Source organism: Mercenaria mercenaria, chromosome 15 (genome assembly GCF_021730395.1).
Source record: "Mercenaria mercenaria strain notata chromosome 15, MADL_Memer_1, whole genome shotgun sequence".
NCBI classification, from domain to species: Eukaryota; Metazoa; Mollusca; class Bivalvia; order Venerida; family Veneridae; genus Mercenaria; species Mercenaria mercenaria.
In genome coordinates, this window is record NC_069375.1 from 59641312 (window position 1) to 59762149 (window position 120838).

Consider the following 120838-nt stretch of genomic DNA (forward strand, 5'->3'; position numbering starts at 1 on the left):
TTAAGTGTGACCGCTATTTGTTAATACGTTTGACCTATTAAAACACGAACATGAAATTAATGCATGAAATTAATGCATGTAGTCCGTTAGGAAACATGTGGGAGTGCAACTTAGTTAGAAAGAAGAACTCGATTGTAGGACAAAACTGTATTTTTCCGCGGCATCATCCATATTCTGTCATGACCCGCTTTTGTAGATGAACTTGGACGTGAATTCGCATGTCTAGGGTACCATGAAAGACAATTTGTGACTCTTTACCAGAAACAATTATATTTTTGTTTCGTCCGTCTGTGTAGGCGCCACAGAATCTTGCCAGTGCATCTTTTTTTCAACTCCAATGTCGAGCCAAATATCATCAGTTGCCGAGAATTAAGCATAGGGTTGCAAATTACGTCTAGGTCAGAGTAATCTTCTTAACACAGGAACATGTCAGGAATTACAGAGAATAACGGGTTGGTGCCTGTAAACAAGATTTAAACCACAAAATAGTGGGTGTGTTAGAGATCTTTCCCTGGTTGGACCCTGCTGTGTTCCTTTTCCATGTATGTTTGTTTTTGTTATTTCGTTCTTTCATGTCTATGATTAATCGTGCCAATATAACCATGTAGCAGGCTGTGTCTGCGACTGCATTGTTTTTTCTAATACTAATCTGACAATTGTTTCTGGAAAGAAAGGAACGCAAAGGTATTTTCTAATTGCTCCATATTAATTAGAAATAATATATTTTGTATGCCATTTATCAAAAATAGTTCTCATCTACCTGTATGTGTTGATTTTGCGGTAACTTCAGTAAATCACCTGTCTAGACACTGGGTTAAAACTGTATCTACCTCTTTATATTCACTTTTGGTCTTTAAAACTAGAAATATCATATAATATGGACGTGTATTGCAGACACTTAATAAAATGTACGCTTTGTAAATGATTTTCGTTAATTTTAAATAGTTTATTTGACTAAATTTATTTTCTGAATTCAAAGGCTAGAAAAACACAAGATGGAAAGCCACATTTCGGAAACGAAGCCTTCCAAAACGGCATCTCACAGCACGCAGACATGCAAATGACCTGCACAAAGAAACTCAAAGCAAACGCAATAGAACAACACAAAAAATTAAGAAACACAGTTGGGTACTGACTTAGAACCATCACTGGGGAGCTTAAACTGGTTTATTGTCCACCTAATCCCATTCTTACCCCACCATGTTCCAATGTCACCGGACAGTGTAAGTGAAAGTTATCCCCGTCAGGTGATTTCCCAATAAACGCTATGGCAACATTACGCAAGTTATGTAAAACATAAAACTGCTCTTGTTAATTATTTAAAAAGCAACCAAAAATGCATGAACTCAACCCCATTGCAGAAGACAGAGTAATAAAGGAAACAACATAAATGAACCGATGAAACAGACCAGACCAGAAGAGCTCAGAACTACCTATCATACACTCCTCTGCCTGTGTTCCGTCAGACTCAGTCAAAGAGAAAAGTGTTGCGCCCAATTGCCTAAAGGTTAAAAGTAAACAATCATGTAGTACGTCTCAAAATAGTTTGGTCATAACATCTCTAATAAAACGTTTAACTTAACGATACACAATTGGAAAATGTCCATGACCCAAAATTTTCTATCACTCAAAATCGTATGAAGTTTGCAAACAACATCCCCATTAAACGGTACTTGATATACATTCTCGCAGGCGTGTCTTTAAATTATTATTAAATTTTAAAATCAAACCTAAAATCATTATAGAAAACAATATATAATCAGCAAAGTATTTACGTTATTCATAATAAAAGTAGTCCTGCCGAAGAAAGTTATTTGTAATATATTGATTAAGTTCATTGAATTCCTCAACATCACTTAGTCTACACGCCCTGGAAAACCGAATTAACTGAGAAATATGTATCCCATATGATGTTGCTAGGGGTACATCCCATCTCGTTGACCTTGACCTTTTAGGTACTAGGCCCTTAAAACAAGACATATGTACCTTAACATCACCGATCCTAATATGAGGTTCCAAACTGACTCTACTACTATTCTTCTTGGCTCCATTATATGCTTCCAAAAGATCTTCTACGTTAAACAGATTTTATTAACAATCACATCAGCAGTTTTTTAGTGCAGTGTGGCAGCTGTAAATATTCTCCATGGAAATTTACAACACTAAAATTTTAATCATCCCTTCCCTCTTTAGATGTGATACATTTTGGTATGTGCGTATAATAGTGTCATAATTAGTAAGAAATGGATAAAAAAAATGAAGCAGTAGTATCCGCACTGTTAGTTTTAATTAACTGGAATCCCTCCAATTATGTAAAAAATTAAGAAAATCACAACTAGGGCATTTCAATGATTGATTTGATAAAAGTACGAACACAGTATTGTTAAATGTTACTCCTTTTAGCAATATAACGATATATTAGACAGACAGAAATAAACTTCATCATTAAGAAAGTAACATTTACTTCTCCGGGGATCTTTTGTTTATCTTTCTATCATTAATATAAAATCTTCAGGCTCCAGATGTTTCATGTTCTCTAATTGATTGATAAATTACACATATTTGCTATATCTTTTTTCATAATTCATGGAAGAAGAAGAAGAAATGAAATTTGAATATTTCTTTTTTGAAAACAAACGAGCGGCATCTAGTCTATTAATTTTCCATGCAGATAATTTTGCATCCTTATTTTAAGGTACAAGTCATCGAAATTCTCATAGAAACGACCGCTATGTGACCTCAAATCGAGGGAATAAAAGATAGCTTGTTTTGTCTGGGAGGGGTTCAGTTCTCTTATATCACTATTTAGAAAACCTTCAGTTGGGTGATGAAGAAATTTTATATGAAATCTAATAAATTTCTATAAATGCCTTATTTATTACTTTAAAAGCTCGTCACACCTGTCTAAGAAATATGTTGCAGTACCCTTAATATGATATTACTGAGATCACACAAGATTATGTTACTAGTTTAGTGCAATTTCTAGCTTGTCCACTTTTGTTTTGACACAAGTGTTCAAGATACGGGTAATATCCTTTACATGATACCCTATTTGTTACACGTATATCTTTCAACCAAGGGGTCAGGGTTTCGAATCCCGGTCAAGGCACTGATAATTTCTGAACCCCCAATTAACGAAGAGGACAGTTATGGTTCTCTCCAGAAAGACGTCTTTTCTTGTATTGGTGCTACACACCAGTCACGGTAAGGATTCAATAGCTCGATTTACGAAGCCCACTTTAAACATGACAATGTTTGGACTGAAAATATAACTTTTGTAAACTGTACAAAGCTATTTCAAGAAACCCGTTTTAACTAGTTTCAAACTTAAGACAAGTGCTAACATTAGGTGAAGTCTAATCATGACTTGGGTTTAAAACTTATTATTACGAACGCATTTATTCATGTGAGAGGTTGATATATCATACTAGTACTTGTACAAAATCGAGTGAAACGTGTATGTTTTTACTTTTTATAATGTACACCATCCTTAAAAAAGAATAACAACCTACACGCACACGTACATGAACCCGTACCAGTGTGACATTAGATATGAAGATTTTTGTTTGTTTCACATATTAGATTTCAAAAATATGTTCACTTGTGAAAACAATAATTAAAATTTCCACTCATACCTGTGCCACAAGTGAAAATATTAAATCTGGTGTTCTTTCGATATTTTGAACTTACTCTGAAGCAAACAATTGTTTCTTCTCTATATGGTCTGGAGTAAATAACCCTTAAGATGTTATTATAAAAACGCATCTTAATATGGCATTAAGTGAATACTGTACCAGATGTTTCTCCTTGAAAAAACAATGGAACACTATCAATTTATGAGAAAGAAAGTATTCCCATGAATCTATTTATTTTTTTTTGCAATGAAACAAACATAAGCATTTTGTGTAAAAAATGGTGCATGCAAGAGGATTTATTGCAATTAACGCAACAGCTAGACTGCAACATTACAGGTTAATTTTATACTTTTGTTTGCTATCATTTGGTTATTCCGTCAATTAGTTAACTGAAGTTTGAAATATTCGAAATGCCCAATTGACAAATTTTAATATGCAGGAAATATATGTAATTTTTACTGTTTGAAATTATTAGTACTTTGTTTACGCATAAGAACAGAAAGCCACATCTGTCACCGTCTTGTAATTAACATTTGGCAAAACATATTCTTAAACAAACTGGCAGATTTGTCGTATTAAAGATCGTTGAAACAACTGGCAACATCTTGCGCATACAAAGAGGATTATTGATACAAAAGATACATTTTGAATATTTATAGCTGACAAAATCATTCAATCGGACACATGATACAAAAATATCCCACGGCCACATTTAAAATTTGCACCAGAAAGTGAAGGCGTAAGTGTGTGTTAAACCTTAAATACAAAACACAGTTCACTGACATTAACATATTTCAATCATAAATAAAAATATCTCCACAAATATTAATATTCCTCTATTTCATTTAAAACTTAATGTAATTCTACATGTCAATATTATTTCTAAAACTTTACATATTTTCATTTTGGAATTTTACTTGACCATGGCATCAACATTGCGAGGTTTATTTAATATTGAACTGTTGCTCGGTGTTCATTGTTTGAAATCGGTCGAACAAGAAGTCAAACACACGGCCCTTTGTTTCAACTGTCTAATTATTCTTAGTGTAAGATGATCTTTGGAACATAGAATTAAATCAAATTGTAACTGTGTAACTTTGTTGGAAACAAGCTACTTTTAAGCATAAATATATGTGGCGTTCCACGTGTTTATTCCATAACGTAACAGTTAGTTAACCACTGATGTTCCTCAAAAGTTTGTTATCAGCTGCAACTTTCTGTCGTTAAGTTAGTAATTCTCATGTAAATGAACAAAATTACAATTTGTAACACAAGGCATCACAAATTTTTGACAGGAGCTCTGTAATAAATAGGGATTTCGGGTCATTACTTTTTGTATCAACTTTGCTTCGAGTACATGTAAACGTGTTTTGCTGTATTTTCTCAATGCAAATGATTTTCCTTAGATGGATGTGGCTTTCAATCACCGTGCATGCTCAGTTACAAATAATGTATTGGCACATTATAATTTATGAGCATGATAGGATCATTCTACCATGACGAGGCATGCAAAAGTGTAATAATGTAACGCAGAACAAATTTAAATTGGAATTTGTCTGGAAAGAACATGTGAAATTTCTTAAGAAATTAAAGTGAACAGTTGCCTGATATGAAAAGTTATATCGAAATATTACTTTTCTTTGGTAAATGCATTGCCTGCCGATGTGAACATGATCGATGCCTACCATTGATGTTATCTTTAATTGCAAATTGCATATTACCTATTTTACTATATTAGCCGCGCCATGAGAAAACCAACATAGTGGCATCCGCGCAGTCTGGCCAGGATCCATGTTGTTCGCTTTCAAAGCCTATTACAAAGAAACTGTTAGCGAACAGCATGGATCCTCACCAGACTGCGCGGTCACTATGTTGGTTTTCTCCTGGCTTGTCGCAAAGCCACTATGTTGGTTTCCTCATGGCTGGTCGCAAAGCCACTATGTTGGTTTTCTCATGGATGGTCGTAAAAGTTACTATGTTGGTTTTCTCATGGCGCGGTTTCGTAAGTGGTACATGAACGAATGGAATGCAGCAATGTTTACAACTTGTTTTACATGATTAGAAATAATTGTCTTTTACCACCCAATTATTACAAGCAGTCGTAATACAGCTTTGTAAAGTGTTACCATTATTGTAATGAATGGAACAAAGAGTGGGGGAGAGAAAACAAAATCTACTTTTTCGCATGTAGACATATAGTGAAAGTTTATGATCTTTTCTCAAAACAATTCACTAAAAATGTCTTCATTTAAAACAAAAACTTTATTACGACAATTGAAAATTAAAACAGCCACACTACGATATTGCTAACATAGGCTATCACGTTCTGGATGCGTAAAATTAATTAAGAATTAACTTACATGGTCTACAACATGTATTAAGGTAAAGTTCACAAACTGTCGCATACACACACGACTGATAAACCATTATAACAATAAAGGTCATATCGCATCTTTTTAAAAAAAATAATATGATTTTTTCTTTTTAAATCAGGGATTCCATTACATGCGTTAATATTGTATTTCATTGTAAAATGGCGAATGTTACTTGTTCTAAACATATAACAAAATCAGAAACAATCAGGCTTACAGTTCCCTATAAAAAAGAGTTACTCTAATATCTTTAGACACTTGAATACCTCATAAGAATACTATATTTCTTCTTTCACAAAGTTGAACATAATTTCAAGATTCATAATAAATGCTTCATCTGCTAGAAATGTATTTAGTTTGTATCTATGAAGCGTGTTGCACGTTAACACTTCACTGTCTGAAAACTAGGTGAAAAACGAAATAAAAACTCTCCTCCAATATAAGATGCATACGTCTGCCATTCTGGTAACCTTGTTGCGGTAAGAAACTAAACGATCGATCCGTCTCTGCAGAAGTACGTAAAAGCACAATAAAGTGCGCAATAGAATGCGCAGTAAAGAAACGTAATTAAATTTGCTATTTCTATCTACTTCATTTCTAATTCAATTATTTACTGAGCTTAAATCATAGAGATTTAATTAAAAGATGGCAATCTATTTGTAAGAAATATGTTATTTGTTTCTTTATTAAAAAGATTCCTCAATTGAAGAAATCTAAAGATATGTCTAGTTTTAGTATCATACGTACTACACACAAATACTTTTTTCGAGATCGTATTCTTGATAGATATTGGTTCAAAAATGCCAATGTTACATGATTGTGACAATATAAAATGTCATCTCTTAGTGCAAGTGGACGTACACCAGATTTTGGTATAATAATTACGAGCACATGCATCTTTTGTAACAAAGATGACAGTCAAAATACTTTCTATCTTAACATGTGCAAATGCTTATAAACGTGTATATTTTGACCGATTTTTTTTTCTTTTAACCGGAATTATACCACTGGTTCTAAACACTGAATAATTACATGTATCCATTGTCGTAAACACAAATATATATCACTTTTTCTAAACACCGAAATATATCCCTGCTAGTTTAAAAACAAGAAATACCCAATTTCTATTAATATTTTCTACCGTGATATGAAATGTCTTCTTGTTTGTTTAAGAAATGATTTTATCGAGATAGCGGCTGATCTATTTTTTGTCACAATGCTCTCGAAGATTCTAATTATAGTTTTTAGTGAAAGTGCTATTTCTACGAAATCTTATTTGACAGCATTAGTATGGATATTGTCGGACTTCAGATAACGTGTCTGAAAAATGTAATACACATTTTCCTGGAAAACAATATTACTAGATAAAGTATTTATTGTATTAAACACGCTATTGCAACTTTAGAATATACCTACAATTCGTTACATGTCACTCCTAAGGATATTATATTAATGGGACTGGTGTGTAAACATTTTGGAAAGGTCAATCCAATTATATGAAATGTCAAAGACCAAAGCATTTGATAACTAACTTAAATTTCATGTATGTTTTCGACCGATTACATTTAATAGCTTTAACCAATCTTCTTACCATACACCGAAATATAGGGGTTTACCTTACACTACTGGATGCACATGCCATTAAACGGGTCATGAAATTGGCCTTAATTTTTTCAAAGGTTTTTAACAGAGTTTTAACAGGTCACCATTAAAACTCACCCATTACTTCTCACTATTTAATGGTATTTTCATGCCATAGTTTTAATGCCATACATTAAAAATGACTTTGATGGCCATGAAAAGCTGCTTAAAATAAACCATTAAAATAAGTTAACAGGCTCCTTAGAACTCCATGAAAATTTTTAATTGGCATGAAATTAATGTGCCATTAAAAATTACCCCTTAATTGCCCATTGATTAGTAAGAACTAATGGGGCCATTATTTTTAATACTCTGTGAATGACCGTTAATTATTAAAAAATTGATTAATGGTCTCATTAAATATGTCAGATTCAATTTTAATGGGTTTATAATATTTTACTTGTAAATCAAACTAATGGCCATGAAAATTTGCCTTCAGAATTAGACATCTTAAAAGATAATCAACTTCATATTAATATTTGCCGTATTGATTTAAACTACGTATTATTACACAAGTAATAGTATCTATGCATATGTACTGTTTTGTAAAATGCTAGAAGAGTATTTGTTTCTTCTTTTTTCTCTTATCATTTTTGTTATGTAAACACATGTAACAGCCTCGTACAAGCATTTGTTATATTGTATCCTTATTCTGTCATATGTTCATATGAAATGAGCCCGCCCGCTTAGCTCAGTAGGTAGAGCGTTGGTCTACGGATCGCGGGGTCGTGAGTTCGATCCTCGGGCAGGGCGTATGTTCTCCGTGACTATTTGATAAACGACATTGTGTTTGAAATCATTAGTCCTCCACTTCTGATTCATGTGGGGAAGTTGGGAGTTACTTGCGGAGAACAGGTTGTACTGGTACAGAATCCAGGAACACTGGTTAGGTTAACTGCCCGCCGTTACATGACTGAAATACTGTTGAAAAACGGCGTTAAACCCAAAACAAACAAAAATCATATGAAATGAGAAAATAAATGGATATTGTATTGTATTGAGTTGTATTGAGAAGGGTTTACAGGTACCGGTTTAATGGATCAAGTGACGATGTGGGTAGTTTTAACTATTCAACATTATAATATTGACATTCTGACCAAGATTTTATTGGTACAGACATTAGGCATCAGGTGTATTAAAAAAGCAACCCTTGACGACAATGTCAGCGCACAATGGGCAATCACAATTTAGCTCTACTTCAGTATTTTGTGCTCACATGCATGTACTGTACAGCTAAGAGCAAATGTTTGAGGGATTTCATCACAAGTAGCTTCTTCCATCTTCAATTAAGCGTACCACACTCTTTGATTCATTGAAACAAAGAAGCGATTGATCTGCCCATGCCCCAAATGAATTTAAATCAGACTGTAAATCTTCACAATTATGTGTACTGTTCACTTCTCTATTGACCTTAGTTTCTACTCAAGAATTTGAAAATCTAAACTAGTCTGAACACATTTTATAATATAGATTCCTTACCCCACCCATTTTCTTATACAAATGCTGATTATTTGGACAAGAAAAACAAAGAACAGAAAAGGTGGCATGCATCAATACGTATTTACTCTTACCAAAATATTGTAGATTGATGTTATCAAATAAATTAATATGTTCTATCCGACTTTCATTGAAATAAATCCGATTTTTGTAGGAACACAATTTGCAAAACATTTGAAAAAGAAAATGGCGTAACTGCATCAAGGGAAAATAACTTCAATGCATCTAAATATAACATCATGATATATTTTAGACGATGTGTGCGTAGTATGTATTTATTGTGATTAAAGTCCATTTTAGAACAATATGAGACTGGAATTATAAGCATTCAATAGGAGAGCAAGCCAAAAACCAAAATGAAAATATATACGAATCACATTTTACAGAATTTAGGATTTAATGGGCATTACATTGCTGTTAAGGGCCATTAAATTTACTCTTAAATGAAATCGTACACAACCTGAACATTTAATGGGTATTAAATCAAATTTAAGGGCCATGAATAATCCTGTTTTTTCAAAGCCATTAACTATTTTAGCTACCAAACTAAATTTTTAATGGCATGATTCATGGTTAAAAATGGGTGTTTTAATGGTATTTTAACATGTAACCCATTAATTTGTGAAACCTGTTAAATAAAGTGATGCAAGAATTAATAGGGTTAATTAACGGTTTTTCCTATTTTAATGGATATTTTACAGGGTTTTAAACCATGTTTAATGGCATGTGCATCCAGTAGTGTTATAGCCAATTGCAATGAAACGCTTGAACCTAATTGCAGGTAAATTGAAAATAAATATTTTGTTTGCAATTCATACATAATAAAAAAGGCAGCCTATAAGAGTAGTATATGTCAACGAAAATGTATTTATTTCGTCTTTGCATAAAACGGGCAAAATCATCAAAAGCATTTACAAACAATAAAAAATGAACGATTTCCAGAGTTAATTGACAGCACTTGATGTCAGCAAAAAGAACATGATACATCTCGATCAACTGTTGATGGTAATCAATGCATTGCATTAAAACAAATTACAAGAAAAGCAGTAAGATCAAAGTTATACATCAAACGAACCATGTAAATACTTAATCAATCGTTCCATAAACATGTGTGTGCAAATGATTGATGGAAAATACAAGTTGCCCCGCTGGAAAATCAATCTATTATTTTCTTTATATATATACACACTTTCAGTAGTTCTAAGCAGGCGTATCAGACAAAATAATTATCCTTGAACGATTTCAGCAGTTTGTCCGATTTTTATAAAAAGCTATCAGGGGTGTACATTAGTTAACGCTTTCATATAATGAAGTATATTAATAGATATGTCCCTTTAAGGCAATCAAAATTCCGATATCTTATTCATGTTGATACCGCAAGGGAAATGAAAAAAAATTGTCTGATTATCTAGGATTTTGAACAATCCAAACATAGAAAGTTAAGGTATAAATGGACGATAACTAGACGAATTGCATAAGTCAGCTGCTCGACATAATGGTAATGCAAGCTTCAAGAAAAAAAATATCAGATCAAAAATCTAATTATTATGAAAGTTATATTAAGCATCCCAAATACTTTACACATTTCCAGTTATGGCCTTAAACATACAGAAGACCAAAAAGTACGTCATAATGCAAAGCCATTTTTTGTATTAGATGTTTTAAATAGAAAAGGCTTTCAGGTATCTCTAAATTATCGACCATAACGCTAACCTTACAAAATTAAAATAGTAAAAATAGATTATTATAACAAAACTTTATATACATGACAGAAAGTCTGAAAACATAGGATGCTTGACGTCTCCTATAAACAAAACATGTAGAAATAGACCATTTTAATAATGTACACAGTCTTACACGTTATGATAAAAGTGTCATAATCACATAAACATACATTTGTAGCATTATTTTCCGACAATGCCTGGACTTGTGACATCTTCTTGTAGCAGAAATCCGGAGAAAGTGCTATAATTAACACCAAATAGTGGTTTGTCTTCTTCAAAACTCCGAACACTGACGTCGTCTCCCTTATTTAGCTGCAGTACTATAGTCTGACTACTTGTAGCATGGCCGGCCTCACCACCAGTCAAATACATGATAGTGAGAGGCTGTCCGTTTTATATATTTGTGCATGGTAATTGACATGGTAGTGTGAGAACAATGTGGTAGAGAAGACATAGATACCAGGGACTGGAGCAATGAAGGAACCGGAAGTGTTGTTGTAAGCGTTGCCGATGTTTGTTACCACATTTTCAAAGGTGATTGGTTGATGGGCACCAAGCTTGGAAAGATGTTGCTTAAGTGCGGCAAAAAATGCAACCGGTGATTCATTTCTTGTACGACGTATCCTTTTGTTTTGATCTACGAATAAATAATGCACAAAAAAGAGTAAAAAGGATTGTATAATGACATTATACAGATGGAAATGTACTGTTTAATTATAAATTATTTAAATTAAATTTGTTATCGTAGCCATAAAAGTCTTTTATGTTGGTCAAATATGGCGAATATTCTACCACAAGAAACAGGCCTATTTTTAATCAAATATAACGAACTATTAACCTTGCGAAAATGTATGGTTTTCACAATTAAAATTTTGTCAAATAAGCCCGTTCGTCGCACTCCGATATAAGTTGCAAGTAAATAAAATTGGTGAAAATTTGTAATTACTGTGGAAAACAGAATGTCCAGATCAGCATGTTCATGTTTTGGCAAATTTTAATTTACACAAAGATATATTTAGCCAGCTGTTTGTATGAACTCAACTTGAAAGATTAAATGATTGTGATCGTAAATTCTGCATTGAAAATAAAATTTATGTTAAACCAAACATGGTTTCATTTGAATACAATATGTCAAAAAAATAGCAAATGTATTACCATCGCGATACTGTACATTTGGCGGCTTAACCTGTCCCTCAATGCCCATGGGAAATTGCCACTGTTTGTCCAATGACTGATTAAGCAAATCAGAACGTTCACTTGACAGTCTTCGCACAATCCTTTCTAGGGATGTGGTACGTCGCATTTGTATTAACAACTGGCGTCGTAAATTCTGTATCTCATTCAAATATGTCTTCGCACGAGCCTTCTCCCGAGCCTCGAGACGTTCCATACGAGCTAAAACATCATCGAGTTTCTTATTTGTTAAAAAATGTTCAAATGGCGTACCAACGTTTGGGTCAGACATAGTAGCACCCTCATTATCATATCTCGCTGGTTTTTCTGCAACAACATTCAAAGCAATAGTAACAACATGGAGTCCAAAGAATGACACAAATCTTTTTAAGACCATTATTTTGACATATAAACTTGCATTTATATATAGCAAATGCACAGCAATCCAAGTTAACACTGTTATACTCTTAAGAAAGATAAGGTGTTCTACTTATTCAAAAGTGAATCAGATCTGATAATGCAAACATACTTGTCTCGAAATTAAGGCATATACCCTTCTTTTTTTTCATTTATTTTTCGGTCTTTGTAGTATATGACATGATTATTTTGTTGCAGTGTGATGTGATATGATAGCGTCAAGCACAATAATCTTTTTACCTGCTGTAAGAAAAAGTCTGTCCTAAAGATAATTTAATAGCAACTTCATAAATACAATTCTGAAACGACCGGCTTGCTTTAATATAATTAAACAAACAAGGCTAGTTGTAAGACATTATTCTGCTGAAAAATCACTGTTTTTAGTTTAATTTTTAATAACTGGAATTAAAACTGATCGCTTTTCATTTTCAGACATAAATTTTCATACGTTTGCAGACACTTAAACCGCAAAAGTCATGCCGGTTTAACTTAACAATAAGAAAGTAAGATAAATCACTGGGATATTAGGACCATCACAGCAATCCCATTTCGAAAATAATAAATAAAAAAGGGGGGAAATCGCATCTATTTCTGAAATGACCTTTAATTACTCTTTATCTGATATAACAGAAAGAACAAACATGCCTACATGCACTGGTTGTTAAGGTAGCTAACTTCGAGTAGACTGCTTTTTGCCACTTTGGGCTTGAAAGTTTGAGGTGTATTGTTCATGCGTGTGAGGAAGTCATTCACTACAGTTAGCTTGCTAAAGGTCAGTGGATCTACCCTGATGTCCGCCCTTATCTAAAAATATAACTGTAGCGGCACCTGGGGTCTTCGGACACAATCAAAAGAGTGGCGGTCGCCATTTTACACAATATTTGTCTTTGTGACTTTAAACATAAACAAAAGTAAAGAGAAGAAGAAATAAACGAAGGATGGACAGTTTTTTCAGAGGACGAGATCCAAGCGCTCAGTGAAACATTTTATAATGACATAAAGATTGCATCAGCCTAAACACAATTATTATTGTTTACAGCTCCCTATGGTTTTTCCGTAACATCATCTAATCAATGATTGATTGCGCAAATCGTTATTTTTTTCGGACAGCTCTCACAAAGCAAATTGATTGTTTCACGTACCCTCTGTAAAGAAATATGACAGGATTTTATTGTGCATTTGCTGGTCGTTTCGTTGGCTTCGTCGCAGTGTCTGTACGTGTTTTGTTAGCTGGGATGATATGTGAAACGAATGAAAACAAAACAAAACTAGATACAAGACCTAACATCGGCACAAAAATATAACTTTTTGCGAAGTAGTGCGTTTTTGTGAGGTCCAGTAATCGATTTGCATAACCCTTGTCATTGTCTAAATAATTATATGAAATAAGGTTAAAACAAACGTCTGCACTTAATAGAAGAGAAATTGTCCGCAGAAATAAATCTTCTTTTCTATTTCATTGATTCGAATGAATATGCATTGCCACATACATGTATGTATAATTTCTTATCAGTCATATCATATTTAAAAATTTATTTTTCGAAAAATTTGTTGAAGATTTCAAAGAAGACTCAGTAGTTTAGCAACATATTTTTAAATATAACATCTTCAGAAAAGCTCCTTGTATCATACGTAACATTGAACGGAACTGTAGAACTGAGAAGTGAGACAGCTCAAAAAAAATATATCATGATTATAATTTGAAAATATAGCCCTGGCTTTTGTAAAGCTATATGTCCATGAAAGAAGAATTTCCCTAACCAAAACATTTCAAGTTTAACGTCTGAGGTACTAAAAACAGAACAATTTATCAGAAAGAGGAGAGCAGAACATCCCAAATAAAAGAACATTTTTTTCTCAATAATGCTATGAAAATAACACCATCATCTTCACCCATGCAGGATAAAAAAAAGGCACATGAACATATATGAAAATGTAGTTTTTTGAAATCTTATGCCTTGAAAAATATCAAGTAAAATATCTGTATAATATTAATATAATGTAATGTAATGTTTTCTCAAAAACGTAACTAGTTCTATTTAATCCAACACACTGCAATATTACACAATAGTTACTGGGATTAACGGAACAGTTTGCAATTTCAATAACTACATGTTACCTGATATAAGCTGCAAACAATTTTTTGCCGTCTTTTCAAAATTCAAGACATTAATTATAGAATCATTACATTTGAGTTCAGTGTATATAAAACGATTATTTCAACACAATTTTAATGTGATGCTACTCTGTTTATTTAGTGATTTAAAGTGCATGTTGCAGGCTACGACATGATTTATTTATTTATTGTTTGTACCACTGGAGGGTTAGTTACAATCAGATCGTACATTTGATGATTGTAAGGATGTTCGTTTACAGTATGCTAAGCATCCATTGCAAACAAAAACTTACTGTTCAATATTTTCTTTGCGTATTCAAGCAAAACGCTTAGTTTTCAAAATCTTCTTTAAACAAGTTATTTAACAACAGATATTTACATTTCGAATGAAAAGACTTTTCCAAAGAACTGAACTGGATTTCTCTAATATTATCTTTCAAGTCCAATAATTTTGATGTGTTCGCATTGTCCTATGTGTGAAATTACGTAAATGAAGCCGTTGTTTTATGACACTAAAGTCCATGTGATACTGTTCACCCATGCAACTTTACATTTCAAAGAGCATTGCAATGTGATGTATTTCAATTGTGTTTGTACTAAAAAGAAGGTTCAGGAAAGTCTCGTGAGTGGAAGGGCGTAAATTTGACTGAATAAAACTGATGAATGTTAGGTATCGCTGTTTTGGTATATGTGAAATGCTTCAGATCTCAGTTATCTGGAAATGCTCAAGCATTCTGCTTCTCTAACAAGACATACATAGGACTTTTGAGAGTGCTGTTTTGGGGCCGTTGCGATTTTTAGATTCCAGAATCTGTCCGTGCTTTGCTATTTAGCTCAAACGGCTTATAAGTATAAAAATTACAGTCAGATTGTACTTTCGATTGAATAAACCTGGTGATACTGATGACCAATATATCGTAAAGTCTCTTAATTAATTTTCAGTCTTCTGGGAAAGTCCAAGCATCATTTGTAATAAAAGAAATCTCAGTCATATTTACACCAAAACACGCCCCATTGACCCCTACTCCCCTTTCTAGAGAAGGTTGGCCATTTTTTTTGTGGTTGCGGTTCCTGGCCATTTCAGTAGTATAACCGGGAGGTCTGAGAGGGCTTTTTCTAAGCGTCACCTAGACAGAAAGGATCTGTGTCATAAAAATTGACAAAGAACATTTGTTTTAACATGCTCTATATAAGAAATGAATTTCGATTTTGAAGAGTAACTTTCCTAGCAGTTTCGGAGTTTACATCTCCAAATCTATTAGTGGTTGTTCATCTTGGACCATTTAACAAACAGTATGGGTCTCAAATTCAGCTCCATAAACGTCTTTTTGGCCTTTTTTACCTCATTGATAAGCAGAATGATTCTTTGTTGTTGCCATTTTAAAAATATTCTTATATAATTGCTTTTCAGGTCAGAGAACTTTTCCCGTACGACCAAGCTGTATGTCCCTGATGATCTGTTTCTAGTCTATTAATTTTGATGTATTTACATTACCGTATGCATAAAATTACGTATATGAAACGGTCGTTTCAGAACACTAAATGTAATGTAATAATGTTTACCAGTACAATATTATATTCCGTTTGAACGTACAAGTAACAAGCTTTTGTATGATATATCTAATTTGTGTAGCGTAAGTTAAATTGATTACAATCCCTCCTAGGAAATTGTTGTGAATTTGGACCATTTTATATCGGCTATACGGTAAAGTGTAACAGTGCTTGCCAGACTCGTACCACGTTTATAGTCTAAAAAATCTTATACGACCTTGTCATGTCATTGCCTTTCATAATAGCTTGTTTTGTAAAATAGTGCCTTTTTCAACATATACTTTAAAACTGCTAACCTCAACAAAATTCTTGATGCAAACAGTATTTTTAAATATTTTTACTTAGATCAACAGAAACCTGAAAATGTACGCACTTTACCAACTTGTCAATCAGTACACCCAGCTAAATGTTTGCATACAATTTATAAATAAGATTTTTTGTTCACATTCTTGTACAGGGTTACAATCGCTCTTAGATTTTATCTTAGAAATATTCTAACCTAAGCCAACTGGAATGTTTTATAAAACATAGAATTATCATTATCGTACTTTGTTAGCTGTAATCAATCCTCACTGGTACAAAGACAACATTCTTGCTGCAGTGGAATCTTTCAATTACTGGCGTGCTTCCATGTCTATGATTTATGTCATTGTGTGGCATGTTGTTAGCACTCCTGTGAGATTCGGTTTTATCTAGATGAGTTGCACTTGACTCGTTAACTGTCACTTAGAGACCAACGTTAAGTCCCAAGCTTTATTTATCATATTTAACTTTATCAATCCTATTTGGATGACTACGTTTGTATGCATATTATTCAAATATTCAGCTGCAACGGTGTATACAAGTGTTACTCTCAACATATCTATAACATATATAAGTGAAATCGTAATAATTTACTAAAGCATTTGTATTATATAGCATTTCCATGTTCTTTCTCTGTTGATAGATCCATTATTTATAATCAATTGATGAATTCAGTAGTTTATTGGAGTTTATGCATTTGTAAATCTAACTTCACTGTACTGACGTCACAATTATTACGTTATAGCGTCAAACGGCAAAGCGGCGCGTTGAAAAAGAGATCAACAAAAAACAGGCAAATATTTGACGGACGTGTTAGAATCAAAATAAAATATCTCATTTAGTGATTTGCTCTTGAATAAATCATTGTTTGTCGTTCAGATGCGTATTATTATATCACTCGGACTGCGCCCCCGTGATACAATTCTTCGCATCTGAATTCCAAACAATGATTTCATTCAACGACAAATCACTGGATGAGATATATTATTTCATAAACAAACCTCGTAGTCTGGCAAATGTAAAGTCTCAAAATTAAATACTGGACAACTGTTTGAAAACTAAATGTTATGTTTGATTAATAAATGTAATACCCATATTGGATGACTCGCAGGTCAATAATCAAAACTGTTTACGGGGAATTCAATTAATATTAAGTGTTTTATTACATGACAAAAGAACATAGGTTTCCCAGTTTCATTGTCAATTTTATGACCTATTAGCCCTGTAAACATGGGTTGAATATGGACTGATTATAAACCACAAACTATGGACAGACGATTTATATACTTTTGTTTTGGGTTTAACGCCGTTTTCCAATAGTAATTATGTCATGTAACGGTGGGCAGTTAACCTAACCAGTGTTCCTGGATTCTGTACCAGTACAAACCTGTTCTCCGCAAGTAACTGCCAACTTCCCCACATGAATTATCAGAGGTGGAGGACGAATGATTTCAGACACATTGTCTTTTATCAAATCGTCACGGAGAACATACGCCCCGCCCTGGGATCGAACTCGCGACCCCGTGATCCGTAGACCAACGCCTTCCCTACTGAGCTAAGCGGACGGGCTCGATTTATATACGGAATCGTGTAACAAAATGAATGATTGGATATATTATTAGTTTTAATGGATATTAGGTACTTGTGCATTTCCGTTGACACCAGGATGTTTTAGTGAAAGTAATGTTACGGGTTTTTCAATGTTCAATATGCACGCTAAGAAGAAAACCTAAGATATATAAGATATAATAAATAAATCTATGAACAATTAGCCGAAGACTCCGTTTGATTAAGTCTGTTCAAGAGAGAAGTTGAAAAATGTGCAACATCCCTTTCCCCGCCCCCTTTGCTTTGGGTTTAGTGGCACTCTGTTATAATTCATAGAACAATAAATGGATTCCATGAACACATAGATCTAAAAGTAATCACCACACTATGTTCGATATTAAAGATGTATGTGTAAAACGTCTGTGTATTTTATCCTTGTTGCTATTTCCTATAAGCTCTAATAAATATTTTTATATTGGTTGATCATCCCCAGCTTTTATTATATTTGACTGGCTTATCATAGTAGGTTGTTCCCCTTTAAAATTATCCGATAATCAATATTGGTTTGAAATTCCCTATTAGTATTACTTTGAGCAATAGATTATATAGGAAATTTATTTTTAACGATTAATTTCAAATATATCTTTTGGTTTGTGAATATTTTACCAGATATGACAATGAACTTCAATTTCTTCTCTTCAATTTAATGTGAAAATATTTATTCTAACTGATCATCTTCTTGCTTCCAATTTTGTTTTAAAAGTATCACCGTCGCTTACATTGAACATATAGTGCAAAACAGTAAACTTTTCAATTTCTTTTACTTTAGAGGCAAATAAATCATATTTTCCAAAGCATGACAATTTATTATCACATATGTAGGTATTCTTGACTTTATAAACACTACAATAATATAATTTTAAGTGTAATAGGGTAAAGGCTTCTTGCTTCCATTTTACTTCAAAATGTATCAAGAAATAAAAAAAAACTTGTAGATTTCTTAAAGTTCTGATGTAACTTAAACCTTGTTAATTTACGGAACTGCATTTAACAATAACTGACGTACGATTCAATATAGTCTTTTGAAATAATAACGTTCATAATTGTCTAATTAGTAAAAAAAAAAATGAAAAATTGAAAAGAACAGAATAGAACAGAGCTTTGATTTTTCACCAAACTGTTTATGAGAACAATACGAATCAACATAAATTACATAATTTCCGACTGAAAGCTAAATATCTTTGGAATATTGAAACATTCGACGACAGGAAAAAAATTACTTCAACGAATAATTTTCTAATGAAATAGTGTAATTTGCAAGTTAGGCGCTCATTGAACGCTGGTGAGAGGGGGGAGAGAATGTGTATATTTATTTAAACAAAAGACACAGCATGGTTTCCACGATGTGCAAAGAAAGGGTGAAATTAACAGACGCGCAATATCATGTTTATTTAGAAATGAAATCCAAGCTTGAAAAAAAAAATGGCACGCTTTCCATGAGTTTGCACGGTAGAATTATCTCTTTAGTACGACCTACATTTTTTGTCACGGTTTTGTTCGTGGAAAGCATGAAAAACAGCCACCTTTACAGCTAAAGACTTAGTTTACACGATAAATTTTATTTTATGATTGAATTGTATAGTATGTACAAACACATATCTGAATAGCATATTTGATTTATGTATAATCAAGTAACTTAGACACTATAAATAAGTAGACAGGATGAATCAGAGCTAATTGTTTAAAAAAATGAGTTAGAATCTCTATGATACACTTGCAGCAATGCTGATCAGAAAAAAAAATATCAGAAACTTTATTCATAATTCAATCGATTCTTTCTTTCTTTGATTTCTATTTCAAGACCAGTTAATAAAACATGTGTGTGCGTGTTTTAGTAACATGTATGTTTTCTTAAGTTTGTTAAATTGCTCGGGGTTTTCTTTGCCATTGCCTGTCAAATACAGTATTGCTTAGTTTATTACTTTATTTTATCATGTTTTAAAGAGTAAACTTCTAGGCATGAAAGTTAAACAAAAGTACCGTTATATGGACAAAAACAGTCAGTCAAAATGGGAATACATGTATCTTCACACAAGTTTCGTTTTTCTCGAGGAAAACTATTATGTATACATGTGTTTTTGGGAAAGCTCGCTTATGAAATAATTTTCGGATTTCAATGTTTGCCGGGATTCAAAGTTTCAAAAGAAAAGAAATTTATTTAAATGTTTTCATTTTCTGTTACATGACAACACGAATTTCGCAATATCATAAGCTAACATAATGATTTTTACAGAAATGTTTTATATCTTTACATGAATAATACTTCTATATGAATCTATAAAACAACATGATTTATATCAAAAACTGGCTACATGTTCTGTTGCTTTCTATGGAGCAACATGCGAGCTTAATTTCCGTGTATTACCTAAAGCAAAATATTAGATCAATGCAAAATCCATGACAAAGAATTATTGATTAGGTCACGAATGACACGACTTTAGCTAATGTAAGGGAGGCAATCCATTTGAAGGGAATTGCCTTAACACGGTCAATAATTAAGGGAGAGAATTCTTGCAAAATCTCGGTAAAAGCTGACCATGGCTGATGTTATATAGGTTTACACTGACAATGTCTAAGACACTGTCACCAGATAAGAAAGAAAATGCCTTCGTACGTGTTATACCCTACCCCTAGGTATTCTATAAGAACCATGGTCATGAACGAGAAAATATACTAACCCGTTTCAATCGCGTATTTCATACCTAAAACACGCAGTTCAGTAAATGTGTACTATTGATTTTAAACAAGCGATAATTTATCTTCCATCGGGCACCAGTCACATTGTCTCAATATTCCATATTGCAGAGATGCTCCATATATTTTATGCTTTTGTCAACGTTACAGAAAAAACTTCCGTGAACTCCCCTAATGAACATCCGGTCTAGAGGTCACGGCAGTGGGTACATGTTAAGCGAAATGTAAACAAACAAAAACCGAATGCAATATATTCACAGTTTTACGATGAGACTCGAAATGATGAATGAAATTCATCTTGTATATGATTTTGAATTTGAAATCATACATTGGTATACATCTATTCTGTTCATTTAATTCATTTTGCACATTTATGCTGCATATAAACATTATAGCGTACACGTGTAGTAAAATGACGACTGACATACATTTTCACATCACCCAATCAGAGTGTGTCTGTAATCTAGACCGGAACTTCACCAGGGAAGTTCAAGCAAGTTTTTTGTGTACCTTTGTAAAAACTGTAAACTACACGTTGTTTTTCTAAGATAAGAAGTATTAATAAAATGTGACCGGTACACAACGGAAGATAAATTACCGCTTGTTTAATATCAATAGTACACATTTACTGAACTGCGTGTTTTAGGTATGAAATACGCGATTGAAATGGGTTAGTATATTTTCCCGTTCACGACCATGGTTCTTATAGAATACTTAGGGGTAGGGCATAACACGTACGGAGGCATTTTCTTTCTGATCTGGTGCCAGTGGTCTAAGATGTCGTAACAAACAGGTACATTTAGTGGGTTCAGGTACGTTTCCTTCCCCATTCAGATATAGATTTATGTTTTAATATTTGGAATATTTTCATAACAGTAAATAGTAACATTTTTAAAGTGTTTCTACTTAAATGGAATTACATTTATTATTAGATACTTCAAAATATATTGGAAAACGGTGTAAAACTTTCTTATGTGCTTATAGATCTCCAATAACGCATTTAACTGAAGTGCTCTACAGATAACATTTAGCAGAATGTTTAGGCAAAGAATGATTTGAATGTATCAGTAAAGGTTTGAAGAAAAATCTTGCCACTAAACCATTATTACTTTTCAAGCTGTGATATAAATTATCTGTGTTAGATATCGTACATTTTGTATATTTTGTTCCCTTGTATTATTTTCTCCAAGTATAAAAATCTCTTGTAGTGGTCATTAAATCATATTATATTACGCTTTTCGCAGACTATAGAGTTGAATTTATACAACAATAATATAGTTCTATCACTACACTTCTAATTCATAAGTTACTGTCCCGCCACAACCCAATAAAACAATGCACAAATGATACTATTTGTCCCAACATATCGCCCCTGTAAATGAATGTACAAACAATTTTGCTCTGTCGCAACAAACTTAACTGTTACAGCCAAATGCAATAACAAATAATTTTAAAAAATATTCAAAAACTTATCTGATTGTCTTTGACCAGTCATAGCTTTATATACTTATTAATTCCATATCCTTAAAATTCAAAAACACAGGTATTTATATTATTGTTAGTCATTTACCTGATGTTTAAATTTACCAAAGTCTAAAATATAATGCACGTTGGCAGTTACTTTTGTGTCACTATAAAATCATTTTTTCTTAAGGCTACGAATGCATATACAATGGAACGTGATATTCAGAAGATTTGCATTTATTTATTAAGTATGAATGTTTAAAATATCAGAAATATAAAAACTTCAATGATACATTAACGAAATACTTAAATTTAAGTTAACATAATAAAGTTGTAATATTTTAATTATCTTTCTCTCCCGCATCTTTAAAGAATATTTTCAATGCATATACTTAATACGTTATTTCGAACATTCAATGGTTTCAAAAGGGGTAGTAAATTTCGCCTTCAGTCTATCAGAAATGTAACATGTGCGGCTTACGATTCCTGCTCCAGTTATGTAAACGTAGTTTCTATACTCAAAGTACCAAACCATTTTCCATTTTATCGAACTTTCAGCTTCCAGAATTGTTTTCTATTATACTTTATCATAATTATTATCACCAACATTCGTATTTTCTTTGTGTTGCATTTCATCAGAATTTTACTCTAAGACTTCTATTGTCGTTTATCATGAGATTTTTCTTGATGTTATTTATTTTATCAGACGGAGTGTGAAACGCTACCGGAAATTTAGTCAGAGATAAAACAAGAATGTTTTTAGATCATGCCAAGCATTTTCATCGAGAAGATAAAAGGAAAATGTAAATGGGTTTGCCGATTTCTACACTCCAAATATCTTCAAGTTATGATATAAAAGTGATTGTTCCATAACTAAAAATACGTTCTCTGTACTCATAATCCTTTAGCTGTAAGACGTTTCCGTTTTTAATTTCAGATTCACTTTTTTTTTGCACAGTACATGTTAACTAGAATATTGAATTCATACCATGTAAATATGTGAATAACAAAATTACATCATAGTGTGAATACTATTGTTTTTTCAATTCACGGCCTTGGTCCCTATCATGAAAAGGTATTTGAGCCGTGCCATGGGAAAACCCATAGTGGCTTTGCGACCAGAATGGATCCAGATCAGCATGCGCATCCGCGCAGTCTGGTCAGGATCCATGCTGTTCGCTAACGGTTTATCTAATTATCGTAGACTTTTAAAGCGGACAGCATGGATTCTGACCAGACTGCGCGAATGCGCAGGCTGGTCTGGATCCATGCTGGTCGCAAACCCACTATGTTGGTTTTCGCATGGCGCGGCTCATTTAAAAAATTGAAAAGTATGTATTATTTATGACCATTGAGTAAACGTTAATATATTTTATTAGAAACAAATATTGTAAAATCATGTAATTTTGGGATTATGAAATATCGTTTTTTTGGGTTAACGGCGACGGGGAAATGATATCGAGGATTTCAACTTTTGAACATAAAATGAATGGGGAATTTTACTTCTTTGTTGGTATTTAATTTTGCGGATTGACTCAACCACGAAGTCCACGAAAATTAGTCACCCACGAATATTAATAATTTCACAGTAGACGTTTCCTATTTTTACTGATAGTTCATAAAATGAAACTTAACGTAAACAAGTGTTTTGGTATGAGGTTTTGCATGTTTCCAGTTGAACACAAACCATACAAAGAATAGAGATATTGTTCTTTAAATCATGCTAAGTAAACATACCGGACAATCAAATTGTCCTTCTTGTTTATATCAATAGTTGTTTCTTTAAACGTAAGCTTAGGAAGACTCGCGTTGAGGGCGTTAATTATAGTTGGTTTAATATTATTTAGATGTTAGTAAGGCAAACGTAAAAGTTTGCTGTATTTAAGGCCGCATTTTTTCAGACAACAGGAGCTACAAACCACTTATACCATTTTACGTATTTGGCATGACGCGGCCGGGAATCCAACCCCTGACCCCCCCCCCCCCCCCCCCCATCCCCACCACCCCCGCCACCACGCACTAGAAGCGGACGCTTAACTACAGTGTTTTAGTACAGTTAGACAGTTAGAATACAGTGAATTTTTAAGACAGAATAGTCTAACAACAGAATGTATCTAAAGTAAGTAAATTATAAGTTTCATTTAATTAAAGCTATTAAGTTCTGTTAAACAAACTGAATGCAAATATTTTGCTTTTCTATCATTGCAGGCGTTATTTATTCTAAAGTAACTTATAAACGCGTTTAACATAACGGCTAAGGGGAACCTTCAGTTTAAACTATTTGCCAATCCTAACTACAAATATGCTGAGGTAAAATATATTCTTAGAATGAATTTTCATTATAGATTAAAAGAATGCATTTACCACATAGGTAAGACTTTAAGTACCTCTCGACTGGGGCCATATTTTCCAATGAATTTGTCTGTTCAAATAGGCTTATATGTTACAGATATATGATTCTAACACGATCCGCAGCAGTTGCTATATAAACATATAGCGAAATCGCCTATACATGAATCTACGATAAAATATAGCTCTTCCATTCCACCCTACGATTGTAACACGACTGTGAGATTCTACTCTGCTTCTGTTATATACCGACTAAATACTCGACTTTTCAGTGATATGTAGTAGTAATAAAAAGTACATCAAATTTTCTGAAACAAACAATTTCTAACTGATGAATTTATTTGTTTATAATTTTACCGTAAGAAAATGTTTCAGCCCGGTAAGTTTCAACTTCAACACCAGTGCATCTAGTCTGGTCGTGTGTGTAGTTTACAATTTCTGCGCTGTAGGCATCACAGATGTCAACTAGATTCTACTTTGACAGTAAATAAATTATAATTCATGTTCAAATCTTCCAGACTCAAGTGTTAACGTGTTTATATGCCGCCGCAATGTTCTGGCGTGTATGTTTTAGTGCCATCATGAAGGTGACGTGCACTATTTTTAGAAACTGCATGTATAAACTTTGAACGAAGTATTTACTTCTGATTTCTATATCTGACCTTAGATGTTATTGAAAATAACATTTTTACAGCAGTAACTACTTAATACTTTAATTAAAATTTGTTGAATATCGGAAAATTCCGTATTATGCAACGCTTTCCATTTGTGGGGAGGTTTTTATAATAGCATATGCAGCCGAATGAAATATCGAGCTAAAATGTAGTGCTATAAAATGCGAAGAATTTGCGTGGTTAGAATCGAAATAATAAATATGTTCCAATAATTTTATCAGTTAATAAAATATGGGCAGTCGTTCGGATGCGAATATTAAATCACTCGTGCTACGCACTCGTGATTTAATTATTACGCATCCGAACTCCTGCCCATATTTTATTAACTGATAAAATATAGGCACATATTTATTATTTCTTAAATATACCGAGGTTTCAGAAAGAATTAAGTACGCAAGCACTTGAAATACAAAATACTAAATTTCTTTTAGAATCTATCAGAGTATAATAATCAGAGGCTTTTATAGAGTAAGTTTAATTTGCTAGCACTAGAAAACGCAAATGCCACATGGTCTTTTTTGTTCCTATAGCGCAAGTGTTTATATATATCTGTATATAATTGATGTATTTCTTACTTGGAAATGTTGTATAAAATCATATAAAGACGTGCAGAGTTTGATCGTTGAATAATCCAGTATAAATGGTATGTAAATTAAACAGTAGAAATATTTGGCAAATTAATGTAACTTCAAAAAGAAAATTTGGACGTTTTTAAAGAAAAAATGAAAAGGAATCCATTGCGAATCTGATGCTATATGTTCGGGAAAATTTTGAAATCTAAAGACATACATAACTTTCATGTCAAAACAGTGTTGTTCAAATTGAGTAAATTTGTAGTAAACGCACTATAAATAGGCATTTAAGAAATTAACACAATATACAAAACAAATATTCGGGCTTTTAAAGTAAGACTGGATTACTGATGAATGTATATGAAATATACTGGTACTGATGATAAACCCGAACAGAAAATGAGGTTTTTTACCTGTAACTTTTTTATTTCTGCAAATTGAAATCAATGGTCGGTATCAAAATAAAGCTTAACCTTTGCTGAAAACTTTACATAATTCAAATTTATATTTAGTAAGCAAACTCACACGAAGTAAGGGCCTGAAAGGAGTATGTAAAAAGGGGACTTTATGAACGTTGACTGATGATAAATTCGAACCCTGTGTCATTTACAAAATTTTCTTGGTATTATTATATTGAAACTTTCCCCAAAAAGCTGCAACAGTCATTCCTGATCAAGTAATGAAAAGTTAACAAATGTCAGGCCTTCATGTTTCGAAAGTGAGCATGCGCAAAAAACACCCTCTTCCCCAGTAATTTTGGATAAATATTTTTATACAAATTTATGTAAGTTATTTATTTATACAGAATATTTACCAATTTTGTTTTTGTTTACACCAGTTGGTGTTGTAAGTGGAAACTATTAGATGGTGTGTTCAATTTTATAAATAACCGATTGCAATCGAATATTTCCAAGGAGTTCGACTTTATCATCTGTCCGGGTTTATCATCAGTACCAGTAGAGAATGTAACGGAAAATAAAGAGCATTCGCGCAAAATATACAGAAGCATGAAATATCCCGATAAAAGAGATTGTCGCAGATTAACAATTCATTCGTTTTATTATTGCTATCGTTACAGCTATTCTCTGTTTAGCAACACAACTAATAATTAGTTTTACCATTTAGTGTTTTCTTAATGCTAAATGCAAGACAAACAAATAAAATTATAAAAATATGTTGTGTTTTTTTATAAGAGAAGACTGCAAATTACCATTTACTATATCACAATTTATTTGTATAAGGGAAATATGCATATTGTGTTACATCTGGAACAATGGCACCAGACCAGAAAGAAAATTCCTCTGTACATGTTATACCCTACCCCTAGGTATTCTATAAGAACCATGGTCATGAACGGGAAAGTGTACTAATCCAATTCAATCGTAAATTTCTCATCTAAAACGCGCAGTTCGGTGAATGGGTATCTGATATATTGAACAAGTGATAATTTATCCTGCTTTGTGCACCAGTCACATTATCTCAATATTCCATATTACAGAGATGCTCAACATATATATGCTTTCGTCAACGCTACAGAACAAACTTGCGTGAACTACCCTAATGAACATCCGGTCTTGAGGTCACAGCAGTGTGCACATGTTAGGCGAAATGTAAACAAACAAGAGCAGAATACAAAATATTCAAAGTTTTAAGATACAATTCGAAATGATGAATGAAATTCATCTTGGATATGATTTTGAATTTGAAATGATACATTGGTATACATCTGTTCTGTTTATTTAATTCATTTTGCACATTTATGCTGCATATACAGATTTTATCGTACACGTTTTGTAAAATGACGACTGACATATATTTTCACATCAGCCAATCAGAATGATCTCATAATCTAGACCGGAACTTCACCAGGGAAGTTCAAGCAAGTTTTTTGTGTAACGTTGAAAAAACTATCTTCAGAAACTACGTGTTGTTTTTCTAAGATAAGAAGTATTGAAGAAATGTGACCGGTACACGATGGTACATAAATTACCACTTGTTTGATATCTATAGTACACATTTATCGAACTGCGCGTTTTAGGTATGAAATGCGCGATTAAAATGGGTAAGTATATTTTCCCGTTCATGACAATGGTTCTTATAGTATACCTAGGGGTAGGGTATAACGTGTACAGGGGCATTTTCTTTCTGGTCTGGTGCCAGTGATCTGGAAAAAGTTGTAATTGTATCAAAATACAAATGTTTTTAGTATAGTTTTATCATTTTCGTTATTCACGGGTGTAATACACAAATACTGATGTATCTCCAATATCAAAACGAAAACTTCAAAACGCCTGAGATGCCTAGGACAAAATATTCGGCTTCATAATCAATCTTGCGGCTGTTCCGATCATTTTCAAAGATACAGTTTATCGAAACAATAATTTAGGTCAATAGGGAGAGTGGAAGATTTTCACCAAACACATGATCTCTGTTCAACTCATTAACATTGCACTTTCTATGCAGGTTGACAAGATTAATGTCACATTTAAGCAGGCAATATTTTATATTTCTGATACAAGTTGTTGCATTTCCTACAAACAAAGAAATTGCCGTGAGTAATTTAGCCCTACATCTCTGAGATTACATTTGTTTCATTCGTGCAAACGTGTGTTGTTTCATGTATGGCAAGTTGATTGTCCATTGCTTACAAGATTTAAAACTATCATCATCAATTATATGATATATAATTTAGATATAGTGGTCATTACTTAAAGGAAGAAGAAACTATTAAATGCAAAAAAATGTCAAGCAGTCTTGTGCAAAGACAACGCTGATTTCCTGTTGTTTGGTAAAATTCTCATGAAAAGGCACTCCTAACTATCTATTTAAATAAAAGCCAGACAGATGTCATTGTATATAGTTATTTCTATTTTACTTTGTATGAATCAGTGGGTATTATGGCCTTCAATTTACTTATGTTTCATATATTGACAACGGCCGAAACTTTCAATACATGCTGTTTATTAAATACTATCAATGATTTATTAGTGTTAAAAGGTTAAGGAATAACCTGGTATGGAAGTTTCAGCAACATACGTTAACATATCATCAAAAGTATTTTAATCAATTAAGCTATTTAATGCCGAAATACGAAGCCATCTATTCAATAAATGGAAGATCATAACAAAATCTGTGAAACGATTGAATTTTGTTGGCGTAACATGGGGTGTTGCTAAAACAGTTTTTCCGTTGGAGATATTTATTCGTGGATTTCATTTTGGAAGACAAAATGAATGGGAATTTAGCTTGTTCTATCTTATTTTATTAGATGGCTTGCCTTAACCTCGAAATCCACGAAATAGGTCTTCCTGGAATAGTAATGCTTTCATAGTAATTTAAGAGTGCGTGTTCTGTATACTGCAAAATGCAGGAAAAGCAAGAAACAGCAATGAGGATTTGACTGAATAATTATTTAATACAAAGAATCTTTTATGCAATGTTATTTACTTGAAGTCATATAAAAATAATATGTACAGTTAATGCACCTTCGTTATTTCATGTCTATTAATGGCCTTACAGACTGCGGGTTCATTTTTACAAGTGGTAGTAGTAGTGGTAGTAGTAGTAGTAGTAATAATAATAATAATAATAATAATATTAATAATATTACGAATATTATTAACAATAACAATGATTATACAAATTATAACAATGATAACTTCCTCTGATGAGGATTTCTCACTTATCCGACAGAAAAGTCTTTATTTTTAGTAGTGATGGAAAAAGTTTATCACACCTTCCGCATGCGAATTACATTTTTATTCATATACGCCTTAAATAAAGGGAGGTAGATATCTGTAATATATAAGATCGCTTACACAGAGTTGCTTCCCTTGGCGAGTACAATTTAACGCTAGTATCAGACATTGTAATAAAATGCACAATTTTCCGGTCGGGGACACTGTTCAAGTGGATCGAATGGCGGGAAAGGCAATATAACGGACATCGTGTGCAATGTCATGAATTTGTGAAGGGTTTATTAGACCATTTATTTAACTTTGATAAACAAACAAACCAGAGTATTGCTACAAATACTGTGTCACGAGATAAAGTCTACATAAAATGTACCTGTTCAACAGTTTCAAGAAATGAAACAAATGTATTTGAAGATTCAATCTTGGACGATATTGACTCTAGAGAGTTGAACAATCTCATCTCCTATGTTGATAACTCAACCATGCGATTCTTTGATCAGGCTTCTTGCAGAAAGTTGTATGAAATGCCGGCATGGAGAAATGAGTCTCCAACTGAATCTAAGCCTAATTTGCCATTATCAGTACAAGTTAGTTTGGCCTTGTACCAATCTGGTACTATCTATATGACTTCAGCAAGCTCCCTTTCTAAACAACAAGCAAGTATCATATGTGCCACTGCCGCATCTTCCAAATACACTTGGCTTTGAAGCCCATTTAAACACAAGCTTAACAACAATAAAGCCTAGAAATGCCGAAAAATATGTTTAGATGAATCAGCAAATAATCTAAGATCCTGTTTCAAGAATAAAAGTTAAAAGTTTGCTACTACCTCTTTTCCTAGGACAAGTAAAGAAGTTGTCATTTAATAATTGCTGATATGCCTAAAAAGTAATTTTATATTTTGTTGTCCTTGTTAATGCCCAGTCGGACCTTGTTAAAATCTACAATTTGCCAGTCTGGTCGTAACATGGCAATAATAATTATGTCGAGAGAAACGGACGCCATATTTTACCGGGACTGTCTTGTTTCCGCTTGCTTACAAGTTAACACTGAATGCTAATTGCAAAACAGTAACCGGTACATGCAAGAACAAATCTATATTGTGTTGTTGTTGTTGTTGTGTGTGTGTGTGTGTGTGTGTGTGTGTGTGTGTGTGTTTTTTTTTTTTGTTTTTAATTTTTTGGGCTAATTGTTTTGTCACATCTGTTGAAATTGACAAGTACCTTTTAAAAAATGAAAATTCATCAGCTAGAAGAAAACATTAATTATCAAAAACTTCTTTATGAACCTGTAACATTGAGAAGTATGCTGAGTAGCTTCGAACATTATTTAAAGAGACACAATTATGGCAAAAGTCTTATCACAGGCTATGAGTTTTCAAAGGACCGCAAAGTTCTAAAACGTAAACAAAAATACTTAAAACCGCAAGGCCGTGGTAATAAATCACATGCTGATGAAATAACTGATGAAGAAATTGATATTTTGTATGACACCCATCAACTAGGACCTGCATCACCGTCATCATAGATTAACACTCTATGGTTTAACAATAACCTGCATTTTGGAATGTGGGCTGGTGTGACGGAACATAGCCACTTGTGCTGGGGAGATCTGAAACTGCACTATGACGATAACTTGAAATGTGAATTTATTGAATATCATGAACGCCAAACAAAGACGCAAACTGGTGCAGATATTCGCAATGTCAGGGCATCAAATCCAAGGATGTATGTTACCGGACATGGAGACTGGCGTACCGTAATGATTTATAAGAAGTATGCTATCAAACAACCTTATAAAATGCACAATGATGACAGTCCATTTTTTTTCGCAACGATAACAAATAGTGACCCACCAGCAAAGCATGAAATGTGGTTCATTTCACAGTCCATTGGAGTAAATAAAATAACACGACAAAAATGATTGAAAAAAGCTAACCTACCGTTTAATCAAATTATTCAGTTTCAGTTTTATGATTGCATATGCCATGTTTTGTGATTTTTCTACATATCTGTGATATGTCACATGTTTAATTGTAAAGCGCCCTTGAACGTATATTTCATATGATAAGGGCGCTCAACAAATCGGGTATAGTAATAATAATAATAGACATAGAAGATCCAGCTGCCTCTACAGGCGTTAACTTTTACCTATATATTTAAATTATGTCTCAGAACTAGCAGCTTGATGTAATCCTCACATTACGACAAATTTGAGTTTAAATCCACAGAGATCAGGGGGTATGATGAGTAATCACTTGCTAATTATATAGGTCTTCCGAAACTTAGAGTATCTTTAATAATGAATACGATTGATTGTTCAGAATAAAATCGTGGCATGCTAGAAGCCACATTATACTAGAGGTACCTGATAAGACCACTATTTTTGCATCCTGCTTAACAATAAATACATGTATTGTTGATTTACCCGAATGAGAGAACACTAGTCCCGTCAACGAAGACATATTTTTCTGAATTCCAACAGTTATAAAGACAAGTGTAACTTGTTATCATACCCAGAATTGTTGAAATTCCCTTAAATACCTTTGAGTAAAAGTGAAATATACACGTTTCTTGACGTGTTGTAATGTATAAAAAAAAAGTTATGCCGTCCAAAGAATTGATTCTGAAATGCTTGTACAGAAAAAAAAAGCATAATCCAAACAACTGATACGACAATCAGTACAAAGCGTTTACATTTTTTCATATCATTAATCAAGAAACAATAAGAGAAAACATGACAAAAACTACAATCTTTATACTGATGATACAAATGAATTATCCATTCTGTACTCAATGGTACAACAACATCTGTGAGATAAAATTGACATGGTTCTATACTTTTGTTTTCCTGGCGGATATCGAGTATGCTCCTTTGTACTGCTTTGTCATTATTGGTCTGGTATAATGTGGTGGTCATTATTTCTTATAAATTCTGTCTAGTTATAATGATTTATTAACCGAACTTGTATCCACGTGGATCTCATGCATGAAGAAAATTCTTGTAAATTAATAATATCCCTTTATTCATACTATCTCTATAACATTCGTTGCATCCTCGAGATCCAGTTAACTTTCAAAGAAAGAACGTATAGCTTCTCTGGTCCCAATCAGTTAAATAACTGAAATGTCATTGCTGAATTGTAAGACAATATTACAAGGATTTAAGTAGATATGAAAATATTGAACCAGTGCGAATGTGTAGTACAATTCGAGTGTGTATCTAAAGCAGCACCGAGGGTTAGTGCAGTTGTTGTGGAATGTGTACGCTGTAAATAAATACAATGTACATTTGATCACAGTACGTATTGCATGATATACATCCTTTTTACTAAATTATGCACATGTTGTCCTAACTATACATGTATTTGCAATATTTTCTCAGTATGTCTTCTCATTTACTTTAATGTAGGGATAAAGCATGTTTTCCGTGTGATAACGACTGCGTTTTATATGTATATATTCACTTTTCCCTTTACTTTATGTGCAATGACACTGTGTTAAAATATACGAATATATCGTAAATTGCCTTGTGTTTACAGAACTTGTTTTGACTGTGTTATATTTAAAGAAATACAAGGAGGTGTATATTATAATAACCAGCCTGTCCTGTTGATGAGCCCATAAAACGCCTTGAAAATGCTTAAAATGCTTGTTTTTGTGATTATCTCGCCCTTTCACTAACTGATGTTCAAATAAGAACGGACCTTCAATACATCATACCTTATCTCTTCAGCTAAATCCGCTATTACTTGTGATCTTTTCCTTTTAAAACTAAAACATAATGTTTCATTTGAACGACTATCATAAAACTTCTTTCCTATTCTTTTAATTGCCTTCGTTCCTGCAACTCTTTTCCATTCGGGTAGACAAGATCTAAAATGGTGGATAACAGCTGATTCATCCCATAAACGCTCGGACCTGAAGATAATAAGAAATGGTTAAAACGTTTTATTTTATTCTGACTGATGAAATAAGGTGGTCTAGTGGTAACACGCTTGACTGCCAATCCAGAGGTCCGCGGTTCGAATCCCGGTCCAGGGACTGGACATTTCAGAGATGCTATTGGGTGTCTTCCACCTGACTAAGAGGCCTGTACTGGTTCTTCCCAGGAAAGATGGCTTCTCGTGTATCGGTGCTATACACCGGGCACGTTAAAGGACCAAACCGTCTATTCGCAAAGAGCTAGGCCATGTTAGCTGAACTGTATCTCTCTCTGTTCTCTCTGGTCAGATCGCTCTGTGTCTGTACTAGTAGAGGATGAACTTCGCGCCCTGTGTGGCTGCATTTGCTATATGTTAAGCGCCTTTGAACGTGTTTATCATGAAAAGGGCGCTATATAAATCTGGTATAATAATAATAATAATAATGATAATAATAATAATGAAATACTGTGTTTTATCAGTGAGATTCACAGCTTATCACACACTGTAAATGCCGATCTACGTGTACATTGTGTATGAATTTTAAATTATTTGCTTAAAACAGGATGAAAATTGTAGTCGTAATTTCATCTTTATAGTATATTTCTTGATTCAAATTATTTTACTTCATGAGAATTTCATAAGGTTATGCAGCAAAATATGAAATAAAATGGAACTTTATGTTGTGTGCGTCTTTCTAACGTCATAACATGTCTGACGTCATGTCTGTTAACGCGCGTCTGTTCCCCGCGCGGAGATTAAAATTTGTTGCAAAATACACATCTCAACGTAATTAAGCATAAAATAAAAAGAAATTTGTTTGTTTTTCGTGAATATGGAATATATATCACCTCGAAGTGAGAAAAAAAATCACATTTTCACTTCTCAGTGAGATATATTCCATATTAACTCAAAACAAACAAATATCCCCTCTATATAAAACTCATTTGTGGTGGTGTGGAGTTATTTTACCACCGCTCATACTATTTTGTTTATATTATCTTTCATAACTATATTAGCCAACCATAAATATCTATCAAATAAACCATATATCTGATATCATAGAACAAAAGATGGCATAAAGTGTGCAGTTCGTTCGATCTTAAATCGGTTGATTCTTGTAATAACTACTGCTGTCTGGCATTGTGCATGAAGGATCAAGTTTATTTAGCACAATTATGTCGCTAATGATGCAATAAACAGTATAAAAACGTAACGCTTGTAGACTATAATCAATGGAAGACAAGCAGTCTAAGATAGAAGATTTTCGTTTGTTTCAGGACAAGCGTACTCAAGAAGGGTACAGTCACGAGTGAAAACTTAAAATCTGGTATTCACCGGTAAAAGTTGTTTCGATGTTACATACAAAACAAACATATTTTCTTTTTATTTTATGACATTTAAAAGGGTTCTTTTAAATTATACCAGTTCATTGACAAATTCCCAGCGACTACACAGGGATCCCGGATTTTCATTTTACTGTTACAGTAGAAATATAATATTACACCAAGGCAAGAGCTGTATTAGGTTTGCAGCCTGGTAAAATGCATCCATAAAAGGTAATATCTGATATTGCAAAAGCTGTGGTCTGGTAAAAAACTGGTGCATAGCTAAAAAAAATATATTGCAAGGCTAGAGCTTTTTTCATTTTATGTTTGGCATGCTTACATAAATTGCCAATCAGATAAGGATCATACGTAATCCAATAATATTTAATAGAGGGTGAACAAACTTACACATATCCAGGCTTTGTACGGCAGTTATGTGCCTTACACGAAGCAGGAATTATTCTGTCTGGCTTGAAAGCAAATTTCTGTCTGTTCCACATTGGGAGGGTACTGTTAACGTTTCTTCCAATGAACAAAGGATGAGTTGGATCGGTTTCATCCCAAGACTTTATATGCATCACTGTTTTGAAGTGCACTCCAGCCAATCTACTTCTTGAATCTAAAATTTCTGGCTTAAAAATACAAGTACAAACGGTATAGATAATCGCACTTAATTTGAAAGGCCGGTCTTTACATCTATATTTGAACTTGCTTACACCAAAAAGTAATATCAATGGTTTATTACTTCATACAAATACTTTGATTTCGTCTGAATTTCTAAAATTGTAAGCACAGCTTGTCTTATAAAACAATATAATATTCTTCTCTGTTAACATAAATACGATTGTTGCCTTCACTAATTAGAAAAGTATCCAATTTCCTAAAACAATGACTATATTACCTAAATTTTCTACCACTGAGTAAAATGAATAAATATTAACTGACTTTATATCATATTACTCATTTAAAGCCAGTTGAAGGGACGTTTGGAGAATTTTGTGTTAACGCAATTTTAGAATAAAGTCGTTCAATCTTGTGTATCGTTTTTTTTTTAAATGCTTTTGAATCTAATTGACTTGTAAATGCATTACAAAGACTTATATATATCTTTGAATCGAACCTTGCAATTTCACATTTTGTGGTATTAGAATTTCATCGGCATCAAGAAAGACAGCATATTTGTATACACTCATTCGCTCCTGACAATCGAGAATGGAAACTCCGTGCTCTGCCCATGCAAAATGAATATCACGAGGGTCCGTATCTGTATAAAACAAATTAATGACATTCTGTTATGAAGAATTTGATGGTAGGTTCTACTTGCCGAAATCATTTTATAGCCTATAGTTAGATTTTTTCAAACATTTCGATAACACTTACTGCCAATATTTCGCAATAATATAATTTTTGGTATTCTTTGACCTTTTTGTAGGAAGTGCTGTTTACAGTTTTAAAGAAAATATCAACAGCATTGTAGCTTGTCATAATACGATTTCTGAATGCTGAGAAAAAAAGAAAACTACTTTTACACTGACCGTTTTCTGGAACATCAAAAGGAATAGCTTTAGCAAAGTTCTTTTTTTTTGTAATACTTTATGACTTCCTTTGCTTCTGCGTTCAAGTCACGGTGTATATAACAGAATATCTTATTAATCCCAAGCAGCCGCTGAGCTTCAAACTATTCTATCAGAAATCCAGCATCTAATGATCCATACATGATTTTCGCACATAGTGCTGTCCCATTTATTTTCCGATTTGGAATATTTTCTGCATCTATATAGTGATCAGTATTGTTAGTACAAACGTCGTCGACCTCAACAATCGAAACTTTTGTCACAGGGCCCTTATTGGAATCCTGAATGGGACACACGCACTGTAAAACATCGAACAAATCTCTTTCGGATTCTTTAAAACTGTTCCGACGTTCTGCTGGTCCCGAAGAAATGCCACCATTCTCGTGATAAAAACAACAAGAGAGTGGCCCGTACCTAGGTTTACTGTTTACAGGTGCATACCATCCTGTTACAACAATACCATTTCTGACTCCTTTTAAACCTGTTCTATTATTCTCGTCTAATTTTGACTTGAAAACTGCAGATAGAAGGTAAGCCTTTGTTCCAGAAACCTTCACAAATGCTGGCATCGCAGGGGCAGAGCTTTGACTTTGTCTCTCTTTGAAAATATTTGATGTATTTAAGTCGATGTCAACCATTGGCTTCTTGAAATAAAAACAAATTTTATAAACGCTTTGAAATACAAGCATGCAAAATACTGTACAATCACATATTTTGCTGCCTAAACATTTACGAATTAGAACTATTGCGTATGTTCTCAAAGTTTCATATTCGCCAGATTATAAAACATTATCCTGCTTGCTTCGGCATTTCTATGTGCTGGGTGTCCGTTAAAGTTACACATCATAAAGCGTTATCTATATGTTTTAAACAAATACCGCAAAGATCGATTGCTATTTATTGTATGGAAGTTTTTGCCCCTTTAATTACCTATAATTCTTGACGACCTGTAATCTCCAAAGGTCACAGATGTCAATGTTTATTTTAAAAAAAAACACACTACAACCACAAATATAAACATATTCATTCTAAATCATACGTTTATTTGCTTTATTCGTCTTAATACTATACCATTCTACAGTTGTTAGTAAAACACAAAACATATCCACTTTTCGTACATTTGACCGTTTCTATTTGATATGTTGAGGAAAGCTTGTTTAATGATGAGACTTTTTTGACTTTCATTACACTTATGATTAATATTTATGCGGGGATTAATGTTCGTGAGATGAGGGACCTCACAGGTATATCGAAACTAAACTATCGCAGAAATTTCTGTTTTTACAGTAATATATCGGCTGACTTGTGAATGTGTGTATTATAGTTAATACAGTTATTTTTAAAGCAAACTAATATATTCATTCATTTACGGTACAATATTTATACAAATCAATTCTTTGGTAAGATGAATCAAATGCTAAACACGATCTGGCGCGAAAGCATTTGAAATCATGAAATTAACTTGACAATGTTATAAGAGTGGTAATGACGAATCGTTATAAACATCGTTTAACGTAGATATCTTTTTACTTACTATAAACTCAAAACCAAAATAGATTCCACCATGAACGATGTACACATAAACAACTATAAAGCCTATACAAATCGTCCCTAGTAGTAACCATCTGTAAAACTCCATGTTTCACGTTATTAAAGTAGGTCAATAATCTAAATTGTTCATAATTCGTCTAAAATAATATTAAGTACAGAGATTGTTTCACTTGTGCGATTTTAAAAGTCAATGTAAAATACTTGCACAGACATACAATAGATAGGTTCCACCACGACAGTTATATTGTATAATTGTAACACTCCATTTAAAGATATAATCTGTTTAGCCCCGAAAGTAAAACAAAACACACAGAGTGAATGAATGAAGGCTTTGAAATATGAGACCGCTAATGACTACATTGTTTTATACAATGTAAACAAATAAATGCATTTTGAACAAAATGTCAGTTTATCTCATATTATATGAAACTAGATAGCCAATGTTATAATTACATTATGTAAATAAAATAAAATATTAAATAAATGTTACAGACTAATCTGTATTTTCATAAATAGAAAAAAATAGCTTTTAGATTATTTGTTTTATCTCCTTTTATAAAAGATCATACTGAAAATAAAATCAGAAAAAAAAAACATTTCTATTTTCAATCAACTTCCAACTTTGTACAACTTTTTATGTTGCATAACTATGTCTGTCACTTCAGCCGATGTATACACACAATGTATAGGTCACATGGTTCAGACAGTGAGCACACTGTTGAATATTTTTTACCCGGTATGTGTTACGTCGCGTCTTTTGCCATTGGGTATGTAAATATCATTTTAAACATATTATAGATTTCTATTTTCGCTAAGAGTTGAATTCTTTTAGAACGAGTATTTGAATGAAATACAAACTAAATAGTAAATATCGTTTTAATTTGGGGTTTCATAAACTTTTACATAAATCCATGTACTATATCTATATACTATATATATAATTATATATATATAAGATGGACGTTTACTATTTATGTTTGGATATTTGATCCCCAAAACTCTCGTCATTCTGTTTGTCTGTTGGCTAATCAAACTAATTTAGCTAGAGGACCTGTCCATGAACTTACTAGTGACGTAGTTACAGATCAAAGGAATAGCTTGTAGTAAATGATTTAAAACTATTAGAATAATATTCTGATGATAAAACAGAAAACACTTAAAAATGACACACTATTTCAAAAATTATATTTCTGACAAGATGTTTTATGTACATATATATAAAATGTATGTGAGATCAATTCATACATATCTGAAAACTTATTTCCTGTTCTGGAAATTATTTATGAAGTACATTTTTCTTAATATGCATGCAATTGTATTTACTTATTAAAATACCCCCGTAATTATCGAAATACGTTTGCACACCACGACCATTTTCTACGAGTGACAGTTCGAATGGATTGTTCCTTTGATTGCGATACAATACATAGGTATTCATCATCCTTGTGTACAGTAAAATAATTAAGGCGGCTGTATATCACAGTTGATATTATGTTAAATTTATCAGTGGGATGATCATACTTCGAAACTTGAGATTATGGAAATTATTCCTCAAAGATTTTAAAGATGACCTTCACTTTGGGAGCATCGTTTTAGTTGTTTGAGGTAACCCATGTGATCATTTAAATTAATTTACTATATTTTCTCTCAGCTTCATTTCAGTCTTTACAGATTCAGCATAGTTCATGACCGTGCCAGAGAAAAGTGAGCATTAACCAAAACAGGAGAAAGGAAATTCACCAAGTTCTTGCATTTGTATAGGCAAACTTTTCACATAAAAATCTTTCCTATGAAATTGATCAGATCTATTTTGAACGGTATTATTTTGATCAGGACATCTGTGTCATACGTTTCGTTTGATATTCTAACTGAAACTAATTGAATGAGGATTATTATGATGTATAATTGCCTTAAATGGTAAAAGATAGCTCACCTATCAAATGTATAATGACTGGTTTAAAAAAGCTTTCCTGTATAATTAAAAAAAAATGCCTTTGTAATATACAAGAAAACACCCAATTCTGCATTATTCTGTATATTTCATGACATAATGATATTCTGTTGTGTTCGTCTATAAACTGACTACAAGATGTTCGTTAGTTTATTTCTCTAAAGAGTACCGCTCGGTGAGTTGTGCTGCTCCATTGAATACCCCTGATAGAGATACAGTAATTATATTAGTCTGCAATAAGAAGCGTTTTACAGACCCTGTTTGTAACATTAAGTCTAATGTAAATCAAATAACACTGTCAATCAATGATTTTCAATTTCCACTAAAATCAGTTATTTAATATCATACAAATATACTTATATCATATGTTTTATTTCTTCGTCTTCGGAACTTTTAAACTAAATAACGTATTCAGTAAAGGGCCCGATGCAATGACAAGCTGAGCATGAAATTGCAATGGCGTGCAAGAAGTTATGCGGATCATGAAAATATGTTCGAAGACGGTTTTGCCAAGTCTTCAGGAAATCTTAAAATGTTACTATTAAAAAGTCTTAAAGTGACTAACCATTAGTTTTTGAAAAGTCAAATTGTAACTTGATAAATGTAATCAACATATTAATTAGCTTGTGCTATTGTCATGGCGCTCTAGGTAAATCGTCATTAGTATCATGTTTGGTCCGTTTGACTACTAGTTTGTGCCGCGGATAAATGAAATTACATGTTGTAAGATTCACTTATTGTCACTATGTCCTTGATGTATAGGACATGCCTTTTCTATGCATGTATACAAATGCTTATTTTACGCTATGTATTTTTAAGGCAGAGCGGCAAACACATAAAAGTAAGATATTGGACGCTCTAATCAGTACTGTAAAATCCAAATACAGGCAAGTTATATGTTTATTTATATTCCTAAGGATGACACGGTCAGAACACGAACGCATTAAAGACACTTGTTCTTGTTTTCTGGTTCGCTGCAACGATACGCAAGTACAGAATGTACCGCTTTTATTCCATTTTCGAATCGCAAAACGATATGCAGATTCAGATTTTGCAAACGTATGTTCTAATTTAAGATAAAAATTAAATGCAAGAACTGAAGACACTTACAAACATTTCAGAGACACCGTAACGATATGAAAATACTCGTACATTATGATAACAATTTACTATAATAATTTTTGACGCAACGAAACAAATGTATTTGTACGGACATTAAAGACAATCGTTTTCACTTGTTTTACAGATACCTCAACGATACGCAAATATTTGTACAGACGTCAAAGATACACATTTTCAATCCTTTGAGTCATCGTAACAATACTACAGATACATACATTAATTGATAATACTTATATACAATTATTTTGAGTCACTACGACAATGCACAAAAACTTTCACATGTCATATTCTTTCCAAGTATCATATCATGCAAAAAAAATGGTTTAAGAATCTTAAAATGAAAGTAATAGATAATAGATTATTCGGCCTTTGAGGTCACTTGAATGTATGGCGCTTTTTTATGCAGCCGTATCTGTGTGTATCGTTATATGGGCAACACTGTAAATATGGTGTGATAAGCAAATTTAGGATAATAAGTATACCTCTCAGGAGACCATCATTATTTTGTGTCTATAAACTGTTTGCTTTTCAGTATGTTATCGTAGAGAAGAAAGTGAGAAAAGAATGTTAATAAAGCTGGTAAATTTTAGAGATGCTTGTGATAAAAAACCCATAAAGTGTATAACCAGTGCTGCATTAACAAAAATTCCATAGAAAACAATTTATAGATCCAAATCTTAAATTGTAGCATGTGGACATTCTTTAAAGTTACAGAAAAAAAACAACATATTTATTCAACGTCAACACATGCTTAAGACACTCATCCCAAACAGTGTCAAAACTTATTTACAGACAATGTGTTTATAAATTAAGAGTAACATAGTACAGCAAAGGACCCTGCTGCAATAAAATAAATACCTATTACAAGTTCTTGAGATTTGGAACAGTTTAAGTATACATATTGGTAAGTGTAAATATTTCCATTCTGGTTGAGAATTACTGTGGATATGCATTACTGTGTCTTACTTTGTTATTTCATTGTAATTATCAAAACCAAGGCACCATCACTGGTCCTCTTTTGCAATCATAATGCATTTCTCTTTACGCAGTCAAAGTTGTATTTGACCGTTCTACGGGTGAAATGAGCTGCTATGTGTAAACAGTTTACAACATGTACCATAAACCATGAATAGCATCTAGAAACAGGATAGCATTTAATTGTCCACTTGAGCATGTTTAACAGCTTAATTGCTCAGAAAATTGGATATATAATTTTGAGGAGATCATTTTGAGATCAAGATAGCCAAAACAATAATGATCAAAGCAGTTACCAATTGGTTGAAGGATTATGTATTTAAACTTTCAAAGAATACAGCATTCTGAAATATAGCAAAGATATTGAAAAATCGGACAATTCACCAATCTGTAAAAAAGACCCTTTAGAACTAAAGAACACAACCAAGAAATATAATAGCCTGAACAAATCTGTTCATTATGCAACACCTTACATGCCCCTTAGCACCAGCTTAAGCGCAATTCTGTTTAAGTAAAATTGAAACTACTCCGTGATTCTTATAAGTACAGGAAAATATAACACCATGTTCAAGTACGTGGTGACATTTTTAAAGGTGATATTGAGCATTACATTATACATATTGTCAAATAGCTCATTTTCTTATTTCACTTACTCGTACTTTAAGGTGTTAGAGACCTTACAGTAATTTTTATAAAAATAGCATTTGCTTAGTATATTATTGAAGATGATCGCGTTTTGCACTGTGTTGCAATTATTAAACAACTTTTACTGTGCCGTGTTTTATAAATTTTACATAACTTATGGTATCTCCTCAAGCTCAGGTAAAGACACATTTCAAAGTTATTGCTACTATCCAAAACGTTTACAGATAACTCATTTTACCATTAATTTTAATAAAAGAAACATCAAACTATTGGCAAACAATTAAAAAACACAAAATAAGAATGTCAGTATCATATTTTTTTAGGGTGTCTCAAGTAAACGAATTTAATGAGACAGAATTCTAACTTCAACATTGAAAAAAAATAAAGCCGAATTTTGTGTTTCTGTTTGGAATTTTGCTTACTTCGTTAAAAAATAACCTTAAGTTTGGACAGACGTAAGCCCTACCTAAATTTCTTCCACGATATGTTATCTAAAGAGTGAAAGCAAAATTATATAGCACCTTTACTGCATGTAACTCAATATTTTTAAAGATGTGTAACTTTACTCCTTCTGTTTTTTTTTTTGTTTTTTTTTTTTTTTTTTTTTTTTTGGTGAAGCAAAGCTTCTTTTATTCATATAAGTTATTTATACATACATACATACAACAATGATACACAAGTCAAATACAGTTTCATTGCCATAAATGAAAATAAATATGTATTTTCTAGATATCAACTTAGATGTTGTCACAAACCTTATTGAAAAAAGTTATATTAACATTTTTGAACTTATAATAATGATGCATGATTTCGAATTCTGATCTAAAAACTTTATATATATCATATTCTATCGTCCAGTTTTCACTAGCAAAATACGATTTATAAATGCTAAACCCGACTATGGTTAAAAATATGTTAATAAAGTTTGTATCCGAAAATTAAACTTTTTATGTTGCGCATATTTCTTTCAATTCCACACTTATAAAGCAGATTTTGTATTTTTGTCCAGAATATATCTACTGTTGTACATTTAATGAAAAGATGTTCGTAATCTTCTAGGACTCTGCATTTAACGCACAGAGGAGTTTCAGAAATTTTCCAGGAGTATCGTACGCCTCCGCTTGTAAATATTTTATTTATAACTCTAAATTTAAATTGTTTATGTCGGTTATCTGGAATTCTTTTTATAAATTGATATACACTGTCCCATTCCATTTCTTCGTTTATTTTAGTTGACCAGTACTTATGAGTAATCGGTTTTGTAGATATTGTTTTGACTAATATTTGGTAAATTTCTTTGGTATCAAGCGTTTCTAAAGATTTTCCTTTAACTTTTAAAATTCTATCAGTTTTTACTTTTGTTTTAGTCGAATTTTCAGATTTGAGCTTTTGCTTCCATGATTTTGGTATAGCCTGGAAAATCTTATTCAATTCAGCTAAACAGTTTCTTTTGTCTGTCAGCTTATTCAGTATAATATTTTGATCAATTTCTCCTTTTGTGTTTATTATATCATTCACGAATAAAATATTTGAGTTAATCCAACTTTCAAAAAATAAACATTTATTATTTATGTGTATGAAACTGTTACCCCATAACATTTGTCTTCTTACCCAAACGAATGTCTTTATTTCCGGATGTTTTTCTAAGTTTTTTACCTTCAGCCAGAGTTCTATTAAGTTTTTATAAAAATCTGAAATATTGTTTAGTTGAATACTTTTCACACTGTTCAAATTGCATTGAAAAATTAGAAAGTCTTTTCCAAAATTTTCTAAGTAGTAATTTGGAATGATTTTCCAACTTGCATTATTATCATCTGTCAGCGCTTTGACCCATTTTAGTTTTATGGCAGTAATATAGGATTCAATGTCTATCATATCTATTCCACCACATTCTTTAGCACCAATAAGTGTGGTTCGTTTTATTTTTTCTCTTTTATTATCCCACAGAAACTTGAATATCAATGTATTTATATCTTTTATTATTTCTTTTGGTACAACTAGAGAATGAAATAAATACGTGAATTTTGGTATTAGTAGAGATTTTATGATCTGAACTTTGCCATAAATGGTCATCTTACGTTTACTCCATCCTTCTGTTTAAGTAGTCTGTAAAAGAAGTATAAACTTACTAGAAAGAAAGGAGAATAAGGAGCTGTTTAGGTCGCTGACTGCTGACTTAAAAAATCACTGCTCTTCAACGAGCTAGGTTCGAGCCTCACAACTAATGATGATGTTGTTTCATAAAGATTCATAAAGCGGCACGTGTGAAAAGGATGTTTAAATGTATTTCTTTAATTGTACCTGCAAAAAGACCCTGCAAGAGGTCATGTGCATACATTGAACAAATTTGATAGGAGACCTTATGATGATTCCACAGGAAAAAAAGCTACGAGACTTTAGGCTCCAGTGGCCCCTAATGGGGGCCATACACTGATGCGACAGAGGGTTGATAAGGATCTATCAAGCTGTTCAAAGAAGGAAGGTGTAAAGAAATATTTCATTCCGTACATACAACGAACTCTAGCAGGGACCAAGTTCATGATCGTTTGTATATAGCCTAATAATGATGTTATAGATAGACAAAGTTTGATGAAGCTTCCCTGTACAGTTCATGAGAAGTCACTTTAAAGGCTTTTCATTCACTGGTTATAGAGGCCCGAAAAATTAGGCAAAATGCACACATTTGCATATATTTGGGAAAGAAGTTAAAATGACGTAAACGATAGAGTTTGAGGAAGATTTACCGAGCATTTCTCGAGAAGTTGTTTAAAAGTGTTCTTGCTTAGCTCGGATATCCCCAAATAGCCGTCTGGCTCCCACATTTGAAAAAATTTAGGACAGGACAAAAGACGTTAGAATGATGCTATCAATCGGTTCATGAACAGAAGCACTTTAAGGGTATTTCAATCGCTACAAGCGAAACCTTGAAAAAGGCAAACTTCCCACTTTTAAACAAAGTTACGAAAGGACAGAATAATGATGCTAGAAACCAAACATTGACGAAGAGCGATCACACGTTACATGAGAAGAGGTTGTCTTAAGATGTTTTTCCTAATGTTAGATATGGTGCCACCTAAAAGGAACCAACTATCCATATCAGTATCAAATGAGAGAGATTTTTGTGAGGATGCTACAGCTCAAGGCTAATGTAAATTCAACAGTTTTAGAGAGTATGTTGAAGTTAAAAGAAAACAATTTAAAAGTAGAACAAAAAAGAAATTTCTGTGAAATTATTTTGAATCATGCAATCAGATTTTTAATGTTTCCATTTAAGAGCAATTTACACATTATATACAATTTATAATGTTATATAGTTTACAAATGGAATGGAAATATATTGTAAATATAAGAAATGAAACTATTTTTTTTTCGATGTCCATGCGAAATGAACGACAGAGTAGGATTTTGCATGAACTCCGAAAAAAAAAATCATTTCATTTTTTAAATGAATGCACTGTTGACAATTATAAACATTTTTTTATTCTTTCTCTATATTTCAAAAGGTCTTCAATCATTCTTCGTTTCAACGAATTAACTCAAATTACGCTCTCTTTTTTTTTCGTTTTTCTATTTGTTTCCTGTTTTGCAAACGGGAGCCCTGATGTATGGCTGCACCTTTCAGTTAAATCTAGAATATGTTTCTTGAGGACTGAAAATTATATCAGTTGCTTTATTTCAGTGCTTGGTCTATTATCATGGGTGCATGATATAATATCTTAAGCATTCGAAACTAGTTTGACCTATAATCTCGAACGCAGATATTATAATTATCTTGAGTGTCTGGAATTACCTCGAGTACTCGACTTATCTCAAGCACAAGATATAACTCGAACAAATTTATATGAGAACAAATAGTTCTTTAGGCCAGGAGAAGTTTGAAACATGCAGAAACCTATTCATGCGCGCGAAATTTTGACGTAGTGAAAATAATTTTTCAATGTTATAAATTGCTACTGTACCAATAATTATTTTTAATTATCTTTTTTACCTTACCAGTTCAGAAGAAATATCTGCAATGTAGGTACTGCAAGTGAGCTGATATTTGCTCTGAAGCATTTTGGGTAAAAAGAAAAAATCTAATCAAGAGAGCCAAAAGGCGCTGTAGGTTGTTTCAGTCATTTGGCTCAATGTTTGACAATACAAGAACCAGTTTCCAACTTCACTTGAATAAAAACAGACACAAACACAACCATTATGAACAGGTTTCATGTATATCACCAAGCTTTAGCTACAAGTTGTTGACCTTATGATCTAGTTATTTACATCCAGTTATCCGACATTTAATTTGACATGGATTTATTAAAGACAAGAGTTTTCCTAGATTTTTCCTAGATTTCATAACAGAACGTTCGAAACAAAGTTTCATACAGATCAGATAGAGTGTGTAGCGATTTTGTACTCCAATGTTTTGACCCGAGTGATCTAGCTTTAAACCAAAGACGACATAGTTTCAAATGTCCAGGTAAGTTTTAGCACCTGCTAGTTAAGTATACTTGGAATCAAGTGTTGTTAATGTTTTGAAGTCGTTTATGATCAAACATGTGCACTGAATATAAAATTAATGGAAAATTTAAAAGATTTTAAGGTTATTGTATGTTTGTGATTGCGGGGTCGAAGAGCACTACGATGCAATGTGGCAAAACAATTGTGTTTGTCAAAACAATTGAACAAGTACTGTCGCTGGAGAGCAGCATTAAAACACAAATGTCGTAAATACATATATTAACAAACATGAAATGGGGAACTTATTTTGAATCTTAGAATTTCTCCCACTAAGAAACTTGATAAAATAACAGGTTACACTTATAAAAATGCTTAGTCGGAAGTGCATGACTTTAACAGTTATGGGACTTATGTATTATTTATCTGAATACCACAGTAAAGAACTGCTTGACGGTACTGTGATTCCAGCTATTATTATACAAAGACTTAACCATATATTGCTTAGTCCAAAATACAATAATGTGTAAGTTAAAGAATATATATTTAAAGGAACAAGGCTATTTTTTTCCTTATACATCTAATTGTCTGAAAGTTAGGTGAACTTTAAAGCATATATATCTAGCCATACTAATTGTTTCCAGACACAAAACTCAATTTGTTCATCAGATAGGACAGCTAGTTTAATGCAGTTCTTATTGATAGGATCTGATAAAATACAAATACGTTTGTTCTTGTTTTAGGTAGCGGCAAACATTATTATCTACAACTGTAACCTTGTATCAGTTTATGTTTGGAAGTTGACGGCAATATCTAGGCTAAACCATTATCAGAGTTGACTTGGAATATTCCGAAATAACGATCAACTTCCTTTCCTGGATAATTTTTGATAACTGAAGTTTTGAGTTATCGGCGTTTGTTTATGTATGCTCTTTTGGAATTATACTGATTTTGCGGTCTTGAGACAAGCCTGAACGCAAGGTAATTTAAGACTTCATTTTCTGTAGATATTTGTAGAGGGTCAGTTTAATGTATTTATTGCAATTGGAGGAATTAAAGAAAGGAGAAAAGCCGAAAAATTTCTATTATGTGGAAGTATGATCAAAATGAAGTGCACCCCGAGATTATCATTTTTTCATGATTAACATTTTTAGGCTTTTGCATGACTTAAAATATGGTCCTCATGACAAAGATTCCGTGATTATATAAATTTATAGTCCTCCTTAAGGCAAATATATGCATTGATTTGTTTCTCTGTATTAAACTAAAACAAGACGGACATGGGAAAAGTTATATTGCTTAAATATATAAAGTAGTCTGTTTTTTTAGCCTTTTAGCCTCGGTAATACTCAATGTCGGTTCTTAGAAACGTTTAAATTTCATCTCATTTTTGTTATATTTGAATATCTGGCCTTTTGACATTGGGAAATGCAATGGTGGTCTTTGTAAACAGGTGGTCTCTAAACACAGTTGAAGTAAAGTTCTATGGGAAGAGTGGCCTTTGTGGGCAGATTGTATGTACTCTACTGAGGCGTTGTAGATAACAAAGGTATAGTCGTAAATGTTTTTTTAAGAAGGAGCTTACTGCGTTCCATTGATAACCGATGTTTTAAGAGTGGGATTGGTTAATGGAAATTATTCACTTCACAGGGCATAATATAAACAACAAATAACACACTGAATAATCAAACAAGATAATCTTGGATAAGATCGTGACTTTAGATGAAAATTATGTCATATTAAAATAATGTAACGTAGTTATGAATGAAAAAAAAATGTGAAAATATGAAAGACAAGCAGCGAAGATTCGGTAAACTTTGATAATAAGCGCAGAATATACTAGACCTACTATTATACACATATGGAAGATTCTAACTACTCAAACTTTGAGAGAATGTGATGAAGAGATTCCGAAATTCCAAGAAAATGCAATGATGCATAAAATATAATATTATATAGAAATGTAATGCATTTTAGATTTAATACACAGATAAGATTTAGGTAATGACAGACCAAAATGCACGTTACGTGTATAGAGGACCACTCATTACATTGTAATCATAGCTTGATATAAAATCACGTACAAGTATTTCTCTATATCTCTATTTCCCGTTTTGTTAGCATCTCATTCGAAATTTTGCTCTGTATGTTGTGTTCAGGTTTGATATCATGTATGAACTGTAGCTAAAGTATTTAACAGAAACTAACGTTACGTACAAAAGTGGTTTGCATCAACATTTAGTTGCAAAAAACGCTCGACAACAGCCATCTGTACGAAAAACACGCAATAACGTAATACTATACTGATCCGAATAATGAATTCCTAACGTCAGCAGCACATTAACCTCTCGCCTCTCGTTCAAATAAACTTTGTTTGTTTTATGCCCGTGACAAATCCCCATAGGATTAAAACTTGTCAAATAGAATCTGAAGTGATATGAATATAGAAGCCGGTGAACAAACATGCACTAAAGTAAAACAATTTATTACTCAATAGAACATAAATTTACATAGTGATAATGTACGTATGTAAAATATACAAATTTTAATTCTTGCAATAACTGTAAATATTTCAATAAATTTCTCAAATCGAAAAATGTGCTATATTGTCCGCGTCACTTTACAATTCGGTTCTAGGACATAAGCTCAAAATTCAAAATTCAAAGGGTCGTCTGTGGCAGAGTATTTAAGATCACACATCCTTTATGCACTTTGTTTAGGAATATAAAATGCATCATGTGAAAACACCATACGGATTGTTGGTTCTAGTCAGGAGGCATCACATGCCTGAAACAATGCTGCTCCTGAAATACGGGCTCTTCCTCAACTACGAAAAGCTAAAAACATCACCATATGATCCAATAAAAAGAAATTAGTCTCGGCACATGTAATTTCGGAGATACGAACAGTTATTATACTAAATCAAGAAAGGAGATAAACCTTGATATATGTGCATCTGCGTTTATTGATTAGGTTACCTGATGTCGTGCGATCGCAGTTTATTTCCTTTAAATTGCTGTTTTATGTTTGTTTTATTATTTTGTGCTATACTTTTATTTGTATTAAATATATAAATTATAATTTGATGCCTATATATAAAATCACATTAAGTTTTCATGTACGCTTGTACAATGTCGAATGCATAATTTTGAATTGTTGACTTCCGCTACCTAAACTCAAGTATGTCCATCGCATTTGAGCTGCATGAAATAATATTCCGCAAATTATTGATATATCTGATATCTTATTTCTGCGCGTGTGTGGGTGGGTGGGGGAGGGGGTTTACGTCAAACCGACATAATTATAGGTCATATAGCGACTTTTCTACTTTTTCTATTTATTTTAACGTCAAATTGACAAAGTGATGATATGTCATATGGTGCATTTCCAGTTTTTTTAGGCGAAGGGTATCCCCAGTTAATTCGAGCTTTAATTTAGGCATGGGGCGGCCATACGGGTAAAAAACGAAGAAAAATATCAAACAGGGAATGCCACGCACCAAAAGCGCAGCCTCCTCAAAACGAAACCCCCAGCACGCCAACGCGTGCACCACACCCACACACCCCCACACACTCAAAGCCAACACACAAGGACAAAACGAACAACACACACACGCCACACACTCAAAGCCAACACATAAGAACAAAACGAACAACACACACACACACACACACACACACACACACACACACACAAAGTCAACACATAAGGACATAACGAACAACCAAAGGAACACAGTGGGGCACCGCCTTGGAACGGTCAGTGGCAAAAACACCACTGGGGAGCTTAAACCGGTTTATGATGCGCACCCAACCTCACTCTTACCCCCATCATGTTCCAAAGACATGGGACAGTGTAAATAAAAGTAATCCCCTCCAGGTGAATCTCTAACACACGTAATGGAAACAAAAAGGCATGGCATGTAAAACACAAAAATGCTCGTGTATAAAAGTATAAAAAGCAAACCTAAAGAACCAAAAACGTATGTACTCAATGCCTTTTCAGAAGACAGAGCAACAAGAGAAACACCCTTAAGGGCCCGATGAAACAGGCCAGAAGACAAATATCAAAACAGTTCAGTCCTGGTAGGATTTAAAAACTGCTTATTATAGAGTCCTCCCCCTCTTCCGTCAGACGCAATCAAAGAGGGAAGCGTAATGTCCAACTGTAAATGGGCTGAACACTAAACATGCGGTATGTCTCAAAACAGTTGGGTCGTAACCTCTTTTAATAAAACGTTTGATATTTTTTCCAAATGCATTTGGAAAATTTCCATGACCCAAGATCTTACGAAGTTTGTAAACAACATCCCCATAAAAAACGGGTTCAGAAATACCTTCTCACAGAAGTGTCTTTAAATTACTATTGGATTTTAAAACTAAATCAGAATTACGATAATAAAATTTAGTAAAATATTTACGCAATTTGTAATAACGGTAGCCTTCTTGAAGAAGTTTACTTGTAATATATTGATTACGTTCATTGAAATGCTTGACATGACTACACGCTCTGGCAAACCGAATTAATTGAGAAATATATACCCCATAAGATATAGCCTGAGGTACATCCCCATCCAAATGGGGAAAATTTACAATACTAAAATTAAAATCATCCCTCTTGTCATAAATTTTGGTATGTATAATATTGTCATAAATAGAGAGATGTAAATCTAAAAATGAAGCATCAGTATCCGAATTGTTAGTTTTAATTAACTGAAGCTCCCTATGATAAATAGTACCAATAAAAACCAACATCTGGCAGTCTTCCTTTACATTAAAGAATTCTACAACCACAGCGAGATTTGTAACTAACAGATGTGAGAACATTTATTCGAAAAAAGTAACTGCAAGTTTCCTGTTTTATTTAACTGCGGTATATCCGAAGACAAAAAAACTGCGTCTATTTTGGGTTCTATTTTTGTTTTTGTTTTATTTCAAGCCATTTCATTTTTGTTCAAAGGTGGTTCGATAACTACTAATTGTAACAAAGTAAATATAACATTTGTAACATTGTGAGCTCATTTTAATTTACAACAATCAGTTTCAGTCTGGTAAAATTGTATAGTACTATCGACTTGACAAAACAAATTATATCTTGTTTGTTTGCATTCATTGTTTTATCTATTTTGTCCTTATTCATATTTGTATCATTCATGTTGATATTAACAATACATTGCGTTAGCATTTTTTGTTTTGTTTTTCCTGTTTGCGTGGAATTTTTTTATCTTTTTGCACTAAGTCTTGTATCTTTTAGGATGGTATATGCATTCGCGTTTGAACAGAATAGTTTACTATTCGCGTTTGTATTGATCATTTTGATATTAGTATTATATGTTTTAGTTTTGTGTCCACGTTTGTATCATATATGAAGGTACAGGTTTTTGCGTTTGTACTAGTTAGTGCTGGTAACGATTATATTTTTTCATTCTGTTTTGTATTGATTACTGTACTCGCATTTGTATTTATTTAAAACAATATAAACAAAACAAGGTTTCGTATTCATGTATTATCGTTTACAGCTGAATGGCCATGGCAAGAATGCCAGTAGACAGAGAGGTTTTAAATGATTTTTACAGATCCGTCCGTGCATATGCAATACATAAGTTCGAAAAATTCCAAGAACAACTTCAAAACGGAGGAGATCATTTTAATGATGGATTCAACGTAAGCTGGATGAGTAGAAACACGGTGTGGAACTCACAGAGATGTTTGTGGAATTACAATCCATCACAAAACTGTGAGCCATGCAAGGAGTTATTTCAGAAAGTGATAACCCTTTACAGAAAAGTAGATAAGATTGGATTTAAGAACTGTAAAAATAAAGAGGTGGCTTGATGCTGGGGCATAGCAAAACTGTTCATGCCAGAAGATAATCAAGACGTAGAGTCCCCAGAAGATACAGATGTAGTCGCTATTATACGGATGATGTCGAACTGTAGACTGTTCATGACCTTGGATGATTACGATGTTCGTGAGGTAAATGTAATATACTTTAAACTTGGTTAATCAGACTTTGGTAAGCTAATGGATTCGTTCAAACCTTAAACATCTGACCATTTACACTTAATTGTGTTCATAGTCCTTAATACTTTCAGCGGATGTTTTCTTTAAAATCTAATTCTTAATCTTGGCAGCAAAATTGAAATTGTGTCATTTCAGCAAAGATAAAATCTAACAGATATACTTTTGCCTGATTATTTATATTATTATAGAGCTACATGTTGTAGTACATTTTCCAACAATTTGCATTTTGTCTAAGTTCATTTGAAGTGCATTTTATACAACTGTTACATCATTGCATTACCAGATTTTATTGAATATGTTGCATGTAAAAGCTGTTTTAAAACTGATCTCTGTTTAAAAAGTTAAAAGTGAAAACGTATATTGAAATCGCATAAAGTGGCCCAATTTTTTAAATACTTCTATTCATATGAATAAACACTACGTGTAATGTTTTGGATGTGTTGTATGCAACTTTACAGGTAAATGCATTTACCTTTTTTTCAGATTATTGATGGACTGGATCACCTATATTTTGGCGATAGTCTTTACAGACAAGCAGTGTTCGATTTGATGGCAGCATTTCTACATAACTTGATACAGGATATACATGATGATACTATACGTGACAACTTGAAAAGGGTTGCATTGAAAATTGAAACAGTATGTTATTTATTTTAATGCAAAGTTTCTCATATAATATTTAATATTGAGATGCGATATTTTAATTTGTTTGACCAGAGAAACATAACAAATGACCGTCTTAATACATTTTGTTTGTGCGTTTTTACGACTTTCCTACGAAACTGTATCAGGCGTCAAGAGAAAAAAGTTTTTCGATATGTTTGCTTTTTAGCTTACATGAGGATCAAATGCTCATGGCGAGCTATTGTGATCATGCTATGTCCGTCGTTGGTAGGTCCGTCGGTTGTCGATGTCAAAATTGGATTTTAATGACAATTCGCCTGAATGTTTCTAAGTTGTTCTTTTCCAACGTTGTTAAAAGGTTTCAATTTATAGAGGCTACCAGAGCTAACAATAAAAATCTTCAGTTAGCGCGCTGATCCTATCTAATTTCACACAGATGATTCCTTTATACCGTTCGTCCAACATTCTTCAAACTATTCCGTTTCGTCAAAAACTTTGCCGTCATTGGCCGTGGTCACATTTCCCTGTATTTATACAGACAAAACTAAAAAAATCTTCTAATTTGAAACTGCTGGCCCGATTGCAGAATAATTTCACAAAATTTTTCTCGTGTGACCTTCAGTAAATGTCGATAAAATATTCAAATTCGTTAAATATTGCCAACGGAGGGCGAGAGTCAATTTGTCCTATATGTAGAGATAGTACCTACTTTTTTTAAATTTGAAAGGGGAACTGAAATATTCAAGAAATAACTCTATAAGTCCATCAATTATCAAAAAATATAAACAAACACACATTTTGTCTGCAAATTTTTAAAATATATTAATCACATTTTTTCATGTGTTAGAATATTCCGAGATCTGAAAGAACAGCTACTCTGTTTCACACTTTAGCAGACAATTCAAAGGGACAAAACTAGTACATGGCTGACCCCAGCTGACCTCATCATTTCCCTATAGTCAGTTTTAAAGAAAATGTCAACCTGTTTCATTGACAAGTGACACGTTTATAAAAGCAAAACATATAGTTTGGCACAATTTATTTTCACAAAATATCTTAAATAACATGCAATTTTTCAAGTCCTTATATATAAAAATAAATCTTCATCTATTATAAAATCAATATATTAAAGGCACATAACAACATTTAAAATTTTTATTACTTCCCTTTATGCATCATTTACAATTTTTTATTACTTCCCTTTATGCATCAATTACAATTTTTATTACTTCCCTTTAGCATTTTTTTTCAGTATACATGTAATTCAAATGCTATTAATTGTGTTTGTAGTAAATAACTGAGAAAACAATTCTAACTGATACAAATGTATCTTGAGGAGAGGTGATGTTAATGTCGTGCAGACTCAAGGTCATATGCTGAATTTCCAGAATTGATGGTGGAGGAATATCTCAGATCATCACAGTGATGATCACTGGCAGACAACTGGATAGAACCAGTGATCTTCTGTAAGCTAGTTGGATGTCTTATTCACTTTAAGAAATCAATTACCTGAATGAGGATCAAACCTACATTGTTGATAGGCAAGTGCTAAGAAATCTGACACTTTAACCATTCAGCCAAAGAGACCCCAGTTTTATAAATATAAAACTCAGCAAATAAATTGGATGCTAAAAATTCTATCAATTATTTAAGTTACATGATAATGAATATTTTTTATAGTATTTGTAAAGAAAGAATACCAGAATTAAACAAAATCAGTAAATGCAATAATTTCATTATTAACACTTTCAGAACTAAATATCATGTACCTTCTTCATTAAAAGTTTTAAAAATATATAAGCAACAGTCACTCATTTCATGTAAAATAATGTGTTACTAAAACTACCTTTGGCACATACAACTACTCTGATATTATTATGCTCTCAAAGAAAAATTAACAGAGCACTGACTTAGGGTGCTAATGCTAGACATTAGGTTACATGCAAGAAAAGAATTATGTTTCTTTTGCCTTCTAACTGACCTACTGTTGATAAGAAATGTATAAATATAAAACTATACCTGTAATAGTACCAAAAAATATAAGAGTTAAACTATCCAACTACAAAAATAAGTGTTCAAAGTTTTAAGGCTGTACATTTTACAGTTTGTGCATTTTAGTTTCATAGAAAATGGACGCTTAACAAGAAAGTCCTAATCTCTTTGTTGAAGTGGTTCATAATTTCTCAAAATATACATGTCGAGTAATGATTCTGTGTACTCAATTATCTAATAACAGTAATAAACAAGTGAACAATGTTTCAAAGCTATAGCTCAAACAGTATTCCAAAAATTGGGAAAAAATAACCAGGGAGACTTTTTATGTGTAGAAATACCATAATTCTTGATGCAAATAAAGTTATGGTTCTCGCACAACTTCCTTAACAAATGATGATGAACTCCTAAACAAAACTCAAAAAGTGTTAGTCTTATATCTTGCAATAAGAAATAAACCTAAATATTCATCTTAGCCTACACCAACGATCTACTGAAAATACCCTGCAGATTTCTATTTTTTTAATTTAAAAATCATGAAAAATATCTAATATATATTTAAGTTTTTATTAGTTCATAAATTCACTAGAAGAAAATTAAAATAATACACAAGTCATGTTTTTACTTGTAGCCAAAAACTGCTACACAATCACTCTTAGTTATACAAATTACATTAACATTTTCAGTCAGTTACAAAGTCATGAGATAAATAAAGTATCACATGGAGTTATGTTTCAAGTCAAAATATCACACTTCATACCACACTCAGATTCCAATAAATATTTAATATATTCCATCTCTTGGGTATATTCTTATACCTGGACAAAGCTCAGAGCTGTGATTTGAGACTAAAAGTTTCTGTCTTAACAACTGTAACAATATGTGACTACCCATTTGCATCTGTTATTACCATACACTTGAGAAGACACCAAAGACAGTTCTGTAAAACAATAAAGCTTCATAATATTTCTAGCATAACATAATTTGATAACATATGAGAAATAAGCAACATACAATATCAAATAAGTATTACATTTACTACTTTTATTGACTAATCATATATCTTGAATCATATATCATATCAAAAATTTTAATTAAAAATGCTGTATTAAATGTGTTTAATTTTAATATTATTATTCTATTAATGTTTACTTTAACAAGTGACAGATTAATGCAGTGGCAAAACAGAAGTTTCTGACCATTGTAAAACTTTTTTAGTGTTCACCACTTGTTGTTGTTGGCAACAGTATTAGACTAAAAATGGTTCAAGGCATTCAAGAGCTAAAAACAAAAACTATATGTAATTAAATTTAAGTGAAATACATCATGTATGTGGCACACTGTTTATTATGGGGAACATTTGTGTGCAGTACTAACAAATGCAGTACAATGCATATAAAAGTTACTAAAAAAAAAAAATTTACTTTACATTCAACAGTGACCCCTGACCTTTGAGAGACAACCATGGGGCACGTGTGCCACACATAGTATAATCATAGGTAACATTTCTGTGTAGTAATAAAATCCTTCAATGCCTTAAAAGTTATGGTGCAATTTGTTTGTTTCTGTGCAATATCAAAATATCTTTCACTCATTAATGCTATTTTCTTATTTCACTTATGGCTGTGCCACTCATAATAATACTGCACCTGATATTTCTGTTGAAAAATATTTGTATATTACAAGCAAAACAAACAAATATCCTGTACATATGTACCCAGTAACTTACAAATAAACTTAAGTGTGCCATTTCTTTTGTCCTCACATATTTCATCGATTGAAAGGTCATAAACACCACATCCAGTGTACTGTATCTGAAAGAAATGAAAAATGATAAACTTTGTGTGAAACTGAACAAATATTATTTTACAAGTCAACAAGAACACCTTCTTAGTAAACAATTATTCTTAAAAATCCTTTTACACTGTCAGTTCTCAGAAAAAAACAATATCAATTTCACTTATATTACAAGAATACTAAATATTACAACACAAATTTCCGAAGTGTTAACATTGCCTTTCTGAATATACTAGTTTTGTTTTAAAAAAGAAAAGTAACACAAGCACCAGTGAAAGGAAGGAATTGACATTTTGTGAATATCTTCTACAGTCAAATCTGTTTACACATACAATATTTGGCAGAAGTGACATCCATTTATTTTGATATAGTTAAAAGGATAATAATACAGAAATGTATAATTATTGTATTGTATTCCTGTACTTAAATCTGACTGTAATGCAAATGGTTGTTAGATAGTACTGTGTTAAACTTCTGTATGAAAACCTGTCCAAAACAGTAACCTGATTGTAATGCTAGTAACAAAACATTGTTTTAGTATCAACATGTTTTCCATAGTTAGCATTCAAGGAAATATTAAAGAAACATGTACCAACTTGATATTTTGTAAAGAATTTCTAAAACATAAATTTCAATATTAAAGTGGAAAACTCTCTTACAAGATAAGTGCTCAATTACAATGTCTGCTGTTGCAAATTGTAATAGAGCATTTTTGTATCGACCTGCTATCAAGCTGAAGCATTTAAGTCAGTATTTCAATGGTGATCCTACTGATTAATTTAGGAAAACATACTCATGAAATGATGAAAGCTTTATCACATTCATCAAGACACAGTTTAGGAATGTAACTTTTTTTGGGGAGTGGGGGGGATTTATTTCTTCTGAACTGAAAGGAATGTAATATAGCCATAATCTTCCATAATAATAATAATACATATAAACAGGTAGTAATTTTCATTACAATTCTTTTGTTAGCAACATAATTTAGTATTTACAAATTGCAATCATGTGAGAAAATTCTTAAAAAAATATATAGTAATATCCATTTCTAACTTAGTTCTTATATTTTATTTGAGTTTCTGAAACTTAGTATGTTATGTCAAATAAATTATGTTTTTAAAACACCTTTTAATGAAAGCATCTGTCATGGAAGGAAAACATCTAATGATGCAAAAACACAGCTTTGCTTATTTAAAAAAATAGCTTTTGATATCAAAACACAAGCGATTACAAAAACTGTTTGTTGCTAACACAAGCTGTATAATGGGTTTGTAAATGTGAAATGTGAGCCTAAATGCTCCCAAATTTAAAATTATGTGTAGACTACGTAAAATGTGTATCCAGTCAGTTAATTCATGCAAACTTATTGAATTGCCAAAATCACCTCAAAAATTCCTTTATTGAAAGATAACACCTTTCCATCATATTCTTTTTCAATGTCATCAGCTTCTTTCCAAATGTGATTAATTTTCTTTCCAACAACTTCTGTAGCACTTGAAATTTCACTTTGAATACTCTTCTTTCTGATTAAATTCATTAAATTCACTATAAGTTCTTCAATGTCTAGCTGCTTTCCATTTTTTGAGAACTGAACCAAATACTTTGTTTTTGATGTAATTACTACATTTTTTTTAAGAAACTGATCTGATCTTTTAAATAAGCTAGTTATTCCTTTTTGGTATTCATGCCTTCTAACTTTGATCTAATTTCACTTTCATTGTCTGCACATCCTACTTTATCTATTTTGTCTTTTAAGTTTTTTTCCTTTTCTTGCTTTTTATCATTACTTTCTATTTTCCTCCTTTTCCTTTCATTTATCAAATCAACGGATTTCTTAAATAACTGATTTTTTCTTTCACTTTCCTGCTGTTGAACAGCTTTCCTTTTCATTCTTGCATTTTCTATTATTGAATTTCTAATGTCTTCATTTTGCTCAATCAACCAATCTCCTGTGTCATTATTTTTAAACATTATTCTAGATTCCAGATTACAAGTATTGATATTTGGCGCTGACTTTAAACCAGAATCTAGCTTGGCCATAAGCCTTTCAACAGTTATATTGTTTTGTGGACAATGTTCGCTTTCCTTAACTAGATCTTTTTGTGGTTCAAAGAATATGCCACCTTCAAGATACTCAGAGTAAGTTTTCAAACACTTGTTATGAACAGCACTACATAACCGTTTTTATAATCAATTCTGATATTTCATCGTTATTTACTTCATCAAAGAGTGAACTTTCAATTTCATCATTATATTTTCTTGGTCCACATATAAGATGAATTTGGTTTTTCAGAAACAAATCTGGTTGACTACTACCAGCTTTCATTACATCTATTAGACTGCTATAGACACCCGACACTTCCAAAACACTAGAATTCGACATAGTAATTTTCATATATGGGTCTGTAACTAGCTTGAAAATAATACCCAGAGCATGAATCACTGCAACAATAAATTCATTTTTCAGTCCATTAACAATAATGTTCTGTGTGAAGTTTAAACTGGTCTTTGATTCACACAAATAATTCAAATTTGTTTCTTTATAAAAAAGGTTCCAGCAGCATTATGAAATAGTGTATTGAATCGATTGCCTCTAAAATTTAAAATCGGTATAGATTTAATTCCCACACTTTTTAAGTAATTTGCAGTTAAAAGGGGATCTCCAGAACCATCTTTATAAAATAACTTTGAGACACATCGAATAGTATTGACCGTAGATATATTATTATCCAGTTTATATTTGTCTCTATGTTCCTTTTCAAGGGTTACAATTTCTTTCTCACATATTTCTTGAATCTGTAGAATTGGATGAACAGAGCATTTAAAACTATTTTAATTTAATATTTTTCTCGTCCATTAAAATTTTGTTAACTTTCTTTTCGGTAGCACAACGGTCAGTCATTGTGTTCTTTGTTTTCTAAAAAAAGAGTCATTTAGGTCTGGTAGGTTGCCAGAAACCGCAATATCACCAACTATCTCTGAGACTGTATTGACATAAGTTTCGGCTTTTCCGTCTATAATTTCTCTTAACCCTGCTGTGCAAGTCCCATTTTCAGAAGATATTTCTACCCCATAATAATGTCTTCCTTTTTTAGTTGTTGCATCACGATGCATTGAAAGTATATCTGATTCATTTATATTTGAGCTATTTGCTGCTTTGATACTAAACCAAGTTCTGTTTTAAAATTTCTAACCGTTTTTTTCTGAAGGTAAGTCTTCTATATCATAATCTACCAGTCTTAAAACGCATCTGACCACTTTTCCTATATTCTCAACACCAACATTTAAGCTGATTAATTCATAATAAACTTCTCTTAATTTGTTTTTGTATGGTTTACCATGGGATGATTCTCTACTTTCAAACAGTAACTTTCCGTCCAAAGATTTATCCTCTGTTAAACTTTCAATTTTTTCATCAAGTTCTTTCAGCTGGTGTTTGAAAAAATTGCACTGTACTTCTTTTTCTTTTACTTTCTTTTCTTTTATGTTATTCTGCCTTTTCAATAAAGTTTGGTACTTTAATTTTTGCTTTAAAATAGTATGACTTCGTCTTTTTAATTTTTGGTTTAGTTTCGATATATTTTTAGACTTGAGTCTTTCCTTTAAAAATAAAACTTCATTTGATAGTTTACGTATTCGTATTTCTTGCTCATAGATGGTTTGCATTCTTTTCATTCCTTTTTTATTTTCATCACTTTTCCTGTCAATCAATTTTGATTTTATCTCTGGCGCATAGAAAGTAGATGATATAAACTTTTCATATTGCTCGATGTCTTCCTTTTTCTTTAGGGAATTTGCTTTCATTTGTGCACTGGACACCTTTTTAATTAAACTCCATTTATTCACATCACTTTCCGCAATTTTCAGTCTTTTACAATATAGTTCATGAAAATGAGCAGCATTTCCGTTTACTAACTGATATAAATCAAGAACATCTTTATAATTTACAGTTTCAGTCATTTTGGCAATTCAGGTTTTAACAGTACCTTAAAGGCTGTAATGACAGATAATTTATACTAATTTAGCAGAAATAAAACCAGATGAAATGGATGAACACTATGAAATCATAAATATTTAAGGGGGACTTTCCTTGGATTTCATGCTTGCATAAATCCACTATAAAATTAAATACCAATATGAAACAACATATGAGCCACGCCATGAGAAAACCAACATGGTTGCGACCAGGAAAGATCCAAACCAGTCTGCGCATATACCTAAAGATCATCAAGGTTAACATTCTGACTAAGTTTCATGAAGATACAGTCATAAATGTGGCCTCTACAGTGTTAACAAGCTTTTCCTTTGATTTGACCTGGTGACCTAGTTTTTAACCCCAGATGACCCAATAACAATCCTGTCCAAGACTTTATTGAGGATAACTTTCTGACAAAGTTTCATTAAGATTGAACCAATATTTTACCTCTATAGTGTTAACAAACTTTTCCTTTGATTTGACCCTGTGACCTAGTTTTTTATCCCAGATTACCCAATACCAAACTCGTCCAAGATTTTATTGAGGGACAGGGTAACATTGTGACCAAATTTCATTAAGATTTGACCAGAATTATGACTTCTATAGTGTTAACAGTCAAATTGTTTACGACAGACGACTGACGAACGACGACGGGCATAGGGCGATCACAAAAGCTCACCTTTGAGCACTTCGTGCTCAGGTAAGCTAAAATTAAACGCAGAATTCCTCATTGAAATTAAACAGAAAAAGTATGACCACAAACATTTCTACTATTTAAAGTAGAAACTGTGTGTTTTTGTCACAAAAACACGTTTTACCCATATGTATACCTTTACCTCTGACGGTAATTTTCAGCTTCAAAACAGAACGTGTCAGTGATACGCACAACTAGGCTTTGTACTGATCACTCCTATGAAGTATGAAGTTTTGTTGAAATATTTCCGGCAGTTTGACCTATGAAAGCCAGATAAGATTTTTCTGTTTTAAGTTCTGGTGGCTATTTGTGCATAAAGCGGAATGTGCTAATGACATGCACAACTAAGGTTGGTACTAATCACTAATATGCAGTTTTATCGAAATCCGTCCAGTCATTTGACCTATGAAAGCTGGACAAGCTTAATGTGAATGGACAGACAGACAGACAAGGAACCCAAAAACAGTATGTCTCCCCATACATATGGGCAGACATAATTCCTTATTTTGACTATATTAAGCAAATGCATACCTTAATAATTCAAAATCTTTCAGGTCTTGTCACAGCTCATATAATATTCACATGCTACTATACAGCCTGAAAGATAGAAAATAAGCAATCGCTTCTTATAAAAAAAAAACCATTTCATCACATGCTACTGTACAGCCTGAAAGATAGAAAATAAGCAATTGCTTCTTATAAAAAAAAATTCATTAAATAAGAAAATGCTAATGCACAAAATCATGATTATAACTTCACATTTCAAGTATATATATTTTATAGAAACTTAAAACAGACTACTAAGCTTTAAGTTATCAATTTTGTTAAGCTTGAGAAAAAAATTATTGATCTTAAAAAATATTTATTTCAAAGACATTTCATTGTATGAAACATTGCTTCTGAACATGCATGACAGAAAGAAATAAAAAGTAAAATTATTTGTTGGGTTTAACGACACAATTATAGGTCATATGGCGACTTTCCAGCTTTGATGGTGGAAGAAGACCCCAGGTGGCCCCTCCGTGCATTATTTCATCACGAGCGGGCACCTGGGTAGAACCACCGACCTTCCGTAAGCCAGCTGGATGGCTTCCTCACATGAAGAATTCAACGCCCCGAGTGAGGCTCGAACCCACATCGATGAGGGGCAATTGATTTGAAGTCAGCGACCTTAACCACTCGGCCACGGAGGCCTCTTAAAAAAGTAAAATTAAGAGCACCATCTGTGGTTTTAACACTTGTGCGCAAGTGATTTTGTTTCACATAATGCAAGACAAGCTTATGGTTCTTTAAGCTCGTGCTCAGCTTCTGATCACAAATAAAGTTTAAATTTCAAAGCTATAGTATTAAAGAAAAGTGAATGTGGGAAAAAATATAAATACTGATATTGTCCCATTCAAAGCTAAGCAATATTGAAAATATATACAGCTTTTATAAAAATAATATAGTACCTTCATAACTGTTCAGAACAACATTTCCAACATTTTCGTATACGTGAATCCACAACAGTATGAATGCATATGAGAGTTCTTCACTGTAGAAAAAGAAATGAAATTGTTACTCTTGTTCTACATTATCACAAAATATACATGTTACATTTATTAGTCCGGTTTACAGTTGTATAGTAATATTGACTCGACTTTGCTCCTAAGTCACTTTGCCAGCTTCTCTTTATAGAGGTGCCCCTCTAGGCATTGCTTCACATATGTGTGGACAACTGGGTGGAACCACTGATCTATTTACAAGCCAGCTGGATGGCTTCCTCACACAAATAATTCTACTCCCGGACAATATTGGCAGGGGAGAATTGAGTTTGTCACACTAACCCCTTATGCTGATTCTTTAGTAAGTACTGCACGACTTTTTGCTGATGACAGCAGCCTTGCAGTATCATCTTTCGATACAAACACAATTGAAGAAACGCTTAATTCAGACCTTCAAAAACTTAATGAATGGTCAAAACAATGGTTGGTAAATTTTAATCCGCTAAAAACAGAGGTTGTTACGTTTTCTTTGGCTGATAGATCACTCCCAAAATTAGTCTTTAATAACACTAATCTGTCTCCTGTCCAGCACCATAAGCACCTAGGGGTAACGTTAAGTAATGACGGCTCTTGGCATGAACATATATCTGACATAACGTCTTCAGCATCGAAAGTTCTAGGTTCAATGCAAATGTTAAAATTCAAATTAAAACGTGCTACACTTAATCAAATATACATTTCCTATCTAAGACCTATTTTAGAATACGCATCCGTGGTTTGGGATAGCTGCACTGTCTTTGAAAAAGAATCCTTAGAAAAAATGCAATATGAAGCTGCAAGGGTAGTAACTGGTCTTACACGTTCTGTTTCAATCAATAGATTGTTAAATGAAATTGGCTGGGTGTCTCTTTCAGACAGACGTAAAATGCAAAAACTTATATTAGTATACAAAGAAAAACATGGTCTATTACCAATATATCTTTCTGACTTATTTCCGCCTATTGTTAATGAAACTAATCCTTATAACCTGAGAAACAATTCAAACTTTTCATCAATTCAAAGACGGACAGAAATTTACTCCAAATCAGTGATACCCTCTTCTATTAAATTATGGAATGAACTAGACCAAAATACTAGAGATTCACCTACACTTTCAAACTTCAAATCATCATTAAGGGACCATTTTAAATCACCGGATGTACCAAAATATTTTTTAAGTGGTGAAAGAATCTCTTCAGTTTACCATGCTCGAATCAGAAACCAATGCAGCAATTTAAATGCAGACTTGTTTAAAAATCACTTAAGACAAAACCCTACATGTGACTGCGGTAGTGGTGTTGAAGATGCTGAACATTATTTTTTCAAGTGTAAACAATTTACATTACAGAGGCGTAATTTATTCTTAGCAACTAGAATCTTTCATCCTTTGAGCTCAGATAAGCTACTGTTTGGAAACGAACAATTAACTGATGCTGAAAACGAATTCATTTTTAAAGAGACCCAAAAATTCATCAAACATACCGAAAGATTCAAATTCTAAAGCTATTAAACTTAACAGATATCAATCATCAAGTTGTAGCCAGACCAGGACTCGAACCTGAGACCTTCCTATAACTTTGATGTGACAAAGTCTAGGCTGCTCTTCCATCTGAGCTACCTGGCTATTTTAAACTTGCAGCTATCAGCTGATAAATTACAAACTCTATTTCTTAGCTATCCTTGTTAAGAAATTACAATAATTACATGTTAGCTGACGGTTAGCTGATGTATGTCTATGCCCATAATTCTACTTTTTCATTTATCATAACAAAAAGAGTAAAAGAGTAAGCTACTTAGAATACACTGTCTACAGCACTAGATAATTTATAAAAATAAATGCAATGTCTGCTTAAATTAAATATATTGTTTTTATACACAGATCTAAAAATAACCTCGAATATGAAAGTTACCATTTTTGATGTATACTTAGCTTGACGGCACTTTTCTATGTCCTGAAAGTCTAAAATCAGATGACTTGAGCTTGTATATAAGTAAATTAACTGAAAAATTCCCGCTTACCTTCGAAATCTTTCGAAATAATTAATGTAATCCAAACAAGAAAACAAGGAAGTTACATGTACACGTGTTTACCGTAAACCAGTTTATGTCGTTAAAAGAGTACGAATGTACCTTAAAATTATCGTTATCGTCTCGAGTATTGAACTCTGTCACCAATAAACACTTAACCAGGGTTCGGCAGTATTAAGGGGGCATTTGACAAATCCTCTTTTTTTCTTTTCCTACTCTCTTTTTCAAAATTAATTTATCTTGTCATTACGTAGTTATACATTTTCTACGCTGTAATAAATCTACCATACAATAATTGCAAGACAAGTATCGGAACAGATATATATGTGAAATTGTGACGTTTTGGGGAGGGCTGTCGCCAATGTTGTTAAAACTTGTAGCCCGACCCATTTGCACTATATATATATATGTATACATATGTATTGTTTTCATTCATGTCTGTAATAGTTGCAATAAAATATTATTAAACTAAAACCCCTTATGCTAGTTATGCATGCATATATTTAAAGCTGAATTACTAGTTAAACTGGTCAATTAATATTTATTTAAAAAGACATTACCTCCCTTTATATGGAAAAGAAACATCTAAAATAATTAAATAAACATTTTAAAGAAAACTGAATATTCTATCAGTAAACTTTACCAATATCAAGCACACTAAATTAATGTTACCATCACCTTGCATCAAAATGAGATAAAAACACAATATCCAATGACGATATGTAAAGCAGTCTGAAATAAAAAATTATATCAAGATAACATAAGTTTTATTATAAATCATTCAAAGAAATAATATATGCTTTCACATGATATAAGTATAGAATAATACTATATTCATAAATCTAACTGTAAAATATTTACAAAGATACAATTTTGATTCATTTCTTAATGTTAAAACAAACTATACATGAAGGGAAGCAACTCCTGTAAACTTACGACGATATTTTGTAACTGAATATATAATGCAACTTTTTTAATTGAATCCGAGGTCCATTTTCTCTAAATTTTTCTACACAATTTATTCAGTACATACACTTCAAAACTGGCAGTACCAGTAAATGTTCGTGGAAGTCTTTAAACTTGTATTTCTGTCATTTGTCACCACCGAACTATCCCATATAAAAGTAAAAGATAAACACGTCTCAATTCACGTGTCTTTTTTATATTTATAGCATTTATTCAAATAAATCGTTATTGATTAATAGAAAGTTATACTTCTCTGCAAAAGCTACGCGTATCAAATATCGCTGACAGCCACACGAATCCACTATATCACACATAAATCATCAACACTTTCTTTCTTTCCCAAAACGTCAAATCAAACCGGAAGTCAAAGACCGAATAAACCGGTGAGCATGTAACTTTCATCTTTTATGAAATAAAATTTACGCACAGACCACTAAGTACGGTGTCTACTATATGTTTATAATGGTTACTTTTGTTACCTTTTACGAATATTGTACAAACCATTCTATTAAGTCAAAGAAATGCCGCTGGGGCCTTTGGGCACTTTTCTATATATGTTTGTTGTGGAAAATTAGTTATGTAGTTGGAAAATCTTCTTTTATATTTTCAGATTTTTCTCCTAACTTCTTACCCCCTTCCCCCACCCCATTTAACTAACTGCAAAGTTGGTACACTTTGTCTGGTTTATAATTAACATAGTTATATATTACGAAATTTAATGCCACAAAACAAGTGATACTACTCCATCCGTATCACACACAATATGAGAGACTAGAAAATGAGAATTTGACGAAAATGAAATCTAATTTTTGTAAATTTGCCATCGCCTGCCACTAAATTGCTGGATGGTAGAACAGAGATATTTGTATAAGAATAAGAGGATAGCGATTGTTGGACAATGTGATGTCAAAATAATAGGAGAGAGTTGGGAAAGTTTTTATTATAATCAATATTTATATAATAATATCTTCCAGCTAATCGCACCATATTTATGTATCATTCTATAGTGGTTACATGTACATTGTATCATACCATCTATCGTCTATACAATCATACATAAGATTTCAACTGCCATCCTACAACTACTATCCAACCATTGCAAACCTATTAAAATATCTAACAATGTACTAGTAAGTGGGCTGTAACATGAACTAGTAAGTTTCTGTAAGAAATTAACCCGAAAAAGCTGTACAATTGTTAACCGGTGTGTGTACATCAGTATAAAGTAGTGAAATATTACATGATATTACATGACTAAGATAGATGTTTTATCGTCATTGCCTAAGAACCGTCCCGTGCATCTCGTGCATTATAGAAATTTGTTAATTGACGTTGTAATATTATTTTGTTTCATTCCTTTTGATAATTGCGAGTTTCTCGATGGTCTAAGTATAATTGATAACGTCTTTCAAGCAACATATTTCACGTATCAAAAATCGATAAAAACAAAAAGCAAAATTACTTGACTATTCTCTAAAGATAACAAGCACCTGGTCCTCGTTATAATGACTCCTAAATGAGACCAGTCCTTGCTTGTTATAGTTTTCACAACAACTCTGATTTAACCGTGAGTTAAATTGAACCCAAGCGAGTAGCTCCTTGTAGATTACGGTGACTTTACAAAACTTTTAAAACTATTGTAAAAGGTACTGAAAGATAAATCTGCCAGTACATGTAATCTTTATCACAAATGTAAATGTAAATGTACTTCATGAGTCGGAGAAGCAAAGAAATGCATTCATAATCATTACAAACCCTATAAAATATCTAGTGCCTTTTCAACTGCGTTATAAGGTTGTAGGTTTACAGGGGCTTGGGAGATTTTGTAAATTCTGTATCTGCAGCAGAGTAAGTAAAAACATTAAGCACAACGTTTGTTGAAAACCTATTCGTGACTTTTCCCGCCTGTTGCTTTCAAAAGTATTTATTTTAACTAAGCAGAATCTTTTTCATTCTTATATTTTTAAAGTATTCTAGAAATATAATTTTCTTTAATAGACAAAAAAAAGCTGTTATGCTTTGTGCTGTGACAAATACAACGTTTCCGTATTAAATGTATATTGACTAAACCTTCTATATATAATTTAAATGTCACGAAAATATTTCATATATTGCAGATTGCTGCTCAACTTCAGATTGCTGCTAGACCACCTGACCTGAATACAACATGGACACCTATAAGAGCAATCGGACGATCATTAAAATGTGTTCTTGGAATTGTAGCCAGAAACCTCCGCCTTATATTATACGGATTTGGACACCTTAATGTTGCATTAAGGTGCCTCTGTTGCCGAGTGGTTAGAGTCGTTGACTTCAAACCAGTTACCCCCCATCGATGTGGGTTCGAAACCTCATTTGAGGCGTAGAATTCTTCACGTGAGGAAGCCATCCAGCTGGCTGACGGAAGGTCGGTGGTTCTACACAGGTGCCCGCTCGTGATGAAATAGTGCACGGAGGGGCACCTGGGGTCTTCCTCCACCATTAAAGCTGGAAAGTCGCCATATGACCTAAAATTGTGTCGGTGCGACGTTAAACCCAACAAACAAACAAACATAATGTTGCATTAATGTATTTTGGTTAAACATTACTTAAATTTATATAAATACGAATTAAAGCACCGCCTAGAATGGGGAGTTTTCGTTAATATGTCTTGTATACTGTATACTGTTACCTTTCGTAGCAGAAAGAAATGTTCACATAACTCAAAGGAGTGTTTATCAGTTTAAAGATACAGATCATTAACTCAAAAAGAATTTGACCATTAGCACATATTATTTAGCGATTGATGTATTTGGCATTTAGCATTCAATATAATTATGGAACATAACATTTGGTATGTAGCATTAAGCAATAAGTTTTTGGCATTTAGCGTAAAGTAAATGGCATTTGGCATAAAAAACCATTAGCACTTGGCAACTGGCATGAAGCACAGGCATTCCATAAAAAAGGATGGGGAGGGTGTATTAGCAGGGGTGGCTAGATGTGGATGCACAACTTGAAGATAATAAATGTTCTATCCATACGAAATTGTGTGGGCACTACCCCATTATGGTGATCTAATACCATTGTACGTTTCATAGTTCTAGGTCAAATACATCATAAGTTATGAAGAAGAAACTGCTATACTTATTATGCCCTATATAGTTAACACTAGAAGCTACTAAGGGAAATAACTCAAGTGTTGCTTCTGAAATCTGACTGAAAGTTAATGGGCGGCATTTCCCTTTAGTGTTGAATATTTATAAGAAGTTTTAAATATCATGCTGAACCTCATTAACACGAGGAGTAATGTATCGGACGTCATGCGGCAATTTGACCTCACATTTGACGTCATAATGATCTCTTACAGGTCCCCGCGTCTATGGCAAGCCAATTGTCCAATAATTACGTGAACCCGGTTCACGGTTCACGGTCGAAAAACTAGGTTGTTCGAACGTAAAACTAGGTTTTTCAAATACTAACCTATATTTTCGAACAAAAACATCAGATACCGGGCGTAAACCATAGTTTTCTCGATTGAACTATGAATTTCGGTCGTTATCCTATGTTTACGACCGTAAACTTGGGTTTACGAACGTGAACCTACGTTTACGAGCGTGAACTATGGTTTACGACGTTATCCTATGTTTTCGCTCGAAAATATAGGTTAGTATTTGAAAAACCTGGTTTATCGAACGTAAACCTAAGTTCACGCTCGTAAACCGAAGTTCACGTTCGTAAACATAGGTTCACGCTCGAAAATATAGATCAGGACCGTAAACTATGGTTCACGGTCATAAACATAGGTTCACGTCCGTAAACATAGGTTCATGGCCGTTAACCCACGTTCACGCCCGAAATTCATTGTTGATTCTATAATCCTAATATATCGACCGTAAACCATGGTTGACGTTTGATAAACTAGGTTTCTCGACTGAACTATGAGTTTCGGTTGTTATCCTATGTTTACGATCGTTATCCTATGTTTACGCTCGTAAAGCCCGGTTCGCGCCCATAAACCATAGTTTACGAACGTGAACCTATGTTTACGACCGTGAACTGAGGTTTACAATCGTGAACCTACATTTAGGAGCATGAACTATGGTTCACCACGTTATCCTATGTTTTCGCTCGAAAATATAGGATAGTATTCGAAAAACCTAGTTTTACGTTCGAAAAACCTAGTTTATCGATCGTTCATCCTAGTTTTTCGACCGTGAACTAGGGTTCACGTAATTATTGGACAATTGGCTTGCCATATAGTTACAAATCGATAAACACAGTTTTACGAGGTAAAACTGTAGTTCACAGTCGTAAACCTATGTTCACGCTCGTAAATATAGGTTCACGACCGTAAACATAGGTTTACGGCCAAAATTTAGAGTTGATTTCATAATCCTAGTATATCAATCGAAAACCATGGTTTACATTCGATAAACCAGCTTTCTCGATTGAACTATGAATTTCAGTCGTTATCCTATGATTACGACCGTAAACTTGGGTTTACGAACGTGAACCTACGCTTACGAGCGTGAACTATAGTTTACCGTGTTATCCTATGTTTTCGCTCAAAAAATAGGTTAGTATTTGAAAAATCTGCTTTTAAGTTTGAAAAACCTGGTTTATCGAACGTAAACCTATGTTTACGACCGTGAACTGGGGTTTACAATCGTGAACCTACATTTACGAGCGTGAACTATGGTTCACGACGTTATCCTATGTTTTCGCTCGAAAATATAGGTTAGTATACGAAAAACCTAGTTTTACGTTCGAAAAACCTAGTTTATCGATCGTTAATCCTAGTTTTTCGATCAAAATCGAATCAAATCGGGCCATGTTAGAATATTTTATTAAAGCAACGTTAATCACTCATGCCGGGGTAACTTCTACAGTAATATGATAACAAAATCATACGCAGGTTGCTTAAAATACAAAGTGCTATTCCCCCTTATCAGCTCCGAACTGAACCTATCAGAAATAATCTAAGAGGGTGATAAATTGTTGAACAGCAAACATACTTCTATTCTTGTACACAACACATTACCTTTTATCCTATAGTGGTATGGCGATGGCGCGGTGGCACGATGATGAAACAGCGCTGATAAGATGGTGAAAACGCTATAGCACGATGATGAAATCCTGATGTTGCGATGGTACGATGCCGAAATGCTGATGTAATATCGCGTTTTCATCATCGTACCATCGCGTTTTCATCATAGTACCATCGCGTGTTCACCATCGTGCCATCGCGTTAAACACTATCATACCATCGCGTTTTCCCCCATTGTGCCATCACGTTATCACCATCGTACTATCGAGGTTTCACCATCTTTCCCATCGCGTTTACACCATCATACCATCACCTTTGGGTTTTGAACGCGTAGTTCTGTACACTTGAATTTTTGTCAGCAATAGATGGTTTTTATCTCAATGTATTTTGAAAAATTTACCATTATTTACATTAGATTCTGCTGTTTTGCAAAATTCTTTAAAAAATGTTCAATGCCACTCATTAAAATTTAAAGCCTCGCCTTTATTTATGAAACAAAAAGTAAATAAAAGCTTGATGAAATAGTCAAATGTATTATTCAACCTCAGGAGGTGAAGGTGCCATACATAGTCATATGAAAAAAGATTGATAAAGGCTGTTACTGACAATATCGTCACTGCGCATGACCTTCAGAAGGCGATGTATGGATGGTGTAAAGTAATGACACGTAGTAAAAAGCGATGGTGCGTTGTTGAAAACGCATGGAAAGAAAATGAAATATGATATATGATGAAAGCCGATGGGAAGATGGTGAAAATACGATGGTGCGATGATTAAAACGCAATGGTACATGCACGATGATGCGATGGTGAAAACGTGATGGTACGATCGTGAAAACGCAGTATTACATTGACATTTCACCATGTAGCATTGCACCATCGCGATTTCATCATCGTGTCATTGCGTTTTCAACATCGTACCACCGTTGCTTCATCATCGTGCAATCGCACCATCACGTCATCGTACCATCGTATATCGCAGTTTAGGATACAATAACTAAACGAAACACCGTAATAAGTTTTGACCTTGATATTTATATGAATTGATCAGCTGATCAGCTCATGTCTAGAAAATAAAAGATAAATTCTGTTCTGTTTCAAATATTTTATAACTGCGATTATATTACACATAGTTGTTTGAGTGATGTCTAAATAAAAATATTGAGAGAGGGTTAAGTACAATTTATCCCTTAAAAATCGAAACGTTTTTAGAGAGAAGATATTTTTTCTATAACAAATAAAACATTTTCAGAGAGATGTGTTCTGTTTTTGGAAAGAAAAGAAAATACAGAGGGGTATATTTTACAGCAAATAAAACATTATGAGGAATGTATTTTTAGATAGAAGAGGAAAATAATTTATTTTTTTTCAAAAACAAGTAAAACATTTTCAAATAGGAGTGTATTTTCAGAAAACAAGTACTTAAAGAGGAATATTTTTATACCAATAAACACTTTTCATAGAAATTGTATTTTTGTTTTTATTTTTTAAATAATCAAAAAGGAATATAATCCATTCTGAAACAAGTAGAAAAGGTCAGATAGGGGTGTCGTCTGATTAGGTGCCATCCGTTTTCGCAACTCATTCAATATTTATGAAAGTGGGATGGGGAGTGGGATGGGGTTGGATGTGGGTAATTGGGTAGTACTAGAGGTTTCCAATCGAGATCGATAATTTAATTAATTAGAAAATGTTACAGGCTGAATATTTTATATTCTTAGGAGCTTGGGTCAGCATATTTATTCAATTCATGTTCCAGTCTTAGTTCTGTAAACGGTATGTCATGATATACAAATAAAAGCATACACTGATACATGTATGCATATCGAGGGCTTAGAGCGAAACTGGTCTATCTGTAAATAGAAATAGAAGCAGATAGACCAGTATCGCTCTAAGCCCTCGATATATGAAACAACTGGGTTGCAATTCCCCTCTTAAAGATGGTTTCAAATAAACTACCTTGAAGGCTCTGTGTAAAAAATTCAAACTGTGATTAATTTAGTTTTTAAATATAAGTATTCCCGGTTGAAACGACCATATTGATAATTTACATGAAACAAACACTAAAAATAACAAGTCAAAGAGATTCAGGCGTTTTTTAAAAACTGATCTTTAACTTTACACATAAATTTAAAAAGATGTTTAGCAACGCAGATTCCTTTTACCACGATGGGCTTACATTCTAAATATGAGAAACACTAATATACAATCATTTCGTTTTAAGAAGCAAACATAAAGTTATTCCAGGACTACCTATAATGGCGTATTCCCAGTGTGGATGACTAAGTCTGGGTGCTCCAGCCCTAATACCCCCAACCCCACAATACCCCATTACACAATTTGAGCAACTTGAGGTCTCAGTGCTAGATTCTCCCGCCCGCTCTGGCACTTATAAATATGCACACTTTACAATCACTTTGCTTCGAAAAAGAATACCGCAAATGGTACAAGATATGAATGTCGAGAGATTAATTAAACCCTTAGCTTCCTTATCTCTCTAACTATGCCTGATAAGTAGTTCATACTGGGTTGTTCTTACATTCATAAACATTATTTTATTTATTTGCAAACACAAATAATATGACGTTTAGCGTTTAGCGTTTTGTCATTTACTTCTCGTCATTTACTTAAGAAATGACGTGTGAAAAACCATTGATAATTCTATAAAAAAAAGTAAATCTGAATTCACGCCGATATATTATTTTGTGACATACAGGCGCCGAGAAAGATTTCAACTATATCTGATCTGCCTTTTTTAAGAAGGGTTAGAACCAAAACGATATGACAAAATGGTGTTACACAAACTAACAAGAGCTGTCCGTAAGACAGCCAAGCTCGACTATTCGAAATATTGTCACAGAAGCAGGAGATTATTACCCAAAATGTTAAATATCAAAAGAGTTTTAAGTTCGAAAGGGGATATAATTTGACTAAAATGCATATCAGAGTTATGGGACTTGATGCTATCAACTAGTTTTATAACCCCGAAGAAACATGTTAAGTTTCAATTCAATATCTGCATTAGTTTTGGAAATAGTAACTTGCATGTAAACTTTAACCAGAATTTTCAAAGTCCAAAAGGGGGCATAATCTGCTCAAAATACATGCTAAAAGTTATGGAACTTGACCCAGTGAGGTTTGTAATTGACCTTGAAAAAGAATAAATAAGTTTCAAAGCTATATGCCTTTTGGTAATAGCTGTATGTACTTGCACGCAAAACTTTAACCAGAATTTTCTAAGTCCAAAAGGGGGCTTAATTTGCCCAAAATACAAGTCAGAGTTATGGAACTTGATTCTATCAACTAGTTTTATAACCCCAAGGACACATGTGAAGTTTCAATTTAATATCTGAATTAGTTTTGGACATAGTAACTTGCATGTAAAACTTTAACCAGGGTTTTCTAAGTCCAAAAGGGGGCATAATTTGGCCAAAATACATGTCAGAGTTATGGGACTTGACCCAGTGAGGTAGGTAATTGATCTAGAAAAAGAAAAAATAAGTTTCCAATCTATATGTCTTTTAGTAATCGCTGTATGTACTTGCACGCAAAACTTTAACCAGAATTTTCTAAGTCCAAAAGGGGGCATAATTTGGCCAAAATGAAGGTCAGAGTTATGGAACTTGATTCTATCAACTAGTTTTATAACCCCAAGGACACATGTGAAGTTTCAATTTAATATCTGAATTAGTTTTGGACATAGTAACTTGCATGTAAAACTTTAACCAGGGTTTTCTAAGTCCAAAAGGGGGCATAATTTGCTCAAAATACATGTTAGAGTTATGGAACTTGACCAAGTGAGGTTGGTAATTGACCTAGAAAAAGAATAAATAAGTTTCAAAGCTATATGCCTTTAAATGATAGCTGTATGTACTTGCATGCAAAAACTTAACCAAGGTGTGATGCCGACGCCGACGCTGACGCCAGGGTGAGTAGAATAGCTAGACTATTCTTCGAATAGTCGAGCTAAAAATTAGGCGCGCAAATGAACTTATTAGACGTCTTCACACTACAAAGTTATTCCGCGGGACGTGTATATTTCCCGTATTTTAGCACTGTCAAAATACAGTTACCAGTTGACGTGACGCAGATCTATATTTTGGCAAAAAATAAGCGCCATGATATACTGCTTCCATATATCATCTAACCGAAATATGTACAGCAGAACGATGTTTTAACATATATTAAAAATACGAATCGGTTATACTCTGCGCCTCGTGATTTTCTGACGCAACGATATTATTTCGATGTTTCAACACGGTATTTTTAATTAGAAATGTCATATTAATTGTGCATGCGAATCTTCGTCTGTTATAGGAAGCTAATTTTGCAATCTACAAATACTTTTATATGATACGTATTATATCAGCTGAATAGATTGATATCAAATATACATTTGATAATTTGGAAGATAAATATTTCTAGTACATTCTTTTCTCTTTTGCTGTTACGCCACAATGTTCCTGCTACTGCGAGAAAACTAAGAAACGAAAATGTAAGCAACTATACACAGCCGGATCATACTTCCACGCAGTCCACTGAACATTTTACAACTCTTGTCTTTCTTGTAGACTTTGAAGTATTTGTCCGGATTTCAAAGAATTTACTGGCGTTTCCTGGCGATAACGACTTTTTGATATAAAGCAAAGTAATGAGTTATCTCACTAATGACCTGGTCAATCGTAACTGACGTTTGGATGGATCTGTTGCAGAATACATGGAGAAGAAAACAAAGGTGGTGAAACCGGATCGATTTTTATCAAACATTTTTAAACGCTGTAAATAAAGGTGCAGAAAACAAAATAGCCTGGCTCCCCGACTGCAAGGTTATTTTTTTTATAAATGCTGGAAACATTTTATAAGAAAATTTTATGCCTCTAAAATTGCACAATTTTATCTGATGGCTGAACCAAGCCTATGTTTGGAGCCGGGGGCAGTAAAATGTCAATGTAGAAACAACCTTCAGGAGTTACTTCCGTCTTAATGAAGAAAACTGATATATGTACCTAAGAATAAACATAGTGACGGAGCTTGTCTAAAAACAAAATATGAAGTTAAATTTTGATGTTCGGCATATTTTGATAATTCAAACAAAAGAGTTTTCCGTCGGTCATTACACATAGTAACAACATGGAATTATATTAGTGCCCTGTTTCGTTCATACCGCAGACTGCAACCGAATATGTATAAAAACCACTTGCATGAAGTATCGGCGTGTCACGTTAACAATATCACAATAGAAACAGCAACCAAATTATTTGTATTACTATGCTTTTATTTTATTCAATTAATATATTTAATAGTATATGATTCAATGTCGATATAAAAAGTTCAATATCCAGGTAAAAATAGCATAATTCTTCTGATTTTTTTTTCTTTTCAAAATGTTAATTTTTAACTGCAAGCACTTTCAGTTGTACATATCTTCAGGCAGTATGCAATGACGTAATGTAAAAAGTACGGGAAACGACTTAGGTAGTGGACCCGTAATAGCAATAATTTTTAAATACACCTTAGATGGCATCATGGTAATCTGCAACATTCTAGGAGTTCATTTTTAAAATATTTTTACCATGGAATAAAAGAGTAAGAGGAAATTTTCTTCCTATACCCACCAAAATGAAAATTTGCCAAAAACATTTGACAGTCAGTTATTGGAAAGTTGTTTATATATTTTGTTTTTCATGCATCTTCAAAAGAGAATACACTAAAGTACTAACAATAAGGTATAAAATGAAGAAAAAACAGAAACTAAGTCAATTGCACAATTTTTTTTGTAGTTAGCTCATACATTTTATAGGACGCCATACAAATAATCATTTTTACTAACAAAAAATTAAATTGTGTCAATATGAAAATAATTTTTCACATAAACCAACTATGGGGCATAAGAACAACATATTTTAAAATCATTTATGTGATGTTCTCAAGATAATATCCAAGAACTAAGCTGATTTACCGTCTAGTTATTGAAAATAATTTTTTATGGTTGTGGTTAAAATTTTGGTAAAAAAAGCATAAAAATTCAAAATGAATGTTACATAAAATGTGTTTCATATCATACAAACTGCACAAATATGAGCAAAAAGACAAATATTGGTACAGAAAATATCTACCATAACATTATTATAATTCTGAAATTTCTGAAATAAGACAGATATCTGTTCCATACCCCACCCACATGCTTTACTTATTGCTTGAAAAAAGCTGCTAATTTTGAATGACTTCTTCCAATACACTCTTAACATTTGTAACCCTTGGTAGACCCTCACAGTTTTTCATTGTAAATGTGTCTCTCAGTCCATCTTCACCAGCTCTTTTAACAAGAGGACCATGATGGTCCTGAATCGCTCACCTATCTCCACATGACCCAGTGTTCAACTGAGTATGACATCGTTATTTCTATTATTTGACATAGTGACCTAGTTTTTGAGCACATGTGACCTAGATATCATAAAGATAAAAAATTCTGCCCAAATTTTTTATGAAGATCCATTGAAAAATTGGCCTTTGAGAGGTCCAAGGTTTTCTTTATTTGCCCAAATGACTGTTTTAAAGCCGTGCCCCACTTTTAAACTTGCCCTAGATTCATCAAGGTGAAATTCCACCAATTTTCATGAAGATCTCGTGAAAATATGGCCTTAGGGGGGGCAAAATTTTTCTATTTTTCGACCTACGACTAGTTTTTGACCGACAGACCAGTTATAAAAACCGACTAGTTTCCATCAAGCTGAAACATTCTCACCAATTTCATAAAAGATCTTTGAAAAATAGGGCCTCTAAGAGGTCAAGGTTTTTTTTATTTTTACCCCTTGCCCTAGTTTTGCCCCCACGTGCCCCATTTTGAATCTGACTAATATCATAAAGTGAACATTTGACCAATATTATGAAGATCTCATGAAAAAAGGGCCCCTTAGAGAGGTCAAAAGGTTTTTCTATTTTTAGATTTTACTGACCTAGTTTTTAACCCCATGCCCCAGTTCGAACTTCCCTAGAATTTTTCAAGGTAAACTTTGACAATTTTCATAAAGACCATTGAAAAATATGCTTAGAGAGGTCCAAAAGGGTTTTTCATTTTTGACTATGACCATTTTTACCCCCCAAAAACCCCAGTTTCGAATTTGACCTAGATATCTTTTCAAGGTAAATTTTTGCCCCAATTTTTTCTTGAAGATCCATTGAGAAATTGGCCATAGAGGGTCAAAAAGGTTTTTTTTTTAGATTCTGCCCTAGTTTTTGCCCCAAAGCCAGTTTCAAATTGCCCTAGTTTTTCATAAAGATAAACATTCTGCCCAATATTTGAAGATCTCATGAAAAATATGGCTCTAGAGAGGTCACAAGGTTTCCCTTTTTGACTAGCCCTAGTTTTTAACCCCACGTGACCAGTTTCGAACCTGACCGATATCATCAAGATGAACATTCTGACCAATTTTCAAAAGATCATTGAGAAATATGGCCTCTAGAGAGGTCACAAGGTTTTTCTATTTTTAGACCTAATGACCTAGTTTTTGACCCTACGTGACCCAGTTTCGAACTTGACCTAGATATCATCAAGATAAACATTCTGACCAATACTCATGAAGATCTCATGAAAAATATGGCCTCTAGAGAGGTCACAAGGTTTTTTCTATTTTTAGACCTACTGACCTAGTTTTTGACCCCACGTGACCCAGTTTCGAACTTGACCTAGATATCATCAAGGTGAACATTCTGACCAATTTTCATGAAGATCTTGTGAAATATATGGCCTCTAGAGAGGTCACAAGGTTTTTCTATTTTTAGACCTACTGACCTAGTTTTTGATGGCACGTGACCCAGTTTCGAACTTGACCTAGATATCATCAAGATGAACATTCTGACCAATTTTCATAAAGATCCCATGAAAAATGTGACCTCTAGAGTGGTCACAAGCAAAAGTTTACGGACGCACGGACGCACGGACGCACGGACGCACGGACGGACGACGGACGACGGACACCGCGCGATCACAAAAGCTCACCTTGTCACTTTGTGACAGGTGAGCTAAAAATTGTTTTGAGATCCAGCAAGTTCAATCCAGAACTGACTATGTTCTCAGCCGTTGGCATTTTGCATATGCCTCGACTAACAAGTACCTCAAGAGACTTTAGATTTTTTGATTTCCCTGTATTAAACAATATATTTTTGTGAATAGCTGCAGGTGGAAAGCTGTACATAAGGAGTTCCTTATCTGATAATCGTGTAAAGACTAACAGTTTTCCAAGAGTTTCCACATCGGCTATAGCATTGTGGGCATCATACCGGATTCCAAGCAATGCCAAAGCAAGATCTTCCTGTCTGTGTGACTGATTTGGAAAGAGTTTCTTGAACACTGGTAATGAATCAATCAAAGAAGAAACACAACTGAAAAACCTGTGAATTGTTTTTGAACACATAAGCGCAGAAACGCGTCTTCCATTATGGGCGACTAAAACCACATTTGAAAATTTTTCCAGCCATGTACACAGTTTTTCTATTGCCGATTGAATGCTGACATGTTGGACCACTGTGCCTTTTACTGTCATAGTGTCTGAATTTTTCATACATATACCGGTGATCCTTTGTGCCTCAGATGATATTTCCAATTTAGGTTTGACATAGATATCCAATGAAGCTCCAGAGTGTATATTTGATGCAGCGATTTGTGTGATATGTGGCATCTGTCCATAACGAACTATAAAAAGAAATTGCTCAATTTACTTTATGCTCTTTTAAATATATCCCCCATAATATAATTAACCAACATATGTATTTCAATCTAGGAATTCAAACAGACAAATTACAAGCACTATAGCAAAATCTGTAACAGTCAATTATTGTACCAACTAATCTGATATCTTTACTCGCACAAAAATTTTTTCTCTTTTTTCTTGAAAAGCAACTTATTTCCATCCAATGAAAAAAATATAAAGCCTGAAACAAATAATTAAATGTAAACTTTACTTAAATAGAGATGATATTTATTTACTGAAATAGCAAAAATGTAAACACTAGAAGCATTGAGAGTCAAACCAGAGTCAAACGCAGGGTAACAACTCACTTGATACTGTAATCATAACAAGGCAGTCTGAAAGACAGCTAAATCCCCCGCCACTGCTATAGATAGTGAAAGGGTAAACCTTTGATTTTAGCTGTGACCTTGACCTTAAACTGACATGGCTGACTCAGGAATTCTGCACAACATCTTGATGAGGTGATCATTTGACCAAAGTTTCATGAAAATCCTTTAAGGGGTTTAGGAGATACAGAGCTGAAACCTTTGACCTTCAGTTGTGACCTTGACCTTGAGTTGACATGGCTGACTCATGAGTTCTTGATGAGGTGATCATTTGACCCAAGTTTGATGAAAATCCTTCAAGGGGTTAAGGAGATACAGAGTGGACACCAAATGGAAGGCTCAAACCTTCGACCCTTAGTTGTGACCTTGACCTTGAGCTGGCATGCTTGACCATAATTTCTCCATATCGTTCTGATGAGGTAATCATTTGACACAAGTTTTATAAAATTCCTTTAAGGGGTTTAGGAGATATAGAGCGGACACGAAATGGAAGGCTCAAACCTTTGACCTTCAGTTTTGACCTTGAGCCGACATAGCTGACTCATAAGTTCTGCACATGGCCTTGATGAGGTGATGGTTTGACCCAAGTTCGATGAAAATCCTTCAAGGGGTTTAGGAGATATAGGGCGAACACAAAATGGAAGGCTCAAACCTTTGACCCTAAGTTGTGACCTTGACCTTGAGCCGGCATGACTGACTCATGAGTTCTGCACATCGTCTTGATGAGGTGATCATTTGACCCAAGTTTTACAAGAGATCACAGAGTGATCTTGGCGCCCACCAAGTGCCATTTTTGAGTGTTCCAAATTTCAAGACTTACTGACTAGCTCAAGGTCAAATTTCATTTCCGTACACAACACTGTGCATGTGGTCCAAATTCGAAAGCTGTAGCTCAAGAAATGTGAAAGTAGGTCACTAGATCAATCTTAAGGTCAAAGTTTAATTCGGTACACAAAATTATGCAAGTGGTCCGAATTTGAAGGCTTAGCTTGAGAAATGTGTAAGTAGGTCACTAGGTCAAAATCAAGGGTCAAATTTCACTTCAGAACACAAATCTATGCATTTGGTCCAAATCTGAAGCCTGTACCTTCAAAAATGTGAAAGTAGGTCACTAGGTCAATGTCAAGGTCAAAGTTTGTTTCGGTACACAATCCTATGCAAGTGGTCTAAATTTGAGGCCTGTAGCTACAGAAATGTGAAAGTAGGTCACTAGGTCAATCTTAAGGTCAAAGTTCATTTCGGTACACAAAACTATGCATGTGGTCCAAATTTGAAGGCTGTAGCTTGAGAAATGTGAAAGTAGGTCATTAGGTCAAAATCAAGGTCAAGTTTTATTTCAGAATACAGAACTATGCATGTGGTCCAAATTTGAAGCTTGTACCTTCAAAAATGTGAAAGTAGGTCACTAGGTCAATGTAAAGGTCAAAGTTTGTTTCGGTACATAAAACCATGCATGTGGTCCAAATTTGAAGGATGTAGCTTGAGAAATGAGAAAGTAGGTCACTGGGTCAAAATCAAGGTCAAATTTAATTTCGGAACACAAAACTATGCATGTGGTCTAAATTTGAAGACTGTACCTTCAAAAATGTGAAAGTAGGTCACTAGGTCAAAATCAATGTCAAATTTCATTTTGAAACACGGAACTATGCATATGGTCCAAATTTGATACCTGTACCTTCAAAAATGTGAAAGTAGGTCACTAGGTCAAAATCAAGGTCAAAGTTTTTTCAAGTGCACATAACTATGCATGTGGTCCAAATTTGAAGGCTGTAGCTACAGAAATGTGAAAGTAGGTCACTAGGTCAAAATCAAGGTCAACTCATGTCAAGGTTCATCTTGCCACTCAAAAATATACATGTGGTCCAAATTTGAATGTTGTAGTTATTGACAAGAAGATTTTAAAAGCTTTTCCCTATATAAGTCTATATGAACCATGTGACCCCGGGGCGGGGCCATATTTGACCCTAGGGGGATAATTTGAACAAACTTGGTAGAGAACCACTAGATGATGCTACATTACAAGTATCAAAGCCCTAGGCTTGTGGTTGGACAAGAAGTTTTTTTAAAGTTTTTCCCTATATAAGTCTATGTAAACCATATGACCCCAGGGTGGGGCCATATTGACCCTAGGGGTATAATTTAAACGATCTTAGTTGAAGACCACTAGATGATGTCACATACAAAATATCAAAGCCCTAGGCCCTGTGGTTTTGGACAAGAGGTTTTTCAAAGTTTTTCCCTATATAAGTCTATATAAACCATGTGACCCCCAGGGCGGGGCCATATTTGACCCCAGAGAAATAATTTGAATCATCTTGGTAGAGGACCACTAGATAATGCTTCATACCAAATATCAAAGCCCTAGGCTCTGTGGTTTTGGACAAGAAGGTTTTCAAAGTTATTCCCTATATAAATCTATGTAAATTATAGAAATAAACAAAGGGCCATAACTCACTCATAAATTGTTGAACCAGTCTGATTTTCAGGGGGACACAACTAGGGTACCAATACATCATTCTGACAAAGTTTGGTCAAAATCCCCCCAGTAGTTTCTGAGGAGATGCGATAACGAGAAATTGTTAATGGACGGACGGACGGACGGAATGACGGACGAACGGACCACAGACGCAGAGTGATTTTAATAGCCCACCATCTGATGATGGTGGGCTAATAAAATTCCTTCAAGGGGTTTAAGAGATATAGAGCGGACACAAAATGGAAGGCTCAAACCTTTGACCTTGAGTTGTGACCTTGACCTTGAGCTGGCATGGCTGACTCATGGGTTCTGCACATCCTCTTGATGAGGTGATCATTTGACCCAAGTTTTATAAAATTCCTTAAAGGGGTTTAGGAGATATAGAGCAGACACAAAATGGCAGGCTCAAACCTTTGACCTTGAGTTGTGACCTTGACCTTGAACCGACAAGGCTGACTCATGGGTTCTGCACATCGTCTTGATGAGGTGATCATTTGACCCAAGTTTCATGAAAATCCTTCAAGGGGTTTAGGAGATATGGACCGGACACGATTTTGTTACGGACGGAAGGACGGACGGACGAAAGGACGGACGCAGACCATTCCTACAATCCCTCTGCTACGGCGGGGGATTAATAATAAATGTATGTAATAGTGTAACTGAACATATAAGCAACAACTTACTTAGGTCAGTGGTTTCAAGGTCAATAGTTATATATGTTGCCTCCCCAGATAGTTGTGTAGGCTTGAAGTTGCCACGAGGAACTGCATCCGGCAATTTCTCAATATCAACCTCCTCCATGTGACCAACTCCTGTGCAGAAGATGAAGTAAAATAAATTATGTTGCTTGAATCAATAAGTGTCTACAAATTCCATTTTATTTTACCAGTTGGTCTTTTCACACTATTACCTATTGTAAGAGAGTGCAAGTTTCATTTTGTATACAACCTTAGATAGACAAAACTAGAGCTATCACTAAAGGTGATGAATGTACCCCCCGCATGCACTGACACAGTACATTGCAATTTGACGCACACAAGATTGCATAATAATGTGGACTGTATGTATATAGACTGTATGTATACAGTATAGTAACAAAAAACAAAGTCCCATAACTATGCAGAATATTTATCTAAAAGAATGTAACATGCACCATGCACAACTAGGGTTGGTACTGATCACTTGTGTGAAGTTTCATTAAATTGTGTGTAAGGGTTTGGTAGATTAGGCACGCACAAGATTGCATATGCAGACTGTATGTACATAGTATGTTAACAAGAAACAAAGTCCCATAACTCTGCAATTTGTGTCGCTGAAAGAACCTAACATGCCCCATGCACAACTACTGTTGTTACTGATCACTTGTGTGAAGTTTCATTAAATTGTGTCAAGGGGATGCGGAGAGATGGTGCGCACAAGATTGTGTCTATGTATATATTATTGTAACAAAAACAACAAAGTCCCATAACTCTGCAAATTTTTTTTCTGAAAGAACCTAACATGCCCCATGCGCCACTACTGTTGTTACTGATCACTTGTGTGAAGTTTCATTAAATTGTGTCAAGGGGATGAGGAGAGATGGTGTGCACAAGATTGTGTCTATGTATATAGTATAGTAACAAAAAGAACAAAGTCCCATAACTCTGCAATTTTTTTTTTCTAAAAGAACCTAACATGCCCCATGCACAACTACTGTTGGTACTGATCACTTGTGTGAAGTTTCATTAAATTGTGTCAAGGGGATGAGGAGAGATGGTGCGCACAAGATTGTGTCTATGTATATTATAGTACAATAACAAAAAAACAAAGTCCCATAACTCTGCAAATTTTTTTTCTAAAAGAACCTCACATGCCCCATGTACAACTACTGTTGGTACTGATCACTTGTGTGAAGTTTCATTAAATTCTGTCAAGGGGATAAGGAGAGATGGTGCGCACAAGATTGCGTCTACGGACAGACTGACAGACGGCCAGACGGACAGACAGACAACCTGAAACCAGTATACCCCGCCCTTACAACTTTGTTGTCGGGGGGTACAATAATGGTATAATTTCATTACCAAAAATTGTATTTACTGGGAGAAATCTGCCCTTTCAGAGATAAGTTTTCTCTGCTAGATTCTTTATATAAATTGTCAGTCCACAGTTCATGCTGTATGGCCATTATGTAAGTAACTTGAGAAAAACAAACTTCTGCTGTCATGGATATCAGGCAATAGTTTTGACTATTGACTGACAAGTCATTCATTGAGTGTATTTTAGTATACACTAGTCCATAGTTTGTACAAATAAAATATCAAAATTATATCTGATGTCATGTGATAAGACATTTATTGCTAGTCAGTAGTCTAAACTATTGCCCTCAGTCTTCCAGACTTGAATACAGAACAACAAGCCTATACAGAATTGTATATTCAGCTGTCCAATGTTTCTCCCTATTACCAACATCTTCTTCTGATATTAAATGGAGAAGAAAGTACCTAAATCATACCTCTGTCAAACCTTCCCTTCTAAATTTCTGTACTTGTTTATATTCAACTTTTGCACAAAGATGTCAGAAAATATGTTAAAAATTACCGGACTGGTACGAAACTCCTTCTAAAGCCTCCTGTGCACCCTGGTTAGTGGCACGCTCCTGTTTTAGAGTCAGGCGTCTGCGCTTGGAGGAAGGCAACTGTGATCTCCCTTGCTGTTATTTTCTCCGTTTCATTCATTTTTCTGCATATCTGACAATATGGGCACCAGGTGAAAGTCCTGCTTTAGAGTTGACCTAAGTAACAAGAGGGTAAAAGTAAACAAAACAAGAGGACTATGATGGTCCTGAATCGCTCACCTGTCTCCAAATGACCCAGTTTTGAACTGAGTATGATGTTGTTTTTTCTATTATTTGACATAGTGACCTAGTTTTTGAGCTCATGTGACCTAGTTTTGAACTTGACCTAGATATCATCAAGATAAAATTTCTGACCAATCTTCATTAAGATCCATTGAAAAATAAGGCCTCTAGAGAGGTCACAAGGTTTTTTTATTATATGACCTAATGACCTAGTTTTTGAAGGCACGTGACCCAATTTCGAACCTGACCTAGATATCATCGAGGTGAACATTCTGACCAATTTTCATGAAGATCCATTCAAAAGTATGGCCTCTAAGAGAAGTCACAAGGTTTTACTATTTTTAGACCTACTGAACTAGTTTTTGATCGCAGTTGACCCAGTTTCGAAACTGATCTAGATATCATCAAGATGAACATTCAGACCAACTTTCATACAGATCCCTTGAAAAATATGGCCTCTAGAGAGGTCACAAGGTTTTTCTATTTTTTGACCTACTGACCTAGTTTTTGTCGGCATGTGACCCAGTTTCCAATTTGACCTAGATATTATCAAGGTGAACATTCTGACCAATTTTCATGAAGATCAAATCAAAAGTATGGCCTCTAGAGAGGTCACAAAGTTTTTTCTATTTTTAGACCTACTGACATAGTTTTTGATCGCAGTTGATCCAGTTTCGAACTTGACCTAGATATCATCAAGATGAACATTCAGACCAACTTTCATACAGATCCCACAAAAAACATGGCCTCTAGAGAGGTCACAAGGTTTTTTTAGTATTTGACCTACTGACCTAGTTTTTGTTGGCATGTGACCCACTTTCAAACTTGACCTAGATATCATCAAGGTGAACATTCTAATTTTCATGAAAATCCATTCAAAAGTATGGCCTCTAGAGAGGTCACAAAGTTTTTCTATTTTTAGACCTACTGACCTAGTTTTTGACCGCAGTTGACCCAGTTTCAAACTTGACCTAGATATCATCAAGATAAACATTCAGACCAATCTTCATACAGATCCCATGAAAAATATGGCCTCTAGAGAGGTCACAAGGTTTTTCTATTATTTGACCTACTAACCTAGTTTTTGTCGACACGTGACCCAGTTTCAAACCTGACCTAGATATCATCAAGGTGAATTTTCTAATTTTCATGAAGATCCATTGAAAAATATGGCCTCCAGAGAGGTCACAAGGTTTCTCTATTTTTAGACCTACTGACCTAGTTTTGGAGGGCACGTGACCCAGTTTCGAACTTGACCTAGATATCATCAAGATGAACATTCTGACCAACTTTCATAAAGATCCCATGAAAAATGTGACCTCCAGAGTGGTCACAAGCAAAAGTTTACGTACAGACGGACGCACGGACGACGGACGCTGCGCGATCACAAAAGCTCACACTGTTACTTTGTGACATGTGAGCTAAACAAGAGCACCACCTTGCGGGTGCTGACGCTCATCTGATTTTTTTTGTGTAATAGAAATATTGTCCTACCCATGATTTTCTAAGTCTAAAAAGGGCCATCATTCTTGCAAAAAGCAGGACAGAGTTATGTTTCTTGATGTATGGTGTCCACTTATGATGGTGAAAAACTGTTGCAAGTTTTAAAGCAATAGCTTTGATAGTTTATGAGAAAAGTTGACTTAAACATAATACTCAACCAAGAAAATGATTTTCTATGTCCAAAAGGGGCAATAATTATTGCAAAAAGCAGGATGGAGTTATGTTGCTTGCTGTACAGGGTCAGCTTATGATGGTGAACAAGTGTTGCAAGTTTCAAAGCAATAGCTTTGATAGTTTAAGAGAAAAAGTTGACCTAAACATAAAACTTAACCAAGAAATCTGATATTTTCTAAGTCCAAAAGGGGCCATAAATCTGCAAAAAGCAGGACGGAGTTATGTTTCTTGCTGTACAGGGTCAACTTATGATGGTGAACAAGTGTTGCAAGTTTTAAAGCAATAGCTTTGATAGTTTAGGATAAAAGCTGACCTAAACATAAAACTTAACCAAGAAAACTGATTTTCTAAGTCCAAAAGGGGCAATAAATCTTGCAAAAAGCAAGATGGAGTTATGTTTCTTGATGTACAGGGTCTGCTTATGATGGTGAACAAGTATTCCAAGTTTCAAAGCAATAGCTTTGATAGTTTAGGAGAAAAGCTGACCTAAACATAAAACTTAACCAAGAAATCTGATATTTTCTAAGTACAAAAGGGGCCATAAATCTTGCAAAAAGCAAGATGGAGTTATGTTTCTTGCTATACAGGGTCAGCTTATGATGGTGAACAAGTATTCCAAGTTTCAAAGCAATAGCTTTGATAGTTTAGGAGAAAAGCTGACCTAAACATAAAACTTAACCAGGCAACGCCGACCAGACGCCGACAACCGCTCAAGTGATGACAATAACTCATCATTTTTTTTCAAAAAATCAGATGAGCTAAAAATGAAATGTCAATATTTGGAGCTTTTTAAATGACTTATATGTAAAATAACTATGTGAAAATATCAATTGTCTGTAATTTCTTACTATTATGTACATGTATACTGAATAGTAAACTAGCCTTTACATGCCGTCACAATAGTAATGCCACTTAAAGCTTCCATAAATACTAGTTTATATATTGTTAAAAAACTTTTTAAAAAGACACTTACTTCTACAAAGACTGGAAGAATAACTTCAGTAACTGGAACAAACAGCTGAAACAAACTGCAGGAACAAACTGCAGAACAAAACTGCAATACTGCTATAGCAAACTGCTGAATAAATCTGAGAACACCTGTTGAATAAGAAATAACAATCTAAAAATATAACCAAAACCAAACAAGTTAACAAGAAAACAATATAAAATATAATAACAGAAATCTAACAAGAAATATCAAGTGAAAATATGTGTAACTTGTAAGCACTGTAAACATTTTTCTTGTATACTAGTATACCTTAGAGATATAGTTCCCTCCTTCATTAATAAAGGCAGCTGTAGCATGTACTCTGTAATCCAGTGACTTTGAGCTACCATAATGAAGATGTTTAGGGGCCCGTAAGGTTACTTCACGATTTGCATGTTCACATTGTTGGCTTGATCCTAAGTCCACATACTGATCCACTTTAGCAATAAGAGGATCAAATATTTGTCGTAGCATATCTGCATCATTGAGTGATGTTTTGTAAGGCAGGTTTCTGTGTACATAAAACTCTCCTCTTTTCCGTTTATAACCACAGAACTGTCCCTTGCACAACGAATGGTCGCCAAATTGGTGTGGTGTGAGGGCTTTCAAATTATCTTCTAAGGCATCTCTATCACCTTGATTTTTTGCCAGAGCATATTTTGAACATTTCTCTATGTGAATAATAACACTTTTACTTAGTTTCACACCTTTTTCATGATGTAATGCATATAGACTTTTACCAACATTTTTGACATGATTTCTGTCATATCGTTTCTTCAAGGTGACATTCAGCTCATTTTTCAACCTCGCCAGCATTGTATTGTCTCCATCCCCCTCAATATACTCTACAGGGGTACCTTCCTGTGCCAGCTCCTGTATACCTTTAACACCACTCACACTTTCCATCAGACGAGCACTACCTTGATGGTTTCGTACACATTTATGTTGTCTAACTGTCTGACCAGGTCTGTTTCTCCGCCACCAATTGCATGTTCCGCATGTCCTATGGCTAACGACAGTCTTAACAACCTTCTTACCATATTTGGCCTTACTCATAAAGAAGGTGTGAGCTGTCAAAAGTTGGAAAAAATTAGTAAGCCATATAAAATACTACCAGGTATCTTAAAATTATCATCAACAGTCAAGTTTGACCATTATAAACTATAATAATAGTATAACTGTAAATTTCAATGGATGGAAGATTACAGCCCGGACAAGAATTTACCGGATGCACACCTGGATGAACGCACAGTGCGATTTAAATATGCCCAACTTCAGGGGCACTAAAAGTGTTCAAAAATAACTTATTTGTTGCAACATAATTTGAGCCATGCCATGGGAAAACCAACATAGTGGGTATGCGACCAGCATGGATCCTGACCAGACTGCGCGGATGCTGTTCGCTAATAGTTTCTCCAATTCCAATAGGCTTTAAAAGCGAACAGCATGGAGCCTGACCAGACTGCGCGGATGCGCAGGCTGGTCTGGATCCATGCTGGTCGCATACCCACTATGTTGGTTTTCTCATGGCACGGCTCATTTTATAATAATAGCGCATCATGGACATGTCTCGCTCATTTCGGTGTTCAAAGTTTACTGTATATAGATATAGTATAAAGCAAGCATTATTTTTTATTGTTTGTTGTAGAATAAAGTCATAGTGTGGAATTCGGATGTGATACAATAATAAATGAGCCACGCCATGAGAAAACAAACATAGTGGCTTTGCGACCAGCATAGATTCAGACCAGCCTGCACATCTGCCCAGTCTGGTTAGGATCCATGCTGTCCGCTTTAATAGTCTATTGCAGAAAAACTGTTAGCGAACAGCATGGATCCTGACCAGACTGCGCAGATGCTTGTTTTCTCATGGTGCAGCTGATATGCATCTCAACAACAAAGAATAATTTATGCAAGATTAAATCACTTTCTGACTGGTTACAAATAATCATTATGTTTATCTTTGCTAAATTATATGATAAATATAGAAGGTTACAATTCATACAAAATACGTACAAGTTAAACGGTCAAATCCACACTTATGCCATGCAGTGTCCACAGCACAAGACATTCCAATCCTTTTCCGACAAGGGTATTTTGGTGCCAGGCTGCATCTTACTCTGCCACATGGAGTAGTAAACGACTTTCCGCTTGACCGACGCTGTGGAATTTTAACTGTTTTATATGGAAGTCTCTTACTTTTGGTGTACTGTAAATAGAAATATTTTTTTTTTGTGTAACACTATTTTATATTTGAACTTCAGTCCCAAAATTACAATCTGTTATCCTTTAACAGGATTCCTGGATTCTGAATATGAACTAATTTGTAAGTGACAACTTCTCCACATAAACTGGTAAGTTAAAAACTTTATACTGACATACAGAATTTGAAACACGAGGCTACCTGAAAGTAGAAGAATTGGCTGGAATACTTGGATCGACTGCTTGTTGTAGGCTGCAACTTGAGGTGTCTACACTTTCATCTAATTCATCATCTTCTTTATCTACGTCAGTCCAGTCAATGTCATTTTCAAATCACAGACTCTCTTTGCAACTTTAATCTGTGTAGAAAAAAATAATATTCGTACACACATACTACTGAGTGATGATATAAAAATATAGCTTGTAAAAGAGTACTCCATCAAAATAAAACAATTATAATACCCTGAAAGACTGACTGAATGTGTGGAAATCATGACTTACTCAGATGTTCTGATCTTACACTATTTATGAGTACCGGTATATGCATGAATAATAGGCTTTTGTTATATTATCAAATTTAGAACAACACATTTTGAAACATATACTTATATCAACATGTAAGAAGTCTGTTGCTGATTTACACTGTAGTTCAATATATAAATCATTTGTACCTTAGTGATGGGGATTCATCTGGAAGTGGACAGACTCCAAGATCATTCATAATACCAATCATGTCATTGTGTGCTTCTGAAGATTCCTGGACAGAAATATCTCTGTAAAATAAAACAAACTCTATAGTTTACTCAAATACAACTTAGCTTGACTATAGGTCATATATGGCATTTTTCCAGCTTTGTTTGTTTGTTTGTTTTGGGTTTAACGCCGTTTTTCAACAGTATTTCAGTTATGTAACGGCAGGCAGTTAACCTAATCAGTGTTCCTGGATTCTGTACCAGTACAAACCTGTTCTCCGCAAGTAACTGCCAACTTCCCCACATGAATCAGAGGTGGAGGACTAATGATTTCAGACACAATGTCGTTTATCAAATAGTCACGGAGAACATGCGCCCCGCCCGAGGATCGAACTCACGACCCCGCGATCCGCAGACCGACGCTCTACCTACTGAGCTAAGCGAGCGGGCTTTTCCAGCTTTGATGGTGGAGGGAAACCCAAAGGTGCCCCTCCGTGTATTATTTCATCATGAGTGGGCAACTTGGTAGAACCACTGACCTTCCGTAAACCAGCTGGATGGCTTCCTGACATGAAGATTTCAATGCCCTGAGTGAGGCTCGAACCCACATCACTGAAGAGCAAGTGATTCGAAGTCAGCGACCTTAACCATTCGGCCATGGAGGCCACTTTGACTGTGAATAAGATCTTTCTTAAACCTATTTCAATAACTTGATTCTGCTATGGTACTGGTATATTGCAAGGAGGTAAACTTTCTGCAGCTGTGATCTCAAAGTGCTTCAAACCTGAGACATACCAACTGTATTGCTGTTGGCAAAGATTCAATCAAATCATCACAATGAAAAACAAGAGGACCATGATGGTCCTGAATCGCTCACCTCTTCCCACATGACCCAGTTTTGAGTATGACGTCGTTTTTTCTATCATTTGACATAGTGACCTAGTTTTTGAGCTCATGTGACCCAGTTTTGAACTTGACCTAGATATTATCAAGATAAAAATCATGACCAATTTTCATGAAGATCCATTGAAAAATATGGTCTCTAGAGAGGTCACAAGGTTTTTCTATTAATTGACTTATTGACCTAGTTTCCAAAGGTACGTGACCCTGTTTTCAACTTTACCTAGATATCAAGGTGAACATTCTCACTAATTTTCATGAAGATCTCATGAAAAATATGGCCTCTAGAGAGGTCACAAGGTTTTTCTATTTTTATACCTACTGGCCTAGTTTTTGACCACACGTGACCCAATTTCGAAACTGACCTAGATATCATCAAGGTGAACATTCAGATCAATTTTCATGAAGATCCATTGAAAAATATGGCCTCTAGAGAGGTCAAAAGATTTTTCTAATTTTAGACCTACTGACCTAGTTTTTGACCGCAGTTGACCCAGTTTCAAACCTGACCTAGATATCATCAGGATGAACATTCAGACCAACTTTCATACAGATCCCATGAAAAGTATGGCCTCTAGAGAGGTCACAAGGTTTTTTTATTATTTGACCTACTGACCTAGTTTTTTAAGGCATGTGACCCAGTTTCAAACCTGACCTAGATATCATCAAGGTAAACATTCTGATCAATTTTCATGAAGATCCATTCAAGGGTATGGCCTCTAGAGAGGTCACAAGGTTTTTCTATTTCAAGACCTAATGACCTAGTTTTTGATCGCAGTTGACCCAGTTTCGAACATGACCTATATATCATCACGATAAACATTCAGACCAACTTTCATACAGATCCCATGAAAAATATGGCCTCTAGAGAGGTCACAACGTTTCTTCATTATTTGACCTACTGACCTACTTTTTGAAGGCACGTGACCCACTTTCGAACTTGACCTAGATATCATCAAGATAAACATTCTGACCAATTTTTATGGAGAACCATTTACAAGTATGGCCTCTAGAGAGGTCACAAGGTTTTTCTATTTTTAGACCTACTGACCTAGTTTTTGACCGCACATGACTCTGTTTCGAACTTCACCTAGATATCATCAAGATGAACATTCAGACCAACTTTCATACAGATCCCATGAAAAAAATGGCCTTTAGAGAGGTCACAAGGTTTTTCTATTATTTGACCTACTGACCTAGTTTTTAACGGCACGTGACCCACTTTCGAACTTTACCTACATATCATCAAGATAAACATTCAGACCAGCTTTCATACAGATCCCATGAAAAATATGGCCTCTAGAGAGGTCACAAGGTTTCTCTATTATTTGACCTACTGACCTAGTTTTTGAGGGCACGTGACCCACTTTCGAAACTGACCTAGATATCATCAAGGTGAACATTCTGATTAATTTTCATGAAGATCTCATGAAATATATGGCCTCTAGAGCGGCCACAAGGTTTTTCTATTTTTAGACCTACTGACCTAGTTTTTGACCGCACGTGACCCAGTTTCGAACACGACCTAGATATCATCAAGATGAACATTCAGACCAACTTTCATACAGATCCCATGAAAAATATGGCCTCTAGAGAGGTCACATTGTTTTTCTATTATTTGACCTACTGACCTAGGTTTTGATGGCACGTGACCCAGTTTCAAACTTGACCTAGATATCATCAAGGTGAACGTTCTGACCAATTTTCATGAAGATCTTGTGAAATATATGGCCTCTAGAGAGGTCACAAGGTTTTTCTATTTTTAGACCTACTGACCTAGTTTTTGAAGGCACATGACCCAGTTTCGAACTTGATCTAGATATCATCAAGATGAACATTCTGACCAACTTTCATAAAGATCCCACAAAAAATGTGGCCTTTAGAGCGGTCACAAGGTTTTTCTATTATTTGACCTACTGACCTAGTTTTTGACGGCATGTGACCCAGTTTCGAACCTGACCTAGATATCATCAAGGTGAACGTTCTGACCAATTTTCATGAAGATCTTGTGAAATATATGGCCTCTAGGGAGGTCACAAGGTTTTTCTATTTTTAGACCTACTGACCTAGTTTTTCACCACACGTGACCCAGTTTCGAACTTGACCTAGATATCATCAAGGTGAACATTCTGACCAATTTTCATGAAGATCTTGTGAAATATATGGCCTCTAGAGAGGTCACAAGGTTTCTCTATTTTTAGACCTACTGACCTAGTTTTTGAAGGCACGTGACCCAGTTTCGAACTTGACCTAGATATCATCAAGATGAACATTCTGACCAACTTTCATAAAGATCCCATGAAAAATGTGACCTCTAGAGTGGTCACAAGCAAAAGTTTACGGACGGACGCACGGACGGACGACGGACACCGCACGATCACACTTTGTGACAGGTGAGCTAATAATCAGCTGTTGTGTAAAATTACATGCCAAACATTTTAATAAGCACCAGAACACACAGATACCACTTACTCCATTTCTTTCTTGAATGCATCCACAGCAGCTTGATGAGCTGATTCAGCAGAATGTGCCATTAATATTACTACCTCACCTGCACGTTCCTCCATGGCCTTCAGGTTTTTATTACCTATAGGTTTTAAGTTCAATGTTGAAAGTAAGTTATTCACTCTCACAGGACCTCATAAGCTGTCCACCATAGCTGTAAAGAGAAAATCAATGAAACTGATACCCTTCAAAATAACAAAAAAGGGTGAACCAAAACTAAAATGATACATTTTCATGCAAAGCATTTACGTTTACCTGGTGTGTGTAAACAGCTATGGTATTTCCCATTTTTATTTAAATATGCTAAAAAGTGAACAGCTATCCTACATTATATTTCAGTCAATATGCACACATTTTCAGTAATAATAAAATGCTTCAATTGATGACATTTCCAGTAGACCAACAAATTTGACACGATCCTAGGAAATACTGAGATATTTCTTATATGGGCAATATCATCACTTGCCCCTTCAGAAATATAAAACAATCTGAATGTTGAATTATTTTGACTAACACTTCAAGCATCATGATAAGTTAAATTATGAAGCATTGCCTCTTACTTATTTCATTAGCAAGATAGTTTTTCAGTATTAGTATGCAAATATGGCTTTTGTGGTACTGAATTTGAATGTCCGTTGAACATATATAGACCCACAATAGGGTTCTTTCATATAAAGAGAATACAACACCCTCCGCACACAACCTACTTACCTCGTACCATTCAAAACAATGTCAAAAGTTTCCCTTCTATGTGTAATATAACCAGCAATGCAGATCATTCCAAATATGGCAAATACAATCATTACACTCATCTAACTAATAAGAAAACCTCCGTTATGCAGGAAAACACTTTCAAACTCCATGTATGTCAGCGTGTCTTCAGCTTACAGAGTTAAATTTCTACCTCATTTGTTATCGATCAGGTTATTTTTAAACCTCAGTCACTTGATGTGTAGTAAATAGTGTGTAGTAAATAACTATAAATCATGAACATGATGAAGTTTAAATCGCGTCGATTTCCACCAGTTTTAATGTAATACTACTTGAGACGTGACGTATATAAATGATTGTCAGTCTGTGAAATCGGTCTGCCTTGCCTATACAGACAATACACATAATATGAGCCATGCCATGAGAAAACCAACTTGCCAACATAGTGGCTTTGCGGCCAGCATGGATCCAGATCAGCCTGCGTATCCGTGCATTCCGGTCAGGATCCATGCTGTTCGCTTTCAAAGCCTATTACAATTAGAGAAACTGTTAGCGAACAGCATGGATCCTGACTAGACTGTGGGGATATCACTATGTTGGTTTTCTCATGGCATGGCTCATATACTAATCAAAAATAGCAACCATCAACAACTCTACAATGCTACTCTGTTTACATATCCACAGTCAACATTTTAACACGACATATAGGTAACCACCGAGACCTTTTTGGAGCTCCTCAATGAGATTATAACAAGTTAATGGCACGGGTCCAAGTCTGCATGCTTGACAGTACTTTAAATTGTCCAGTAAAACACTAAGCTCTATAAGTCTCCGACCCTGTCTCCATCTGGACTGACCAACACTATTCCTGATGTTTTTATGATAGTACGATGTACAGTGTTCGTTCTTACAATCATCACCATTACGCACACTGGTTTCCGAATAATTGTGATCAATCACAACTTGCGTAGGTGCAGACTTCGCGACTTTTCTTCTACTTAAAAATTTATTTTTGAAACGTCCTTTTTGGTCGCGAAAACCCATTTTGAAATGACGTATCAACCAAACCGGAAGTTTACATTTTTAAGTTATTTTTTTAAATAAATTGTTTTACACACTAAATTAGTCAATAGATTTTACGATTCAAAGTATTATAAAGGTTTCTTAGCTATACAATAAAAAATATTATTAAAAATAATCATCAGGAAATTAGTTTCCAAGACTTTCCGTAATGGACGGCTAATAACGTAATTGTACGTAATCGAACGAAAATTGACGATTCTATTACGGGTCCACTACCTTAAGGTATTGGACCCCTAATAGTAATGTTTAAAACATGGCATTTGCTTGGTATATTCTTAAAGCTGACCATGTTTTGCACTGTGTTGCAAATTTTAAACAACTTTTACCATACCGTTTTTTGTAAATTTTGTATAGTTCATGGCATTTCCTCAAGCTCAAGTAGTGACAAATTTCAATGTGTTGGCCACTATCTAAAACATTTGCAGACAATTCATTAGAGCATAAATTTTGATGAAAGAAACATCAAACTATTGATTAACAATTATAAAACACAAAATAAAACTGTAAATATCTTTTTTTCTAGGTAGCCTCAAGTAAACAGATTTAATGAGACAGAATTCCAACTCCGACACTGAAAAATTAAAGTTGAATCCTGTGGGTCTGTTTTGAATTTTCCTCATTTCATTCAAAAATAACCTTGGGGCAGAAGTAAAACCTACCTGCATTTCTTCCACAATATGTATTCTAAAGAATGAAGGCCAAACTGAGAACTTTTACCGCAAGTAACTCAGGATTTTTAAATATGTCTAACTCTACCCCTCCTGATTCAGAGGTTAATTCACTTTGAACAGCAAGAAATCGCTTATAAAATGAAAATTTTCCAATTTTGTACAATACATCTGTCTATAATAAGTCTTGAAATAAGTAAAAACTAACTAGAGAAAAAGAAAATATGGAAAAAAAAATTTGGGTCCCAGTGGGGCTTGAACCTACGCACCCCTGAAAATTGCAGTCAAAGTAGGTATATGGTAGGAATTGAATACTCTTCAAAAAGGAGGTACTCTATTACGGGTCCAATACCTTAAGTTGATCACCAATAGTCTTTTTATAAACAGAAAACTAGTTATAAATGAATACAACAATGACTTTCAAATATGTGTCCCCTGTGCACCTGTAAAATAACTCAGTTTTGAGATGATAATTTGAGAAATTATTATCACAGTACATTCTTGAAATTTGGCATGTGGTTGATGAACATGCAAAGTGCGAGAAAAAATTAGGTTTTATAGTAATATGTTAATTATTTTTCATTGAGCAATAACTTTTCTAGGTAGAATTTTATTTTCATGTCAAATTTATGCAGAAATGGTGATTTTAAAAACCGATGTCCACAAATACTCGATAAATTAAGTTTCAAACCACACATATATACCTATTACTTATCATATATGTTGAAAAAATTACTGTTATACATCTTTCCTTGCCATAAAACATTACAGCATTTATCACCCATTTTACAGGAAATTCACCAAACTTTCGAATTAAAGGCTGAAATATTTTCTGACTGGTATTTCTCAACACTTTCCCAAAGCTATTTCCTTGAAATTTGAACTATTTGCTATCATATAAAATAGGTGACCAATACAAGAAATAGGTTTGAATTTTCAACCCCTATGTCACACTTTTGCTTCATTATTTTGAAAACCACTTATGTACGACTATTGTTTGAAATCATGAGGCATCAGACATAGACAGTACATTCTTTCATATTTACACAATGTTAAGAACAGACCTCAGTGTATAAATTATATATTCAAGCTGGGAGCTGTAAACAGCATGTTTTCTTAGTTTCGAATCGCGAAAATATATGACAATCTAAGTGTTTTGAGCCACTACATATTAATGAGAAGTAACTTTCATAATGCATATGAAGGTATGTATGCCATGATTTAAAAAACAACCTACCCATGTCTTATTTATTATGATATAACTTAGAAATGTAAAGATAAATTAATTAAAAATACTAAAATTCAGAAAACGTTTTCATGGGCGCCGCCATGATTGTTGTGAAGGTTGAACACCACTAAATCAAATACGGGTGTCGACGGAAAAATCACAACTTCCATAACATTTTCGCGAATAGATTTTTTTTTACTACAAGGTAGATTTTAATGAAACTTCTCACAGTCGTGCAATAACATAGTGTCTATAATGTGGTAAATAAAATGTACAGGTCCGTATGCTTATTTCGGAGATATTTGACGCTGATTAGTGTACCACACACTTCAAGCTAATTTTAAGACATCATTTTGAATCATTTAACGCGGCAGATATTTTAATATCATATTTTAAGTTTAGAAAGATAATGTAAGTGCCATTGTTATGAATTTACCCACTGGTTGCCATAAATTGATAAAATGATTTTCATTTCTTCACGCCGAATACAGGATTTATTCTACGTTTTCCGGATAAATAACGTTACGCCATCACTCCCGGTTTATCAAACGTGCAGAACTACCTTAACGACTTGAAACATTAAACATGTATGAACTTACATTGTTAGAATGCAACATCAAAGTCAGAGTCACGGAGATTTTATGAATTGAGTATGAAAACCATGGGATAAGCAAATATCGATGTAGAATTTCTGTTGAATGCCAAAAAGTTCGGACATTGAAATTTTTCTCTCGGTTATCCAGTCTTTCCAACGTGAGTGAAACAATGGTTAATAACGAACTCTGGACAGTGCCTTTTCAAACAAGGTTATATTTATGTTGAACATAAGAAGCATAAATAATGTAAACTTATTCAACAACTTTTAAAAGACCATGCGATGGACTGATAACAAATTATAACAAATGTGAAAGAGCTGTAAATTCATGATGTGTACATGTGTCTGAGTTTATGTATAGTCCTTTCCGGTTAGTACCACCTTGAATTAAAAATAGCTAGATCCCTACCAAGGATCAAATCCCGGTCCTCCCTGTCCGTATAGGCGGACACTCTTACTTGGTCGTGAAAGTGTTTGGCTATTGTAGGGGGCTACAACCAATGAACGCTATTCCCTCCCTCTTTAATATTGAAGGATAAGGCATGAACTGAACCTAAATAATCAGTTTCTAACCCGAGACATCAAATGAATCTACTATCAGTTTTTAGCCTTTTCCCAATGCACACGTCAACCATTATCATCGTTTCTTAGAATACCAATTGGGGTCCTTACAGGGTATGGAACTACGGACCTTATTGACTTTGTTTGTATCGCTTGGAAGAGTTGTGTCCGCTGAACAAGAATTAGTAAATAAGATGACCATAAATATTATTTGTGGATCGGATAGCATAATACGCACTGTGCTATATTACTATATAAAACATATTTTGTTAAATTAAATCCTCGTAATTTCTTTCAATAATCAGTATAAAAGAGACAAGAAATGTATTCTTAAAGTGACTAATAGTACAAACTTATTGACATAAGATTTTCGCAAGATATTCTGACAAATAACCAAACTTATTATGCAGAAGGTAGCAAACCGTTGCAACGCTTTTGAAATAATGCAGAAAATTTACACTCTTTTTGCATTTTTACTAATATCTAACTTTTATTTTCACCCACTGAATCATTTTTTCAGTGTCATATGTACATTCTATGCCAAACTTAGTGAAACTGAACATGGTGTTGAACAATTTCATCCAAACTTGAGCTATTAGCTTCAACACATTGATTAAGTTTTCTATGTTATTAAATCTTATCATTTTTTTATGATTTATGTGTTTTAACTTTTAATGATGTGCTTTTCTTTTCCATTATAGCGTATCCGTTTAAACGGTTACACAATAATATCGTTCTGTCGTAAGATAGCTTGCATTAGGTAATGTTATATAATTATTTGTTAAAACTGACGTTATTTTTATCTTTGAGTTACATAATGAAATTAGACTCCTGTCAACTCAACACAACATAAGCTCATAGAGTCACAACACATTAAGATTAGATTTAACTATCTCGATATACTAGTGCAAGAAGAGCGCCAGTTTCTAGTGCAGGAGGTCGGTTCGATCCCCCGCCGCTTCATACTAAAAACGTGAATAATGGTACCAGTTACTCAGGTGCTCCCTAATTTCTCAGCATGAAAAAGGAACCTGGCCCCTCCTCTTAACTCATACCCTCTTGGAAATGGAATCCATCAGGAAAGCGGTGTCGAAAGTAATTAAAATAAGATGTAGAACGTGCACCACTGTCCACCTAAAATAATATGGTATAAACTGAAAACCAGATTAAGAAAAGGAAGAAGATAAAAGTAAGAAGTTCTCCAGACTAAAACTGACCTTTGAACGTTTATTCTGTGCAACCAGAGTACACTGTCGACGTCTAGCTTCTCTATGGTAAGTGAAGAATAAAATAAAAGGACAATAAAGTATTCATGCCAGAGAGGCACAACAAAAAAATTTAGTGAAGCAAACTAAATGGAACACGAATGAAAAATAGAAATCTGTAAGGAAACGAAAATGAAAAGAAACAGCAACACACACACACACGCACACACGCACAGAATCACACACGCAAGCACAAACACACGGGATACATATGGAGAACTACATTTATATAACTATTATAGAAAATAATAAATAGACAGAAAAAAAGTAGAATAGATTCTAAAAATCATTTTAACTTAATATGGGATGGCAGCTAATTTCCAAAGTTTTGATGATATAAAATCAATTTAGTAGACACATTTTATTACATAAATATTCCATTTGAAATATGTACAACGTCCTTTATGACCGAAAAATCAACATAAAATAAATGACATACCCATGTCACTCTTGGGGTAAAAATTAAAAACAGAAAATGAAGACAGAATGATTGAAAAAAACCAAGACTGAGGCGATCAAAATCAAAATGGTATCGAGATGACTTGGGTACGAACTGACTTTGCTATGATAAAGTTCCAGGGGTCAGTTTCGTATTGTGGCCCGGGTACGTTTTCTGAATAAAATAAGTAGAAGAATTTTAAAGGCATAAATATTCAAGAGCTTATTTATTATGTTTATGGAGCAAAAGACAAGTACAAACGAACAATTTTTGTGTTAAATAATCAATTTTCCTAGCTCCATGTAGCGGTCGAGTCTAAATTCTTCCCTCCGATAAAGGAAACGTCCCGACCTGTGCAGACCTGTGGAAAATTCGAGTTTTGGGATGATTTTGGGGACCCGGATATTTTGCCTTCAATTCACCGAAACGGTACCCTTGAAAATCGTCATTTCTGCTGGGGAGATCTGAATCTGCAATATGACGATGACTTTAAGTAAGAATTTATTGAATATCATGAACGCCAAACAAAGACGCAAACTGGTGCAGATATTTGCAGTGTCAGGGCATCAAATCAATCCAAGGATGTATGTTACCGGACGTGAAGACGGGCGTCCCGTAATGATTTACAAGAAGTATGCTATCAAACAACCTGATAAAATGCAAAATGATGACAGACCGCTTTTTTTCGCAACGGTAGCAAATAGTGATCCACCAGTAAAGCATGAAATGTGGTTCATTTCACAGACCATTGGAGTAAATAAAATAAGATATCTGATGACAAAAATGACTGAAAAAAGACAACCTACCTAGTCGTAACAACATACGTCTGACAAACACCAGTGTCAGAAAGCATTTGTGCCAGAAACTTTTGAACAATAATGTTTCAGATGACCAAGCAGCCAGTGTAACTGGTCACAAAAATCCACATTCTCTAAACAACCACTATTATATATATACTACAATCACTAACATGCGTCAGCAAACGGTTTAAGGTGGGGATATGCTTAAAAAATCAGCAATATTTCATGCGCGCTAGATATTAAGTGAAAAGAAATTTTAATGCAATAAATTATTACAATGATAACATTTTTTAAAACTAATTCAGGGGCAAAACCTGTTATGTAAGTAATGCTCGTGTGCAGGTATTTGCTAAAATGTATTTTGGGTGAATAGAAAATAAAACTTAAATTATAACAAGAGAGTCTTGAAGGCCCTGTAGACTGTTTCAATCACCTGGCTCAATATTTGACCCTAAATAAAACAGTTTCAAACTTCACATAAATAATACTAGGCTAGATTTCATTAACACAACCATTCTGACCAAAGGTTACCTAAAATTTGCTTTTGTCCTCCAGTCGACCAAAGTTTAAACTTGGCACAGATTTAATAAAGAAAGACTTTCTAGTGGTTTCCAGATAAATTTGGTAGAAAATGTTGCCTCTCAAGTTAACCAAAAAATGTCAATAGTTCTGCCTATTCACCTTGTATTTTGACCACAATTGACACAGCTATTACCCATTTAGCATTAAATCAGGACAAAGTGACCAAGGTTATAAAAATCAGATAGTAAATGAAGTTTTTAGATGACTTATTTTCAAACTTCAAATGGCCCTGCTTTGGAATTTACTTAGATTTCATAAAAGAATGCACGAAACAGGTTTCATATGGATCGGGTAGGAAGTTTGGCCTTTAGGTACAATGTTTTTGTTTGATTAAATCCAAGTTACTTGAATTTTAACCTAAGATGATTTAGTTTCAAATATAACCAGGTCTCCATATAGGCATAGAACAACAGGTCGATCAACACGACAAAAATGAAAATGTTGCAGACTCGGTTTGATTGAGCCTGTTCACGGACAGCAGTGGTAATGCATGCTACCGTCCACGCCCTCTAGCCCAGGGTTGAGCAGAACTGAACATTTACACATGTTACAAGTACAAAAATACAATTTAGAGACATCCGCAGATGTCGTCATACAGCGGTGCCAATGGAACAATTTCCCAGCTATTGTAGACAAAGAAGATTCAGCTGCCTCTGCAGGCATAAATTGTTACCTATTTATTTACATAATGTCTCAGAACTAGCAGCTTGTTGTATTCCCCACATTACGACAAACTGGAGTTTGAATTCACAGAGATGCGGGGTTATGACGAGTAATCACTTGCTTATTATATAGGTCTACCGAAACTTCGGCGAATCTTTAAGAATTAATACGATTGATTGTTCAGCATAAAATCTTGCGTGCTAGAAACCACATTTTATTAGAAGTACCAAATGATTTATTATGCGAACTTGTATCCTAGCGGATCTCATGCATGAAGAAAATTCTTGTAAATTAATGATATCCCTTCATTCATACTATCTCTATGACATTCGTTGCATCCTCGAGATCCAGATAACTTTCAAAGAAAAAATGTATAGCTTCTCTGGTCCCGATCAGTAAAATAACTGAAATGTTATTGCTGAATTATAAGACAATATTACAAGGATTTAAGTAGATATGAAAATATTGAACCAGTGCGAATGTGTAGTACAATTCGAGTGTGTATATAAAGCAGCACCGAGTGTTGGTTGAGTTGTTGTGGAATTTGCACGCTCGTTTATACTGCTAGGCGCCTTGTCGTAATTGGTCTGGTATCTTGTGGTGATGATATATAAAATAATAATCAGCCTGTCCTGTTGATGAGCCTGTAAAACGCCTTGAAAATGCTTAAAATGCTTTTTTGTGATTATCTCGCCCTTTCACTAACTTATGTTCAAATAAGAACGGACTTTCACTACATTATACTTTATCTCTTCAGCTAGATCTGCTATTACTTGTGATCTTTTCCTTTTAAAACTAAAACATGGTGTTTCATTTAAACGACTATCATAAAACTTCTTTCCTATTCTTTTAATTGTCTTTGTTCCTGCAACTCTTTTCCATTCGGGCAGACAAGACCTAAAATGGTGGATAACAGCTGTCTCATCCGATAAACGCTCGGACCTGAAGATAATAAGAAATGGTTAAAACTTTTATTTTATTCTGACTGATGAAATAAGGTGGCCGGTGGTCTAGTGTTAACACGCTTGACTGCCAATCCAGAGATCTGGGGTTCGAATCCCGGTCCAGGGACTGGATATTTCTAAGATGCTCTTGAGTGTCTCCTACCTGACTAAGAGGTCTGTACTGGTTCTTCCCAGGAAAGACGGCTTCGCGTGTATCGGTGCTATACACCGGGCACGTTAAAGAACCAGGCTGTCTATTTGCAAAGAGCTAGGCTAAGTTAGCTAGACAGGCATGTATCCTTCTCTGTTCTCTCTGTCTGTTCTTGGGGCTTTATCTCACTCTGTACTCTGGTCAGATTGCTCTGTGTCTGTACTAGTAGAGGATGAATTTAGCGCCCTGTATGGCTGCGTTTGCTATATGTAAAGCGCCTTTGAACGTGTTTATCATGAAAAGGGCGCTATATAAATCTGGTATAATAATAATAATGATAATGAAATACTGTGTTTTATCAGTGAGATATAACCCATATCACTCACTTCATATCACTCACTGTAAATGCCGATCTACTTGTACATTGTGTATAAATTTTAAATTATTCGCTTAAAACAGGACGAAAATTGTAGTCGCACTTTGTTTTTTATATTTCTTGATTTAAATTATTTTACTTCATGAGAATTTCATAACATTATGCAGCAAAATATGAAATAAAATGGAACTTTATGTTGTGTGAGTCTTTCTAACGTCGCAACACGTCTGACGTTATGTCTGTTAACGCGCGTCTGTTTCCCGAGCGGAGATTAAAATTTTCTGCAAAATGCACATCTCAACGTAATTAAGCATAACATAAAAAGAACATTTGTTTGTTTTTCGTGAATATGGAATATATCTCACCTCGAAGTGATAAAATTTTCACATTTTCACTCGCACTACGCGCTCGTGAGAAGTTTCTCACGTCTCAGTGAGTTATATTCCATATTAACTCAAAACAAACAAATATCCTCTCTATATAAAACTGATTTGGAGTGGTGTGGAGTTATTTTTCAACCGCTCATATTATTTTGTTTATACTATCTTTCATAACTACATTATAGTGGACGCAACTTGACCCCGATGGTTGACCTTTGCATTATAATAAATAATAAGGCACAACCTATTATTGAAAAGGAGTGTAGGTAAAACACGAGCTGCAAGGGAAAAAGGAAATATGAATTTGAGCAAATATAAATTATTGTATTGGAAGGTTTTAACCGATCAAATGTAAGTATATATACTTTGATACTGCACTGTATACAAACTAATTCCATATAAATATACACGGCTACCCTAAGCACCCTTGATTTCTATAATGAAATAATCGATATGAATAATCAGCCTAAGGTCAACCATCACGGTCAAGTTGCGACTACTATACCCAACCATAAATATCTATCAAATAAACCACATATGTGATGTCATAGAAAGAAAGGCGGCATAAAGTGTGCAGTTCGTTCGACCTTAAACCGGTTGATTCTTGTAATAACTACTGCTATCTGGCATTGTGCATGAAGGATCAAGTTTATTTAACACAATTATGTCGCTAATGATGCAATAAACAGTATAAAAACGTAACGCTTGTAGACTATAATCAATGGAAGACAACCAGTCTAAGATTAGAAGATTTTCGTTTGTTTCAAGACAAGCGTATTCAAGAAGGGTACAGTCAAAAGTGAAAATTTAAAGTCTGGTATTCACCGGTAAAAGTTGTTTCGATGTTACAGAAACAACAAACATATTTTCTTTTTATTTCACGACATTTAAAAGGGTACTTTTAAATTATACCAGTTCATTGACAATTTCCCAGAGTCTACGCAGGGATCCTGGATTTTCATTTTCCTATAGAAATATAATATTACACCAAGGCAAGAGCTGTATTTGGTTTGCAGCCTGGTAAAATGTATTCATAAAAGTTAAAATCTAATATTGCAAAAGCTGTGGTCTGGTAAAAAACGGGTGCATTTCTACGAAAAATATTGCAAGGCTAGAGTTTTTTTTTCATTTGTGTTTGGCATGCTTACATAAATTGCCAATCAGATAAGGATCATACGTAATCCAATAACATTTAATAGAAGGTGAACAAACTTAAACATATCCAGGCTTTGTACGGCAGTTATGTGCCTTACACGAAGCAGGAATTATTCTGTCTGGCTTGAAAACAAATTTCTGTCTGTTCCACATTGGGAGGGTACTGTTAACGTTTCTTCCAATGAACAAAGGATGAGTTTGATCGGTTTCATCCCAAGACTTTACATGTATCACTGTTTTGAAGTGCACTCCAGCCAATCTACTACTTGAATCTAAAATTGCTGGCTTAAAAAACATGTACAACGGGTATAGATAATCACCCTTAAATTGAAAGGCCGGTCTTTACATCAATATCTGAACTTGCTTACACCAAAAAGTAATATCAATGGTTTGTTACTTCATACAAATACTTTAATTTCGTCTGAATTTCTAAAATTGTAAGCACAACTTACAATTGTAAGCACAGCTTGTCTTGTATAAAACTATACAAGAATATAACATTCTTCTCTGTTAACATAAATACAATTGTTGCCTTCACTAATTAGAAAAGTATCCAATTTCCTAAACAATGACTATATTACCTAAATTTCCTACCACTGAGAAAATGAATAAATATTAAATGACTTCATATTATATTACTCATTTAAAGATAATTAAAGGGACGTTTGGAGAATTTTGTGTTAACGCAATTTTAGAATAAAGTCGTTCAATCTGGTGTATTGTTTTTTTTTTAAATGGTTTTGAATTAATTTATTTCTAAGACTTGTAAGTGCATTACAAAGACTTACAATATATCTCTGAATCGAACCTTGCAATTTCATATTTTGTGGTATTAGAATTTCATCGGCATCAAGAAAGACAGCATATTTGCATACACTCATTCGCTCCTGACAGTCGAGAATGGAAACTCCGTGCTCTGTCTATGAAAAACGAATATCACGAGGGTCCGTGTCTGTATAAAACAAATTGATGACATTCTGTTATGAAAAATTTGATGGTAGGTTCTACTTGCCGAAATCATTTTATAGTTTATACTGTAAATCCGGTATTATTCGCGGTGTTTTAATTTTCGCTATTTTTCGCGAATTGGGTGCATCGCGAATTCATAAATCCGCGTAAGTTTCATTCCATAACATACAGACATATCCGAAAAAATGTCCGAAATACGGTCAAGTTCAGCAATGAATACTAGCCGCATGTACACGATGTTTATTGAATGAATTTCAATTTATTTCAATATATTATGAATAAGTATAATAAAAATCCTCGAAACTACATTTCATGTAGAATATACTGCTTAAAGACAGAACTAACGATAAGGTCTAGAGGTTGGATTTACATGCAGCTGGCAGGGATATATATAACATGATTACTTTGGTTTTTTAACAGGTTACGGAGAGCATCTCCTTGATGCACTTTGTACGTGTCAAACAAGCAGAGCGCGTGTTGCCTTAGGGGATGATCCATACCATCCTTTATCTTCTCGACAAACCTGATTTTTAGATAAGAATAGCGATTTGCGGACAATTGATCACACCATTGTATTATATACTTGTACGTTAAAATTATTTATGAAATGACTGTAACAAACTTTGAACATTTTATCAGCTATTAAATGTAATAAGAGCCCGTAAATTGAATATAGGATTCTTTTCATTCAATTTCAGTCGAACAAAAGCAATTTTTGTGAATAAAGTAACCAATTACTAATACGAAATAACCGTTACAGACCATGTATTTAACGAGTCTTTGGCATGCATAAATTCGGTACGGTACGGAAGAATGGGCATTAGTGTAATCACGACTTCCGAAATTGGAATTTCGCTAATATAAGGTAAGAACCTTCGCGAATTTAAATTTCTGACCCTCCCGTCGCGAATTCATAAATCCGCGAAATAATTCAGGGTGCAGGAATTCGAGAAATAAAGATCACGCGAATATTAAGTGATTTACAGTAGTTAGCTTTGTTCAAACATTACAACACTTACTGCCAATATTTCGCAATAATATATTTTTTGGTATTCTTTGACCTTTTTGTAAGAAGTGCTGTTTACAGTTTTAAAGAAAATATCAACAGCATTGTAGCCTGTCATAATACGATTTTTGAATGCTGAGAGAAAAAAGAAAAATACTTTTACACTGACCGTTTTCTGGAACATCAAAAGGAATAGCTTCAGCAAAGTTCTTTTTCTTGTAATACTTTACGATTTCCTTTGCTTCTGCGTTCAAGTCACGGTGTATATAACAGAATATCTTATTAATCCCAAGCAGCCGCTGAGCTTCAAACCATTCTATCAGAAATCCAGCATCTAATGATCCATACATTATTTTCGCACATAGTGCTATCCCATTTATTTTCCGATTTGGATAACGTCCTCGACCTCAACAATCGAAACTTTTGTCACCGGGCCCTTATTGGAGTCCTGAATGGGACACACGCACTGTAAAACATCAAACAAATCACTTTTGGATTCCTGAAATCTTTTCCGACGTTCTGCTGGTCCTGACGAAATGCCACCATTCTTGTGATAAAAACAACAAGAGAGTGGCTCATACCTAGGTTTACTGTTTACAGGTGCATACCATTCTGTTACAACAATACCATTTCTGACTCCTTTTAGACCTGTTCTATTATTCTCGTCTAATTTTGACTTGAAAACTGCAGATAGAAGGTAAGCCTTTGTTCCAGAAACCTTCACAAATGCTGGCATCGCAGGGGCAGAGCTTTGACTTTGTCTCTCTTTGAAAATATTTGATGTATTTAAGTCGATGTCAACCATTGGCTTCTTGAAATAAAAACAAATTGTCTTTAAACGCTTTGAAATACAAGCATGCAAAAACCTGTACAATCACATATTTGTTGTCTAAATATTTACGAATTCGAACTATTGCGTATGTTCTCGAAGTTTCATATTCGCCAGATTGTAAAACATTATCCTGCTTGCTTCGGCATTTCTATGTGCCGGGTGTCCGTTAAAGTTACACATCATAAAGCGTTATCTATATGTTTTAAACCAATACCGCAAAGATCGATTGCTATTTATTGTATGGAAGTTTTTGCCTCTTTAATTACCTGTAAACCTTGACGACTGTAATCTCCAAGGGACACAGATGTCAATGTTTATTTTACAACAATTAAAATATTCGTTCTAAATGATACGTATATGTGCTTTATTCGTCTTAATACTATACCATTCTACAGCTTTTAGTAAAACACAAAACATATCCACTTTTCGTACATTTGACCGTTTCTTTTTTATTTGAGGAAAAATTGTTTAATGACGAGACTTTTTTGACTTTTATTATACTTATTGTACTTTCATAACTCATTTTGAATAATATCCAGCAAAGAGATTGTTTCACTTGAGTAATTTTAAAAGTCAATGTAAAATACTAGCACAGTCATACAATAGATAGGTTCCACCACGACAGTTAGTGTGAAATTGTAACACTCCATTTAAAAATATAATCTTCTTAGCCCCGAAAGTAAAACAATACACACAAAGTAAATGAATAAAGGCTTTGAAATATGATACCGCTAATGACTAGTATATTGTTTTATACAATGTAGACAAATAAATGCATGCCCTATTTGATATTATGAACAAAATGTCAGTTTATCTCATATCATATAAAAATAGATAGCTAATGTTATAATTACATTATATAAATAAAATGAAATATTAAATAAATGCTACAGACTAATGTGTATTTTTATAAGTAGAAAACAATAGTTTTTAAATTATTTGTTTTATCTCTTTTTGTAAAAGATCATACTAAAAATAAAATTAGAAATACATTTCTATTTTTAATCAACTTCTAAATTTGTGTGTGCAACGTTTTAATGTTGCATAACTATGTCTATCACTTCAGCCGATGTATACACACGATGTATAGGTCACATGATATAGACAATGCTCATACTGTTGAATATTATTACCCGGTATAAGTTACGTCGCGTCTTTTGCCATTCGGTATGTACATATCATTTTAAACATTTTATAGATTTCTTTTTCCACAAAGAGTTGAAAATATTTTAGAACGAGTAATTGAATAGAATACAAACTAAATATCGTTTTAATTAAGGGGTTTCGTAATACATAAATCCATGTACTATATCTATATACTATATATGATGGACGTTTATTTATGTTTGGATATTTAATCCCCAAAACTCTGGTCTTTCTGTTTGTCTGTTGGCTAATCAAACTAATTTAGGTAGAGGACCTGTCCGTGAACTTACTAGTGACGTAGTTACAGCTCAAAGGAATAGCATGTAGTAAATAATTTAAAACTATTAACAGAATAATATTCTGATGATAAAATAGAAAACTAATTGAATGAAAATATGTATGATGTATTATTGCCTTAAATGGTAAAACATAACTCGCCTATCAAATGTATAATGACTGGTATAAAAAAGGCTTTCCCTCATATTTTCAAGAATGCCTTTGTAACATACAAGAAAACACCCAATTCTGCATTATTCTGTATATTTCATGACAAAATGATAAACTGTTGTGTTCTTCTATAAACTGATTACAAATTGTTCGTAGAAACTACAAAGGTAGTTTATTTCTCTAAAGATTACCTCTCGGTGAGGTGTGATGCTCCATTGAATACCCCTGATAGAGATTATTAGTTACACTGCTTGTTGGTCACAGGATACGGGATATACGCTGTCGAGGAAATCCATATCAGGCTCGAGACAGCGTATATCCCGTATCCTGCACCAGCAAGCAGTGTAACGATTTTATCTCGCCGACTACCCTTTACTTACATGCTATAATCAACACATTTTGTAAATTAACAAAGCTACTTACAGTGCAGACTGGAATCCTACAAATAATTAGTTTGGTCATCACTAGTTGATTTACACCAGCCATAAAATGCACAATGACCTGTGTTTTGGTTAAATCACAAAACACAAAAGCTCATTTACATAGGTTATGAACTGGTTTAGATTAGAAACACTAAAAAACTTCTTGTTCCATCCCCTCGAAAGTTACCGGATATCACGATGTCATAAATGTCTTGATACTTCGGCTTTCATCCCGTTTCCTGTTAAATGATTTATCTTGCACGTAGATTAAATGATCCTACAACAAACTGCTGAGTAACAAATATGTCAATTCCTTTATTTCACGATGATTTAACTATTTAACTTCCAAAACAAGATTTCAACGTCCGTGTATTCCATACAGAGTTATTCCGCTTTTACGGCTAACTTTTGTCAAACTTCATGAGCCTCAACTTAAGTAGAATGAAACCGGCAAGAAAACACTAAATTTACTCTTGGAAACGATACTATCACTGGAGCTAATAAATAATCTGGCTTGATTTAAGCCAGCAGTGTGGCAGCCATTTTGTTTTAATCAAAATTCATATCTGAAATATACTAGCAGGATATGGAATATATCCTGTCTCCACGTGACGTCTATTGACCAATAGAAATGCAAGAAACTTGTAGGAGGCAAGATAAACTGTAATATGAGTCTGCTATAATAAGCGTTTTACAGAATCTGTTTTTAACATTAAGTCTAATGTAAATCAAATAACAATTTCAATCAATGATTTTCAAATTTCCACTCGAATCAATTATTTAATATCATACTATTTACTTATGTCATATGTTTTATTTCTTCGTCAGTAAAGGGTTCGATGCAATGGCAAGCTGAACATGAAAATGATATGGAATGGCATGCAATGGCATGCAAGAAGTTGTGCGGATCATAAAATATGTACATATGTTTGGACACGTTTTCCAAGTCTTCAGGAAATCTATAAATGTTAAAATTATAAAAAGTCTTAAAGCGACTAACCATAATTTTTGAAAAGTCAAATTGTAACTTAATATTTACAATCGACTTATTACTTAGCCTTGTGCTATTATCATGCCTCTAGGTAGGTCTTATTTGTATCATGTTTGACCTGTTTGATTATGTGCCGTGGAAAAACAAACTAACATGTTCTAAGATTCATTTATTGCCGCTATTGTCCATGACGTATAGGACATGCGCCGGAACTTTTCTATGCATGTATTCCAATGCTTATCATACGCTTTGTGCATTAAAGGCAGAGCGGCAAAAACATACAAGTAAAGATATTGGACGCTCTAATCAGTATTGTAATATCCAAAAACAGACAAGCTAAATGTTTGTTTATGTTTATTCTGACGATACGGTCAGAAAACGAACGCATTAAAGACACTTGTTCTTGTTTTCTGATTTGCTCCAACGATACGCAAATACAGAATTTACCACTTTCATTCCAATTTCTGTATCGCCAAACGATATGCATATTCAGACATTGCAAATACTTGTTCTAATTTAAGATTAAATACAAGAACTGGAGACCCTTACAAACATTTCAGAGACACCGTAACGATATGAAAATACCCGTACATCAAGACAACAATTTACTATAATAATTATTGACGCAACGAAACAAATATACTTGTACGAAAATTACAGACAATCGTTTTCACATTGTTTTTGCAGAGACCTCAACGATACGTAAGTATTTTGTACAGACGTCAAAGATACACATTTTCAATTCTTTGAAATCATCGTAACGATACTACAGATACATACATTAATTGATAATACTTATAGACAATAAATTTTAGTTACCGCAACGATAAGCAGATGTCTATAAGGCAATAATAACACTAATATACAATTATTTGGAGTCACTACGACAATGCACAAACGCTTGCATATGTCATATTCTTTCAAAGTATCATATCATGCAAGAAATGGTTTAAGAATCTTAAAAGGAAAGTAATAGATAATAGATTATTCCGCCTTTGAGGTCAGTTGAATGTATGGGGTTCCTGTATGCAGCCGTATCTGTATGTATCGTTATATGGGCAACACTGTAAATATGGTGTGATAATATTTAGGATAATAAGTCGTCTGATCCCAGGAGGCCATCATTGTTTTGTGTCTATAAAATTGTATACTTGTCAGTATGTTATCGTAGAGAAGAAAATTAGAAAAGAATGTTAATAAAGCTGGTAAACTTTAGAGACGTTTGTGATATAAAAAACATAAAGTGTATAACCAGTGCTGCATAAACAAAAATTCCATAGAAAAAAAATCTATAGATCCAAATCTTAAATTGTAGCATGCGGTCAACCTTTAAAGTTAAAGAAAAAACATATTTATTCAAACACATGCATAAGACACTCATCCCAAACAGTGTCAAAAATTATTTATAGGCAATGTGTTTATAAATTAAGAGTAACATAGTACAGCAAAAGACCCTGTTGCAATAAAAATAAATATCTATTACAATGAAAGAAAACATGAATATGACGATGAAATTAGAGTGTTTTCTGATATTGCCTTTCATTTAAACACAATTTATCCTAGAAAACTACTAACAAGTAAGTTTTTGATAAAGCTAGCACAGAAAGTTTGCTACACACAAAATATGACATTATAACAATTAGAGATGCGATAATAGAAAATGATAGGTTTAGGGCAATACGACTTTACATTCAGTAGTTTTGAAATACCTTAGTTTTTCAATGTTGAGGTAGAAATCTGTCTCATTATTTCCGTTTACTTGAGGCAACCTAGAAGAAAATGATATTGACAGTTTTATTTTGTCTTTTATAATTGTTTACCAATAGTTTGATGTTTCTTTATCAAAATTAATGGTATAATGATTTCTATGCAAACGTTTTGGATAGTGGCCATCACATTGAAATTTGTCTCTACTTGAGCTTGAGGAAATACCATAAATTATACAAAATTTATAAAAGAACGACACGGTAAAAGATGTTTAAAAATTGCAACACAGTGCGAAACACTGTCTACTTTAAGAATATACCAAGCAAATGCAATTTTTAAAATATTACAACTAGAGGTCCAATACCTTATACATACACAGTGTCAAACAATTCATTCTGCTTACATCACTTTAATACTTACTCGTATTTTAAGATATAACAAAATTGCCTCTCGCTCACGTCCCGCCTCATTCAGTTGTCAATTTTCTGCGGTGAAATGTCATTCGTGTTTGTATATTTCTATCTCCTCACGCGGCTCTCCAGAACCTTGTCATCGGTCAATATACAAATTAAAGATATGATATTGTATATAAGGTTTTTCATTCACTTGTTCTAAAGGCCCATAAAAGAGGCAAAATGCCCAAATTTGCATATATTAGGGAAAGAATTTTAAATGGCGTAGACGACAGAGTTTGAGGAAGATTATACCTAGGAGTTCTCGAGAATTTATTTAAAAGTTTTCTTGTTTAGCTCGGACTTCCCCGAAAAGTCGTCTGGCTTCCCCATTTGATCAAATTTAGGACAGGACAGAAGACGTTAAAATGATGCTATCGATCGGTTCATGAACAGAAGTACTTTAAAGATATTTCAATCGCTAAAAGCGAAACCTTGAAAAAGGCCAAGTGCCCACTTCCAAACAAAGTTACGAAAGGACAAAATAATGATGCTAGAAACCAAACAATGACGAAGAGCAATCACAGGTTATATGAGAAGAGGTTGTCTAAAGGATTTCTTTAATCTTAGATCTAGTGGCACCTAAAAGCAAGCACCGATCTATATTAGTACAAAGTTGAGAGAGATTTTTGCCAGGATGCTACAGCTCAAGGCTGATGTAATTTCAACAGTTTTAGAGAGTATGGTGAAGTAAAAAGAAGACATTTTCAAAGAAGAACTAAAAAAAAAAAGAATTTCTGTGAAATTATTTTAAATCATGCAAATATCTTTTGACTCTTACTCAAAAACTTGTCAAGCAAGCACCACGAAAACTGCTGCATACATTTACAAATGAATGAATTAAAGCCATAATTTGAGTTCAATACTGTTCATTTCAAAACATTACCCAAATTATGTTTCAATCATTTTCTAATTGTTCTAGCTCCATCTCTGCAATTGCATTTATAAAAGTGCTCGATTGAAATATTAGATCCGCTATTTCTATGGTTTCGTCCTGTCTTTTTTTTTTCGACATTCAATTTACGTTCAAAACTAAAATTATACATTGTATTCATATGCAGGCAGCTAATCATCAATACTGCATTATAATTTTTTCCAAACTTCCTGCTAACTGCAGATTTTCTTCATTAGAATTTGGTTGGTGTATGTCAATTGAATGCACTGTAGACTGTTTTAAATACTTTTTATTCTTTCTCTATATTTCAAAAAATCTTCAATCATTATTCCTTTTAACGGATTAACTCAAATTACAGTCTTCAGGTAAAGCTATTTCACTTTAATTTCCTTCTTTCTTTTCGTTTTATTTTTATTTCCTGTTTTGCAAACGGAAGCCCTGATATATGGCTGCAACTTTCAGTTAAATCTTGTGGGAGTGTAGAAACTGAATTATAGAAAATATTTGTTAAGGACTCAAACAAATATAACATTTGCTTTATTTCAGAGCTTAGTCGATTATCGTGGGTGCATAATAATAATATCTTAAGCATTCAAAACTAGTTTGACCTATACTCTCGAACGCAGATATAATATCTTGGGTGTGTGAAATTACCTTTAGTACTTGACTTATCTCGAGCACAAGACATAACTCGATCAAATTTATATGAAAACAAACAGTTCTTTAAGTCAGGAGTAAATTTTAAACACTCAGAAACCTTTTTATGCGCGTTAGGTATTATCGTAGTGAAAAGAAATGTTCAGTGTAATAAATTGCTACATGATAATATTTTTTTTTTATATCAATTCAGAGGTATTTTCTGCAATGTAAGTACTGCAATGAGCAGATATTTGCTCTGAAGCATTTTGGAGTAAATAGAAAAAGAAAACTAAACAAGAGAGCTAAAAAGGCCCTGTTTTACTCATTTGACTCAATGTTTGACAATACAAGAACCAGTTTCCAACTTCACTTGAATAATAATAGGCATTCTAGCATAAAACTGCTGTTCTTGTCACTTTTTGGGGGTGTTTTAACAGGAGAGAAATCGTGTGTTAACAGAGAGATTCGTGCACGCGTGCTGTTATAATACCTTTTTATATATGCCCGTTCCGTTGTAGAGCGTAAACGTATTACGGCCCCAAAACGGATTTTTCAAACGGAAATGACGTCAGCGTGAAACAACAACTCGGATATTCCCGCGCATTGTATAGAAATTTGATGACGTTGAGGGATAATGTATTCATTTATTCGTTTTTTCGCATTTTATGCTAGAATAGCGTTAGCGCATGTAATTTTCGTGTTACAACGTCTTCAGAATCCCTCGGGATACGTTGGTACCCTCGCCCTACAGGCTCGAGCACAAACCAATCCCTTGGGAATCTTCAAACGTTATAACACGAAAAAACATGCGTTATCCCTACATAACATAACCATTATGAACAGGTTTCGTGTATATCACCAAGCTTTATCTACCAGTTGTTGATATAGTTACTTACCTCCAGTTGACCGACATTAAACTTGACATAGATTTAATATAAACAAGAAATTGCCTAGATTTTATAACAGAACGTTCGAAACAAAGTCTCCTACAGATCAAATAAAACGTGTAGCTTTTATGTACTCAAATGCTTTTCTTTGATTTGACCCGAGTTATCTAGCTTTTAACCAAAGATGACGCAGTTTCAAATATCATCAAGATTCCATTAAGGTAATTTATGGCACCTAATAGTTAAGTATAGTTGTAAACAAGAGTTGTTAATATTTTGAAATGTTTTGAATCAAACATGTGGCAACACACAAGCAACTGAACAAGAACTGTCGCAGGAGAGCAGCGTTAAAACACAAATGTTGTAATTACATATATAAATAAGCATAAACATTATTTTGAATCTTAGAACTTATTATCAGGTTACACGTATAAAGTTGCTAAGTCGTCAGAAGTGCATGGCTTAATAACAGTTATGGGACTTATGTTTTATTTATCTCAACATCACAGTAAAGAACTGTTTGACGGTACAGAAATTCCAGCAAATATACAAAAGGTTAACCATTTATTACTTAGTCCAAAAAGAAATAATGTTAAAGTAAAAGAATATATATTTTATTCCTTATACATCTAATTGTCTGAAAGTAGGTGAAATATAAAGCATATATATCAAGCCTTACTAATTGTTTCTTGAAACATAAGTCAATTTATTAACCAGATAGGATACAGCTAGTTTAATATAGTTTTTATCGGTAAGATTTGATAAAATACAAAGACGTTTGTTCTTGTTTTGGGTAGAGAAAAACATTGTTATCTACAACTGTAATCACATTGAAATTTGTCTCTACTTGAGCTTGAGGAAATACCATAAATTATACAAAATTTATAAAAGAACGACACGGTAAAAGATGTTTAAAAATTGCAACACAGTGCGAAACACTGTCTACTTTAAGAATATACCAAGCAAATGCAATTTTTAAAATATTACAACTAGAGGTCCAATACCTTATACATACACAGTGTCAAACAATTCATTCTGCTTACATCACTTTAATACTTACTCGTATTTTAAGATATAACAAAATTGCCTCTCGCTCACGTCCCGCCTCATTCAGTTGTCAATTTTCTGCGGTGAAATGTCATTCGTGTTTGTATATTTCTATCTCCTCACGCGGCTCTCCAGAACCTTGTCATCGGTCAATATACAAATTAAAGATATGATATTGTATATAAGGTTTTTCATTCACTTGTTCTAAAGGCCCATAAAAGAGGCAAAATGCCCAAATTTGCATATATTAGGGAAAGAATTTTAAATGACGTAGACGACAGAGTTTGAGGAAGATTATACCTAGGAGTTCTCGAGAATTTATTTAAAAGTTTTCTTGTTTAGCTCGGACTTCCCCGAAAAGTCGTCTGGCTTCCCCATTTGATCAAATTTAGGACAGGACAGAAGACGTTAAAATGATGCTATCGATCGGTTCATGAACAGAAGTACTTTAAAGATATTTCAATCGCTAAAAGCGAAACCTTGAAAAAGGCCAAGTGCCCACTTCCAAACAAAGTTACGAAAGGACAAAATAATGATGCTAGAAACCAAACAATGACGAAGAGCAATCACAGGTTATATGAGAAGAGGTTGTCTAAAGGATTTCTTTAATCTTAGATCTAGTGGCACCTAAAAGCAAGCACCGATCTATATTAGTACAAAGTTGAGAGAGATTTTTGCCAGGATGCTAAAGCTCAAGGCTGATGTAATTTCAACAGTTTTAGAGAGTATGGTGAAGTAAAAAGAAGACATTTTCAAAGAAGAACTAAAAAAAAAAGAATTTCTGTGAAATTATTTTAAATCATGCAAAATATCTTTTGACTCTTACTCAAAAACTTGTCAAGCAAGCACCACGAAAACTGCTGCATACATTTACAAATGAATGAATTAAAGCCATAATTTGAGTTCAATACTGTTCATTTCAAAACATTACCCAAATTATGTTTCAATCATTTTCTAATTGTTCTAGCTCCATCTCTGCAATTGCATTTATAAAAGTGCTCGATTGAAATATTAGATCCGCTATTTCTATGGTTTCGTCCTGTCTTTTTTTTTTCGACATTCAATTTACGTTCAAAACTAAAATTATACATTGTATTCATATGCAGGCAGCTAATCATCAATACTGCATTATAATTTTTTCCAAACTTCCTGCTAACTGCAGATTTTCTTCATTAGAATTTGGTTGGTGTATGTCAATTGAATGCACTGTAGACTGTTTTAAATACTTTTTATTCTTTCTCTATATTTCAAAAAATCTTCAATCATTATTCCTTTTAACGGATTAACTCAAATTACAGTCTTCAGGTAAAGCTATTTCACTTTAATTTCCTTCTTTCTTTTCGTTTTATTTTTATTTCCTGTTTTGCAAACGGAAGCCCTGATATATGGCTGCAACTTTCAGTTAAATCTTGTGGGAGTGTAGAAACTGAATTATAGAAAATATTTGTTAAGGACTCAAACAAATATAACATTTGCTTTATTTCAGAGCTTAGTCGATTATCGTGGGTGCATAATAATAATATCTTAAGCATTCAAAACTAGTTTGACCTATACTCTCGAACGCAGATATAATATCTTGGGTGTGTGAAATTACCTTTAGTACTTGACTTATCTCGAGCACAAGACATAACTCGATCAAATTTATATGAAAACAAACAGTTCTTTAAGTCAGGAGTAAATTTTAAACACTCAGAAACCTTTTTATGCGCGTTAGGTATTATCGTAGTGAAAAGAAATGTTCAGTGTAATAAATTGCTACATGATAATATTTTTTTTTTATATCAATTCAGAGGTATTTTCTGCAATGTAAGTACTGCAATGAGCAGATATTTGCTCTGAAGCATTTTGGAGTAAATAGAAAAAGAAAACTAAACAAGAGAGCTAAAAAGGCCCTGTTTTACTCATTTGACTCAATGTTTGACAATACAAGAACCAGTTTCCAACTTCACTTGAATAATAATAGGCATTCTAGCATAAAACTGCTGTTCTTGTCACTTTTTGGGGGTGTTTTAACAGGAGAGAAATCGTGTGTTAACAGAGAGATTCGTGCACGCGTGCTGTTATAATACCTTTTTATATATGCCCGTTCCGTTGTAGAGCGTAAACGTATTACGGCCCCAAAACGGATTTTTCAAACGGAAATGACGTCAGCGTGAAACAACAACTCGGATATTCCCGCGCATTGTATAGAAATTTGATGACGTTGAGGGATAATGTATTCATTTATTCGTTTTTTCGCATTTTATGCTAGAATAGCGTTAGCGCATGTAATTTTCGTGTTACAACGTCTTCAGAATCCCTCGGGATACGTTGGTACCCTCGCCCTACAGGCTCGAGCACAAACCAATCCCTTGGGAATCTTCAAACGTTATAACACGAAAAAACATGCGTTATCCCTACATAACATAACCATTATGAACAGGTTTCGTGTATATCACCAAGCTTTATCTACCAGTTGTTGATATAGTTACTTACCTCCAGTTGACCGACATTAAACTTGACATAGATTTAATATAAACAAGAAATTGCCTAGATTTTATAACAGAACGTTCGAAACAAAGTCTCCTACAGATCAAATAAAACGTGTAGCTTTTATGTACTCAAATGCTTTTCTTTGATTTGACCCGAGTTATCTAGCTTTTAACCAAAGATGACGCAGTTTCAAATATCATCAAGATTCCATTAAGGTAATTTATGGCACCTAATAGTTAAGTATAGTTGTAAACAAGAGTTGTTAATATTTTGAAATGTTTTGAATCAAACATGTGGCAACACACAAGCAATTGAACAAGAACTGTCGC

The 120838-nt window shown here is 33.8% G+C and overlaps 5 protein-coding genes and 2 long non-coding RNA genes across 9 annotated transcripts; 1 reads left to right on the forward strand and 6 right to left on the reverse strand.

The window, feature by feature from the left end:
• Nucleotides 1-7292: 7292 nt before the first annotated feature.
• Nucleotides 7293-12439, reverse strand: LOC123524370 (uncharacterized). The gene is made up of 3 exons (XM_053524270.1): nt 12025-12439; nt 11330-11506; nt 7293-7327 (listed from the first exon to the last, which is right to left on the reverse strand). Exons 1-3 carry the CDS (start codon nt 12437-12439, stop codon nt 7293-7295), a joined length of 627 nt encoding a protein of 208 aa, XP_053380245.1.
• Nucleotides 12440-36276: 23837 nt separating this feature from the next.
• Nucleotides 36277-38104, reverse strand: LOC128549102 (uncharacterized). Its single transcript, XM_053525351.1, has 2 exons — nt 37844-38104; nt 36277-36953 (listed from the first exon to the last, which is right to left on the reverse strand). Exons 1-2 carry the CDS (start codon nt 37946-37948, stop codon nt 36414-36416), a joined length of 645 nt encoding a protein of 214 aa, XP_053381326.1. The 5' UTR covers nt 37949-38104; the 3' UTR covers nt 36277-36413.
• A 9693-nt stretch (nt 38105-47797) lies between these two features.
• On the forward strand, nt 47798-69516 carry LOC123562192 (uncharacterized). The gene is made up of 4 exons (XM_045354846.2): nt 47798-47974; nt 52512-52968; nt 53500-53655; nt 68734-69516. Exons 2-4 carry the CDS (start codon nt 52852-52854, stop codon nt 68980-68982), a joined length of 522 nt encoding a protein of 173 aa, XP_045210781.2. The 5' UTR covers nt 47798-47974; nt 52512-52851; the 3' UTR covers nt 68983-69516.
• On the reverse strand, nt 54665-67040 carry LOC128549103 (uncharacterized). Its single transcript, XR_008367473.1, has 6 exons — nt 66866-67040; nt 66329-66382; nt 63551-63633; nt 62631-62696; nt 57362-57446; nt 54665-56572 (listed from the first exon to the last, which is right to left on the reverse strand). It is a non-coding gene; the product is annotated as an uncharacterized LOC128549103 (long non-coding RNA).
• Nucleotides 69517-79100: 9584 nt separating the features above from the next.
• On the reverse strand, nt 79101-89173 carry LOC123555889 (uncharacterized). 3 transcript variants are annotated; one of them, XM_053525350.1, is made up of 5 exons: nt 89045-89173; nt 88683-88807; nt 85774-85966; nt 83880-84008; nt 79101-80336 (listed from the first exon to the last, which is right to left on the reverse strand). In XM_053525350.1, exons 4-5 carry the CDS (start codon nt 83995-83997, stop codon nt 79648-79650), a joined length of 807 nt encoding a protein of 268 aa, XP_053381325.1. In that variant the 5' UTR covers nt 83998-84008; nt 85774-85966; nt 88683-88807; nt 89045-89173; the 3' UTR covers nt 79101-79647. The 3 variants fall into 3 exon arrangements, with proteins under 3 accessions (XP_053381325.1, XP_053381323.1, XP_053381324.1); XM_053525348.1 differs by having other exon boundaries at nt 88968-89173; XM_053525349.1 differs by lacking the exon at nt 88683-88807 and having other exon boundaries at nt 88968-89173.
• On the reverse strand, nt 88959-98802 carry LOC123555866 (uncharacterized). Its single transcript, XM_045346463.2, has 6 exons — nt 98696-98802; nt 94964-95150; nt 91571-91672; nt 91102-91258; nt 90714-90906; nt 88959-89767 (listed from the first exon to the last, which is right to left on the reverse strand). The coding sequence occupies exons 5-6, from the start codon at nt 90766-90768 to the stop codon at nt 88959-88961; spliced, it is 864 nt and encodes a 287-aa protein (XP_045202398.2). The 5' UTR covers nt 90769-90906; nt 91102-91258; nt 91571-91672; nt 94964-95150; nt 98696-98802.
• Nucleotides 98803-106664: 7862 nt separating this feature from the next.
• Nucleotides 106665-109777, reverse strand: LOC123562202 (uncharacterized). The gene is made up of 3 exons (XR_006688560.2): nt 108742-109777; nt 107386-107549; nt 106665-106882 (listed from the first exon to the last, which is right to left on the reverse strand). It is a non-coding gene; the product is annotated as an uncharacterized LOC123562202 (long non-coding RNA).
• Between the last annotated feature and the right edge of the window lie 11061 nt (nt 109778-120838).

Excerpts from the sequence above, each read along its gene's own strand:
- LOC123524370 (XM_053524270.1), bottom strand. The coding sequence starts at position 12,439 with ATGGTCTTAAAAAGATTTGTGTCATTCTTTGGACTCCATGTTGTTACT. Across the intron at positions 11,507-12,024 it reads AAATGTACAGTATCGCGATG|ATCAAAACAAAAGGATACGT; the intron begins GTAATACATTTG and ends ATTTATTCGTAG. Across the intron at positions 7,328-11,329 it reads CTTCATTGCTCCAGTCCCTG|ACACGTTATCTGAAGTCCGA; the intron begins GTATCTATGTCT and ends TACATTTTTCAG.
- LOC128549102 (XM_053525351.1), bottom strand. The coding sequence starts at position 37,948 with ATGGAGTTTTACAGATGGTTACTACTAGGGACGATTTGTATAGGCTTT. Across the intron at positions 36,954-37,843 it reads ATTTTGGTTTTGAGTTTATA|AAGCCAATGGTTGACATCGA; the intron begins GTAAGTAAAAAG and ends TTTTATTTCAAG.
- LOC123562192 (XM_045354846.2), top strand. The coding sequence starts at position 52,852 with ATGCCAGAAGATAATCAAGACGTAGAGTCCCCAGAAGATACAGATGTA. Across the intron at positions 52,969-53,499 it reads ATGATTACGATGTTCGTGAG|ATTATTGATGGACTGGATCA; the intron begins GTAAATGTAATA and ends CCTTTTTTTCAG. Across the intron at positions 53,656-68,733 it reads TTGCATTGAAAATTGAAACA|ATTGCTGCTCAACTTCAGAT; the intron begins GTATGTTATTTA and ends CATATATTGCAG.
- LOC123555889 (XM_053525350.1), bottom strand. The coding sequence starts at position 83,997 with ATGGAGGAGGTTGATATTGAGAAATTGCCGGATGCAGTTCCTCGTGGC. Across the intron at positions 80,337-83,879 it reads CCTTGAAACCACTGACCTAA|TTCGTTATGGACAGATGCCA; the intron begins GTAAGTTGTTGC and ends TTCTTTTTATAG.
- LOC123555866 (XM_045346463.2), bottom strand. The coding sequence starts at position 90,768 with ATGTCTTGTGCTGTGGACACTGCATGGCATAAGTGTGGATTTGACCGT. Across the intron at positions 89,768-90,713 it reads TGGATTTGACCGTTTAACTT|CTCACACCTTCTTTATGAGT; the intron begins GTACGTATTTTG and ends AACTTTTGACAG.